This window comes from Nicotiana tabacum, chromosome 16 (assembly GCF_000715075.1).
Source record: "Nicotiana tabacum cultivar K326 chromosome 16, ASM71507v2, whole genome shotgun sequence".
NCBI classification, from domain to species: Eukaryota; Viridiplantae; Streptophyta; class Magnoliopsida; order Solanales; family Solanaceae; genus Nicotiana; species Nicotiana tabacum.
In genome coordinates, this window is record NC_134095.1 from 1875439 (window position 1) to 2005292 (window position 129854).

Here is a 129854-nt window from a genome sequence, read left to right on the forward strand (position 1 = left end):
TGCAGACGGACACAGCATCGGTTCTAATGGAGGCTATTGGTTATATCAAATTCCTTCAGAACCAAGTTGAGGTACCATTTTTTCACTTCTATAACATTCTTCTTCTTCTTCTTCTTACATTGTTATTGTTAAGAAAATATTAATTTTCATACTTTTACATTGTTATTTGTGTAAAATATAAATCCTTTACATAATAATAAAGTTGAAGTCAGGATCAGGTGTTAGTAATTGAAGTCTGAAATTAATTTTATATATATATTTAATAAATTTGTAATATGAATACATAATTTGCATTAAATCTACTAAGTTCGAACTTCCGTTATAGTAGTGGCGAATTCCCAGTTTCATTTAATGTAGGAAAGGTTGGCGAAATTAAAAAAAAACCTAGTCTTATGTAGTAAGACTATTCATTTTAGGGTGTAATTATGTTGTCGGTTAAGAGGGCCGACCTTTATGTTCTCTCACTATAAATTAAGTTATTGACTTGCTGATTCCTAACAAATTGTTGCTGGTGTTATATTCCCCGCTAAAAGCCAATTTTTTTTTATCGACTTTAGCTAGCCGATCCTTTGCAAGAAATATTTCTTTTTCATCATAATTTTCTATTTTATAAGGCAGCCCGATGCACTAAGCTTTCGCTATGCGCGGGGTCCGGGGAAGGCCGGACCACAAAAGTCAATCGTACGCAGCCTTACCCTGCGCATTTCTGCAAGAGGTTGTTTCCACGGCTCGAACCCGTGACCTCCTGGTCACATGGCAGCAACTTTACCAGTTACGTCAAGGCTTTCTTTCCTCGATTTTATAGCAAGTGACTTGTTAATACTGAAACCTAGCTGCAGACTTTATTTAATAATGTATTGTAGTTATTGCTAACCTAAAATAAATTGTGAGTGACTTGTAATATCAATTTAAGCTACGTTAATAGTGTGTAAAAAGTTCTATCACACTATCAGTATACTAATCAATAGTACTATTAAATAGAGCTACCAATTGCACCTTCTCTGACTTTAACGTACAATATCAAGAACCTGCACACCAGCTAGCTAGGGTTTTTGGGCTTTTGTGGTATATGTTGAGGTTCAACACTTACCAAATAATTAAACCCAAAACTCTTTCCGTTAATTTTTCTATTCTATATTAATCTGTCCTTTCCGGACCTTACATGAACACCAAATATTCTGTGCAGCGGGCTGCCATTATCTGCACCTCTTATGTGTATGTATGTGCATGTGCAGTATATATTGTATAATTGCCTTTGAAATGTTTGCTTCTCTTCCTTTTGCAGACACTAAGTGTCCCATACATGAAATCATCACGCAACAAAACCAGCAGATCACTGCATGGAGTAAGATATATATATAACTTCATGCATCTATTCTACCATTAAGTATTTTCAATTGAAATAATAAACAATTTTTTATTTTCTAGGGTGGTGGAGAGATGAACGGAAGTAGTGAAGAATTAAAAAGAGATCTTAGAAGCAGAGGGTTGTGTTTGGTGCCATTGTCTTGCTTGACTTATATGACGGACGGCGGCGGCGGTGTTTGGCCGCCGCCTAACTTCGCCGGAGGCACTTGAATTAATTACCTTAAACTCTAAAACTTGTGAGACTGCAATTAATACTCTGGCTCAAAAGAGACGACTTGACAATTCACTTTTTTTTTTCCTTTCTATTTTAGCCTTTCTCTTTAATGGAGCAAACTTGGTCATTCTGTGAAAAAACAAAGGCTCAAGTTGTAGCTGGATGGACCAAGTTTGATCCATTGATGGTTTGTTAGTTTAATTTAACGTTACTTGTTTTGATATTTTTTTTGCATTCTAGACTCTCTCAAGTGTCAGTTATGCATATTCAACTTTTCAAGTTATCTCTTTTTCGTTTAATTCCTCTTCCATTTTTTCTTTTTCCTCTCTTTCTCAATAAATAACCTTTCTTAGTTGATTACGTTGAACACCATTAATACTAGCTCAGAACCCATATTTATCTGTAGGTTTGTTCCTTCTTTTCTTAATTTTTTTTGGAATGTAGCGGGTCCATGAATACAAATAAGAAAAGGTAAAACTAAAGATTTTTTTTTATTTTTATTATGTGAAATTTAAGCAATGTACGTAGAGTTGCAATTAATTGTAACTTGAATCATTTAATTCTCTCTAGTTTGATGTTAATTAAATAAAAAATTTAAACACCTATATATAGAGTTGGGTGGCAAAATGGACGGCTCGGATCGAATATGGGTTGGCCGAAAACAGATAATGCAAAAACTTATAAATTATTCGACTCGGCTCATATTTAATACGGATAAAAATTGGTTAACCAACGGATAATATAAATATTTATATTATCCATAGCTTCTTGAATATGATCATTTTTGGTAGAATTTCTAGTCTCCCAAACAGAAGGAACCTCCAATTTGATTCTTTACAAATGTGAAAGTTAAACTCATTAATTATCTATTTTTCTAAGTGGGGTAATTGAGTTCTTATCCATATTTGACCAGTTTTCTAAAAGTACTTTATCCAACCCATTTTTTTAATGGATAATATGAATAAATAACTATTTTTACTCCATTTTGTCACCACTACTATAGAGTATACACCAATGAACATTATATAAAATGAAACTATGGATCGTCTATTGATGCAAGGCTTTACCTGCTAGTCTTACTATACCAGTCATCTTTTTCGTATGTCGTATTCTGTATTTCATATCTATTGTATTGCTATTATTTTATTATGTATTTTTATGGTACTAATATATCGGCTTCTGTTGCTTTATGAGTCGAGGGTCTCCTGGAAACAGCCTCTCTACCCTTCGGGGTAGGGGTAAGGTCTGTGTACATATTACCCTCCCAGACCCCACGTGTGGGATTATACTGGGTTGTTGTTGTTGTTGAAACTATGGATCGTTCCATTATAGGGGAAAAAACGCGGTACCATACTATCTATGGAAACTATTTACCCTATATACATAACTATTGAAATTACATAGTAAATCCGAATTATAATTACATCGTATATCTTGCCTTACAAAAATACAGAATCTTACCCGCTACTTTTTAGGGGATAAAATTCCTCAAATGTAGTCATAATTGTTGAAACGTGCATAATTGAGTACATAATATTGAGATTTACCTCTCTGCTCATCAAAACATATTCATTCTCTACGAGAAGTCTTTTTTTTTTTTCATCGAACATGTTTTGTACAACGCAGTATAACTTCATCAGTTGCAATGAAAGATATTCTGATCATGATTCAATATGGTGGAGTATGAAAATGCGATTATTATGTGAATTTTCTATTAATGTGGTTATTATCGATTTGGGTTGCAAATCGATTCATTCTGTTATGTGAGGTTTTACAATTTGGAATACAATAATAAAAAAAAAACTGTACACATATACATTTTACATAAATTAAATCCATAAAATAATTTGGACTATATTTTAAATTCGAGATATATTGGTCCAAATATATATTATAGGCTAATATAATTGGATTAATTATATAAGTCCAATATATATGAATTAAATAAATAAGTCTTAATCCCTTGGGCTAGCCCATTTAATTGGGCTAAAGTGATGAGCCCGCTTCATTTAGCCCAAGATGTCATCTTCCTAGAGGCCCAATATGGTTCCACGTGTCAAATGACGTGGCGCGCCAAGTCAAGCGGAAAAGCCAATAGGATTGTGCCACATGTCAAAATGACAAGGCATGCCAAGTCAAATTAAAGGGCCCATGAAACTGTGTCACGTGTGCAAGTGACATGTTTCGGCCAATCAAATGCTGCCATGTCACACTTCAATTTGATTGGTCGGAAAGAGTTTGTTCTTATCACATCTCCTCCCTTCCACAACTATAAATAGGGGTCTTCATCACTCAGAAAAGACACTAGAAGTTATAACAAGAAGCAAGAAAGAGCTCGTGGATCAAACGCTGAAAATTTCTCCACAAGTTTCAAGCTTCAAGCAATCAAGTTTAAGTTCAAGAAATCCAGTTCAAGCTCAAGAACGAAGAACGAATCAAAATCAAGTTCAAGCAATCAAGCTCAAGCTCAAGAACTAGATCATCCTTCGTGGAAACAAATATAGATTCAAGATCAAACTCAAAGGCCCTTGAATTTATTTACTATTGAAAAGAAGAATCAGAGGATTCATAGAGATTGTACGCTCAAATATTCGAAATAAAATACTACGATTGTTGCGATATTTTCGGTCTTGATTTTACTTTTTCAACGCAATTTATTATCTACAAATTCTGGCACGCCCAGTGGGACAATCTCTACCTCTCATCTCAACTTTTCAAACACTAAAGTCCAAGAACATTGAAATGGCTTCAAAGAAAATCAACTTCGGTTCAACTTCCACCAAGGCTGCTAATTCCAGGTTCTATGCTGATGTAGAAAACATCCTTGATGTTACCTTTGGAAGCTTCAGACCAGTTACGAGGAGCAAAGCAAGCTCTTTAGGACAACAAACACCCCAAGTGTCGTCCGCGTCAACCCCTGTTTTTGGATCTTCATCCTCAAAAAGAGAAAGATCTTCCACAAATGCATTTGAAGGAGGAAGCGATGTTGCTGAAAAGATCAAGAAAACTCTTGCCCTGCTTGACCTCTCCGGATCCAAGAACTCTACTGTGAAGGAAGATGATGATGCTTCAAGTAATGGATCCTCCCCATTTACACCACATAGCGTGAGCCAATCAAGGATCAATCTGTGTGAAAATCCATGCTACTCTCCATCGTCCACGACAATCATGTAAGCCATAGTGAAAAACACTTCATCTATGGAGGAGCAGTTGGCAAACTTGACAGAAGCAATCGTTGGCTTGACCAAATGCATGTAAAATCAAGAGGCTAGAATTGACAAGCTAACAGACAGGGTGAGAATCTTGATGGAAAAAGAATCTACCCATGCACCTGGTAAGCTCCATGAAGTTCTAGAGAGTGACTCTCTCCCAAGACAAGCAACATCCACTAAGGCTATCCCTGTCTCATCTGAAGGGATGATTTTAATCGATCAACTGAAGGAGTTCATTGAAGGAACCATTAAGAACAAATATGAAGCTGCTGCCAAATCCTCCCTTACATATGCAAAGTCGTACACTGCAAGGGTCGATATGTTGAAGATGCCTGCTGGCTATCAATCTCCAAAGTTTCAACAGTTTGATGGTAAAGGTAACCCAAAGCAACATGTTGCGCACTTCGTGGAGACGTGCAACAATGCTGGGACTTATGGAGATTACCTCATCAAACAGTTTGTCCGCTCGCTAAAAGGAAATGCTTTTGACTGGTACACGAACCTCGAGGTTGGATCTATCGATAGTTGGGATCAGCTAGAGCAAGAGTTCCTCAATCGCTTTTATAGTACGAGATGCACTGTGAGTATGATAGAACTTACAAATACTCGTCAACGCAAGGGGGAACCAGTTATCGACTTTATCAATCGTTGGAGGAATGCAAGTCTCAACTACAAAGACAGGCTTAGTGAAGCTTCAGGCGTAGAGATGTGCATCCAGGGCATCCATTAGGGATTACGCTACATCTTGCAAGGTATCAAGCCTGTCACATTCGAAGAACTTGCAACTCGTGCCCATGACATGGAATTGAGCATGGCCTTCGCTGGAAATGAAAGGTTGCCCATCTATGAACCTCTCAAAGGGAATGACAAGCAAGAAGTCAGGAAGTGGGTCAAATTCGTACCCAAGTCTGAAAGTAAAGAAGCTATGAATGTCAACATGTCACCTATGAAGTTCATGATGAAGGTGAGCAAATCCACTTCTTTTCAAGATAAGCCAAGTGGAAAGTTGACTCTAAAAGAAATGCAGGAGAAAGAGTACCCATTCCTGGATTCTGATGTGCCAGCCATTTTCGAAGAACTCCTCGAGTTAAATCTCATTGAGCTTCCAGAGATGAAGCGACCAAATGAAGCTGGGAAAACAAATGACCCAAATTACTGCAAATATCACCGACTTGTAAGTCACAATCTGGAGAAGTGCTTTGTCTTCAAGGAAAAAGTTATGGACTTGGCCCGTGAAAAGAAGATCGTGCCTGAAGATGAGAAAGAAAGCACAAACCAAGTCTCTATCACCTTTGGCTCATTCAGTCTAGATGAGTTATGCAGTTTAAAAGGAATCAAAAATGAAGAATTACTGGTGAACAACAAAGTTGAAGACGATCAACCTGATGATGATGAAGGTTGGACGTTGGTGACTCGTCGTAGGTGCCACACAAGAAGCCCACGAAAAGAATCAACAGAACAACCAACAAGGAAGATGATGGTAAAAAAACCAACGAAAAAGAATCCAGTTAGGCATTTGAAGAAGTGGAGATGCACCATTCTCAAAAGCCACAAAATCCAGTGACCTTGGATGAGTTTTTACCAAGTTGGTTCCGAACGAAGATTTCCCATAAGGGTATCGATGCCCCTTGTTGCCATGTTGACAAAGGGGAAGAAAAGAGGGATGACCTACCGTTGGAACCATCTTCGGAAAATTTCACTGAGTCCACTCCTCAAGAAGTTAATGCTTGTGAGGAAAAAGTCACGTTCACAAATGATGATCTTCTTCTAGGTGACACTCTTCATAACCGCCCATTGTATCCGGTTGGCTATATGCGTGATGAAAGGGTAAATCAAATTTTGCTTGATGGAGGATCCTTAGTGAACATTTTGCCAATTCATACTATGAAAGAACTTGGTATTCCATGAGCGAACTCTTAGAAAGTCGTGTGATGATCCAAGGATTCAACCAAGGGGGCAAAGAGCCATAGGCGCGATCAAGCTGGAAATAACTATTGAAGATATGCAATCAAGTGCATGGCTACATGTGATCGATGTAAAGACTTCATATAACGTCTTGCTTGGAAGGCCTTGGATACATATGAACAAAGTGGTTCCATCTACCTACCATCAATGTTTGAAATACTATGAGGGTGAAGTCGAGAAGAAGATAGTTGCTGATGATGAGCCATTCACCGAGGCTGAGTCACACTTCGCCGATGTAATGTTCTACTTGAAGAACCGCATTGTGAAGGAGATAAAAGTTGATGGTGGCATGAAAAGCAAGAATGATGAGCCCACAACTAAAAGAGCCAAAGTGACTACTAGTAGAGTCAAAGATGTTACCGAGGAGGTACAACCCAACGCGAATAAATCTTATAGAGGGGTATTGCGTCTTATGGCAAGAAATTGAGTCATGCGCTCCAATATGTCCCTAAAAGGAAGAAAGATGAAGGTGAATCATCTAATCTACAGACCAAGACGCTAAAAGAATTAACTCTTCCGGTAAAATGAATTGAGGCAGTAAAGTTGTCCTCGAAATCGCTTGCAGGGTTTGTAGCCCAAAATCATTTGCAAAATGTGGCACTCCCTACAAAGCGAACATATGAAGGTTTTGATCCTAACGCTTACAAGCTATTTGCAAAAGCTAGATACAATCCTAATGAGCCGTCAAAGTTAGCGAAGCTACCATCAGAAGCTGCAACGAGACAACCACGTGAAGGTTTGGGATACAATCAGCCGTCACCAGTGCGCATCTCTATAAGAGGGAAAGTAGCAATTATATCACTGTAGGAGATGAATCTGCCGCTTCTAACAAGCCTTCTGTCTTTGATCGACTTGGAAAATCACCTGTGAAAACCTCCGTATTTGAAAGATTGGGTCTATTGAAGAAGGGGAACAAGTTCCAGAGAAATTTCAAAGCATAAGAACACCCACCTCGCCCAAAATCCAGAAAATCTCTAAGGATTTCCAAAGTTTAGTTCCTTCTAGAATGAGGCGACAAACAAAACTTGTGGTTTCATGTAAAGAAGTACTGAAGGTAAAGCCATATACTGTGGTCTACACTAAGGAGAATGACAAAGATGAAGAAAGTGTGGGTTCTTCGTATCATGTTACTGTACAAGGCAAGAATGGTGTTCCATCGTCAATGGAGGATAATGTAGAATTGGAGGATATTTCACCATGTTATCACATATCCTTCAACGATGGGGACCTTCAAGAAGATGAAGATGCAAAAGATGCTCCACCCAAACTTGAATAAGGAGTGAAGATGACAATTGATGCCTTAAAAGAAGTTAACCTTGGCACCGATGAGGAACCAAGACCCATCTACCTAAGTGCTTTACTAGAAGCTGATGAAGAGAGCACTTATATTGAGTTACTCAAGGAGTTCAAGGATGTCTTCGCTTGGAGTTACAAATAGATGCCTGGCTTGGACCCGAAAGTAGCAGTCCATCACCTTGCAGTCAAAAATGGTGCCCGCCATGTTAAACAAGCTCAAAGGCACTTTAGGCCGGACTTGTTTCCCCTAATTGAAACTGAAGTTAACAAACTCATTGAAGCTAGATTTATTCGGGTAGTTAAATACCCAACATGGGTTTCAAGTATTGTCCCTGTAAGGAAGAAGAATGGCCAGATTCGAGTATGCGTTGACTTTAGGGACCTCAATAATATGTGTCCCAAAGATGAACTCCCGCTTCCTATTCCAGAGCTGATGATCGATGCTACTACTGGTTGGGAGGCAATGTCTTTCATGGACGGTTCATTGGGCTATAACCAAATTCGCATGGCACCAAAAGATGAAAAGCTTACTGCGTTTTGCACCCCCAAGGGTATTTATTGCTACAAGGTAATGCCTTTTGGCTTGAAGAACACTAGTGCTACTTACCAAAGGGCTATGAAAAATATTTTTGACGATCTTCTCCACAAGAATGTCGAATGCTATGTTGAAGACTTGGTGGTAAAATCAAGAGAGAAGGGCGACCACTTGAAAGACTTGAGAATGGTGTTTGAGTTGCTCCGAAGGTACCAACTTAGGATGAATCCATTGAAATGCGCCTTTGGAGTTACTTCAGGGAAGTTCCTTGGTTTCATTGTTCGACATCGAGGGATTGAAATTGATCAAGCCAAAATAGATGCAATCTTGAAAATGCTTGAGCCTCGGAATATTCATGAATTGAAAAGTCTGCAAGGAAAGCTAGTATACCTTAGGAGATTCATCTCAAACCTAGCTGGGAGGTGCCAACCATTCAGTCGCTTTATGAAGAAAGGTGTCCCTTTAAAATGGCACCAAGCATGTAGCAGTGCCTTTGAGAGCATTAAATCCTAATTCATGAAGCCTCCGGTTTTGACAGCCCCTATACTTGGAAAGCCGCTGATACTATACATTTCAGCACAAGAAAGGTCTATTGGAGCGCTGTTGGCCCAAGAAAATAGTGAAGGGAAAGAAAACTTCCTTTACTACTTGAGCAGGATGATGACACCAAATGAGCTGAATTATTCGCCAATTGAAAAGTTATGTTTGGCGCTAGTCTTCTTAATCCAAAAGTTGAAGCACTACTTTCAAGCTCATGTCATTCATTTGGTTTCTAGAGCGAATCCCATCAAGTTTGTGATGTCAAAACCTGTCCTTAGTGATCGACTAGCAAGGTGGTACCTCCAGTTTCAACAATTTGAAATCGTGTACGTCCCATAAAAGGCTATAAAAGGACAAGCGTTAGCGGACTTCTTGGTAGATCACCCTATACCTGATGATTGGGAACTAACTGATGAGCTACCTGATGAGGACGCCATGGTCATTGAAGTTCAGACTCTATGGAAGATGTACTTTGATAGTGCTACACATCGCGGAGGAGCTGGTGCTGATGTAGTATCTGTCACTTCTCAAGGTGAAGTTCTGCCCTACTCTTTTACGTTGACGCAACTCTGCTCTAACAATGTTGCTGAGTATCAAGCACTAATATTTGGGCTCGAAATGGCTGTCAAAATGAAGCGGTTGCAATTGCAAGTCTTTGGTGACTCTCAGTTAGTAGTCAATCAACTTTTAGGTAGTTACGAGGTCAAGAAACCTGAACTACACCCATATCATGATTACTCAAAAAAGTTAATGGGGTGTCTTGGTGATGTAACTATTCAACATGTGCCAAGGAAAGAAAATAAGAAGGTGGATGCTTTAGCTGCCCTAGCTTCATCTTTAACCCTGTTTGATCAAGCGCAAGTTACTATCTGCCAAAAATGGGTAGTACCGCTGCCAAATGAGGCTGAAGGTGAAGAAAATGAACCCCAAGCATCTTGTCATTGTTTCTGGAGTTGAGAAAGAAGAATGGAGACAACCCATTATCGACTACCTGTGCTATGGGATACTTCCAGAAAATCCGCGGAGAAGAACTGAAATCCGCCGTCGTGCACCTCACTTCCTTTACTACAAAGATACCCTATACAGAAGATCATTCGAGGGAGTACTCTTGCGATGCTTAGGGGAAGATGAAGCACTCAAAAATTTGCAAAAAACGCATTCTGGGGTATGTGGGTCACATCAGTCTGGACCAATGCTCCACTTCCATATAAAAAGGATGGGATACTATTGGCCAACGATGGTAAAAGATTTCTTGGACTATGCTCGAAGATGCAAGGCTTGTCAATTCCATGCGAATTTTATTCATCAACCTCCAGAAGTGTTGCACCCGACTGTTGCATCCTGGCCGTTTGACGCTTGGGGATTGAATGTTGTTGGACCACTACCAAAGTCCTTTGGTGGGCACCTATACATCTTGGCTGCAACTGAATACTTCTCAAAATGGGCCGAAGTTGTTGCTCTTAAGAAAGTAAAGAAGGAAAATGTTGCAAGTTTCATCCGAGTAAACATTATCTATCGCTTTGGCATTCCTCGTTACATAATAACAGATAATGGAAAGCCATTCGATAATAGGCTGATGAACAAGATTTGTGATCTCTTTGGCTTCAAGCAACGTAACTCTTTGATGTACAATGCTGCTGCCAATGGTCTAGCTGAGGCATTCAACAAGACTCTATGCAACTTGTTAAAGAAAGTCGTCTCCAAATCCAAATGAGATTGGAATGACCATATGGAAGAAGATCTATGGGCATATAGGACGACTCACCGCACGCCAACACAGGCAACTCCTTATTCACTCGTTTATGGAGTCGAAACCGTCTTTCCACTTGAGCGTCAAATACCTTTGTTACGACTGGATATTCAAGAAGGGATCATTGATGAAGAAAATGCTCGACTTTGATTAGCAAAATTAGAGGCCCTTGATGAGAAGAGGTTGGAAGCTCAATAGAGTATTGAATGTTATCAAGCTCGATTATATCGCGCCTTCAATAAAAGAGTTCGCCTGAGATCCTTTCAAGTAGGAGATCAAGTCCTTACCGTACGAAGACCCATAATTACTTCTCATAAACCTATAGGGAAGTTCACTTCAAAATGGGATGGGCCATATGTTGTACAAGAAATTTATTCAAGTGGGGCTTACAAGCTGGTTGATGCAGATGGCATGAGAATCGGCTCTATCAATGGCAAGTTTTTGAAGAAGTATTATCCTTGAAGTCCCACGCTCTTTGACGCATGAGCCTAAACTGCATGTAGCAACACTCCTGGCCCGCATGAGTCTAAACTATGTACGGCCCACAAAAAAAAGTCTGCTAGGTCGAAAACTTCGAAAGAGGCGGCCTAGGCAAAAGTTAGGACATAAAAAAAATATTAAAAAAAAAATCACCCAGTAGGAACTACGACATGACTTGATCCTCTTCACCGAGGTACGTAGGCAGCTTAGAGTTTCATTCTAAGTTCAGTCGCATAAGTTCAAAAGATACATATTGCCCCAATTATTGTTCGAATGAAGTATGAATGAATGTAAGATCAAGCTGAAATGCCATCCTCCTGTTGAACTTTGATCTCATTTGATTTAAAGGGGGCAACCCTCAATGGTAAATTGATATCTTCAATTGATCGATTTTAGGAGGATGTCAAGTATTTGCATTGAAGTCCAGGGATTCTTATGTTTTCAAGTACGCCAAATCTTCAAGTTTGTTGGTCTCTAAGTCCGCCCTCTGCCTTAAAAAAAAGGAGAAGAGAAGAGAGGCGTCAAAAGGAAACACAAGTATAAGGAAATTTTTTTTTGGCACAACGTTTCAAATTCGGTGAGACTTGAACCCAAGATATTTGTGAGAATATAGCTCTTAAATTTCAATTGATGGCAAGTAAGACATCTTCCAATCTTGAGGCTTCCATACCAAGATATGAATTTTTTGGGGAGATTGCGCAAATCTGGAATTGATAGCATGGTGCAATATAAAGTTGATTTCAAAATATTATCTGGGACAATTATGAAGTTTTTTGATTGAGAATTTTGGATATGTTCTATTTCTTGAAGTCTAGTTTTCAATAAATTAAATGGTTCGTAATTTCGACGTTCCTACACCAAGATATGATTTTTTTGGTGAGACTGCGCAAATCTGGAATTGATAGCGTGGTGCAATATAAAGTTAATTTCAAAATATTATTTGGGACGATTCTGAAGTTTTTGATTAATAATTTAGGATATGCAGTAGATCTTGAAGTCTAGATTTCAAGAAATCAAACGGTTCGTAATTTCGACGTTCCTACATCAAGATATATTTTTTTTTGGTGAGACTGCACAAATCTGGAATTGATAGCGTGATGCAATATAAAGTTAATTTCAAAATATTATTTGGGATGATTCTGAAGTTGTTTCATTGAGAATTTTGGATATGTTCTAGATTTTAAAATCTACTTTTCAAGAAATCAAACGGTTTGCAATTTCGATATTTCTAGACCAAGATATGTTTTTTTTTGTTGAGACTGCACAAATCTGAAATTTTCAACATGGTGAAATCTAAACTTGGTTTCAAAATATTATCCGGGCCGATTCTAAAGGTGTTTGATTCTGAGTTTTGGATATATTTTAGATATTGAATTCTAATTTTTGAGAAGTCTAACGGTTCATTATTTGGACTCTCCCACGATAAGATATGAATCTTTTGTTACGAGCGTGTAAAGCTGAAAATTATGCGACTAAGATAAAAGTCGGACAATGTAAAACAAAGGAGAAGCTGAAATATTTAAGCCTTCGAAGTCTCCAAGTTGAAGTCTTCAAGTTCGTCGGTATTCAAGTTGAAGTCTCCAAGTTGAAATCTTCAACTCCGTCGGTCTTCAAGTTGAAGTATTCAAATTCGCCCGATCTTTAAGTTGAAATATCTAAGCCCTCCAAGTCTCAGAGTTGAAGTCTTCAAGTTCGTCGGTCTTCAAGTTTCAGTCTTCAAATTTGCCGGTCTTAAAGTTGAAATATTTAAGCCCTCCAAGTTGAAGTCTTCAAGTCTTTCGGTCTTCAAGTTTCAGTCTTTAAATTCGCCGATCTTAAAGTTGAATTGTTTAAGCCATCCAAATCTTCGAGTTGAAGTCTGCACAGTCCGCCAAATCTTCAAAGTTTTCCAAGTGTTCAAGTCGATGTCGTCTTCGAGTTGAAGCTTTATAACTTTCCAATCTTAAGGTGGACATATAAGTCCCTTTGCACCTTAAGTTGGCCTTTTTGTGAGTTTGTTCTTAAAAGGAACTATAACTTTCCAATCTTAAGGTGAACATATGAGGCCCTTTTCACCTTAAGTTGGCCTCTCCGATAGTCAGGTCATTTTGAGAGTAAACGCTACGATAGTCGAGCACATTAAGAGTACTCTCTCTGATAGTCGAGCCACATTGAGAGTAATCTCTCTGATAGTCGGGCCACATTGAGAGTAATCTCTCTGATAGTCGAGGCACATTGAGAGTAATCTCTCCGATAGTCGGGCCACATTGAGAGTAATCTCTCCGATAGTCGGGCCACATTGAGAGTAATCTCTCCGATAGTCGGGCCACATTGAGAGTAATCTCTCCGATAGTCGGAGCACATTGAGAGTAATCTCTCTGATATTTGGGCAAGGATGAGTACTCATCCCCTCACACCCCGAGATTGTCTTCTTCATGCGTGGATCATCTTGTTGAACAAGAACATATCTTTCTCGCTTGACCTACAAAAAAAATAAAAAAGAAGATATCACAAGAAAAGAAGAAGAAATTACCTTCGCATTAATGCTCCCGAGTCCGTAAAGCTAGACTCAATTGGCTTGTAGATTCTGCGAATTGATGCTCAACAAATACGAGCATATGGCTTTATATAGATCTTCATAGATGGCTTTATATGGCATATTGCACGATGTGGGATCGTGTAAAAAGCGTGACTATTACCTGTTTCCGACATGGACTTGGTGGGGAATCTTCCGTATCCAAATAGAAGTCAATCAAAGCTATTTGGTTTAGAAAAGGATTTGGAAACATTCGACATCAAGCTTTGTGGTAAGAATATGTACACATTCATAAGAATTAATGCTTGCTTATGACTCTTCAAAGGATTTATGAGTAAGAATTTCAAATGAAAAGGGTTGTCATGTACCATCAATGTTTCGGTAAAGCAAAAGTGAAATGCATCGGCAAAGTTGAAGTGCAAATGCTAAAAAGTTCAAGCTTATATGGCTTTCCATTGTCATCTTAAAAGATGAATTTCTATTATAAGCAAGTTTCGAGCAACTGACAAGATTTTCGTTACAAAATATTCCCTAGATTAGTAAATTGGGGCTTCAAAATTATCCCATTTGATGTCTTCATAATACTTCAATCCTTGTCTTAAGTTCGACATGTCTAGGACCGACAAGTCTTGAAGTAGGGGGCATTTGTAGGCATATAAATTTTACATAAATTAAATCCATAAAATAATTTGGACTATATTTTAAATTCGAGATATATTGGTCCAAATATATATTATGGGCTAATATAATTGGATTAATTATATAAGTCCAACATATATGGATTAAATAAAGGGGAAAGTGCACGGTTAGCCACTAATAACATATGTATTTACGTTTAAGCCACTGTTTAAAATGTCTTTAGTCTTTAGCCACTGCTTTAATAAACTTTAACTGTCCGGACGAAAATACCCTTCTGCTCATGTCCTTAACTTTTGAACTTAACTTCAGGACTTAAGGACTACATGTCCTTAACTTTTGACCTTGTAACTCTAAGTTCAGGACTTCAGGACTACATGTCCTTAACTTTTGAACTTGTAACTGTAAGTTCAAGACCAAGTGTCCTTAACTTTTGAGCTTGTTTGTCTAAGTTCAGGACCTATTGCCCTTAACTTTTGGGTTTCTTAGGCTACGTTCAGGACCTATTGTCCTTAACTTTTGAGCTTGTTAGTCTAAGTTCAGGACTTCAGGACCTATTGTCTTTAACTTTTGAACTTGTAACTGTAAGTTCAGAACCTATTGTCCTTAACTTTTGGGCTTCTTAGCCTAAGTTCAGGACCTATATATTGTCCTTAACTTTTGAGCTTGTTAGTCTAAGTTCAAGACTTCAGGACCTATTGTCCTTAACTTTTGAACTTGTAACTGTAAGTTCAGGACCTATTGTCCTTAACTTTTGAGTCTGTTAGTCTAAGTTCAAGACTAAATGTCTTTAACTTTTGAACTTGTAATTCTAAGTTCAGGACCAAGTGTCCTTAACTTTTGAACTTGGAACTCGAAGTTCGGGACCAAGTGTCCTTAATTTTTGAACTTGTAACTGTAAGTTCGGGACCAAGTATTCAAAGTAAATCAAAATAAGTCTAGTTTCATATCCATCCGTGCTCATCTAGTTAGTCAGTTGAAACTTACGAAAATATGATTTAATTATCAATATCGTCTTACTTGAAGTTTATGATATGTAGATATTAAAGCAAATTGAATATATAATATGGACTTTTTATATGACAAATCTAACATATGTTTACTGTCGAATTAAGGTAAGCATTTACCTCATCTTTTTTCTCCAATCTCTATTTTGGGAAGCTTGTCATGCATTATGGAATTTTAGTGAAAGTATAAGAAATAATTGCTTAGACAGTTAAAAGAGCCGAAGTGAATCAATGGAATTAATTCATGGCATACGCATACACGGCACGAGCCAAACCCATTGAAGATGAAGAAGAGTCTGCCAATTGTTCTTCTCCCTAACACATGAAAGTGATAGAAGAAAAGGTAACACAGTTCTTTCATATTAATTTTAATAGACTAGTGGCTACTATTGCTAAGCATTAAAAATGCTGAATAAACAGTAAATACCACTTTAAAAAGTGGTTATCCCACACGATTTACACTTAAATAAATAAGTCTTAATCTCTTGGACTAGCCCATTTAATTGGGCTAAAGTGATGAGCCCACTTCATTTAGCCCAAGATGTCATCTTCCTAGAGGCCCAATTTGGTGTCATGTGTCAAATGACGTGGCGCGCCAAGTCAAACAGAAAAGTCAATAGGATTGTGCCATGTGTCAAAATGACAAGGCATGCCAAGTCAAATTAAAGGCCCAATGAAACCGTGCCACGTGTGCAAGTGACATGTTTCGGCCAATCAAATGCGGCCATGTCACACTTCAATTTGATTGGTCGAAAAGAGTTTGTTCTTATCACAACTCCTCCCTTCCACAACTATAAATAGGGGTCTTCATAACTCAGAAAAAACACCAGAAGTTATAACAAGAAGCAAGAAAGAGCTCGTGGATCAAACGCTGCAAATTTCTCCACAAGTTTTAAGCTTCACGCAATCAAGTTTAAGTTCAAGAAATCAAGTTCAAGCTCAAGAACGAAGAACGAATCAAAATCAAGGCCAAGCAATCAAGCTCAAGCTCAAGCTCAAGAACAAGATCATCGTTCGTAGAAACAAATATAGATTCAAGATCAAGCTCAAAGGCCATTGAATTTATTTACTATTGAAAAGAAGAATCAGAGGATTCATAGAGATTGTACACTCAAATATTCGAAATAAAATACTACGATTGTTGCGATATTTTCGGTCTTAATTTTATTTTTTCGACGCAATTTATTGTCTACAAAAACATACCATAATATTTTAATTTAAAATATAGAATTCAACAATAATACATACCATAATATTCTAAATTGAAATATAGTATTCCCAAAATTTAATATTCTAATCAATACTACTATATTCAAATCAAAATTAAAGAAAAATCACAATTTTAACTAATGAAGAATACAATATTCAACTACGAATAAACACCATAATATTCTAATTTGAATATCCCTTCTAATTTAGAATACATTATTTACCTCGAAGTAAAAATTACAATAGTCTAATTTGGAATACAATATTCACATATTTTAGTGCAGTAATCAATACTAATCGCCAAAGCAAGCCAATTTTCCTCTTCATCTTTTCCTCCGGAATCCGCTAAAATTTCTCGTAAGGAATTGATTATTATATTATTATAAAAGCACGAATACAATATTGGAAGACCAAAATAGCCTTAAAAATTTAAGTTAAGTAAGGACGAAATAGTAATCACCTCCAATATGGGATTAAATTTTGGATGAGCTAAAATGTAGGATATATGATGAAACCGAATATGGATTTGTCACCACACCCCTAATCATGAAGCAAATCGAATCCAACTTTGATTAGAAAGGCACATCCATAAAAAGTTTTTTTTTTAAGAATAAAAATAAAAAAACTCTTGCGCCAAATCTTCCGAATTTTTAGAAGAAACATTCCTATTCATATTAATCGTTCAACTTTTGTTTCTTCTCAGTTTTTAATAATTTGATTCTCTACTAAATTTTTGAAAGCTAAAGTATTACTTCAATGAGATAATCTTTATTGGATAAAATTATACGTTTAGAATTTCACTTGATGATCAGAATTTTGAAGTTCATTTACAATAATTTTTTTATTTATGTTATCTATAACCTTATAGTGTTGACTAACTTTATACACCTTTTTAAGCTCATGATTAGTTTAACTTAACATTAATATTAAGCCCAATTTAGTGATTATTACAATTTAATCAACTGAAACTTTAATATTACTTAAACTTGAGTTTTACAAAAATTGCTATATCAAATACAAATAGTTAGGACTACAATACTCGGGATTAGGTCTTTAAAATCAAGTGAGACACTTAAGTTTACTCATACAAAACTTTTTATTAGGAATAAAAGCCTCTTACCGAATCAGATATATATCATAAAAATTCTTATGTGTTTTTCATGAAACTAAAGATTAGATAAAAATAGAAAATTCCTTTGTCGATCACTCTAGATATGTAGAGTTACTTACAATAATAATTAACTATTTATAGCAGTATGATTTTGAAACCTTAATAGAGTAAGTAACATATTATAATAAGTTAGATTGTAAGATTGTAAAATTCTTTTACACTGTTAAAATATATAACTTAACTCATAGTAATTATTTTCATTTTTCATTACTTACGTAAATATATTAAAGTTCTTGCTAATTTATCGATTTTAGTCACTTGAATTAATAATCCAACTAAACTGAAAAACTTATTTGTTTCTTTAATTTATTTTTTAATGTTAAAAACTTATTTTTCGCACAGGACTTTGTATATTAATAGCGTGAAGTACATTTCACGTGTCACAAATGTTGATAGACAAACTAACAAGTAATGCTAGATGAACTTTAATTCCTTTTACAAACTAAAATCGGATGCACGTTTAGGTTCATGATTATATAAATACGAGTTAAAACTATAAAAGTCAAACTGAAATAATTTTTCAAGAATTACGTCAATCTAAAGATAATATTTATATGAGTTATCACAATTGTTCATCAAAAAGATTAGATTAAACCAAAATTTTAAAATAATATCTTATGTTAATACCAAATCAAATGCCCCTAAAGAATAGTATTTTTTTTTTTTTGTAAGGGAGATAAGAAGCTTTGGATGAATTCTGCTACCAATCAAAGAGGGGATGTTAATAAGTCATTTGTGAAAAAGTAACGAATTCTTAAAACGACTCTCAAGATTAAGTGCTACAAGTATTTTTAAAATTAATAAAAATAAAGACGGCAAACATAAACTTATGAGATTATACCAAATCCTATAAAAGCAAGAACATATTTAATAATTGGTAATTTATTACTTCGTGTTGAGAGAATGAATAATTATAAGAGGTGATGTGACCCTCCTTCCAGAACAATTAATCGTTGAACACATTGGTACTAGCAGTGCTGAAGATTTCTCAATAGGGGAATTCTTAAATATGAATACGTGCATGAATGTCGAGTAAGATGAAAAGTCAATTTTAGTGTTTTGTGAATGTGACTATAAATTGTGATATTTTATAATATAGATCAATCAAACTACATATAGTTTGTTAATGAGAATCATGTCCTTACAAGTTCTTGATTGTGGAAGAAGTTAAGCTTTCGACGGATAAAAAAAAATCTTTGCTTGCATATATATAATGCAATAACCATTCACAATCCTATTCGTAAGAGAACTTTAACCTTGAGGTATAGATGAATCTTCATCCTCAAAATCTCAAATATGTAAATAGAAATAACATGCATAAGAAATTTTTTATTTTTGCTTCTTTTGATTGGTAGGACATGACAAGAAAATTTATGATCTACTGAAACGCGTCTAATAAAGAATTACCCACCAATAAACTCATGATACTCGAAATATGTTCTTAAATTTTTACATGGTAACTCTTCTTGCAACATTTTTATGAAACTTTTGGAGAAGTGCCTAAAACCTGAGTTTGCAATGATTTGAGGAACAAAACTTTTTATGATTGAGCTGTTGATTAATTTGTATTCCTTCAAATTTAGCTTACAACCTAATTATTCTTTCTAAATTTCTAATGCTTTATACGACATCTTTTGATTCAACACATTTGTTGATCATTAATGGAATAACATCAACTGTGTTTTTATATAATTCTTTCTTCTTCTGTATATTTTCAATTGATATGATATTTAATGTGCAACGCACGTTCACAGAAACTAGTGTGATTAAGGAAGATAATAAACCAGTGAAAGAATTCATAATATGGGAATGAATTCCGTAAATTATGATCAGTATATTTTGAGAGATATTTGATATTATCACAATGAAGGTCTGATTGACTAGATATATGGTGAGAGCTAATCTAATCCCTAAAAAAGAGGGATTTGTTTAATGGTATATGATGATATTAAAATTTAAAAATATAATAAGCTTTTACAAAGTAGGTATACAGGGTAAAATAAATATGATAAATGTAGATGAAGTTAACTGATGCTTCCAATAGAATAGCCACTCACCGAATTATTTAAACTAAAAAAAGTCGGTGGAGGTATGTATGCATAATTTATTTATTATATGTTTATAATCAATATATAATTTGTGTATATGACAAAAAAAAAGTAAATAAAGAATAAGGACGGCTATTTGTGTAAAATTCCATAGATTATTCTCCATTATAACCGTGAAGGGAAAATTATGGGCTTGAAGTGCATGCCACAGGCCCAAAGGCTCCGGGCTCGCTATTATCCCAGTCGAACTTCGTTTTTGATCCTTTTATTTTTAGGAAACTAACAAGCTACCTATTAAAATTAAAGTATTTACCCGCCTTTATCCATTGTTAAAATTATGGTAATATATAGAGAAATTTTCATAAAGCACTATCTTTTGGTAGTAATTAGCCATTTATAGATACTATCTGCTGTATTACGGATTATAGATACTTTTTGTGTGGTTATAAGATGTATTTGATGTATTTAAGCTATTGTATTGATGAATATAGTAGCAAAAATAGGCGTGAATCAGGGAAGTCCAGCTAATCAGTTGTTGTATTCGAGTGTATTCGACTGTATTCATGGAGTGAAATATGAGATTACAGCTGGACAGATTATTGTATTCAACTGTATTTGACTGTATTCACGGCATGAAATAGGGGATTACATTATTTTAAAATGGAAAGTGAATCAATTAACATAATAGACTCCTAATATAACTCAACAAACTCAATTATAACACACAAATTTTGTATTTTCAGTTATAAAAAAGATTCTCAACAGAAAAATACCCCAAAAATATAGCAATTTTCAGAAAAAATATATAATACATCCGAATACATAATTATATTAATTTAAAAAAATATATGAATACATTCATGACATATAGAGAAACAGTGAACATAATGAAATACAAAAAAAAAAGGCAGTGAATACAATGAAATACAACGAGATACATTGAATTACAATAAAAAAATCCTAAAACCCTAATGGATCTATTCAAGCAACCTGCAACAAAGAGGCTAAAACGGGTCTCCTCGCCATTTTTAGAGTTCGATATATCACCGCTTCTGAAAAACTCAGTCGAGAAGGTGAAAATCCGAAACGCGAAGGGGAAGAAAATTGAGAAGTAGACGGAGAAGTACTATCAGTTGTTGAATGTTCAGGAGAAAACCAATTAAGAGTTCTCATTCCTTTTCTCGACATCGTCTTCAATTCAGATAAATTATTCAAAAGTTTCAGTGTTTTGATACGGTTTTTGGATGAAGAAGGAAGAGTACAGTGTCTATGATTGAAGTTTTGATATGGATTTCCATGGCGGTTGAGGGAGAGATATTGGCATTGATAGAGAGAGGGTGGAGAAAAATCTGAAAGAATGAGAGAAAGAAATAATACAAAGAGTATTTTATGGCTTAAGAGTAGGAGGTAACCATAAATAGATATTTGGCTATAAAAATCAAAAGGTATCTATAGAATATAATTTTTTAAAAGGGTATGTATTTAAAATAAATAAGGTATCAACATTTGCTATAGAAGGTAAAAATTCCTAATATATACCTTTCTAACTAAACTAATTACCAGCCTACCCATTCCCAATTTTGTTTGACCATCTGATAATCTTTCCTTACCATTTTAAAGATCCACAACCATTTAAATACCGTCATAAACCTCCATCGACGCTGCCAAGAGTACTACACCATGATAATATTCTTTTAAACTGAGTATTAGTCATTATCACATAAAAATAATGGATGTGATTTCAAATCTGAAAAAAATAAATTGAAACTCCATATGAATGAGTTCAAAATGCCAGATATGAATTTTTTTTATAGTATTTTACTGTTGAAATTCGTTAGTATTGTTCTTTGATGTGTAGATTGTACCTTTGATTCTGATTCAAAGATTTATTGTACAAAAATTTAAATCCACCATTGAAGGACCTTGAAGCTTGAAACTCATAACTTGGTTTGCTTGAGTTTTTAATTGTTTTGATTCGATCTTGCATGGGATTGTTTGAAAAGTTAATTGGAGGTTGTAGCTAAAGTTTAAGTCAATTTGGTGAAGATTTTATAGTAGATTTTAGAAATTTGGGTTGAAATATAATTGAGCTAGAGGAGAAGACGAATTTATATTGTATACACAAATGGTATACAAATTAAACCATTTTGGTATGCAATTCATTCCAACATATACTATACAATATAATATAATAGTATATTATTATAATTTGGTCCTTTTTAAACTTTTCCATTGAGTCTTTTTTTAAATAGAAAAAATTTTCAACGGATTTCTCATGGGTTTTCAAAATATTTCTTAAGCCAAAATATTTTGTTTGAATATTGATTGCACGTTGTGGCTGAAGCTTAAATTAGTTTGGTAAATTTTTTAGAGATTTTTGAAATTTAGGTCAAAGTTGAGTTGAGCTAACGAAGAAGACGAATTTGTAACTTTTCAACGGAGTTCTCATATTTTTTTAATTTTTTTTTCTTAAGCCAAACTATTTAGTTTTAATATTGATTGGAGGTTGTGGTTAAAGTTTGAGTCAATTTGGTAAAAATGCTAGAGTAAATTTTTAAAATTTAGGTTGAATTTGACTTGAACTAGCGAAGAAAACTAGTTTTGTATTATATACCAAAATAATATTCTATATACCATTTGAACTGGCGAAAAAGAATTTGTATAATATACTAAAATGATATACTATATTCCATTTTGGTATACAGTTCATCCCAACTATATACTATTACAATATACTATATATTGTAAAAGTATACTACTTTAATTTGGTCGTTTTAGAATTTTTTGAAATTTTCATTGAGTTCTTTTTTAACTTTTCAACGGAATTTTCATATTTTTTTAAATTTTTTCTTAAACCAAAGTATCGAGTTTAAAATATTTGATTGGAGGTTGTGGCTAACGTTTGAGTCAATTTGATGAAAATCCTGGAGTAGAATTTTAAAATTTGGATTGAAATTGAGTTGAACTATCGAAAAAGACTAATTTGATCTATATACCAAAACAACATACTATATACCATTTTGTATATAATATTTAATTTAAAGTGTATAATTCACTGTGTTGAATTGGCGAAGAAGAATTTGTATTGTATACCAAAATGATATACAATATATCATTTTGGTCTACAGTTTATTCTAACGATATACTGTTACAATATACTATATAATGTAATAGTACAATTACAATTTGGTCCTTTTGGAATTTTCTGAAATTTTTATTGAGTTCCTTATAAATTTTTCATAGAGTCCTCATGTTTTTTCAACTTTTTTCTTAAACCAAAATATTTAGTTTGAAATATTTGATTGGGGGTTGTGGCTAAAGTTTGAGTCAATTTGGTAAAAATTTTAGAACAATTATTTTAAATTTAGGTTGAAATTGAGTTGAACTAGCAAAAAAACCCAATTCGTACTGTATATCAATATAACATACCATATGTAACTTCTCTCTCTTCTCTCTTAGCACACGATAGAGTGCATGTGCTAATGTACGCTGGCCTGCAATGGGGAGGGGACGACCGAAGAGAACGGCAACCACGAGCCAAGTAGTTGACTATATAGGAACAAGCCTCAAAGTTCGAGGATCAAGAGCAATACGGGCAGAAAAACAGGGGAAACATCAATGGAACTGTGGCCGCCATTGTCATCCACAAAGGAAGCTATGAAAACTCCACCGAAACGGTCATTAACAATTGTAAAGTAGATCCTGAAGGTCTAATGTTAGCAAAAATGCGAAAATTGGGATGAAATCTATAACCATTACTGGAGAAGTGGGGGTAAAAGGGAATACAGAAGAGGTGACTTAACCTAAAGTGAATTTGCCTACTGCATAGGTTGAGAAAGGTCAGAAACAGTGGGCAAATTTGTTCATGGGATCTAAGTTTGCATCAAAAGGAATGGATCTGAGTTTCATTGCGCCAACTCTAAAAAATGGTGAGGTAATTGTGGAGCTATGCAAGGAAGAAATCGAGGAGGAAACTCAGAAGTGGAAACAAGCATTAATTTTGTATGTTGTTGGAGGAGCTCCAACTATAGGAGCTATGGAAAGATACATTGCCTCAGCCTGGAACTTTGTAGCAAAGCCCAAAGTGTATTTCCACAATGATGAATATTTTGTAGTACGATGTAATTCCATTGAAGATAGGGATGAAGTGTTGTATTCAGGGCCTTATATGATGAACAATAAACCTATTATTGTTAAAGTGTGGTCTGTTGACTTTATTTCAACAAAGAGGTTCCCCAAACTATTCCAGTATGGGTCAAGTACCCTAATTTGCCTTTGAATTGTTAGGGAAATAAGTCATTGAGCAGGATAAATAGTGGCTTGGGAATTCCCCTATATGTTGATGCTTGCACTACCCAAGTAGATAGGATTTCCTATGCTAGAGTGTTGGTTGAGATGGATATTACTAAAGAACTGCCTAGATCCATTAAGGTGACTGATCCAAATGGGAGGGAGTTCATACAGGGGATAACATATGATCAAGTCCCTGAATTCTACAATAAATGTATGCAAGTAGGCCATAAATGCAGAGTAGATGATCAGTTAGGACCAAAACTTAAGACTAAGAATTCAAAGCAGAAGCAGGAATGGCAACCTAAACCTATGATTAAAGTGCAGGAAGCAGCTGATAAAGGGCAACAAAAGATTGCACCTCCTAGAAATGAAGGAAATGCTAGTGCTGGTACTTCAATTGCTAGTGCTAGTGTAGGAGCAATGAAAGGTGATAGAGGAACAAGCATGGCATGACAGACAGTTATTGGAAAATCAGCAGCTAGAAGTAGAGTGAGACAATCAATTGATACAGTCAATGTGATCAATGGATTTAATCTCCTCACAGAGTCCAAACTGCAGTTAATAATGCCAAGGCAAATGGAGGAAAGAACAAGTAGTCATCGAGGTAATACTGGACAGGATGGGACTGTTCAATCTCTTTTCATACCTATATGAAACTAGTAACTTGGAACATAAAGAGACTAAATAAATCCCCTAGACAGAAAGAGGTGAAGTGGTTCATACAAAGTAATAAAATTAATATGATTACACTATTGGAGCATAAAATTAAGGAGCAGAAGGCTACATAAATAATAAGGAAAATTACCCTTGGATGGGCATGGTTAGATAACTATGAATACAGTATTAAATGTAGAATCTGATTGCTATGGGATACAAATGAAATAGACTGCATAGAGCTGGGAAGATCATCTCAACTTATACATACTTCAGTACATATTAGGAGGCTGGATATGAGATTCACATTTACAGATGTTTATGGACTACCTAGTTTGGAATATAGAAGGAGTTTATGGAGTGAACTTGCAAATCTACATTCCATACAACAAGGTCCATTATTGATAATGGGGGACTATAATGCCATCAGATCATGTGAAGATAGACTAATTGGTAACCTTGTACAAGAAATGGAGATTAGAGATTTTAATGAGTTTATTGAAAACACTGGCCTGACATAAATAAAAATTAGTGGAAGGAATTTTACATGGACTAATGGGCACACTTATAGCAGAATCGATAGGGCTTTGATTAATGCTGAATGGATGGTGGCCAAGCCACATCTAGAAGTATGGGTTATGGATCCACATTGCTCTGATCATTCACCACTGAGCATAGTACTGTAAGAGGATGAAGATCATTTTCTTAAGCCTTTCAAATTTCTAAATCACTTAGCTTATCATGAAGAATTTATAATGCTAGTAAGTGAAACATGGGTGAGGCCAAATGAACAGAACAATATAAGGAATGTATGGCAGAAACTGAAAAGAGTGAAGCAGGCTATTAAGACTTTAAATAATGTTGAGTACAATACAGTTGGAAATCAAATCAAAATGTACAGACAAAAACTAAGTGATATGCAAGAACAAATGCAGGATCTTGGGCAACCAGAGGCTGTAGTAGCAGAAGAGAAAGATATGAAACTACAATTGGAGAAACGGTTATGGGTGGAGGAAAGTATTATGAAACAAAAGTCAAAAGTTAAGTGGTTGAAGCTAGGAGATGCTAATACAACATACTTCTTTGCAAACATGAAGAACAGATGCAATCAGAACAAAGTCAGGAGATTAATAAAAGGCAACGGGGATATAACACAAATAAAGCAGGGTATTAAGGAGGAAGTGACAGGGTTTTACTAGCAATTATTAGGTTCCCCAGCTAATGAGTTACCTGCTATTAATCAAGCAGTCATGAGAGATGGCCCAATGGTAAATATAGTATAACAGTTCCAACTGGTGGCAGAGGTATCTAAGGAGGAAATATACCATGCTCTGAAAGGAATTAGTGACAACAAAGCTCCTGGTTGTGATGGTTTCAATGCATTATTTTTCAAGAAAGCTTGGCCTGTGATAGGAAATACAATAACAGATGCAGTAATGGAGTTCTTTTCAAGCTAAAACATATACCAGCATATAAACGGTACAACAGTAACACTTGTACCTAAGGTGAAAAATCCTCCTAGAATTACTGAATACAGGACAATATCATGTTGTACACTGCTATATAAAATTATATCTAAAGTGCTAACAAATAGACTACAAGTAGTGATGAATGGTTTGGTTGATAAAAGTCAGTCAGCCTTTGTTCCTGGAAGACTAATAAATGATAACATAATACTTAGCCATGGATTAGTAAAAGGGTATGGCAAGAAAGGTGTTTCTCCTAGATGCATGATGAAAGTGGACATGAAAAAGGCGTATGATTATATTGAATGGGGTTATTTAGAGTAGGTATTGACAAACCTGCAACTTCCAGGGAGGTTTGTGAAATGGATCATGAGATATGTGATAACAGTCTCATACTCTATTATCATTAATAGGTAGCCTACAATATCTTCTTATCTATTTATAATGGCTATGGAATATCTGACAAGGCTGCTGAAATCACTCAAAAGGGACCCTAATTTCAATTATCATCCTAAATGTGCCAAAATGAACATAGTTTAGTTGAGCTTTGCTGATGATTTACTGATGTTCTGCCGGGGTGATATCATATATGTGCAGTTGTTGTACAAGTGCTTTCAAGATTTCTCAAAGGCTTCAGGTTTAGTGGTTAATGCCGATAAAAACTCTATCTTCTTTGGTAGAATAACTGCTGACAAGTAACAGGAGATACTACATGTCCTAGGCTTTGTAAAAAGGATATTACCAGTTAGATACTTGGGAGTGCCACTGAGTACCAAGAGATTATCTTTGGTGCAATGGCATCCCTTAATTGAAAAGATGTTAGGGAGAATTCAGTCTTGCACCTCAAGGTTTCTGTCTTATGTAAGGAGAATTCAACTAATTAAAAGTGTACTTTTCTCTAACCAGGTATTCTGGTCCCAGGTGTTTCTGCTGCCAAAAAAGCGGATCCAACTTATTGAAAGTGTATGTCGAAGATTTCTTTGGACTGGAGAGGTGGAAGTATCAAAGAAAGCATTATTGTCATGGTATAGGTTATTTCAACCTAAAGCAGCATGTGGTCTAAATTTGCTTGATATAGAGTCATGGAATAAGGCAGCTATATGCAAGCTTCTATGGAACTTATGTAAGAAAAAGAATAAGATGTAGGTACAATGGATACATATATACTACAAGAAGCAAAACTCATTATGGAATATTGAACCCAAACAAGCCTCCTGGATTGTGCAAAAGGTGCGGAAAGACAAACAATACTTTGAGGAAGCTGGTTATACAGAGGAGGATGTAGAGGGAATGGGAAAATTCTCCATCCAGGCTATGTATGTAAAACTTAGAGGTGAGTTCGCTAAAGTGTCATGGAGGAAGCTGGTATACAACAGTGCTGAGCTGCCAAAGTGGATTTTCACATTATATATGGCTGCACATAAAAGACTATTAACTAACGATAAATTGAGGAGATGGGGCTATGTGGTAGATACAACTTCTTCACTTTGTAACACAGAGGAGAAGACCATTGATCACTTATTTTTCAGCTGCTCTTATTCATCACGAGTATGGACAGCAATGCTACAATGGCAAGGGATTTATAGGCAAGCAATGACATGGACAAATGAGAATGAGTGGCTGAAAGACAATACAAGGGGAGGAGCACAACAGCTGAACTATACAAACTAACTCTTGCAGGCTGTCTGTACTACATATGGCAAGAAAAAATGGCAGAATTTTCCAAGAAAAGCAACGATCAACAGTAGTACTAAGTAAAATAATAACACATGATGTGCATGATCGAGAAACTTCTAAGTTGCGACTACAATGAAGATTGATGGAGCTTAACTACTATCCTAATGTTCAGTTAGATGACTAAATAGTAGTATAGTAGTTAGTAATGAGGACAGTTAGTTGAATGGCTAAAATCTGGGGCTTATGTCCAGATTAGGCCTGAGCAAAGCATTGTAAATATTACTGGTAAATAAAAAAAATTTAATTACAAAAAAAAACATACTATATATCATTTTGGTATATAATATTTAATTCAATATGTAAAGTTTATTGCAATAATATACTATTACAATATATGGTATTTTGTAACAATGTAGTAACTTTGGTATTTTTTTTAAAAATTTCAAAAAAAATAAATCAATGAGTTTTCAATTTTCTAACAGGGTTCTCGATATCATATACCATGTCAGTATATAATATATAGCATATGAGTGTCATAGTATACTGCAATAATATACTTTGACTGCCACTAATATATTATTGTTGATATACTATATGTTAAAGTAAGTTATTTTCTAATAATTGATATATAAAAAATACAAATAAAAAAAATAAAAAAATAAAGGAGCTAAAAATGTGTGCAGAATTAGATTATATAAAAAAGAAAATAAAAATTGATTAGAAATAATAATAAATGAAATTAATACTGAAAAAAATGAAAACAAAAAGAGAAGAGAAAATAGTTATAATGTATAAGTTGTTCTAATAATTGAACAAAAAAATATATTATACCAGTTATATTTAAAAAAGGCTAACAACTATTTACTATATAAGTTATTATTAAAAAAGAAGAATAATCAAAAAGAGTAATAAAATAAAATAATTTAAATCAGATTATGAAGAGAAAAGAAAAAAAAGAAAAAAAGGAGTTAAATGAAATTAGAAAATGAACAAGAAATAAACAAAATAAACAAAAAAACAAAAGAAAATTAAGAAAATAAAGAAGGAGCCAAAATTGAGTGTCAAATTAAAATACGGTAATAATAATTTTAATATGATCTGGGCAAAAAATATACGAACAGAAAAGGAGAAAAAAGAAAAGGAGAAAAGAAAGAAAAAAAAGAAGAAAAGAAGCAAAGAAATAAAAAAGAAAAGGAGGAAAAGGAGAAAATTACCCGCAAAAGCTACCACGGGTAGGAAATATAATTAGTTTGATAGGTAGAAAAGTAAATAGGTAGTAAAAGATAAATAACTTTATTTTTGTGGGTACTTGTGTCATTCACGCTTTTTTTAGGGATTCTTTATTGAAAAATACATTACACTTGTGACAAAATTAATCAAAACCAACGTAGATAAGAGATTTTAAAATGCCTCATCTTCATGATCCGGATTAATGCTATTTGGAATTATATTATTGTTACCATGTCAAAGCTAGAACACGGTTGAGACATGGTGATTGGGAACCCCCATAAACATATTTCATTTCATAAGAAGTATATATAATACATTGTACGAGATAAGTTTTGTTACAAACGCTAACCTAGAATAATATTAAAATTTTACAGATAAAATTAAGGTGGTCTAACAATTGAAATGCTTTCAGCCTTTGATACATAGATTAGTAAATAGTTCTATAGTCATGGCTTGCTTGATATTTGCATACGGGTGAAATCGGGGATGATACACACCCCGATTTTTCGGTGAACGAAATGAAGTGAGGGCATAAACATACGGGATCGACATCTAAGCTGGGAACTCTTTGTATCGAAGCCCGTAAAAAGTAGACGAAGTGCTTACCATCGGACCTGATGAAGCAACGTGCCCCGGACTCGGGATGGGTTCTGTGACTTTGGAAAACACCATGAGCGGTTGTATATAACAGATAGAGGGCCGTGATATCCACAACCAACCGGATATGACAACGCGGATCTCGCTCGATGACGGTTACGAATCGTTAATTAATGAGAAAAGAAGATTTTTTTTAACTTTTTTAGATTTGTACTAGGAATGAAACTCTCTCCTACTATATAAAGGAAAAGCTTTTCTACGATAAAACACACTGTAATGCGCATACCAAGACAATACAAATTTATTTTTACGCTTTTTAGCTATTGAAAAGTTATTACTTTACTGTTGTTCTTCATCTTAGTTGGCTTCGAACCAAGAATTCAACCGAGGGCAGGAATTTTTGCCAAACCCAAGTTCAAGATGGGCCATAACATTATAATCGGTTTGATTATTCATTTTGTCTTTCACTCGTTTATCTAATATCTTTGATTATTTGTATTGAATCAATCCACATATCTTTAAAACTGCGTACAAATTTAATTGTAATCCGTTTTAATAGTAAACAGTTTACCACCAGTCGTGGGTCTAAGGATAATAGTGGTGGTTTGATACAAATCTCCATAACACACTCTATTTTATGCTTGTTCTTTAAAGTCTCAATTTCAGGTCAGCTTAAAAATGTCAAATACTCAGTCTGCCCACTTGAACGTTGAGGCTGATCTGGTCATCATGGAGAAAACAACAATCTGATGCCTAGCAATGAGGTGCCCCTTGATGATCCCTACGGGGTCCTAGTTGTCGATCCGATCGACGCCAATTCACAGGCTGCTATCGAAATCAACCTACCAACTGACCTCGAAAACAACATTCGTGGAGGTCCCTGACAAACAGTTCGAGAAACGCCCGAGGGAGAATGTGATGGGGTAAGTCTGCGGCTAATCTTTGAAATGTTGTAGGCTCAGTACGGGGCGATAGCGCAGTTATAGAATCAAAGCCACACCCCTGGCTGGGTCGAGACCGAACGGTCTTAGGAGAACACCCGAAGAAACGAACAAACCACCGAGAGATGGGGTGAAACTGAGCCCGGGGTCAACCCCGAGATAATGAAAATGCTTGAAGCACTGACGAAACGGGTGGAATCAGGTGAAAATCAAATTGAGGCCAACAACAAGAAGGTGGAGACATACAACTCTAGGGTTGATCAAATCCCGAGAGCACTCCCGATATTAGAAGGACCGGATTCCAAAAAATTATCCAAAAGCCTTTCCCTCCGAACGCGGCACCAAATCCGATCTCGAAGAGGTTTCACATGCCCGATATTCTAAAGTATGACGGAATTTCCGAATGAGCATGTGACCTCCTATACATGTGTCATCAAAGGGAATGACTTGGAAGATGATGAAATTGAGTCGGTGTTACTAAAGAAGTTTGGGGAAACTCTGTCAAAAGGAGCAATGATATGGTATCACAACTTACCCCCAAATTTCGTTGATTCATTTGCTATGCTTGCAGATGCTTTTGTGAAGGCCTATGCTGGGGCCATCAAGGTTGAAACCAGAAAATCGGACCTTTTCAAGGTTAAACAAAGAGATAATGAGATGCTTAGGGAGTTCGTGCCAAGGTTCCAGATGGACCTACCTATGGTTGCCAATGATTGGGCCGATCAGGCATTCACTCAAGGACTTAACCCCCAAAGCTCCTTGGCTTCGCAGCAGCAAAAACAAAATTTGATAGAGTACCCAGCGGTAATTTGGTCTGACGTCTACAACAGGCACCAGTCAAAAATCAGAGTCGAGGATGACCAACTCGGAGCCCTTTCTGGGTTCTTTTATCCATTCAGAGCTGACGGTAGGTCTAAGAGAGTCGACGATCATGAATCGAGGCTGAATCGAGATCGGTACTAACTATACAACGTAGATCGAATGTGAAACAGGTTCAAGCATCACCCCACAAGGAACAAAAAAAGAAGTGATCGAGGGCCCAATAGCCAAGGTCTGATGAGCAAAAATAGTTTTGAAGGCTTCTCGGGGCCAGAGAAGCACTAAGATTATCAAATTATAACTTCAACGTTGATGCTGCCAGCATCGTATCAGCCATCGGGCGCGTCAAGGAAACCAAGTGGCCTCTATCATTGTAGTCCGAACCTACCCAGAGAGATCCTAACTTGACCTGTAAGTATCGTGGAATTCATGGCCACAAAACCGACGATTGCTGGCAATTGAGAGAATAAGTTGCCCGGTTGATGAATAACGGGCACCTCCAAGAATTTTTGAGTGATCGAGCCAAAAATCACTTCAGGAACAGGGACGCCAACAAATAGACTGAACAATAGGAACCTCCACACATCATCAACATGATCATTGGAGGGGTCGATGTCCCCCAAGGTCCAATGATAAAGCGCACTAAAGTATCCATCACGAGAGAAAAACGCATCTGATATTATGTCTCGGAGGGAACCATTTCGTTTAGCGATGAGGATGACAAGGGAATCGTACAACCTCACAATGATGCATTGGTAATATTCATACTTATCAATAAATCTCGAGTTAAATGTGTGTTGATTGATCTAGTTCGGCCAACATCATCAGATCGAGGGTGGTAGATCAATTGGGGTTGCAGGATCAAATAGTGTCGGCAGTCCGAGTGTTGAACGGATTTAACATGGCATGCAAAAATACTAAAGGGGAGATAACCCTATTAGTTAACACCTGCGAGATGATCCAAGAGACAAATTTTTGTGTGATCGAAGGGGACATGAGATATAACTCTCTATTCGGAAGGCCATGGGTTCACAACATGAGGGTGGTGCCTTCAACCTTACATCAGGCGTTGAAATTCCCTACACTGTGAGGAATCAAGATGATCGATGGAGAACAACATGCTGCAAAGGAGATGTTCACAGTCGACAAAGTACTCCCGGTGCCTGCAGTATCGACGTCAAGGAACGTGAAGCCGGCCAAGGAAGAAACTAAATAGCAATTACTAATGCCGATCTCGGACGAACCAGAGGAACGAGGAATAGACGAGGAGGAAGATTACAGAGTCCCGAGATCATTCATAGCTCATGATGACACCAATCCCACTAAATCGACGGTCGAGGAGTTGGAATAAATCATACTAATCGAATGCCTACCAGACCGAAAGGTATATCTGGGCTCGGGGTTAACTCGCGAGCTCAGGAAAAAACTCATTGATTTTCTTAAAGCTAACATAGATTATTTCACTTGGTCCCACCTTGACATGACAGGGATCCAACCGAAGGTAACCACTTGTTGATACCCAATTTTTCCATATATACTTTTAATATGCATAACTACTTTCAAAATAGCATATATATGTATATATAAGCATGCACAAGTTTTTTATAATTTTATTTTATACTTTTAAAGATTTTAAAATAATTTATTTCCTCCCTTTTTACTCATAAAATCCCCAATAATTATCCTTCAAATTATTGTTGTGGAGATTTAGTCATTTAAATCCTATATTTTTGCCAAAATATTGTTAAAATAGTTTTAATGCATTTTTATAATCGCATTTTGTATTTTTAAAGCTAAATTGCATATAACTGCAATATTAGCCATGTTAATGTATAATTATATTTATTTAAATAAAATTGATCTTATATATTTTTAAAATGTTAAATATCTATTTTAAATCATTTTAGTACACAAAATTATTTTTTAGAAATTATCTGTCATTTATTATAAATTATATAGTGATAAATTGGCTATTTAAAATATAGCCGGATTACATTTCAATCATAGCCACAATTAAACCCAATACCCAGCCCAATTCCTAATCAAGTTACCCGACCTATACCCTAAATGAACTTACTCGACCCAAGACCCGTCAAATCATAGCCGTTATCTAAAAGATCAACGGCCCTCGTTCGTTCCTTCCTTTTTTTAACTCTAAACGACCCCTAACCCTAACCATGTTTCATAGACCGCCGCCTCTGTATGATCTCATCTCTCCTCCTCTCTCAGTAACTCAACCAAACCTTAGCCCTTCAAATCGTCGACCTCTCTTCTCCGGTCTTCTCCGGTGATCTCCCATCAACTCCTAAGCCTCTAATGGCTTCTCTAATGCCATGCTTGCCTTCTCTAAGGTCTTCAAGGGCCTAGGGCCATGCCAACTTGCACCTAGGGTTCGTCACTTGTCTATTCTTGGCTATTCCAATATGATTTCGAGCAAAATTACGTTGTATTTGTTACGATCCTTGGGATTCTAGATAGGTTCTTTCATCTCTATTTAGGTTTCTTCTAAAACCCTAATTTCTGCCTACATCTCCTAGATCTATACAAATTTAAAAAAATTTGAGTTTGTTTCTTTGATGTTTGACACTATCCTTGGAACTCTTTACAAGAACCATGTGATTTCAAGTGTTTTTGCCTTCTTCTAAAATTAGGGTTTTCGGAATTTCTTCTAAAACTTTTTTTAAACTGATTCTTTGTGTTTAAACTTCTATTTCTTGCATATTTTGACTTATTCTATGAGTTTATCACGTCTTTAACTCGTCTATGTTAAAAACCCTAAGTTTTCTAGGTTTCTTCGTTTGATTTTGTGACTGGCCTATTCTTGTTTGAGTTTCTGTGACTATCTTGCCTAGAATATGTTCCTACTGAGTTTTAGCCTAACTTATATCACCTCTATATATTTGTGTTCATCTTGACTGGTCAATACTTGCGTCTTTGCTTGCTATGTTTGGTTACTCTTATCTCACTCTATTTATATGCTAAAATCCTCTCTTTGATTGACTCTTAACTCTATGTTTCTTGGCTTGATTTGAAAACTTCCCTTTAGACCTTCAATTTTCCTGTTTAAACTTAGGAACCCATGTTACTCTCCTTAAAATCAGTAATTCCGAGTCCTTGATTCACTGATTTACTATAGGCTGATTTTCGATTATTTTTCATATTCTGCAACTTTATTTTGTTTTCTTACCTTATTTGGTTAACCGAGTATTTACTGATTCTTTACTAGTTGTTTCCTTAATTGAACCCTTATGTACTTACCCCTAATTATCTATTTTGTACCCGATTCCCTACTTGATTTCTTTCCTTAAACATTTTCTGCCCATTACTGTTGGTTGATTACTCCTTAATTAAAGGAGTACTTGCATTGATTTGATTCTGATCAGTACTTGGTTCTATAATTATTATACTAATGTGATTCTTGCCTTATTTTACCTAATTTTTGAACTACTATATATACATACACTCTCATTAACACAAACACACGAACACATTGGTTCAAAAGTCTCTCTTTCACAAAAAACTCTCTTCTGCTCTCTTTTCTCTGGTTACTTGCTATTGTTCTAAGTCAGTCGGCTGCAAGCCAAGGCTGATTACTCTACTCTCTTGCTCCTCACTTTGTGTTTACTACCTTCTTTACTGGTATATTCTAATTTCAATTCAAGTTCCAAAAACAATATGGTCCTTTTATTACTTCAATTCATCTTGTTTCTAGTCTGCTTTTACTTATGGTTTTGCTATGAAACCTATAGTTGATATGTTTACATTATTAGCATGTTATGTACTCCCCTTCCTTAGGATCAGTATGAACATGTTACCCCCTCTATGTAGTCTGTCTCCATGTGATCTTGCTCTATCTGGTTTCTGGTATGAATCTCCTCGTAAAGTAGTCTGCACTCCTAAACTTGTATGAGTCTGGGGATTGATTTTAAATCATGGTGATCCTATGCTGAACCCCTTGAGCAGTGCTGATTCTGCGACTATGCCTAATCAGTGTTTCTGAGCATGTCTGTACTAATTCTAAAGACTTCTGCCTGTTATGTGTTTACCATTATGGGCTTTACCTATCCCCAATTCCCACTTACCCCCGTGTGAAGGCTTGTGGTGCTAAACCTGTCTTGGTTCTTTGTTCTGTGGGTGATGCTGAACCTATTTTTGGTCTATTGTTTGTTGATTGCCCTACTCTTTTCAAAACTATCTCATTGAATAACTCCTCTGTTGTTTTACTAAACTATTTCAAGTAAACTTCTTTTTAATATTGTTTTCCCATTAAAACTTTTCAAACTGTGTCAAACACTCTCACTCTACTCCTAAGTCATTAGGTTCTGCCCCCTCCAGTGTGTGTACTGCCTTGGGATCCTCTTGAGAACCCTCTGAACTCTTGCACACTAAGGCTGGCCCTTCCACACTGCACTTACTTAATTTGTTTACCAAGTCTATGTGTGAGCACTTTCTGGGATCCTTGAGATCCTTAGGAAACTCTGATGCACCTAGACAATGACTTTTTTCTATGGAATTTGAGCATTTGAGGCTATTGGAGGCTTTGAAAATCTAGGCCTATTTGTAGGCTCCCTATAGAATAACTTCTTATTTTTCTTATCTACTTATGTAATTCATTCATATGGCCTGTAATAATTTGTAAATGAATATTGGGGTAACTAGTGAAAAAAGGTGGGTAGTTACATATTTGTGGGGTAATACGGGTAGAAACCATGCCTATAGGACTCTATATTTTGCTATATTTGCCTTACCAAGTAGAAACCATGCCTATATGACTTTATATTTTGCTATGTTTGCCTTACCAAGTAGAAACCATACCTATAGGATTTTATATATTTGCTATGGTAAAAATCATGCCTATACATTTCAAGTGGTTCCAATAATAGAAATCATGTTTATAGGTCTTAAAATCAACTTCACGAGTAGATACTATGCCTATGTTTATAGGTCTTATGTAATTCATTCATATGGCCTGTAATAATTTGTAAATGAATATTGGGGTAACTAGTGAAAAAAGGTGGGTAGTTACATATTTGTGGGGTAATACGGGTAGAAACCATGCCTATAGGACTCTATATTTTGCTATATTTGCCTTACCAAGTAGAAACCATGCCTATATGACTTTATATTTTGCTATGTTTGCCTTACCAAGTAGAAACCATGCCTATAGAACTTTATATTTTGCTATGTTTGCCTTCCATGTAGGAACCATACCTATAGGATTTTATATATTTGCTATGGTAAAAATCATGCCTATACATTTCAAGTGGTTCCAATAATAGAAATCATGTTTATAGGTCTTAAAATCAACTTCACGAGTAGATACTATGCCTATAGTATATGGTCCAGTTCAACTTCTGTTATAATGGATATTTATATATGTTTTCATTTGTTATCATGCCTACCAGTTTCTAACATCAGTTTTTTAACAATTAGATATCATGCCTACCAGTTTCTAACATCAATTTTTTAACAATTAGATATCATGCCTATAGGGAACAACACCAGAAATTATGCCTATAGATTTAAATCAGTTTAGTTTTAAACAAATCAATCCAGTCCATGATTAGTTCACTTCGAAACTAGTTTAATTAGTGGTTTATTTTCCCTGAAATGAGTTCTTTCAAAAACTGCTTTAATCTATCATTAGACAGCATGCCTATAAGGATTCAAAAGTCTGTTTTAAAATTTGCCCTGTTTTACTATATAAAATGTAGTTATCATTTATTCCACGTATAGGCAAGCCTATGGGGCATTTTCAAATCCTGTAACTCTGAACTGTTTCTGTTACTTACTATCGTTCTGATTTTAATAGGCTTAAAAACTAGTAGGCAAACTGATAGGGTCGTTACTTCTGAGTTTATAAATAAACTGCCTATCTTCTGTGTCTTGATATTCACTTAGACATCATGCCTTAGGATATTGTTTAACAAAAGACCTTTATCTGTGTTTGAGTCGTGCTGCCTATGTGCAATGTTTGTGGAGGTAAACTTGAGCCTCTAATTGCTCCTTTTCTATCTTATGTGCTAAGGTCCTAATTGTTTTTGCCTGTCGCCTTAGTATTTTCTCCTTTAAAACATTAGGGGTCTGTCTAGAACTACCTATAGGTAGGGGTCCTAAGTTTCCTCCAGGACCATTAAGAAGGGATGGGTAACAGCACGCAATAGAGATCGTTGACCAACACGTGCTTTAATGACCACTAAGAGGTGGGAAGGGTAGATATGGGATATGATGACTACGCGTTAATATCACGTGTAGCCCCTCATTGAGGAGTGTTTACCGGACATTGTGTGGGGTGATCCTATAGGCTAACCAACCTAGGACTCCTCCTTTCTCAAAATTCCTTTTGTTTAAAACTTTGTTTTATATGTATAAAATCTTTGCCTTATTATTTGAGTAATACAACGAGCTTTACTTGCAAATTATTTGATTCAACTATTTATTTGTTAATGGACTAATTCGTAAATATAAGTTTGTCCGGGACCCACAGTTGTGGACTAAGAGGGGTGCCTAACACCTTCCCCTCGAGGTCATTTTGATCCCTTACCCTAATATCTGGTAATGCAAACCAATCCAAGAGTTAATCGCTCTAGGTTCCCTAACGCACTATAATCCGTTAGGTGGCGACTCTTCAAATACCCAATTCCCAAAAGGAAATGAGTCATTACCCCCCATGAATGTCGAAATCCGGACTTTCTCCATGGAGGAAAAAAGGGGGCATGACATCACTCATAAGCCGAGCTTATACCTAAAGTTCCATCGGGTTAAGTAGAAGATGTGGCCGCAGTTCGAGGTCAAGTATGCGTTCATCAAAGACAAGGTATCCAAACTCCTTAAAATAGGGTCCATCCAGGAGGTTAAATACCCGAACATATTAGCTAACATAGTGGTAGTACATGAAAAAGAGAATAAGCTAAGAATGTGTGTAGATTACAAATATCTAAACTAGGCATGCCCTAAGATTATGTCCCATTTCCTAATATCGATCGGGTGATCGACGCGACAGCCGAGCATGAGATACTTAGCTTTCTCGATGTGTACTCCGGGTATAACCAAATACAAATGGACTTGGGCGGTCAAGGAAAGACTTCTTTTATTGCTAAATTCGGCACCTACTGTTATAATGTAATGTCGTTCGGACTAAAGAATGCCGGTTCCACTTATCAACGCTTGGTAAATCGGATGTTCGAAGAACGGATAGGAAAATCAATGGAAGTTTATATTGACGACATGTTAGTTAAGTCACTGCGAACATAGGGCCATTTGAAACATTTGTTGGAGACCTTTGACATATTACAACAATACAATATGAAGTTGAACCCAGAGAAGTGCGCATTCGGGGTCGGATCAGGAAAATTCCTCGGGTTCATGGTATCCAATCAAGGAATCGAGACCAACCCCAATAAAATCAAGGTTATATAGGATATCACCGTGGTGGACAACGTGAAGGACGTCCAAAGACTGACCGGGCGAATAGTAGCCCTAGGCCGTTCCATCTCGAGATCCTCAGACAAAAGCCATCGATTCTTCTCACTGTTAAAGAAGAAGAATAATTTTTCCTAGACCCCAAAATGCCAACAAGCTTTGGAAGAACTCAAACGATACATGTCGAGTCCGCCCCTACTGCACACTCCGAAGGTAGATGAGCAATTATACCTTTACTTGGTGGTTTTCGAGGTGACGGTAAGTGAAGTATTAGTCTGGGAGAAGGAAGGTACGCAATCTCTTATTTACTATGTTAGTAGAACTCTAGGAGAGGTCGAAACAAGGTATCCTCACCTGGAAAAGTTGGCGCTTGCTTTTCTAAGTGCCTTTAGAAAGCTAAACCCGTACTTTCAATGCCACCAATATATGTCGTTACCTCCTATCCATTGAGAAACATCATGCACAAACCCGAACTCTCAGGCCGGTTGGCCAAATGGGTCTTCAAAATCATCGGGTATGATATCGAGTATCGACCCCGAACCACCATAAAATCTCTAATTTTGGCAGAATTTGTGGCCAACTTTACGCCGACCTTAATACCCGAAGTCGAAAGGGAATTATTGTTAACCTTGGGGACTACCTCGGGAATATGGACCATTATGGTAAGCTATAAGCCCATGTTTTAGCCATAAGATTGCACTCTAAGTACCGTATTTTATGTATGTTTGAGCTTAAACAATAGTGATTTACACTTATTATGTGTTTTATGCCTTGAAGGAAATGGTTCCGAGCTATTAAGGTAATTTGGAGTTAAATCGAACAAGTTGGAGCTTTGAAGTCTGAGTAGAAGTCCACGCAATTAAGCCGAGATCACGTTTGGGGGTCGAGAACCAAGTCCGGGTGTATAGAAAAGCAAAAGTTGAAGAGGTCTTTTATAGAAACAAAACAAAGAGTATGTATTACCACTGAAACTTGGACTTCTATACAAAGAATCAATTACATTTGTATCATTGTCCATTAGATTGATAGAAAGTGGAATATGCATAAGAGAATAATTAATTTTTGTCCTATTGTTATCCATAAAGGCGAATATACGGCAAATGATATTGGTATGTGCTTACATGAGTAAGGGATAAATAAGATCTTCACTGTCACAGTTGATAATACAAGCTCAAATAATGTGACAGTAAAAGAATTATCTAAGTAATTAACAAAAATTGGAATTAATTTGATGAATGGTAATCACCTTCATGTGAGACGTATGGCTCACGTCATGAATCTTGTGGTCCAAGATGGTTTAAAAGAATCTTTAGTATCTATTGAACATGTTGAGCATGCAGTGAGATATGTTAGGCAGTCTCATGTGGGGTTGAAATGGTTTCAAGAATGTTTTGATGATGAACAACTCAATTATAAAAAAAAAACTTTATGCTTGGATGTTCCAACTAGGTGGAATTTCACCTACTTGATATTGCGTAAGACTATTTAATTTGAAAGTGCATTTTCACATTATGCTTCTAGTGAAATTGTCCTAAGACATTATCTTGAGAATTTTTATATTGAAGTTGGAATTCCTAAAGGTGAACTTTTGAGTAGTGATTGGGAGAATGTAAAAAAAATTACAAAGTTTCTTGAAATCTTCTATCTTCTTACTTTGAAAATATCTGGATCACGTTATGTTACATCAAATATTCATTTTATTAAAATTCTCACTGTTGTTGTTTATTTGAAGCTATTGATAGCAAATGAAGATATAGTTTTAAGTGAAATGACAAAGAAGGTAAAAGAAAAGTTTGATAAGTATTGGGTGATCCAGGAAAAATGAATAAGATAATTTTCATCTCATGTATTTTGGATCCACGGTACAAGCTCGAATCAGTTGGCTATGCACTTGTAAAGATGTTTGGTGAAGATCCACGGCAACTATACAAGTAGAAGTGAAGAAGTACATGACTTCATTATTTAGTGAGTATGCAAAGTCCAGCTCAAAAGGTGTGCGCTTGCTTCATCTTCTGGTTGCTCTCTGGCAGTCAAGTACGCACCCAAAATACAGGACTTTTAGAATCACTCATGCAAGATCTAAAAAAATATAAAATTGTGAGTGGAGGTATGGATACTAGAACATAGTTAGATAAATATTTTGCTGAATAATTTGAGGATGACACTAAAGAATTAGATATTCTTCTCTGGTGGAAATTGAATTAAGCTAGATTTCTTGTTCTTGAGGAGATGGTTCATGATGTATTAGCTGTTCTGATTTCAAATGTGCATCTGAATGTGTGTTTAGTGTGGGAGGACATTTTCTTGATTTATTTAGGAGTCCATTAACTCCTAAATTGATATTTAGTGTGTATTCAAGATTGGCTTCAATAACATGTTAGTGTTGAGGAAGATCTTGATAAAATCGAGCAGAACAAGGTAATAATATTGTTACTATATTTGTTGTATATTAGTGTTGTAAATATTTTATATTTATCACATGACTCATTATTATAATATTTTTTCTTCAGATTTAGTTAGCGTTGGAAAGGACCCTTCCGTAATTGACGTGTATTGTTCATATATCTGGTAAGAATTTGACTAGCAAGCTAGTCTGCTACCTATTTTGTGTTGCTATTTGTTTTTTTACATGCACAACAAAACAAAAGAAAATTTTTATGGTATAATTATGTCCCTTTTATTTTAAATCAATTTCAATTTGGCACTGGTAATCCAAGAATTATTTAGAAGTCGGTCTTACCATTTTCTTCTCTAAAAGCAACAGTAATTTAAAATTGATTGAGTTCATTGTGATGATTGTTTATTTGATGTGAAAATGACTAAAGATGGAGAAACCATAAAAATGAGCAGGTAATATATGTGAAAATATTGCATGTATTAATCTTGGCATATCTTTTATTGCCTCACTAGTTTTTTTTTTTTGCTATCTTTATTTTTTATTTTTTCGATTTCGCCTCAGGTTTCCTGGTTACCGGTCCTATGTTTAACGTAGAGATGCCATTGTTTGATGTTGCAATTTCCGTGTTTACACAAGCTATGCATGATTTGGAGATGATATACTTTGAATGGATAATGGACTTTATGCTACTCAAAGTCTAGTCAAGTCAAGGCTCAAACGATGACTGGATGATACATTGGTGTCACGAGCCGAAATTCCACCATCGGGATCGTGATGGCGCCTAACATCACACCTGCTAGGCAAGCCAACATTAGATACTTATTAGCCAATTCCTTTACATTTCGGTGATTAACAATAAGCAAGCTAAAACAAGTTGAAATGAACGTGGAAGTAAATAAATAACAACCCTGATTATATACTATTACTACCCAGAATCCAGAGTCACAATTCACGAACATTCTAAGATATTACTACAAGTATTTGTCCGAAAGAAAATACAATTGTTTGCGAAATAAAGAAAACAGTAAAATATGAAGTGTAGAAGGGGACGCCAGGGCCTGCGGACGCCAACAGGACTACCTTGGGTTTCCAAGCAAGTGAATCCTACAACCAGCCTCTCGATCAGCCCAAACCTGCTCCAAAATCTGTACAAGAAGTGCAGAGTGAAGTATCAGTACAACAAACCCCATGTACTAGTAAGTGCCGAGCCCAACCTCGACGAAGGAGTGACCAGGCTACGACGGGGAAATGACAATATAACCTGCATACAGTGTACAATAAAAGCTGAAAGAAGGACAAGATAAAATAGAGTAGTAACTCGCAAGAAGTGAATACAGTTCTCCAAGCATATCATCAGTGTTCACCTTTTAGCAATCCTTAAGTGCAATTTGAGACTACCATTCAGCTAACACTGTCAAGGAAAATATAATCATATAGGTTGTTGCGGCGTGCAACCCGATCCCACCGTACATCTCATATTCCTTCCTTATTTCTTCTTATTAACACAAATAATAGAATATAGATAAGATTGTTGCAGCGTGCAACCCGATCCCGCCATATCACAATAATCACAATCATAGTTCACCCTTATTTCACCACAATCCACCCTTATTACATATGTTGCAGCGTGCAACCCGATCCCACCGTACATATCATATCACCCTTATTCTTCCTCAATATATCACCCTTATTCCACTTGTTCCGGCACGCAACCTGATCCCACCATATCAATATCAGTTACTCTGCAAGTACAGAAATTACACAATTCAAATTGCATAACTCTTCACATGGCTCAACCTCAAGCCCAAAATAATTAGGGAGCTTATACACTATGAGACTTTACACGGGTAATACTACTTAGCGAGACCAATCCAGAATATGTCTTGAAAGTACCAATAACCAACTCAAGCAAGTCATAGGAGGCAACGAAACTACGAAACAACTAATACTTTCCGCAAAGAGAAACAATGTCTAACAAGTAGCAATCAAACACGGAAATACAAGTTAAACATATAGTAGTTATGACAGGAAATGAGACAATATGAGAGGAACAAAAAAGAAACAGGTAAAACGGGTAACTTGGCGGTGCATAGGTACCGTCACCTCACCTATACGCCACTCGCATGGATTTCATATAGAAAATAAGTCAAGGGTTCCTAATCCCTCGAGTCAAAGTTAGACACGCCACTTACCTCGCTCGCGTGCCACTCAATGCTCAATTACCATTTTTTCTCTAGTATCCACCTCCAAACTACTCGTATCTAGCCATAATTAACTCAATAATATCAATTATTGCTAAAGGAATCAACTACAATGCATAAATTTAGATTTCTCAAACGTTCCCCCCAAAGTCAGAAATCGACCTCTAGCCTGCTTGGTCAAAACCCGAGGTTCAGACCAAAATCCATTTACTCATTCACCCCCGAGCCTGGATATATAATTGGTTTTGAAACCCAACCTCAATTCGAGATTTAAATCCCAATTTCCCAAATCCCTAGTTTCTACCCAAAAACCCCCAATTCTACCAAGAACACTCTAGATTTTAGGTTGAAAATTCATGAAATGCAATGGTTAATTGAAAGAAAGTGGTTTAGAATCACTTGCCAACACTTATGGGAAGAAATTATCTTTTGAAAATTGCCTCTAGGTCTTCTTGCTTTTAAAAATTTGAAAGAATGACTTAAGTCCTATTTTGGGACTGTTTTATGAACTGGGAGACAATGTTCATCGCGTTCGCGAGAACACTGTCGCGTTCGCGAAGAGCTGCCCTGCTATTCTTATGCGATCTCGAAACCCTCACCGCATTCGTGAAGGCTATGCCCCCTAGCCTTCGCGTTCAAGAGCCCGTGCTCGCGTTCGCGTAAAAGGAAAGTCTGACCCCTCCCCCATGTCCCAAATGCTTCGTGTTCGCAAGCTCGTACTCGCGTTCGCGTAGAAGGAAAGTCTAACCCTCTCCCATGTCCCAAATGTTTCGCGTTTGCGATGAGCCGGTTGCATTCGCGAAGGGTAAAGACCTCATCACTCCGCATTCGCGACCAAGCCTTCGCATTCGCGACCAAGCCTTCGCGTTGGTGACGAGGAAAAACTCACCCTGACCAGCTTACCCTTCGCGTTCGCGAGAGTACCTTTGCGAACGCTAAGAAGAACACACCAGAACAACTGCTACAACAAAAATACCAAATTTTCTAAGTTCAAAACATCCCGTAGCTTATCCGAAACTCACCCGAGTCCTCGGGGCTCCAAACCGAACATGCACACAAGTCTTAAAGCATCATTGCTTGCGCGATTAAATCGCCAAAATAATACTTAGAACTACGAATTGAACACCAAATCGAATAAAATTTTCAAGAAAGCTTTATAACTTCTAACTTCACAATCGGAAGCCCGAATAATGTCAAATCAATTTTGTTTCTCACCAAATTTCACCGATAAGTTATAGATATTATAATGGACTTATACTGGGCTCTAGAACCAAAATAAGGACCCGGTATCAACAACGCCAAACATCAATCAATTCTTTAAAACCATTAGATTTTCAGCTTTTGTTTTTTAATTTTTCAATAAAAATTCATAACTCGGGTTAGGGACCTCGAAATTAGATTCCGGACATACAACCAGGTCCTATATTTCATTGCGGACCCATCGGGACCGTCAAAATACAGGTCTAGGTCCGTTTACTCAAAACATTGACCGAAGTCAACTAAAATCAACTTTTAAGGCAAAATCTTATTTTTATTAACTTTCAACATAGAAGCTTTCCGAAAACACGCCCGGACTGTGCACTCAAATAGAGGAGGGTAAAAATAAGATTTTTAAGGCTTAAGAGCACAAAATCGAGTTCTAAAACATAAGATGACCTTTTGGGTCATCACATTCTTCACCTCTAAAATAACCGTTCATCCTCGAACGGACATAAAAAGTACCTGAGCTGATGAAAAGGTGGGGATATCTACTACCCATATCAGACTCGGACACCTAGGTAGCTGCCTCAATAGGCTGACGTCTCCACTGCACTCAAACTGAAGGATAACTCTTCGACTTCAACTGACGAACCTGCCGGTCTAGAATAGCTACCGACTCCTCATCGTAGGTTAAATCCTTGTCCAACTGGATAGTGCTAAAATCTAACACGTGGGATGGATCGTCATGATACTTCCGGAGCATGGACACATGGAATACCAGATGGACTGCTGATAAACCAGGTGGCAGCGCAAGTCTATAGGCCACCTCTCCCACTCGCTCAAGGATCTCAAAAAGCCCGATATACCTAGGGCTCAACTTGCCCTTATTTCCAAATCTAATTACACCCTTCATGGGTGTCACATGGAGCAGCACTCTCTCTCCTACCATGAATGCAACATCACAAACCTTACGATCGACATAACTCTTCTATCTGGACTGAACTGTGCGAAGTCTATCCTGAATTATCTTAACCTTATCCAAGGCATCCTGTACCAAATCTGTACACAGCAACCGATCCTCCCCCGACTCAAACCATCCAACCGGCGATCGACACCGTCTACCATATAATGCCTCATCAGGAGCCATCTGGATGCTCGACTGGTAGCTGTTGTTGTAGGCAAACTCCACAAGGGGAAAGAACTGATACAATGATCCTCAAAGTCTATAGCACATGCGTAGAGCATATCCTCCAAGATCTGAATAGTACGCTCAGACTGTCCGTCCGTCTGAGGATGAAATGTTGTGCTCAGCTCAACCTGCATACCCAACTCACGCTGCACTGCCCTCCAAAAATGCAAGGTAAACTCGTACCTCGATCAGAAATGATAGACACGGGCACATCGTGAAGACGAACGATCTCACGGATATAAATCTTTGCCAACCACTCTAAAAAATAGGTAATTCCACAAGAATAAAATGTGATGACTTGGTCGATCTATCCAAAATAACCCAAACATCATCGAACTTCATCTGAGTTGGTGGGAGTCTAACAACGAAATCCATAGTGATACACTCCCACTTCCACTCAGGAATCTCTATCTTCTGAAGCAAACCACCAGGTTCTGATGCTCGTACTTTACTTGCTAATAATTTAGACACCGAGCTACATATGCAACTATATCCTTCTTCATCCTCCTCCACCAATAATGTTACCGCAAGTCCTAATACATCTTGGCAGTGCGCGAATTAATAAAATACCGGGAACTGTGGGCCTCTTCTAGAATCAACTCACAAAGTCCATCCACATTAGGCACACAAACACGACCCTGCATCCTCAAAACTCTATCATCTCCAACCGTAACCTACTTGGCATCACCGTGCTGCACCGTGTCCAAGGACAAGCAAATGGGGGTCATCATACTAACGCTCTCTGATGCACTCATACAAAGAAGACCGAGAAACCACGCAAGCTAGAACCCAGCTGGGCTCTGAAACATCCAATATCACAAACTGATTGGCCAACGCCTGCATATCCAGTGCTAACGTTCTCTCACCAACTGGAATATATGCAAGGCTACCCATACTCTCCGCCTTCCTACTCAAAGCATCAGCCACCACATTGGCCTTCCCACGATGATACAAGATGGTGATATCATAGTTTTTCAATAGTTCCAACCACCTCCTCTGCCTTAAATTGAGAACCTTTTACTTGAACAAATATTACAAACTCCGATGATCCGTGAACACCTCACACGACAGGCCATAAAGATAGTGTCTCGAAATCTACAGCGCGTGAATAATGGTCGCCAGCTCTAAGTCATGAACATCTTCTCATGAACCTTCAACTACCGTGAAGCATATACAATAACCTTGCCACCCTATATCAATACCGCACCAAGTCCAATAAGAGAAGGGTTACCATATACTGTATAGGGCCCTAAACCTGTGGGCAAACTTAACACCGGTGCCGTAGTCAAAGCTGTCTTGAGCTTCTAAAAGCTCACCTCACACTCGTCTGACCATCTGAACGGGGCACCCTTCTAGGTAACCCTGGTCAACGGGGCTGCTATAGATGAAAACCCCTCCATAAACCGACGGTAATAACCTGCCAACCCAAGAAACTACGGATCTCCGTGGCTGAAGTAGGCCTAGGACAATTCTGAACGGACTCAATCTTCTTAGGATCCACCTGAATACCCTATGTTGATACAATGTGCCCCAAGAAAGAGATTGAGTCCAACTAAAACTCACATTTTGAAAACTTAGCATACAATTGGCTGTCTCTCAGCGTTTGAAGTACGATCCGAAGATGCTGCTCATGCTCCTCTCGGCTGTAGGAGTAGATCAGATATCATCAACAAACATAATCACAAAGGAATCCAGGTAAGGCTTGAACACCTGGTTCATCAAATCCATAAATGTTGCTGGGGCATTTGTCAAGCCAAATGATATCACCGGGAACTCATAATGCCCATATCGACTCAGAAAAGCTATCTTAGGGACATCGGATGCCCTAATCCTCAACTGATAGTAGCCAGACCTCAAATCGATCTTTGAAAACACTTTGGCGCCCTGAAGATGATCAAATAAGTCATCAATCCTTGGCAATGGATACTTGTTCTTGATGGTGACTTTGTTCAACTACCGATAATCTATGCACATCCTCATCAATCCATCCTTCTTATTCACAAATAACACGGACGCACCCCATGGCGAGACACTAGGTCTAATGAAGCCCTTATCAAGCAAATCTTGCAACTGCTCCTTCAACTCTTTAAACTCTGGCGGGGCCATTCGATATGGCGGAATAGAAAAGGGCTGAATGACCAGAACCAAATTAATACAGAAGTTAATATCCCTGTCGGGTGGCATTGCCGGCAGGTTTGCAGGAAATACCTCTGGAAACTCTCGAACAACTGGTACAGAATCCATGGGAGGAACCTTCGCACTAGAATCGCAGACATAAGCCAAATAAACTAGACACCCTTCTCGACCATACGCCGAGCCTTCATATAAGAGATAACCCTATTGGTAGAATGACCAGAAGTCCTTTTCCACTCTAATCAAGGCAACCCCGGCAAGGCTAAGGTCACTGTCTTGGCATGACAGTCCAATATAGCATGATAAGGTGACAGCCAATCCATCCCTAAAATGACATCAAAATCAACCATATCGAGAAGTAGAATATCTACGCTAGTCTCAAGACCCCCAATATTAACCACACACGAACGATAGACACGATCTATAATAATAGAATCATCCGCCAGTGTGGACACATATACAGGAGCACTCAAACAGTCACGGGGTACAACCTAATATGAAGAAAAATAAGATGACACATAGGAGTAGGTAGACCCTGGATCAAATAGAACTGAAGCATCTCTACTGCAAACTGAAATAGTACCTGTGATAATAGCATCGGATGACTCAGCCTCAGGCCTGGCTGGAAAAGCATAACACCAGGGCTGAGCCCCACCACTCTAAGCCATATCTCTAGGACGGCCTCCTATTGGCTGGCCTCCTCCTCTAACGGCCTGGCCTCCACCTCTAACGGCCTGACCTCCACCTCTAACGGCCTGACCTCTACCTCTGGCTCCTTGACCCCTAACTCTAGATGGTTGGGCAGGCAGTGATGTAACTGATGTCGTAATCATGGCATGAAAACTCTGTTGTGGCGCACCGCCCAACAATATCTGACTAGTCCTCATGATATGACCAAAACCACCACACTCAAAACATCCATCCGAGTGTTGTGGCTGCTAAAACTGAGTCTGACCTAGACGGGCCGGATGACCATAGTAATAACTTTGAATAGGAGGTGCACTGCAGGTTGGCTGCCCAGAATGAGGCACATAGGGACCACGACTCCCTGAAGCATTGTGGGATGCCTGAAGCGCTGAATGATATGGCCTGGGAGGATTGCCCCTACCAAAAGTACCTATGCCTCCAGACGAGGCACTACTAAAACTACCGGAATGACGAGGTCTCTTGTCAGATCCCTGACCACTCCCCTGAGCTAGGAACATCTTGATTCGCCTGGCAACACTAGCAGCCACCTAAACAAAATCTCGGTCCCAGTCTCCTTAGCCATCTGCAATCTGATAGGCTGAACAAGTCCCTCAATAAACCTCCTCGCCCTTTCTCTCTTGGTAGGAAGTAGAAGAATATCATGTTGGTCCAGATCTACAAATTGAGTCTCGTACTGAGTGACAGTCATAGAACCTTGTTGCAGATGCGCGAAGTACCTCCGATAGTCTTTTATCTGAGTGATAGGAATGAACTTCTCAAGAAATAACTGAGAGAACTGGTCCCAAGTGAGAGCACGCGACCCAGCTGGTCTAGTCAACATATAATCCCTCCACCATTTCTTAGCGGAACCCGACAAATGAAATGCAGCAAAGTCGACCCTATTGGTCTCCACGATCCTCATGTTCAGTAACACCTCATGACACCTGTCTAGATAGTCTTGGAGATCCTCTGAAGATGCACCACTGAAGTGAACTGGAAAATCTTGGTGAACCTATCCAATCTCCACAAGGCCTTAGAAGACATAGCCGATCCATCACTGGTCAATGCCGCAAAACCCAGCTGAGCTGCTGGAGTTTGAAATTGGGGAGCCATCTGCTCCGGAGTGCGAGTAGTGGGAGTCTGTGCTCCTCCCCTAGCCTGAGAGATGGTTGGTGTTATAGGAAATGTGACGGTCTATGCCATACTCTCCATGAGGCCCACTAGACAGACTAAATCATCTTGAAGTACCGGGGTGGCAATGAACCCCTCTAGGACCTGAGCTGGTCCTACTGGAATGGTCTGGGCTGGAGCCTCCTCATTAAGCTCTACCTAAGGCTCCGTCGCTGGTGTTGTTGCTAGAGCTCTAGGCTGAGACCTGCCCTTGCCTCGGCCTCTGACACGGCCTCAGCCTCATCCTCTACCCCTCGTAGGAGTTGCCACTAGGGGCTCTGGCTGCTGCTCAGCTGAAGATACAGTATGTGTTCTCGCCATCTGTGAAAGAACAAAGGTAGAAGAGTCTGATTAACATTGAGAGAATAAAATCGCACGACAGAAAACGATAAAAGTAAACTTGTTCCTAAACTCTGTATCCTCTGAGAGATAAGTACAGACGTCTCCGTACCGATCCCCCAGACTCTACTATGCCTGCTCGTGAATTGTGAGACATAGGCAAACTAGTGCTCTGATACCAACTTGTCACGACCCGAAATCCCACTATTAGGACCGTGATGGAGCCTAACATCACACTTGCTAGGCAAGACAACATTAGAGATTTATTAGCCAATTCCTTTACGTTTCAGTGATTAATAATAAGCAAGCTAAAATAAGTTGAAATGAATGTGGAAGTAAATAAATAACAACCCCGATTATATACTATTACTACCCAGAATTTGGAGTCACAATTCACGAACATTCTAAGATTTTACTATAAGTATTTGTCCGAAAGAAAATACAATTGTTTGCGAAATAAAGAAAATAGTAAAGTATGAAGTGTAGAAGGGGACGCCAGGGCGTGCGGACGCCAACAAGACTACCTTGGGTCTCCAAGCAAGTGAATCCTACAACCAGCCTCTCGATCAGCCCAAATCTGCTCCAAAATCTGCACAGGAAGTGCAGAGTGCATTATCAGTACAACCGACCCCATGTACTGGTAAGTGCAAGGCCTAACCTCGATGAAGGAGTGACGAGGCTACGGCGGGGCAATCATAATATAACCTGCATACAGTGTATAATAAAAGTAGAAAGAAAGACATGATAAAATAGAGTAGTAACTCGCAAGAAGTAAATACAGTTCTCGAAGCATATCATCAGTGTTAAGCTATTACCAATCCTTAAGTGCAATTTGAGACTACTGTTCAGCTAACACGATCAAGGAAAATATAAGCATATAGGTTGTTGCGGCGTGCAACTCAATCCCACCGTACATCTCATATTCCTTGCTTATTTCTTCTTATTAACATAAACAACAGAATATAGATAAGAGTGTTGCGGCTTGCAACCCGATCCCACCATATCACAATAATCACAAATACAGTTCACCCTTATTTCACCACAATTCACCCTTATTACACTTGTTGCAGCGTACAACCCGATCCCACCGTACATATCATGTCACCTTTATTCTTCCTCAATATATCACCCTTATTCCACCTGTTGCGGCGCGCAACCCCATCCCACCATATCAATATCAGTTACTTTGCAAGTACAGAAATTACACAATTCAAATCACATAACTCTTCACAAGGCTCAACTTCAAACCCAAAACAATTAGGGAGCTTATACACTATGAGACTTTACACAGGTAATACTACTCAGCGAGACCGATCCAGAATATGCCTTGAAAGTGCCAATAACCAACTCAAGCAAATCATAGGAGGCAACGAAACTACGAAACAACTAATACTTTCTGCAAAGAGAAACAATGTCTAACAAGTATCAATCAAGCCCGAATATATAATTGGTTTTGGAATTCGACCTCAATTTGAGGTCTAAAACCCCAATTTCCCAAATCCCTAGTTTCTACCCAAAACCTTAATATTGTATCATGAACACTCTAGATTTTAGGTTGAAAATTCATAAAATGTAATGGGTAATTAAAAGAAAGTGGTTTAAAATCACTTACCAACACTTCGGGGAAGAAATTATCTTTTGAAAATCGCCTATAGGTCTTCTAGCTTTTAAAAATTTGAAAGAATGGCTTAAGTCCAGTTTTGGGACTGTTTTATGAACTGGGCGATAATGTTCATCGCATTCGCGAGGACATTGTCACGTTCACGAAGAGCTGCCCTGCTAAGCTTACGCGATCGTGAAACCCTCACCGCGTTCGCGTAGGCTATGCCCCCCGGCCTTCGCGTTCGCGAGCCCATGCTCGCGTTCGTGTAGAAGGAAAGTCTAACCTCTCCCCCATGTGCCTAATGCTTCGCGTGCGCGATGAGTCGGTCGCGTTCGCGAAGGGTAAAGCCCTCATCACTCCTCGTTCACAACCAAGCCTTCGCGTTCGCGAGGAGGAAAAACTCACCCTGACCAGCTTACTTTTCGTGTTCGCGAGAGTACCTTCGCGAACGCAAAGAAGAACATACCAGAACAGCTGCTGCAACAAAAATACCAGATTTTCTAAGTTCAAAACATCTCGTAGCCTATCCGAAACCCACCCGAGCCTTCGGGGCTCCAAACCAAATATGCACACAAGTCTTAAAACATCATACTAACTTGCTTGCGCGATCAAATCGCCAAAATAACACCTAGAACTACGAATTGAACACCAAATCGAATGAAATTTTCAAGAAAGCTTTAAAACTTCTAACTTCACAACCGGACGTCCGAATCACGTCAAAAAAATTCCGTTTCTCACCAAATTTCACAGATAATTTATTTATATTATATTGGACATGTACCGGGCTCCAAAACCAAAATACAAACCCGATATCAACAAGGCCAAGCATCAATCAATTCTATAAAACCATTAGATTTTCAGCTTTTTTTAAAATTTTCAACAAAAATTTATAATTCGGGCTAGGGACCTTGGAATTCGATTCCGGACATACACCCATGTCCCACATTTCATTACGGACCCATTGGGACCGTTAAAATATGGGTTCGGGTCCGTTTACTCAAAACATTGACCGAAGTCAACTAAAATCAACTTTTTAGGCAAAAATTCTTATTTTTATCAACTTTCAACGTAAAAGCTTTCCAGAAATACGTCCGGACTGTGCACGCAAATCGAGAAGAAAAAAAATGAAATTTTAATGCTAAAGAGCACAAAATCAAGTTCTAAAACCTAAGATGACCTTTTGGGTCATCACAAATGGGATATACTCAAACTGTCCGAAGATATTTAATTAGCTGAATCACTATTTTGTTGATTGTTTGTTATCATCAAAGGCCAAAGCATAAAGCTTAGTGACACTCGAGCTAACTCGTCTATGTTTTCACTTTTTCATTTTTTTCTAGATCAAGATTCAAGGCATTTGTTGCTAGAAAATCACGTCTAACACCATCGTCTAATGAATTTGTAGTTGAATTTTGAAGTCTCTTTAAGACAAATAGGTTGTTATAACTTGTTGCCTTATGTCAGTGTGTTTGTAGAATGTGCAGATTACTATATTTGTGGAATGTATCGATGTATGGATGTATATTTGTATAATTGTATCAGTTGTCAAACCGATATCAATTCACTTGATATCTTATCAGGTGGCTAGCAGATTAATTCATTTAAAAGTCGATAATCGATAAGCCGAACTGTTAAGCGCGTAAATAACGACCCGATCCGTCCGATAATTAGTCCTAATACCAAGACAATACAGATTCATTTTTATACTTTCTAGCTATTGAAAAGTTTTTACTTTAGTGTTGTTCTTCATACTCAATTGGCTTCGAACCAAGGATTCAACCGAGGGCATAAATTATTGCCCAACCCAAGTTCAAGCTGGGCTATAATATTATAACTGGTTTGATTATTCTTTTTGTCTTTCACTCGTTTATTTAATATCTTTGATTATTTATGTTGTATCAATCCGCGTGTCTTTAAAATTGTAAGTAAATTTAATTGTTATCCATTTTAATATAAACAATATTCAATTCACTTAATAAATTCAAATGATTCCCTCCGTTATCTTTCCTAATAAGTTGCCTACTCTTTCTAAATTTTTTTTTAAGTGAAAGATACTTTGGATACACAACTTCGTAGCCAATGAACTGAATATGAAATCCAAGTAGATTCAAAGGCATCTAAGCTGTAATGTAAATTAGAAGAAATCAAGAAAAAAATATCCAATACATTGCCTGGCTACTAATTAAAGCCGCCGCAGTTGAACTAGTCTCTCATTGCCCATATCATTAAATGGATATATTTTAATTGGTCCATAGCACATCATGCCAGCTAGCTATTGCCTCAAGCTTGTTCCAAATAACTATTTACACCTATCATAATAGTTTAAACATCTCCCTCCATTTTAATTTATTTGAAAGCCAAAAGTTTTAATTTTGATTGCGATTTCACATATATACTTTAAAGTTTTTTAAAAATAAAAGTTATATACTTAAAAATTATTAAAGTATAATAAATCACAATAATTAAAACTTTAAAATATATACAAAAAGATCGTGATAAAAGAAATTCTTTTTTTCTTTTTCAAATTTCAAACCGTATTAAATAAATTGGGAAGGAAGGAGCTTTATAGTTTACTTTAATAGTAATGGAATAATAAATAGGACCGAGAGGTATTTTCTTAAACCTTTTTTTCAGTATTTTCATAATTAAGCAAGGGCTAAGCCGTAAAAACAGTCGATATTATTTTATTTATCTGAGCGTGATCCAGATTCTTGTATCCTAGATAGGGGCCCATAGAATATTTGCAAACAAGGGCCCGAAATTTATGAAATTGACAATAGAAGGAGCCTTATCCGGTGTAAGTACACGTGGCACTTCCAAGGCAGTTTTTAATTTCGGCGGCATTAAGGTATCTGTCTGTAGCTTGATAATGACGTCATCCAATGCAACAAACCTGTATTTTTCTGAATTGCCAGGACTACCCTTTTCCATGGCTTAGATATTTGCAACAAATCTAAAGTAAATATCCCTTTCAATCTATGTAATGACGCGTAATTAGAAGTATACTTCATGAGAAAAAATATTTAATACACACATACCTAACACAAAGAACATATATTTAGTCTCAACTGGTATATATTTAATAGTTCTTGAAGAGTGTTCAATATATAAACTGTATAAACTGTCCAGTTTACACGATCAGTAGACACAAAGACATTTTTACACTGTATATTTAGATAAAATATTAAATTTTAGAGATATAATATATATTGAGCCCGGCAACTGGACAGAAAAATAGTGAATATAAAAATTGAGCCCGGCAATCAGTCCAAATTGGAGGTGTAAAACAAATGTAAAAATAGGTGTAGAATAGTTAACAATTTTAAAAAAAATGAATAGCAAGAATGAATATAATTAAGAAAACATATTTTAGTCATACCTAGCATATCTTCAAATTATAAATATGAACTTAGAGAATAAAAAATACAAGAAATATATGATTATAACAACATACTTGATGTACACCATATTATGGGGATCTGAATAAGATAAAGTCTATACAGATTTTATCCCTACTTTATAAAAATAGAGAGACTGTTTACAGATCTTATCCCTACTTTATAAGAATAGAGAGACTGTTTTCGAAAGATCATCAACCCTAAAAAATTAATTCTCAACGGACAAAATATACAAAATTAAAGGCACTTTTTGAAGCAAATATACTTTTCACATTAAAAACACTCACAAAGCTTAAAAAATTATAACTATTGAAACATGTTTTTTTTGGCAGCAATTATAATATTATTATTTCTACACTACTAGAAACAATATGCTTTTCCTTGGGCATTAGGTAAGAGGGCATAAATGTCATTCCAAAATAAATAATTAAAGCATATTGACAAAGTAGTTTCCTTGTCACAGTGTGTACCCAATGGGATTAAAATATCTACTAGCAACTGACTTTACTAATCTTTCTCTATTTCTCTGTCTTCTTCAATTCAATTCAATTCAATACACACAGAAAAAAGTATCTCTTATCTTCTCTCACTCACACCAATTCTATTCTCTTCTCCTTTATCCATTCCCCTCCCTTTGTCGGCCGTAAATTATCCATTTCTGTTTGATCCTTTTCTTTTATCCTACTTCCTTTTTTCCCTTCTTTTATCTGATTTTGTGAAACTACTTTGGTTTCCTTAATCTTGATATAATATTGTGATTTATTAAGATAATTAACAGGAAAGTTGAAGACTTTATTGTTGTTGAAGCTACGATCTGTGATCGGAAGCTGTTGGTTGTAATCCAGGTGTGATATACTGATTTTAGATAGTACTTAACGCAATTATTCTTGTTCTTTTGGATTGATCGAATGATTATACGACTTAATAAGTTGAATCTTATCGAAACTCAAGAAGAATTAAGTTTAAAGATTTTATCTTTCTTTCTTTTTTGTGTATGCGAGTTTAACTATGTTTTGATACACAGTAATATAAAGACTGTTAAGTAGTGATCAGAGACAAAGGGTTGACTTTGATGTTAGTCCCAAACTGAGTTTTGAATTCAGTTGAAGCACTGAATTGGTCAAATACTTTGTAATCCTCTGTTTTTAGGAACATTAGAATTCACTTGTAGTTTGTCAAACTATTTAATTTGTCTTCTTGAACTAAATTAGATTTGTATTTCTCTTAAAAGATTACTTACCATAATCTTTTTAATAAATAAAAAAGAAAAAGACCATTGTTTTAACAGACAAATTATTGGCTATTGGAATGAAATAGGTCCAAATAGAATCGAGTCGATATAGAGAATTAATACAAGTGACCCTTACTAGTTTGGGATTAAGTCGTAGTTGTAATCTATTGTTATCTTGTTGGAAAAATGATGTCCTTGGTTTTAATCTATTGTTGTCTTAGTAGATTGCGGAGCAGGCAGAATGAGCTCTTTACAAGGGCCTGTTATGTGTCCTGTGGTTCGTGGAAAGCAAACAAGTCAGTTTGCTGTTCCTTTCAAATCTTCTGTAGTGAGGGCTAAGATTTTGAAGAGTGGGTTCTGGGGGCTCAATGGGATCTCTAGCTGCCAGGTTAATGTGGCTCGTCAACCACGATCACGAGTAAGCAAGGTGATTGGATGCAGTTTTAGTTCATCATCAAATGGAAATGGTAGCACGGCAGAAAATTCCAATGAAAACGATGCAGATTATGTGAACTCTAGCGTGGTAGAAGCTGGTATGCTAACTTTGTTCTCAACTGCTATATTCTTTATTGTCATACTTTGTTTCTTATGAGAAAAAACAATTCATAATGCTGGGATTCATTGTACCAAATAATAATTATACTAATAATCATACTGCAATTCATTGTACCAAATAGTATTGGCACCTTATTTGAAGTGTAACCTTCTAATTTAGTATTGAGATGACTCTGCCGCAGTGTGATGATGACATTCCATAATTTTTCCTTTTTTTTGTGGGGTAACTTTCCTAAACTTTTTTTGTAGTTGAAGTGCGAAGTGGGCCAGATGGTTTCATGATCAAGATGAGAGATGGCAGGCATTTGAAATGTGTCCATAATAATCCACAAGGAGGTCATCTACCTGATTATGCTCCACATCCAGCGATTGTTTTAAGAATGGAAGATGGGACAGGACTTCTTCTCCCTATTATTGTTTGTACGTAGATATTTCGTTCATTTGTTTAAGTGACTAGACAGTTTCTTAGGTGCATAATTAAAATATAAGGCTGTCTCTTTTCTCTGTGTGTGTTTATATGACAGTGGAGATGCCAAGTGCGCTGCTCATGGCAGCTGTGCGCAATGTCCAAATTGTAAGTTTCCCCTATATAGGTTCTGGTAAAGCCATCCTGCCAAAATTAGCAGCATTTGTTCTATTCCCGTTACTGAAGAAAAACATTGCCTTTGTTTCAGGCCAGACCAACAATGTATCAAGTTGTGAAGGAAATGGTTGAGAAGATGGGTTACACGGTAAGCTTGCTATATGTGCTTTACCAGCAATTGTGTTAGCTTTTAGGCTTAATCTGACAGTTCCTCTCTTGGAAGGTTAAACTTGTTCGAGTTACCAAGAGAGTGCATGAGGCATATTATGCTCAGTTATACCTGACAAAGGTGTGTAAAATGCTGTTACTATGCTCCGACTAATCATGTTCGCAAGTTTCAATAGGCTTTTAGGCTAGATGATGCAACTTAACCACCTTTGGTGTGGTTGTCATTACAGTCAGACAATGATGCTGAGATTATTAGCTTTGATCTTCGTCCTTCTGATGCAATCAACATTGCTGTGAGAAGCAAGGTGAATAATTAGTCTCCAACTTCTGTTTTATACATCAGCTAACTGATAGTACCATATTATTTTGAATTTTGCCCACATATTGAAACAATCTCCTGAGAGAGAATTTCGTAATCAAGAGATAGTTTTCCTCTTCCTCCTGTGTTTTCTGCTCATTCTCAGTTCATCCATTTCAAGATTTATCCTCTGGTTTCTTTATTAGTCCTCCTTTTGCGGTGTGGATTATGGTGTTTGATAGAAAAGCAAAACATAATGTGAATCTGATGCTTTAATTCCTGCTGTCTTATCCAAGTAATAAAATTTGGGAGAATAGCTTTATTCTCTCTGTTTCTTGATCTCCGACAAGCTCCAAAAACATTCTTAACGTGAAACGTGTGGTGGCAGTTTTGCTCGCGTTTTTAGCTTTAACATAAGTTAACCGAGCTGAAATTAGTAACATTCAATTTTAAGTGGAAATTTTTGTGTAGTCCAGGAATAAAATTATTATCCATCAACTGAACTTGGGTTCAATTTGTTGATTGCCTCCTCCCAGCCTCTGTTGCCCTCTGTGCAACCCTCTCACTTTTTTTAAGTGCTCTATATTGCTTATTTAACTACTTTTTATTACTTCTAAACAAAAATTGATGAATTCTTTTGTATAATAACCTGATTAGATATGATGTTCAGAATATTAGCCTGTTGCCAACATATTCAATATATGTCTTACCTTATATCCACCCTCTACTGAGTGATACAAATACAATCTAGTTCGTGATTCTTCCACTAATAATCTGCTCACTATAATATCTTGAGATTACAACTGCACAATACTCTCTCCATAAACCAAATGATTTCTAAGGGCTCGTATTGTGCCTGATATATGATGGAGAAGGGAGGATTATAATTGCTCCTCCCTTATAGAGATTATAAACTTGAGATCAGAGTCACTCCAATTTTCAGTTGAATGTAACCGCCGTTTTCGTATCTGGGCATATGCCTCCCAGCACTACTCCTTCCCACTCACTTTCATCTTACATACCAAGTACGAAAATTTAAGGATGTAACTATAGTCAATTCCACATTTAATCCCAACCTATCCACGGATCGAGCAGAGTGTAGAACTTTGTCCGAGGCCATCCACATTTTCGTCTAGTCCCCATCACTATAGTCCTAATTGCTCGCTTGTAATCTGATTGTATTGTAATCCAACTTTATCTTTACCTTGCACCAAATGAATGCTAACATAATAAAGCTTCTGTTGTCTAATTGTTCTAGGTGCCAATACAAGTCAACAAGTACTTGGCATACAGTGATGGTATGAGAATAGTTGAAACTCCGAAGCCAGCAGTGCACACTACTGGTTCGGATGGTTTATTGTTCACTGAGCTTGACAGGTAAAGCTCTTTTAGAAAATTCTTGTGAAACTTTGTCCACATCTTGTTTTTGTCAGAAAAAGCAGTTCAATAGATTGCCCAATTTTCTTACATGGTGTGTATTTTAGTGAAAAATGACACACAGCATTATTTCCTGTTTGAGAGATAAAATTGTAGTAGTTTGAAATTTGAAACTAGCAGAAATCTTAACAATACCTTATTCTATAACAATCATTCCCAGACAAGTTGAATTCGGCTATTATCCTCATTGACCATGTTACTCACTTTCTCTGTCGTGACAAATATAATCTAAATTGTTTTAACAATCACATACTTAATCTAACTTGTTTTGTGGGTCAGACCTTCTGGCCGGCCATGCATTGAAACAAAGGAGTTTATTCTTGTGCGGAACATGCTGATTGCAGCAGTTGAAGAACGATATAGAGATGCAGGTACTATTTGTTAACATGTTCAGATTTTGCGTAGAATGGTTTTTCTGCTACCATCTATGCTTTGTGTACCGCTTCCTTTCCATGTTGTTGAAAATCCTTGTCTGTCATTTATTGCTACTATATGGGTCCAGAAATTACATCAATGAGAACCTGCAGAAGGGGGACGGGGTCATTTTCTTCTAAAGATGAAGCATCAACTTTTAAATTTTCTCTGAGTTCTTCTTTTTTTAAAACCTGCAAGTGTAACCTTATCAGCTAAGAATTGACAGGCCTTCTTTATGCACTGGTTTTTCCTGACAGGCCTGAGGCCTTCCCTCGCTAGCTTATTTTTCCTTTTCCGGGGGGAATTTTTTCCTAATTCCTGTTTTCTCCTTTCTTTGTTGTTTTGCCAGTTTATATCCCTGGTTGCATGTTTTATTTCTCACTTGTATATTGGTAACTGCAGCTCTGTGGAGGGACAAGCTTACTCAACTGCGGTCCAAACGAAACTGGATATAACAGGTACATTGTCCAATAATTTTCCTTGACCCTACATATTCTGCGAAAACTATTAGCCTTACTTTCCTTCGACGTGTATTTGAATTTAAACTACTGGAGGAACACGATGGTTGATTTTGATTAGAAGTTTGTTTTCATAGGTGTGCTTTAGAGTTGTCTGAGCAAAGGACTACTGTGTATATAGGGAGTTATTCATCGGAGCCAATGTGGTCAGCATCGTCAAAGATCAATTGTAGCTCTCCGTTAATATGTAAAATAACTTGTGAATATCTGTATAGATTGTAATGCTAATGTAAAACAAACAGGTAAACTTATGGTTCTTGGACATGAACTTTATTCTGTTTCATGTTAATCTTGCAGTTTAAAGTGTGCCTTTCATGTCCTACAAATTGCTATGGTCTGTATAAATGGCATGTAATTGGGTGTCGACTCGCCGTTACCAAATGGCTCAATAGTCAATCTCATAGTATAGTTTTGGATCGTAATATGTGACCACTGTTATGGAAAATCAGCTTAAGATGCTCTTGTTAGCAGGTAATGTTACACAGGATTTAGTAGTTAATCCATAGGTGGATGCTATATGTATGCTCAGTGTAGAAATTGCTGGATTTTGTTGTACTTAGAGTTTAAATCTTGAATACCCTTCTAAATTAATCAGATCCTATTGGCTGATTGACTATGTCATTTAGGAACCCAAAAAAAGAAATTGGAAGTCGTAGTTATAAGGAAAGCGACGGGTTCCTGCACTATTAGACACTGCTGTGTTGACAGCAACAACGATAATAAATTTAGTGTAATCTCTCAAAGAAGGGTTTGAGGATGATAGAGTGTACGTAGACTAGGGGTGGTAAATGGGCGGGTTAGGTTGGATATGGGAGGGTCTTGGGTAATGCAAAAATTGATATATTATCTGACCCGATCCATACTTAATACGGATAAAAAGTGGGTTAACCGGCGAATAATATGGATATTCGTATTATGCATGACTTCTTGATATGATCACTTTTGGAAATTTCTAATCTCTTAAATTTAAAGGACTATCAATTTGAGGCTTTACGAATTTAATTTAAATCCACTAGTTATTTATTTTCTAAGTGGATAATATGATTTTTATCCATATTTGATTCATTTTTAAAAAGTTTATTATTTCATTAATTTTTTTATTGGATAATAGGTGAATAATTGTTTTCTTTTAATTATTTTGCTACCACTAACAAAGACCTTATTACTATTTTTGTGAAGATATAGATATAGAGCTTGTTTTCGATAGGTCCTCCGCGCAGACTGCAGTGTTGACAACAATAGCTTGAATATAGAAAAGAAGATGCTAAATATACCAGGAATCGTGATAGTGAATAAACTAAAATAGTGTTTCAGTCACAGCCATTTGTGGGTATATGCCCAGTTCAACGGGTATCTTGTTTCAGGCCGTAAAAGAAAAACTTGCACGTAATTGTTGTAGAATTTATTAAAAATAGGTTCTTTCCTTTATTGATCAAAGATCTTGGGGTCGTTTTCGTTCCGTCAACAAAACTAGAAATTGCTTGTCCGGTGGGACGGTTAGTGATCAAACAAAAACAATTCATACGCAATGCTTTTGATTCAACATTTTAAGTTTTTCTTCTTTTGTATGTAATAACGTAAAAATGATGGAAGTACGATGCACACATATTTATTTTGCCGATGTAACAAGTGAAGAGGGAGGTGCAAAGATATACAAAAATCAAAAAGAAAAGCCAAAAATAGGACAAACCGGGAAAACAAACCTAAAATTAAATCGAGAATTGAAATGAAATTGAGAAAATCGAACTTAATTTGATCCAATTTGCAAATTCATTAAATCGGAAATTAAAATCATAAGCAACTAAGTCTTTGTCTACTTTCCAACCTGATACCTTCGAAGATGTTGTATCTCAATCAAAAGATAACTCAAAGTAATAATATTTTTGAATTATTTTTGCAGCAGGATATTGATTTTCCAATATCCTTTTAATTGTTCTAAATGAGGATCGAGAAAGAAGAGAGTAGGACAGCTTAAAAATAGAAGCGACGGTTCAATGAAAATAAAAAAGTTCGTAAAAAAGAGAGGGTTAGAGCATAAAATATAGATACAAAAGCTATCAATGGCATATTCCCGCCACTAAGAAAAAGGGTCCCATATAGCAAGTAGTGGGTCCCACCCACAAAACCAACCGCTATTCAAAAGTAGACACAACGCTTAACTGCTTCACGAAACTCCCCAGTTTCGCTTCACTTCGACTTTGACATATCCAAAAATCCAAATATGTTTCCATGTGAGTGTGTTTGAAGTAAAGTAGTTAAACACCCATTTCCACATTTTCCGATTGCTCAATGTTATTTTATTTATTTTTTTGGCAGGGTGATGAGATTTACCTCTATAAGGTTTCCATCAGTTTAGCAGACATTTATATCGTTAATTAACTTCACTTTTTAGTCCTCAGAAAATGTCAGGTACCTACTGTTGATCTATGTTGTAGGCAGTGTCGATTTTGTTCTTTTTTCAGTTTGATATTTTCATTTAACATAATATATTCACAATCTCATGTGATCAAGAGGTTAGAAGTCAATCTTAGGGAAACAGTATAGGAGATTAAATTAGTTTTTTTTTATGTCGTAAAGTATATTTCTTTATCCGGTCCTTTTTTTCTCTCTCTTTAGGATCCTGATTTCTATGTTTGTCATTCAATTGAGTTAATATAAGCTCATAACCTATCCCAAATCGGGAATGCAAAATATGATTTCGGTGGGTTGATGCCAGATTTTAGTCAAAATTATGATTTGGAGGATCCAATGGGGCCAGGCCAAGTCATAGGCTTTGATGACTCAAGGGTCATATTAGGGAAAGGAGAGTGAGGGGAAGAGGGGGCAGCCTCGGCCCGATCATCCAATTCGCTCTAACAGACAGGCATGGTTTTGCAGTTAAAGCAACTTCGTCACTTTTGTGTACCCATCGGACGGCACCCCTTTCGGGGGTTCCTTAGGGACCAATTCAGTCTACGTAGATTGACTGAATGCAGAAAACCTTCCACTGGCAAGCGATCATGTTTTTCATAGGATTTTTCGTTACTCATGTCAGCATTCTCACTTCTGATATCTCCAGGTCTTGTCACCAAAAACCTTCCCCGATTGACAGAACATTCTGCTACTGACACTTGAAAAAGTAGCTTTCAAAGTCTCGTCGCTTCGTTGAATCACTTGAGCCCTAATACATTTTCGGTGCGATGGAGCTAGACTAGTGAGCAATTACGCTTTCTTCAAAGGATGGCTGCTTCCAAGCCCAGCTCCTGGTTGTCATCACTCGATCACTTCCTTTTTCATTAAGCGATTGCTTAGGGACCTTAGCGTACGATCTGGGTTGTTTCCCTCTTGACTTTGGATCGTAGCACCCAAAAAGTTTGTCTGTACAAATAATCTAGGCCTGTATTCGGAGTTTCCCCATATATAGCCTAACCCAACTAATGTAGTATTGATTCTTAGTTGAGTGATTAACATTTGGTCTAAGATCAGGCTTTGGGCCTCCCAACTCAACTTTTGGTGTTTTAGCTTTTTGTTGTGTAAATTCGAAGAATTTAAATGTAATTATCATCTGAGTAATCTTCATTAATCAAAGCAATGCTGAAAATTTCAATGCTTTTATGCCACATGTCAGAATGGTGCTCAGTAGATGATAGCAATGTGTAATGTGTTTAATCCATTTTGAAACTGGGAATACTTGGCCAATTCTTCTTTTTAGCCCCAATCCTGTTTTTTCTTTACTTGTATCTGTCATGTTTTTGTGGCTGAAATCCTGTCTATTTTTCTGTTTCCTCTGCTATTTACCTCCTGAAAAGTATGCATCCTCAGTTTTCGCATTGTTGGTCATGAAGTTATGTTTCTCTTATATTTAATATAAGTTACTGACTGTATTATCCTTTTCAAGTGTCTGTGATTCGACCAAGAATCACTATAGATTTAGTACTTGCATGGTAACTCTAAGTATAACTTTGTAAATTTTGCACAGATATTGGTGAAGGATCTTCATTTGATGATGAAAATTATGAAGATCAATTACATTCTAAAATCTGCGAGGGAAGGAAGAATGAACTTGGGATCCTTAAGACAGAAGAGAAAAAGCTGCCCAGTGATTCTGGGAATTCCCTTGAGAAGATAATCAGGAAACAAAATGATATTGAAATTTCTTTTATCAAAGAGCAAATTTGGGGCACTGAGGAGTTGAAGTTTGTTAATGCTTTTCGACAAGTGCTGATTAAGGAGAACCTGCTTCCTGCTATGCATGATGATAATCTCAAATTATTAAGGTGCCCTTGCCAATATTTAACCACAAACATGCGGAGTGTGAAGGGGAGTCTTGGCATAGCTGGTAAAGTTGTTGTCATGTGACTAGGAGGTTACGGGTTTGAGCCGTGGAAACAGCCTCTTGCAGAAATGCAAGGTAGGACTGCATTAATAGACCCTTGTGGTCCGGCCCTTCCCCGGACCCATGCATAGCGCGAGCTTAGTGCACCGGGCTGCCCTTTAAACATGCGGAGTGTAACCTATATTATGCATGAGTTGCTAAATTTTTGGTGCTGTGATAATTGAGCTAATGCAAGAGTTAGCGGATTTTAACCTTGATGGCAAGATCATCTTATGAGTTCTTATTAGAGATCTATAATTTACATATGCTAGAAATGTAGGATGCATAAAATTGGATTTCATAACTGGGCTCAATGAAGCTTCTTCTGTGTTGGTATACACATTAGCTGTTCAATGTTCTTTTGTCAGATTTCTGAAAGCTAGAAAGTTTGACATTGAGAAGGCAAAGTGCATGTGGACAAATATGCTTCAGTGGAGGAGAGATTTTGGAACTGACACTATAATCAAGGTACAAATAGTCTGATTCTTCTTCTTCATGTTACTGTTAAAATGTCATTAACTCGCAAAATAACTTGAATATTCATGAAAAAGATATAAGAGAAGGAGACAAGTCATTTGGCTTGAGCTAACAGCTTGTTAGATGGTTACCTATTGTATTGTATCGTATTGTTATTTCAAATATTATGTTTGTTTTGATTGTTACTTAAATTTTATTGTATCGTACCGTTAAATCTGTCGTTATGTAACGACGAAAAGTGTCACTTTATGGAACGACTAATTTGGTATGGTTGCATTGTTTCATTTTTTTTCCTCTCATCTTATTATTAAATAATCTTATTTTATTTTTTACCGTACCTTTTTATATAATAATTTTACCTCGTATCTTACTTTTTCATTGTAATGTTGCAAATTTATTTTTCATATCGTTGGTGCATGACTTCATGAAACGACGACAAACTATACAATCTATCGAAACATTATATACATCAAAACGATACAGTACAATACTATATGATACATTATGAAACGATACATAACAACCATCCAAACAAGCTGTAAGTGGAGTTTTCGAAATCCATTACTATTATATAGCTCTTTCAACATTATGAAACATCCATGAAGTTGGAGTGGTTTGAACTTGCTGTCTGCACTTGTTATTGCTAAAATGTCGATGCTAGTCACTTTACCTATAGTTTCTTGATCGTATACAATATTTTCCTCAGGATTTTGACTTCCATGAAAGGGATAAAGTTCTGCAAAACTACCCTCAGGGTTATCATGGCACAGATAAGGAAGGAAGACCAGTTTATATCGAAAGATTGGGGCTAATAAATGTGGAAAAACTTTTGGAAGTGACTACTTTGGATCGATATGTTAAATATCATGTTCAAGAGTTTGAGAAGTCTACTGCCTTCAGGTTTCCTGCCTGCTCTGTAGCTGCAAAAAGACACATAGATAGAAGTGTTACCATTTTGGATGTCGAAGGAGTGGTATATACCTATTCACTAAATTATTAGTCTTTTCTGGTGGATTTTCAACAATGTGCTTCTTATAGTTCAGTTTCATAATTTGTTTTCTATGTTATAGAGTTTAAGGAATTTCTCAAAACCTGTACGAGAAGTCATTTTGCGGCTGCAGAAGATTGATAATGACTTTTACCCTGAAGTAATTCGCTATACCCCTTATTAGCTAGCAGTAATACATGTCTGTTTCTGATTTCCTTTTTCTCGTATGGGTACTGTCATGTAAAACTGCCAGCTAGTATCTAACCTTGACAAAATAATTTTGCAGACACTTGGAGAAATGTTTGTCATAAACGCCGGACCTGGATTTAGGCTCATTTGGAATATACTCAAGCCTTTTCTTGACCCTGAAACGACGTCCAAGATTCATGTATGGCATGCTTTCTTCCCTTTGACCAAGATTCTTGTATCTGTTGCTAATCATTATTTTTAGCAGCTTCTGAATATTTAAGTCTTATTATAAAGAAAGAGATTTATCGATGCCTGTAATCAACTTGAGAATTGGTCTTAGATTGAGATGGCGGGTATGAGTCAATCGGACATATTATATGTTGCTCATCAAGAATTATAACTTTTCAAATTTCTAGGTTCTTGGCAACAATTATAAAGGCAAACTGCTCGAAATCATCGATCAACGGTAATTATCTCTAATTCTTTTTTTCTCTAACCTAGCTGTTATAGTGTTCCTTAGATGATTAACAAACATCAAAAGCTATGTGATTCCCAGTGAGTTGCCAGATTTTCTAGGTGGCAGTTGCACGTGTGGGAATGATGGTGGTTGTTTAAGGTCAGATAAAGGGCCATGGAGAAAACTCAAGATATCACTGGTGAATGTGGATTATTAGTAGCTTTTCTTCGCGTAAATTACCATCTTAGTGTATTTTAATTGATTCTGATCTACATGAAGATGAACTGTGGAGAGGAATCAGAATGTTTAGAGAAGACAATAGCAACACCGGATGCTACAAGGCAACTAGTAGGAGAGAACCAGCCAGAGATGGTATATATGTTCCATTTGATTAAAAATTGTTTCTTTCTTTTACTATGAGGTTTTCTTTGTCTAGATTGGTCAAATTCTGAAGTGCTTGTTCCTAGGACAGGTAAGGTGTTGTGACATATGCTACTGAGCCAGGATTTGAATGTGAAGGAGGTGCGTCTAGCAACCTGTCATCTCCCACCAGCAACAGGTACCAGATAACTCTATCCACCGAGGCTTGGATAGATGAGAAGAAATCACCTAGTGTTTTTGCCTCCGCTCAGATTTGAACTTGAAACCTCATGGTTCTCAGCCACTTCATTGACCACTAGGCCACACCCTTGGGTGCATTATCCTACAACTCTTTGTAAATTTTGATATATGTTTTATAACACATCTATATATTATTGTTGTTTGTTCAATATTTTCAGCATGTTGTTTTCTCCCTCTTTCAAGCTTCAAATCGTTTCTAGGTTGGAGAACCTGTATCAGAACCTGGTAGGGGTTGTTTGGTAGGGCGTATAAGAATAATGCTAAATAAGGTGCATTAGTAATGCAAGCATTAGTTATACATAGATTATTTCTTATGCATTGTTTGGTGTGGTGTATTAAAAATTAAAATGCATTGCATAATTTTTAAGAAATTTAATTGTTTACAAAAATGCCCTCCATATTCTTTAACTTAAGGGACTTCAAGGATAATTTTATCTTTAACCATGCTAATGCATGCATTAATAGCCTTTGTATAGCTAATGTCATGATTTTATCTGCATTAGCTATACATAGGATAATACAAAATAGAGTGTATAACTAATGCTTGTATTAGTTATACATAGGTTGAAAAAGTGTACCAAACAAAGCACTACTAATACACAAAGTTAATGCATGCATTATTTTCTCTAACACACTCTACCAAACGACCTCTTAGTATGTTGTGTTAAGTAATTTGATGGACTTCAGTTCTGCATCTGCAAACTATTCTAGCCAGGCAGAATGGAAATATTTCTAACCATGTAATGACACAACTAACCAATGATACATAGAATCAAAGAATCAGCATGATTATATTACCAAGTTTAACAAAAGCTAATGAACTATAAAATCTTGCTCTTTAACAGATGAAAGAATCTCTCTAACTATACCGCATTTACTTGTCCTCCGCCGTTGTCCCTAATGTCCATCTGTTTCAGTCAGCAATTCATTTTTGTTATGAAGGTACTTGATGAGGTTTTCTAGTGCAATTTCAGCTTTGTTGCTCTTCATCAGCTCTCCTGCAACTTCAGCTGGAGTTGCTTTAACTTTCAGGAGCAGATCCTCAATTACCCTAAACTTGCTGTGCTCCTCAATCTTTAGGTAATTAGATGCTAGTATCCTGAAACCACCGAAAGTGCAATACGACATCTCAATGTGCACATCCATACGGCCAGGTCTCAACAATGCTGGATCAAGTCGGTCCTTGTGATTTGTCGTGAACACTATGATTCGCTCATCCCCACAACTCGACCACAACCCATCAATAAAGTTCAACAGCCCAGACAATGTAATCTGCATTTGTAGAAATTTTAGCAAAATACAGGTTAAAGTATAACACTATAACAATATCTAGTGATACCAAATGATATTTGTTAAGGAAAAGGTTCAAGCTTACTCCTTTACTATATGCAATATCTTAATTTTATCCTATATTATACTTTGGGGGTCATTCATAACCTTATGGTTAGCAAATTGTTTCGTATCTGTCCTTGACTTTAACGAAGTTGTAGCATGAAATGACTGGATTTATTGTGTCAAAATACATCATAAAAAGGGTGTAGATATACCCCTCTACTTCTAATTACGGTTTAGAATTATCCTCCGTCATACTTCAATTAGGGTCCACAATCGAACTTTATCAGGGTCAAGTGAAAATACTAGACGATTTGCTAACAGCAAGGTATGAATGACCCCATAGTATAACATATGGAAGACTTAAGATACCTCGTACCGTGGAGCTATGTTGCAGGGACCCTCTAAAATTGCAGCCGCACCCGTGTCGGATCCTCCAAAAATGCACTATTTTGGAGGATCCGATACGCACCTGGAGACATTTTTGAAGAGTACGAGCAACATAGCAGTGCAGGAGTGCTCTGACCATTTTCCTTATTCTTATATGCAGTGTGGTTAAGAGGAATTGAATAGTTCACTGTAAACTGAAACTGTGTCAATGAAGTGCATTACAATACCTTGTCATCTTCACTTGTGTCATTCTCATTTTCCCTATTCTGCAACCCCACATTGCAATCAATGTCTTCTATCACAAGTATGGATCGATTTGCAGAACCAATCAACAACCTTCTCAAATCCGAATTACATTGCACCTCTCTCAAATCCAAGTCATAAACATCAAACTTAAGGTAATTAGCCATCGCTGCAACTAAGCTCGACTTCCCTGTACCAGGTGGTCCATATAACAAGTACCCGCGTTTCCAAGCTTTGCCAACTCTCCTATAGTAATCTTTCCTATTCACAAACATGTCAAGATCCTCAATCAGCTCCTTCTTAATTTCTGGCTCCATTGCCATTGTATCAAAAGTCGCAGGATGGTTTAACACTACGGAACTCCAATAATCAGTCCCATTATAATCCACTGTATGTAACCTCACTGCCTTTTTCTCTTCCTTAATCTCTTTGGCCCTGCCCAATATATATGGTAAATAAGATTTTAAAACCATCTCTTTTTTCTTCTTGTGAAAACTTAGCTCAAAATATCGAAGCTCGGTCTTGGGGTTGGTGCTCTTGTCACTCTGTTTGATTCCCATGGACTTCAAAATCCAGGTGAAATTGACATTTTCATAACAATCCGTTACTTCTTGGTACCTGTAGATCTAAGATTTTAAATCAGTACGTTTAAAATTTGAGTTACCTCAATCAATAACCTACAACAAAGTGTAATTATTTGTAACAGTAGCGGAGTCAGGAATTTATACAAGGGGATTAAAAAAAATTATAGAATGTCACAGCTGAGATTTAAACCAGTGAGCAAAAGCAAATTTTGTACCCCTTTTGCCACTTCACAAGACTTTTCCCTTATATAAGGGATTCAGCTGTTTATACATAATCAAAAAAAAATATTGTAACTTGCATATTTTCACTGTATAATTTTTCAATGATTTCCTCCGCTCAGCTCCTCCACCGATTCTTAGCAAATTTAACATGATAACATGAAATAATCTATTGTAAGAGATTAAAAGATACAGATAACTGTGCTAGTATTTCATCAATTGCTCATCAATCAAAAAAGAGTGTAATTAAGCTAATCCTCTTATCCCACCAACTAAGAGTCGTACAAAAAGCGTACTCTATTCGTTTCAATTTAGATGACACACTTCTTTATTAGTCCGCTCTACAAAGAATGACATATTTTTATATTTAGAAAACAATTTAACGTTAAGCTTTTCATTTTACCCACCTTACCCTTAATGAGAAGCTTATAGTCACACAAATATTATGCCCCACAAATTTTTAGCCCCTTAAACTTTTAGGACCACATGTTTTAAAAGTCTTTTTTTTTTCTTAAACTTTGTGTCAAGTCAAACTACATCGTCTAAATTGAAACAGGTAAGTAGTATATAATAAGCACAATTACACCATTGGTGTAAACTATATTCGCACCGTATATATAAATCAAATCCTTAAAATTGGCTGCACTCACTACCATTTTGTTACAATTGTAGGAACTTAGTACAGAACTATGAATTATATGTTTTAAAAATTGTTAAACTGTATGTAGTTCAAGTCGAGGTTTATACCTATCAACAGTGACGGCGAGCTCTTCATCTTTGTCGGGCTTATTGACTTTGATCCTCTGTGTCCAAGGAGAAACCTTTGTACCCAAATAAACGTTAGCAGCGTCGAACAACTGGTTCGAAGTGAGACCTTCAGATTCTTCTATGACAACTATCAATTGTGAGGAAAGTCGGTTCGATAATTTCTGAAAGCGTGAAGAAAAGAAGTGCTGAAGTGTTTCAGGTACAAGATCGCTAGCTATTGATCTGAAGAGAATTACAGAAGCGGTAAGAGAAGTAGCCGCCGTCAAAATTGCTTTAGAAGATGGCATGGATTCGAACAACTCCATTTTCTTCTTACCTTTGTTTTCTGCTAAGGTTTTCTGATGATGTTGAAAAATTGCGGGACTTTGGGGGAGGGGGTGGGGTTAAAGTGTTTACGTAGGGTCATGTCTTGGCGAGCAAGAAAATTGTAGGACGTTCGTGGAAGAAATTCGAAGATGTCTAGAAAACTCTTGGGCCGTTTGCGGTAAAATTTGAAGCCCAAGAACGAAAGGTGCTCACGTAAAAATAGCACGGGCTAGCCAGTTTTCGGACTAGTCATTCATAAATAGCCAACATTTGCAAAATCATTGAAAAATAATCATTATTTTGCTGCAACACGAAAAGTTCCAGCATAATATACTGGAGATCGGTGCACCTGTGTATGAACTTTCAACACATTATGTTGGACCGGTATATTATACTGGAACTCCAGTATATTATGCTGGAGTATTCTCCGGATTTTAAACAGTGTTTTCATTCAGATTTACCTTTACATGAAAAGTGACTAAATTTCGATTACTTTTGAAACTTTAGCTATTTTTGAATGATCACTTGTAAATCTGGCTATTTTTGAATTTCTCCCTAGATGGATTGATTTTGGGGCCCATTACAGCGGCCCATATAAGAAATTCAATCTGAGGCCCATTGGCCCATATGAATAATTTTTAGTTCCTTTACTTTGGTGGTGCAAATTACATTGGATGGACCATTTTAAAATCACTATTTATTTTTTGACCATGTTTAAAGAAGTTAAGGGAATATAGCCTCGTGCCAGAATTTAAAGCATGTTCATCGAAATTTTAGAACCCCAGGAATCCTGACGATTACCAGAATTTTCAGCCACAATGCCAAAATTTTTGGTTATTGGTCAGAATTTGTGGCAAATCTTAATGATTACTAGAATTTTGGTCAGAAATCTTTGTGATCATCATAAGCATATTTATGGTGATCGCCAGGATTTTGATCACCTTAAGAACGTGGCGATTGCTAGGAGCATATTTTCAAAATCTGACGAGAGATCTTTCTCTAAGACTTTTCTTAACGGGGTCAAACTTTAAATAGCGGCACCGAAATATCCTATTTGTGTAAATCACCTTTCATTATCTCTTTGTTCAGAAATAAGAGTATATAATCTACTCCTCTTATTTGGCACTACACCATTGACTTCTTTAAGTCCGAGCATGGCAAAATTTGCATTTCCATCTCTTATTTATCTACTACTACTATCTTTAAATTTTTACTTTTCAAAAAGAAAAAACAGTAGATTATCTCTTTCTCTGGTCGCCCAAGGAGATAGCTAAGTTCAAATCCAAGCTAGAACAATACTCAGGTACCTTCGAAAAGAAAAAGGTGAAATTCCATATTCTTACATATATTAGAATCTTTTCTTTTCAGCTACAGTAAAAAAGAACAATTTTTCATTCATTTAACCGTTTACTACAACAAAATCACAGTTGTTCGCGGAAGAATCAAAGAGAAGAATAAAATGAATATTAGGCCGAATAGAAAAGCATACAAATTTGGGGCGTTCTCCACTACAAGGAAGAACTAGATTCACAGCGCGAGACGTAGCTAGAGCTTCGAACACGGATTCGGCCGAACCCAACCCAATAGCTTTGATCCAAACTTTGTATATCCAAAAACTTAGAAGAAATAGAATCCCGAATGCATTAGCTAACCTTGTTTCCCTTCTATTAATGGGATAAAATTTACCTTTTGACACATTGTAGTGTAGAAGACTTATAATGTGTAAAGTAAGGCAAATTATTTGATAAAATTGAATAAAATATATTATACATAATTTTTTAGATCGTCAGTGTATATAAGTTCATCTTCGTAACATGATCTTTGAAAGATTCTTCGTTTACAAAAGCTTAAATCTTGCATCACTAGTGAATGGACTAGAAATTTCAACCATCTCATTATACATGAGAGCGATCGTCACGCTTATTTTATGACTCAAGAAAAATATCAAGTAGAATGTAATTTTTCACAAATTTAGTTCAAAAATCATTATGAACAAATGAGTTTATTTATTCTTTAAGTGAAAATAGAAAGTGGAGTAAAATATTGACGTTAAATTAGATGTTATTAAGTGAGGTTGAATTTTGTAGACGATACAACACTCTGTTTCAACAACTGAATTGCAAATCTTCATGAAAATGGTATACGTCTTCATCATTGAATGTGACAAGATGTTATATAATTTGAAAGAATTTCATGTCTATACAACGGATTCAATTCAACAATTAATTTTCTTTTCTACTTCCAAAAATTTGATGAACTCATGGAAGATATCAAATATACTCCTTAAAATCATGATATTTTATAACAACTGTATAATAATTAAAATATGTTCTTCCGTAAAATCAACTTAAAATACTGCACCAACAAGGGTTGTGATAGATTGATAGGTATTCCTTCATCCTTAATCAGAGTTCTTGAGTTCGAGTCATAGGTATGGAGTCACCTTTGTGAGGGAGCGCTTTACCCCCCAATGTAGGACTTTTCGGTGCGAATCCGGATTAGTCGGGCCCCAATATGAGTAACGGATACCGGGTGAGAAATAAATAAAAAAACTTAAAATGTTGCCTGTGTTATAAATATATTATATTATGGATGTTCATTTAGTACTCCGTTGTAAATAAGCTTCCTGAATAAGCTTATCCATATGGGACTCCACCGTAAATATGTTTATCTATTTAGTACTATATTGGAAATAAGCTTCCTGAAGAAGCTTATCACTTCGGTACCCGGTTATGGATAAACATTACCCCCAGTATAAGTTTATCCATACCGGGTATAATAGGCTTATCTTTTCAGTACCCAGTTATGGATAAACATTACCCCCGGTAAAAGATTATCCATACCGGGTATAATAAGCTTATCCATTCAGTACTCCGTTATGGATAAATATTGCTCTCAGTAGAAGATTATCCATATCTGGTATAGCAGCAGCTTACACAGCAGCTTGTAGCAGCTTACACAGCAGCTTGTAGTAGCAGCTTACACAGCAGCTTATAGTAGCTTACACTGCAGCTTGTAGTAGCAGCTTACACAGCAGCTTGTAGTAGCAGCTTACGGAGCAGCTTCCTTTCTTCTATAAATAGAAGAGATTTCAGTTCATTATGTACATCAGTTTGAATTCGAATAATATATCAGTTTCTCTATATACTTGTCTTTACTTTATAGTCTTTATTTTATAACACGTTATCAGCACGAAGCTCTACCATCTCGAGCAAATATTTTGAAAGTATCTGAGGTAAGAACTTTCTTTTCCTAAATAATGTCAAATCTTTCTAAACTTGAATTTGTAGCCCTTGATATATCGGGTAAAAGCTACATGTATTGGGTACTTGATGCTGAAATTCATCTTGATGCGATGGGTCTGGCAGACACCATCAAGGATAAAAACCAGGCATCAAACCAAGACCGTGCCAAAGCAATGATATTCCTACGCCATCACCTTGATGAGGGCCTGAAAATGGAATATCTCACTATTAAAGATCCAGTCATACTGTGGAATAATTTGAAAGATAGATATGACCACCTGAAGATGGTCGTTCTTCCACAGGCACGTTATGATTGGACTCATCTAAGGCTACAAGATTTTAAATCTATCAGTGAGTATAATTCTGCTATGTTCAGAATTATTTCCCAATTAAAATTATGTGGTGATAATATTACTGATCATGATATGTTGGAGAAAACTTTCACCACTTTTCATGCCTCGAATATGCTCCTGCAGCAGCAATATCGAGAGATGGGATTTAAAAAGTATTCTGAACTTATCTCACATCTTCTTATAGCAGAGCAACATAATGGGCTATTAATGAAAAACCATGAAAGCCGACCTATTGGTTCTTGTCCATTCCCTGAAGTGAATGAGACGAACTTCCACCAAGCTAAACGTGGAAGAGGTCATGGCCCCAGTCGTGGTCATGGCCGTGGTCGGGGAAGAAATCCCAACCATGGTAATAATAATGCACCAAAGAAGTTTCCTCACCACCAGCAGTGGAAAAGGAAGGAACAAAAGCATGAAGCGGTGCAAGCGCCAAATGCAGAAAATGCATGCTATAGATGTGGAGGAAAAGGGCACTGGTCACGTACTTGTCGTACGCCAAAGCATCTGGTTGAGCTTTATCAAGCCTCCCTGAAGAAGACAGAGAAAAATGCTGAAGCAAATTTTATTTCTGAAGATAATTTAGACTTCATGCATTTGGATGTAGCTGATTACTTTGCACTCCCAGAAGGAGAAATAAGTCATGTAATCGGTAGTGAATCTGTAGAAATGTAAATATTTTAATTTGTGTTGTTTGTAATAAATAGTATGGTTATGTAATTATTGTACATAAATAAAAGTTATGTTTTGATAATGATATTTACTATAATATATTTTATTTATGTTATTTTGAAGAATATGGATAACCCTCAAATTATGTTTGGATCAAAGACAAATCATGAAGATATGTGTGTTATTGATAGTGGAACAACACATGCCATATTCAACGATCAGAAATACTTTTCTTATTTGCATAAGGAAAAAGCAAATGTTTCAACAATTTCTGGTAATATAAGTTTGATTGAAGGCTCCGGAAGAGCCATAATATTTCTGTCTAAGGGAACAAAACTTATTATAGACAATGCATTGTTCTCCTCCAAGTCCCGAAGAAACTTGTTGAGTTTTATAGATATCCGCCGAAATGGGTATCATGTAGAGACAATAGATGAAATGAACAGGGAATATCTTTGTATTACAAAGAATATTTCTGGCCAGAAATGCATTGTAGAAAAGTTACTAACTTTATCTTCTGGCTTATACTATTCAAAAATTAGTACAATTGAAGCACACTCTATCGTAAACCAGAAGTTTACGGATTCAAATACTTTTGTGCTTTGGCATGGCCGTTTGGGCCATCCTGGATCAATAATGATGAGACGAATTACTGAAAATTCGAGTGGGCATCCATTAAAGAACCTGAAGATTCTTACAAATGACGAATTTTCTTGTGATGCTTGTTATCAAGGAAAAATGATCACTAGACCATCACCAATGAAGGTTGATATTGAATCCCCTGCCTTTTTAGAGCGTATACATGGGGATATATGTGGACCTATTCACCCACCAAGTGGGTTGTTTAGATATTTTATGGTCCTAATAGATACATCTTCAAGATGGTCTCATGTGTGTCTACTATCATCTCGCAACCTGGCGTTTGCAAAGCTATTAGCCCAAATAATTCGATTAAGGGCACAATTCCCAGATTATCCTATAAAGGCTATTCGCCTTGATAATACTGGAGAATTCTCATCTCAAGCTTTTGATGATTATTGTTTATCCGTTGGGATAAAAGTTGAACATACTGTAGCTTATGTTCATACTCAAAATGGCCTTGCAGAGTCATTTATTAAACGCTTGCAATTGATAGCAAGACCACTACTTATGAAAACAAAATTGCACACTACTGTTTGGGGCCATGCTATCTTGCATGCAGCATCACTTATCCGTCTTAGACCGACACATTATAATAAATATTCTCCGTCACAATTAGTTTTTGGTTATGAACCAAATATTGCCCATCTACGAATTTTCGGATGTGCTGTATATGTGCCAGTAGCACCACCACAACGTAGTAAGATTGGACCACAGAGAAGGATAGGAATATATGTTGGGTTTGAATCACCCTCTATTATTCGCTATCTTGAACCATTGACAAGAGATTTATTTACTGCTCGATTTGCAGATTGTCGGTTTGATGAAACAAATTTCCCACAATTAGGGGAGAGAAAAAGGAAATCAAAAGAGAAATTGTGTGGAAAGTTTCATCATTATCTCACTTTGATCCCCGTACCCCTATATGTAATCAGGAGGTCCAGAAGATCATCCATTTACAGAATATAGCAAATCAAATGCCAGACGCATTTACTGATTTGAAAAGGATAACTAAGTCACATATCCCAGCAGAGAATGTGCCTATCCGAATTGATGTCCCAATGGGACCATCTACTAGCATGAGAGCTAGTGAACCTAAAGCACGCCTGAAGCGTGGTAGGCCTTTGGGTTCTAAGGATCGAAATCCTCGAAAAATAAAATCGACAAATGATCAAAACGATACTATGAAGGGATCCCCTGAAGAGACCCAAAATCTGATTAGTTCTGAGATTCCTGAAGAAATCAATGAACCTGAAGCTCATGTGAGTGAGGAACTTTTAATAAGTTCGAACGGTGATGGGATTAATTTAAATCGATTTGAAATAGTGGTGGATAATATTTTTGCATATAATGTTGCACTTAATATTATGCAAGATAGTGATGATCTTGAACCTCGATCTGTCGAAGAATGTCGACAAAGATTTGATTGGCCAAAATGGCAAGAAGCAATTCAATCGGAATTGAAGTCACTTGCTAAAAGAGAGGTCTTTGGACCAGTAGTCCAAACACCTGCTGGTATAAAATCAGTTGGTCATAAATGGGTTTTTGTGCGAAAAAGGAATGATAAAAATGAAGTTGAAAGATACAAAGCTCGCCTTGTTGCACAAGGATTCTCACAACGACCTGGAGTCGATTTCGATGAAACATATTCACCTGTTATGGATGCCATAACATTTCGATATCTCATCAGTTTAGCACTACATGAAAAGCTTGAAATACATCTAATGGATAATGAAATTTATATGAAAATTCCTGAAGGATTTAAAATGCCTGAAGCAAAATCTCAGGAAATGTATTCAATCAGATTACAAAGATCTTTGTACGGTTTAAAGCAATCTGGGCGCATGTGGTATAATCGCCTTAGTGAATATTTGCTGAAAGAAGGTTACATAAATGATGTTATTTGTCCATGTATTTTTATAAAGAAAATGGCATCAGAATTTGTTATACTTGCTGTTTATGTTGATGACATAAATCTTGTTGGAACTCCAGAAGAGCTCCAAAAGGCAATTGAATATCTTAAGAAAGAATTTGAGATGAAAGATCTTGGAAAGACAAAACTTTGTTTTGGTCTGCAAATTGAACATTTAGCAGACGGGATCTTTATCCATCAATCTGCCTATACAGAAAGGGTCTTAAAACGCTTTTACATGGACAAAGCGCATCCATTGATTACACCAATGGTTGTTCGATCACTTGAAGTGAATAAGGATTTGTTCCGACCTCCAGAAGAGGACGAGGAACTCCTTGGTCCCGAAGTACCCTATCTCAGTGCAATTGGTGCACTAATGTATCTTGCTAATGCTACAAGGCCTGACATAGCATTCTCTGTTAATTTACTATCAAGATATAGTTCTTCTCCTACACGGAGACATTGGAACGGGATTAAGCATATATTGTGATATTTAAAGGGAACTCTTGATATGGGTTTGTTTTATGCTAACAAAGATAGTGCAGACCTTGTTGGTTATGCAGATGCAGGTTATTTATCTGATCCTCATAAAGCTCGATCTCAAACCGGCTACGTATTTACATATGGAGGTACTATCATATCATGGCGCTCCACAAAGCAATCTATTGTTGCTACTTCTTCAAATCACGCTGAGATAATAGCTATTCATGAAGCAAATAGGGAATGCGTATGGTTAAGATCAATAATTCATTTTATTCGAGAAAAATGTGGTTTGGAATGTGAGAAAAGACCCACAATTTTATACGAAGACAATGCTGCATGCATAGCCCAATTGAAGGGAGGATTTATAAAAGGAGATAGAACGAAGCACATTTCACCAAAATTATTCTACACACACGATCTTCAGAAAAATGGTGACATTGATGTGCAACAAATCCGTTCAAGTGATAATCCAGCAGATTTATTCACTAAATCTTTGCCAACTTCAACTTTTGAGAAGATGGTATACAAGATTGGAATGCGGAGACTCAAATATTTGAAACAAGGTTTTCATCAGGGGGAGTAAAATACGCGATGCACTCTTTTTCCCTTACTAAGGTTTTTTCCCATGGGGTTTTCCTTATAAGGTTTTTAATGAGGCACCTAACAATGCATATTACTAAATATGTGTACTCTTTTTCCTTCACTAGAATTTTTTTTCCCACGTGGTTTTTCCTAGTGAGGTTTTAATGAGACACATGATTTTTTAATGAACATCCAAGGGGGAGTGTTATAAATATATTATATTATGGATGTTCATTTAGTACTCCTGTAAATAAGCTTCCTGAAGAAGCTTATCCATATGGGACTCCACCGTAAATATGTTTATCTATTTAGTACTATATTGGAAATAAGCTTCCTGAAGAAGCTTATCACTTCGGTACCCGGTTATGGATAAACATTACCCCCAGTATAAGTTTATCCATACCGGGTATAATAGGCTTATCTTTTCAGTACCCAGTTATGGATAAACATTACCCCCGGTAAAAGATTATCCATACCGGGTATAATAAGCTTATCCATTCAGTACTCCGTTATGGATAAATATTGCTCTCAGTAGAAGATTATCCATATCTGGTATAGCAGCAACTTACACAACAGCTTGTAGCAGCTTACACAGCAGCTTGTAGTAGCAGCTTACACAGCAGCTTGTAGTAGCAGCTTACACAGCAGCTTCTAGTAGCTTACACTGCAGCTTGTAGTAGCAGCTTACACAGCAGCTTGTAGTAGCAGCTTACGGAGCAGCTTCCTTTTTTCAGTCCATTATGTACATCAGTTTGAATTCGAATAATATATCAGTTTCTCTATATACTTGTCTTTACTTTATAGTCTTTGTTTTATAAAAGCCTGACGCTTTTTGACAATCAAAATAGAATCACATGCTAAAAGATGTTTTCTTTTTCTTTTTCTTTTCGACTTCCGTTGTGGACCGGTGGATTGTTCCGATTTGGACCTTCCAATTTGCGCAGTCTTCAACTGTTTTATGAGAAAAAACATTACGCATCCTATAATTTAACGTGCCAAAATTGCTAGTACCAAATAAGTATTAAGACTATTAGCTAAAGTCACTTCAACTTGTAGTGAGCAGGTTTGACCGACCAATGCAATTTTTATCAACTTTTTGGGTCGCACCAGATGCGTTTTATAATGAGGATAAAAGGCATCGATTCTTTAATTAGGATCCAAAAATGTTAAGTACCTTTTTTATTCGAAATTTGAAATCAAAATGTTTTTTTCTTCACCATGTATCGGCTAAAGAGATAATCCATTAAGGGCTAAAGCTGGATTTATAGACAAATGATAAAATAAATGTAAAATATAAGCTTCTGGCAAGTGCACAAAAAGATCACTAAAAATAAGGGTGATATTTAAAATTTGAAATCTGATGCAAATGAATTATTTTTGTCTTCAAAATCTAGAAGACGGAAAAGTAGTAGATCAATTTATGATTCCGTTCTATATTGTATCTATGACTCTCTCTTTGGATACTATTCTTTTAGATACGTTTTGACTTTTGATGGTATGACGAAGCTAAAAGAAATTGTGGTTAATTGAATTGAAAATTGGCAAAATACAAAATGGCCGGTCGACAGAAACTAATTGTATTCGTTAGCCTAAAAAGTATATATATACAAAAAAAATTATACATTTTATCGGCTTTATTTTTGGAAGCGGCTAAGAAAATATATTTCTCTGGAAAATTTTGTACTTCCTTATTAAAATACTCTTTATATATACAACAACAACAACCTTCCCTCCAAGAAGTTCCCACCTTGCTCTTGAGGAAATTCGAACTCACAACCTCTTGGTTGAAAGTAGAGGTTGCTTACCATCAGAGCAACCCCATATATATATATATATATATATATATATATATATAATGTTACATATTATATTGATTGATTTAAATTCGAATTTTCAGAAACCACTATATTTTAGTAATTATTAGTTTGATATAGCTACTATTTACTAAATTACTTCCTATAGCTATATTTTAATTTGTTATAGAGTGTATTCGATGTATTTAAGCTAATGTATTCATGAATACAAAGGAAAAATCGGCGGAAAAAGGGAAATTACAGCTAACGTATAGACTTTATTCATATGTATTCGCGAGCTGTATTCGTGAATAAAGTAACGAAATTTGCGGGGAAAAAAGGTCTTTAGCTACTTAAAAACGGTAAGTGAATCATTTAACGCGACTCCTAATATAACTCAACAAACTCAATTATAACACACAAAATTTGTATTTCCAGTTATAGAAAAGATTCTCAACCGAAAAACACCCCAAAAATAGAGCAATCTTCAGAGATTCAATCAATCCTTTCTTTGTTTAGTGTTATCTTTACAAATAAATTTATATATTGAAATTATATAATTACATTGAATACAGTTAAATACATAAAAATATATTGAATACATGAAGTATAGCAGGTCATCTATAGTGCAAAAACATATGAATACATACTGCAGATACATATGAATACATATATACATATGAATACATAAATTATATTAATTAAAAAATATATACATCTGAATGCATAAATTATATTAATTAAAAAATATATAAATACATTCTACAATACATTGAATACATATTGTTGTTGGACAAAACAGTGAAACAAAGTGAAGCTTTCAAATTATATAATTACATTGAATACAGTGAATATATCAAAAAAGTAGAAAAAACTAAAAACAGTTAATACAATGAAATACATAAAATTCAGCGAGATATATTGAAATACAATGAAAAAAAAGATAACAGCCTCTTCAAGTTCCTCAGCCCCAAAATCCGACCAGAAACGATATTTTTATTTGAAGATCTTAACCACCCAAAGACATGTTATTTCATATCAGAGCGATTACAGAAACTAGTCTAAAAGAATCTCCATAGGCGGCATATAGATTTAGGCGTAATACATACGGAGACACTTAAAGTTGGCACGATCTTTCATTTAGACACCTGAACTTAAGAGAGTTCCTATTGAGCACATACGTTACATGAACTTTGTTCCAATTAAACACTTCTTGCTGAGTTGGCACATAAAGTGAGTTTCACCCAATATGGGCGCGTGAAAAGCCCAAAAACAGATTATTTTTTTTGTTTTTTTATTTCCTTCTTCTTCTTTATATTCACCACCATTTCCACCATTGCCTCCTCCACTTTCCGTCATCTTCTCCGACTCATTTTCCTCTTCTTCTTTCGAATCCCATACCAGATTCAAATTCAGCCTAAAACGAAAAGGTGAGTATTTGTGATTGGAAAAAAACAAAAAGGATAAAGTGAAGAAGAAGAAGCTTAACCCAGCTGCCAGAACTGAAATGAAGAAGAAGCAGAGAACTGAGACTAAAATGAAGAAGAAAAAGAAGAAGCAAAATGAATGGAAATAGCTTGAACTTTTCCAGTGAAAACCAAGAATATCATTGTGCTTCAGCAAACCCAAAATGAACCAATCTCACTCAAATCTTCACCAAATGATTTAAAACTTGAAATGAAAACTCTAAACAACATCAATACCAAGCCCCAGTGATCAATTCGAACAAACAACCGCAAAATCAAAAGACCTAAGTTCGTCTTCTTCGTCGAACAATCAGTTCAAGTTTCGAAGATGTTGGCTGCTTCTTTGACGGCAAAAACGGAAGCATTTTTGATGAATTTTGTGCTGAAACTAACGATCTTAGCCCGACCTTCATCATCGGGTATGTACTGATCCAGCTTCTGTATGCCGTTAACTCTAATGACGTCGTCGATCTTTCTAACGGCAGTAATACTGTAATAATAGGTAGTATTATACACCTTCTTCACCGGATCTGGTGTGTATCCTTTCACCGTTTCTTTGCCGGAATTAATGAAATCCCAGATTCCCATTTTTCCTTCTTGCTACTTACCTCGGAAACTAGGGAAGACTAGAAAAATGGTAATGGTAGTACTACACTGGAAAGGGGAGCCAACTTTTGTGCTTTTTCCGGCAATGTGGCCTAGAATTAAGCCAAGCCATAGTTATGGGAGTACTTTGTTTTGCAGATGAAGATGGAAAAGAAAGGGGTGGGGGTCGTTGGGGAAGATGACGGAGGGGAGGGGTGGGTTGGTAATATGTTTAGATCGTTTGTTTAGGGCTAGTTATTTGTATTTTAGTGGAAATAACACTATATAGCTGAGATGGATAGTGATGTGGACAAATAAAATGATGTGGCACGATTTATAATGGTTACTTTTGCCACGTAGACGGAGATTGCAGAACACGCGCTTGGTTAATTAATAAGCCAGCAAAAAACGTGTCTTATTGGTATGAGAATTGCCTAGGAAACGTGTCTAATTGGAAAGAGGTCTAGTTTAAGTGTCTAAGTGAAAGATCGTGCCAACTTTAGGTATCTCCGTATGTATTACGCCTATAGATTTATGTTTGCTGTGATGGGTAAGAGTAGGAAGCAAAAATATGTGATGGTTTGCTGCTCATTATTTGTTTCAGCTTATACAACTACGTAGGCACCGAGCTTCTCTTGAAGTTTCTGTGCTACAACATCAATAAAGGGAGAAGTGGGTTAGGGGTGACATAACAAGGAAGGGGAAAAGTGGTCGCCGGCCGAATCTGTCATTGGCGAAACACAGCCCCTGCTAGGGTTTCTAAGAGCAGGGGAGGAAAAAACCGGGGGGAAAAGAGAAGAAAGAGGAAAGAGAAAGGAGGAGAGAGGGAGAGAGAAGTTTACTTCCTATACGGTAATTTTGTGAGAGAAAAAAAAAGATAGAAGGAGAGAGAAAAATAATACACAGTATATTTAATGGCTTAAAGGTAGAAGTGGTCATAAATAGATATTTTGCTATAAAAATTAAAAGGTGTTATAAAATAAAAGCAATGCAGTAAAATGTAAACAAGAAGAGATAGAGAAAATGGAGAAGTGTTTTCTTCTTTCACTTTGGCATAATTTTTCATTGCAATTACATGGCCTTTTATAGGCATAAAAAGTAAAGATGATGGACATAAAATAGGAAATTTAATCTTTAAGTTATTCACAACATGGGCATCCAATATAGCATCCAATGTAGTATCCAATGTAGTATCCAAAGTAGTATCCAATGTACAAATTATTCATAACACTCCCCCTTGGATGTCCATGTAAGATAATGTGCCTCATTAAAAACTTACAAAAAAAATATTGGGATGTACATAGTTATTTATAATATGCATTGCTTGTTGCCTCATTAAAAACCTCACCAGGAAAACCCAGTGGGACAAAACCTTGGTTAAGGAAAAGAGTGCAGCGTGTAGTTACTCCCCCTGATGAAAAAATTACTTAATGTCTCGAAGACGACGCATTCCAATCTTATATATCAGCTTTTCAAATATTGAGGTTGGTAATGCCTTAGTGAACTGATCAGCCAAATTATCACTTGAACGAACTTGTTGTACATCTATTTCACCATTCTTCTGAAGATCATGAGTGAAAAAGAATTTCGGTGAAATGTATTTTGTTCTATCTCCTTTGATATATCCTCCTTTCAATTGAGCTATGCATGCAACATTGTCTTCATACAATATTGTTGGAATATTCTCTTTCGAAGAAAGACCACATGTTTGCTGAATATGTTGAGTTATAGATCTTAACCAAACGCATTCTCGACTTGCTTCGTGAATGGCTATTATCTCTACATGATTTGAAGAAGTAGCAGCCATAGTTTGTTTTGTCGAACGCCATGATATGGCTGTACCTCCACTTGTAAATAAATAGCATGTCTGAGATCGACCTTTGTGTGGATCAGACAAATATCCTGCATCTGCATAACCAATCAATGATGGCTTGGATTCATTTGAATAAAATAAACCAATATCAATGGTCCCTTGGAGGTATCTGAATATATATTTAATACCATTCCAGTGTCTTTGTGTTGGAGAAGTACTAAATCTTGCCAATAAGCTTACTGAGAAAGCTATATCTGGTCGGGAATTATTGGCAAGATACATTAATGCCCCAATTGCACTAAGATATGGTACTTCGGCACCAAGAAGCTCTTCATCATTTTCATGAGGTCGAAATGGATTTTTCTTTATATCAAGTGATCTCACAACCATCGGGGTACTCAATGGATGTGCTTTATCCATATAGAATCGCCTTAAAATCTTTTCGGTATATGTCGATTGATGGACAAATATTCCATCTTTCATATACTCAATTTGTATACCAAGACAAAATTTTGTCTTTCCAAGATCTTTCATTTCAAATTCTTTCTTCAAACAGTCTACTGTTTTTGGAAGCTCCCCAGGAGTTCCAATGATATTTAAATCATCAACATACACGGCGATTATAACAAATTCAGATCCAAACCTTTTTATAAAGACACAGGGACAAATTGGATCATTCTTGTACCCTTCTTTCAACAGGTATTCACTCAGGCGATTGTACCACATACGTACTAATTGTTTCAATCCGTATAAAGATTTCTGAAGCTTTATTGAACAAGTTTCTCGAAAAATTTTATATGCTTCTGGCACTTTAAATCCCTTAGGTACTTTCATAAAAATTTCGTTGTCTAATGATCCATACAAATAGGCTGTAACAACATCCATTAGATGCATATCAAGTTTTTCTTGTACTGCCATATTTATGAGATACCTGAAGGTGATAACATCCACTACAGGAGAATATGTCTCTATATAATCAATTCCAGGCCTTTGGAAAAACCCTTGTGCCACAAGTCGTGCGTTATATCTAATGACTTCATTTTTATCATTTCGTATTCACACAAAAACCCATTTATACCCTACTGACTTTATGCCTTCAGGTGTTCGAACTATGGGTCCGAAGACTTCACGTTTTCCAAGTGAAGTTAACTCTTCCTGGATAGTGTCTTTTCATTTTGGCCAATCATTTCTCTGTCTACATTCATTGACAGATTTTGGTTCAAGATCCTCATCTTGTTGCATTATTTCAACAACAACATTATAAGCAAAAATGTTATCGATAACAATATTATTTCGGTTCCATCTTTTTTAGGTTGAGACGTAACTTATTGATATCTCTTCATTTTCATTATTTTTAGGTACCTGGACCTCCCCTAAGGTCTTATCATTTGTTACGTCTTGGGGCTCTTCTTGAGCCACTACCTCTGTGTTATATTCACTTTGATCACTTGATCCTTTTCTTCTTCGAGGATTTTTATCTTTAGAACCGATTGGTCTACCACGTTTCAAGCATGGCTTAGACTCATTTGCTTTAATTAATTGTTCTGTCGGGATATCAACTCGAATTGGAGCATTAGCAGCTGGAATATGTGACTTAGTCACCCTTGGTAGGTTAGTGAATGCATCTGGCAATTGATTTACAATATTTTGTAAATGAATAATCTTTTGAACCTCTTGTTCACATTGATTTGTTCAAGGATCTAAATGAGACAGTGATAATGCATTCCAATCTATCTTCTTTTTCAGCTGCTTATTTTCTTCCCCTAATGTTGGATAAAATCTTGCCGTAAATAAATTTTCAGTCATCGGCTCTAGATATTTTATAATAGAAGGAGATTCATATCCAACATATATCCCCAACCTTCTTTGAGGACCCATCTTTGTGCGTTGTGGTGGAGCAATTGGAACATATATCGCACAACCAAAGATCCTAAGATGGGAAATATTTGGCTCCTAACCAAAAGCCAATTGCAATGGGGAGACTTTATGATAACTTGTGGGCCTTATCCGCACAAGTGCTGCTGCGTGCAAAATAGCATGACCCCATACTGAAATGGAAAGTTTTGTTCTCATAAGCATTGGTCTAGAAATTAATTGGAGGCGTTTGATCAATGATTCTGCTAGACCATTTTGTGTATGAACATGAGCAACCGGATGCTCAATTGTTATCCCAGTTGAAATACAGTAATCATTAAAGGCTTGGGATGTAAATTCACCGGCATTATCAAGACAAACTGTCTTAATTGCATAATCTGGAAATTGTGTTCTTAGCTTTATTATTTGAGCCAACAATCTCGCAAATGCCATATTGCAAGTTGATAGTAAGCACACATGTGACCATCTTGTAGATGCATCTACCAAAACCATATAATATTTGAATGGTCCACGTGGAGGGTGAATGAGCCCACATATATCACCCTGTATACGTTCCAGAAATGCAGGGGACTCCATCCTAACTTTAATAGTTGATGGTCTAATAATTAATTTTCCTTGAGAACACGCAGCACAAGAGAATTCCTTAAATTGAAGAATCTTCTGATTCTTCATTGCATGTCCATGTGAATTCTTAATTATTTTACGCATCATATTAGAACCAGGATGGCCCAACCGATCATGCCAAATAATAAAATTATCTTGATTAGTAAACTTCTCGTTTACTGCGGCATGTGTTTCAATCCTACTAATACTTGTGTAGTATAAGCCGGAGGAAAGAACAGGTAACATTTCAAGCACATATTTCTTATCGGACATTATTGTAGTAATATAAAGATATTCAATCTTTTTCATCATTTGTAGTCTCAATATGATAGCCATTTTGGCGAATATCTTTGAAACTTAATAAATTTCAAAGAGATTTACTACAATATAGTGCTTCATCAATAGCCAAATTTGTTCCTCCTGGTAGTAATAAATTGGCTCTTCCAGAACCTTCAATTAATCTTGTACTACCGGATATTGTATTAACATTCGCTTTTTTCATTACCAAATAAGAGAAATATCTCTTATCTTTTAAAATAGTGTGTGTTGTAGCACTATCTAGAAGACATATATCATCTTTATTAATCTTGAGTCCAACTGAAGACTGGGAAATTTTCAAATTCTTCATAAAAAAAACAAATAATACATCATAAGAAATATTAAAGACAAGCGGAAAAAAACATTAAGAAATACATTAGGAATGTAGAAACTAGCAACACATGATGCATTAGGAAAATACACTCAAAAAAAATAAACTAGTTGCAAACATAAAAATAACAATTTTTATAGCTTCATTCCCCAGTAAGATGATTAGTTCTTCAGTCAATATCCTCAAAGAAGTCTCCAACTTCTAAATGAGTAATATTTGTTAGGCCTTCAAAATCATCATCTTTATATGCAAGATGTGCCTTAGAATCATATTTATTTGAGGGACCTACTTCATCATTATTATTTTGAAAGGTCAAGTGTGCCTCCACATTATTTTCTTTTTTCTTGAGGGAGGCTTGATAAAGTTTGACAAAATGTTCTGGCGTACGACAAATGCGTGCCCAATGACCTCTCATACCACATCGGTGACACATACTAGCTTTACCTTTTGAATGATTAATTTGAGAACCTTTATTGTTCTCCAATTTATTTCCACCATAATGACGATAATTGTTTCGTTCCCTGCCACGTCCACGTTTACGACCATGTCCACGACCACGGTAATTATTTTGTTTTCTTTCAAACTTATCATATGTTGCTACAACATTCACTTCCGGAAATGGAACTGACCCGGTGGGACGAGCTTCATGATTTTTCATTAATATAGTATTATTCTGCTCAGCCACAAGTAGGCATGTGATTAACTCAGAATATTTCTTAAAACCTTTTTCACGGTATTGTTGTTGTAGCACCACATTTGAAGCGTGAAAAGTAGAAAATATTTTTTCCAATAAGTCTTCATCTGTGATAGTGTCTCCACATAATTTTAATAGAGAACTTACTTTAAAGATAGCAGAATTATATTCACTTACGGTTTTAAAGTCTTGCAACCTTAAATGTATCCACTCATACCGAGCTTTCGGTAATACCATAAGTTTTAGGTGGTCATATCGATCCTTCAAATTAATCCATAATTCAAGTGGATCTTTTACGGTTAAATATTCAGTTTTTAACCCTTCATGTAGATGATGACGAAGGAAAATCATGGCCTTCGCTTTATCCTGATTTGATGCTTCATTTCCTTGTATAATAGTATTTTCAAGACCTTTAGCGTCAAGGTGAATTTCAACATCAAGAACCCATGATAAATAGTTCCTTCCGGTGATGTCAAGTGCCACAAATTCAAGTTTTGATAAATTTGACATAGTGAAAACTATCATAAAAGATGAATAAGTTAGAGAAATAATTATAATAATAAACAATTAATGAAAACGAAACGATTAAGGTAAAAGAAATGAAAATAGAGCTATATCATGTTAACAATCTACTATTTCATTTTATTCTTGCCATAAAGTAGAAATTACATACTTGTTTCATTTCACTTTATATTATTGATATATATGTGTTAATAGAATTGAACGTGATTAACATTATTTATATGTTCCAATAAATATAAAGTAATTAAAAAATTATTGCTTGTCAATTCATTTCTCACAGTTCTTCAAAATGCCTTAAAGATATGTTTTGATCCAGGGAGTCCATGACATTAGTGCACAGCTAGTTTGATGACTTTGAGGTCCTCTAAGAGTTGAGCACGGAAGGAAATAGTTATTTAATCACTGTAATGTACTTAAACTATTTAAGATGTCCAAGCGCACAAGTAATCTGCAAACAGTGAGCATATGATATGTACTGTCATAAATAAGATGATTATAATGATACATACCTTAATAAAATATGGCTCAACTTAGCGGGAGTTAAGAATAAAATTAGAGCTTCGTGCTGATAACGTGTTATAAAATAAAAGCAATGCAGTAAAATGTAAACAAGAAGAGATAGAGAGAATGAAGAAGTATTTTCTTCTTTCACTTTGGTGTAATTTTTCATTGCAATTACATAGTCTTTTATAGGCATAAAAAGTAAAGATGATGGACATAAAATAGGAAATTTAATCTTTAAGTTATTCACAACATGGACATCCAATGTAGCATCCAATGTAATATCCAATGTAGTATCCAAAGTAGTATCCAATGTACAAACTATTCATAACAAAAGGTAGTATATGAGATAATTTTTTAAAGAGTATTTATTTATAATAAATAAGGCATCAACATTTGCTAAAGGAGATAAAATTTCCTTTTAAATTTTTCTTTTACTGGGCTTGGCCTGTTGATTGATTTAAGTTCAAGAAAGTCCAAATAAATAATTAACCAGAATAATACCAACAAAATGTAAGTAAGTCGAATTGAATTGAGGGAGTGGAAAAAAATGAAATGAGGGAGGAAAATAGACCACAGCCAGCCCAGGTAGCATGCTGAAGCTATCATTTCTAGTTAGGGGAAAAAAACTATCATGAAAGAAAAAGGGGTATGTGGTTATAATATCTTCTCATCGAATATATTAGCTGGCTGAAATCAAATTTCTATTAAATGTTGAATGTATTTTGGATGTGACTTGTTTCCCAAATTATTGGTTCTAAGCTCTTCATTTTTCTCAAGAAATTTGTGCAGATAGAAAACATGCTATATATGATATTTGAATCAACTTGAGTATGTACTATCTTGAAAATGAAATTAAAGCAAGATAATTCAAATTAACGTACGTTTTGTTTGAGAGATATGAAACTTCAATCCTAATGTGAAACACAATGTTGGAATAGCCTCATTATTAAGCCAAGGAGTACCTAGGAATAGTACGATGGACATATTCCAAAAAGTCTATTTCAATGTATTGTCTAGAAAATAAAAACGACATAATTTTAATCAACATGGTTAAACACATTGTTGGAATAACCTCGTTCTTAAGCCAAGGAATGATTTGATTATGATTGGCGGATTTAGGATTTTTATATGATGGGTGTATTATTAAAGAAAGGAAAAAATATAAAATATTAAATGAGAATTGATTTTTGCTCTAGATAAATAATTCAATATTTAACCAAGTGTACCATTTAACTTTTTTGGATGCTAGCAGATAATAATTTAAATTTATTATAAAAAATATACATACATAAAATAATAGTTTGCCACAGAAATTGAGTTTACGTGCCCATATATTGTGACGGAGTGTGACATAAGAATTTTCACATGAGGCACCTAGGAATAACTTTTCCATACACTTCCAAAACACAATTTCATGTGATGGAGTGTCAGAAAGACCTAGATCTTTTTCACCAAAAGAACAAAATTGCATGAAAATATTCTAATATATAATGGAAGTGTCAAATTTCGAATATTTTTTTAAATTTCCAGCTTTATAACTTCTTATACTGACACTGACGTTCATAGGTATCAGGAAACTACCATAAATAGATTAAACTCAGAATTTGATAAAACCAAATATTTTTTAAAAAATACTCCTATGACAATATCGACTTCCCCCCCCCCCCCATATATATTGTTGGAGAAAATTGAATGATTATGGAGAATAAAAGATTTAGCTTGAGGCGTGTCAAAGACATTGTCCTTAAGAATATTTCGCTCACACCGAGATGAATAATATTAGGCGTATCTTCCAGGATTCAACAAGCTCTTCTAGTATAACTAGGAGCAGAAACAACAAAGATTTATGAGAAGAAAAACCCAACACAAAAAAAAGGAAAGAAAAGGTTTAACTTTTTTCACACTACTACCATGAACACAAGTTGATAGTTCTATATGTATAATCCAAAAAACCATCTGAAAATGAAGAAACCTCCAAGCCATAAAAGCTTTTCAATTACAATACATTAAAAACCAAAGTCCATAACGTATAAGAAAAGAAATAAAATGGCCAGTATCACAAACACTAACAAAAGCCATTAAGGCTATAGATTATATTGTTAAGAAACGGTAAAATCAATAAAGGATACCAAACAATTAAGACTTAACTCCATAACGTTGAACTTATTAGCATTAAAATATAGTTATGACATCCAATCATCAATTTTAAAATATTAAATTTATAATTTGAAAATTATGCCATCAGTTACATTTGTAATAAGACCAATTAATATTATTTTAAGAGAATGAACCTAGACGTAATTTTAAACAATTCTTTTTGAGATATTAAAACTATTTTTGTCTCAACATATATATATATATATATATCGATCCAAAGATTATGTAAAGGACATGTTGTCCCTCCACTTGATTATTTCGCATCATATTTTGCATTAAAATGTGTTATTCATTTTTTGATTGAGATTTTACGAAAAGTTGGACCGTCCCTACTATCCCTCAATTAGGAAGGCCCCTTGCTATTTCATGTATATGTAGATTGATACATCTACGTATGCGCTGATTTTTATTTGAACTCTGCATATACAGTCGATTATACAAAAATATACTACCTCTATGGCCTCACTTTGTTGGCACTATTTCCTTTTTGTCCATTCTAAATCTAAAAAGATAAAGCTTTTTTAAAATTAATTTGAAAGCTAGTTAATTTTAAGGCGTAATACATACAGAGACACCTAAAGTTGGCACAATTTTTCACTTAGATACTTAAACTAGGCCTCTTTCCAATTAGATACGTTTCTTAAGCAATTCACATACCAATTAGACACGTTTTTTGCAGGCTTATTAATTAACCAAGCTCGTGTTCTGCAATCTCCGTCTACGTGGTGAAAGTAACCATTATAAATCGTGCCACATCATTTTTTTGTCCACCTCAGCTATATAGTGTTATTTCCACTAAAATACAAATACCAACTTCGTCCCCAACCTCCAACGTTCCCCCACCCGCCGATGTCTCCAATCTCGTCGCCGACATCACCCCTGCTCCCTCTTCGTTATCCAATTTTTGTCGTCTGATCTCGTCTGCCAAGCGGCGTCAAACAGATCCAAACTCCAAAGCCTAAAGTTCATAAAACTCATTTATCAAACTCCTTAATGAAGCCAAGAATTTCCGCGAAAATATCAAAATTACATAACAATGGCCAAGTAATTTTATTCTATTTATTAGGATGTTGGTCTCATTTGTTCACCACTTTTTAGTTGTCTTTGTTTGAGATTGATAATTCTGCTTGATGATTTTTTTCCTGCAGCTTTATTTACTTTTTGGTGTTATGGCAATGAAATATTATGGTGGTTGGAGGAGAAGTTTTGGTGGGATTTTGGAATTGGGGGTTGGTGATGATAAATGAAAAATGGTTGTTGCTAGGTAATTTATGAGGAGAAGATGACTTATTGGAGTATTATTACGGAGGAGGAAGGTTTAAGATAGTGGATGAGCTGATATGGTGGAAAAATGGAGAAGATGATAGAACACAGTTTGTTTTTTGTGTGGGTGGGTGGGTGGGTGGGTGGGTGGGGGATTTAGTGAAAATAGGGTTTTTGTGGTCAAATGCATTGTTAATATTTAATTAATTAAAAAATGTCATGTTTATTTCATTCACGCGCTCAAGGAAGGAGACTGAGAAACACTTTCTTTGCCATGTCATAGTTTTGTGTCTAATTGGTATGAAAATTACCTAAGAAACGTATCTAATTAAAAAGATGCCTAATTTAGGTGTCTAAGTGAAAGATTGTGCCAACTTTAGGTGTCTCCGTATGTATTACGCCTAATTTTAACATTCCCCTTTTGCTGTTGACATGACCAGATCTAGGTGAGAAGAAATGGAGTCAATTATGAGTTCCCTTCCCGGAAAATTATATTAAATATAAGGCAAAATAATTTTTTATAATATAAAATATATTGAATCTACACAATATATATATATTCCAGGCAGTGGTAAAGATGGTTCTAGTTACTCCAACTTTTTAAATCTTTTTGCACAAAATTCTCGCTCTTTCACTAATCACATTAAATATTAGATAATGGCATTTGTTTTTCTCTCTACATTTAGCTTACATATTAGTAATAGTTTAATTTCTTTCTCATAAACTCACAGCCGCAGCTAGCTCACAAATCTTAGACCTTTCATGTCCTCTCTTACTTTCTCTTCTACTTTTCAAAAAATCATTTTCTCTAGCTTTGAGGAACTTTAAGGATAATTTTGTCTTTAACTATGCTAATGCATGCATTAATAGCTTTGGTATAACTAATGCAATGGTTTTCTATGCATTACTTATGCATAGGATAATGCAAAGTATGATGTATAACTAATACAAATATTAGTTATACACAGGTTAAAAAAATATACCAAACAAGATATTAGTAATGCATAGAGCTAATGCTTGCATTAGTTTTTCTAATACCTCCTACCAAACGACCCCTAAAAGAGTTTAATCCATTTAAAATGGTTTTCACGTGAATATCTTTTTCCCCAAACTTCCAGCTACTACTAGTACTAGGCATTGGACAACCTAGTTCATGGCCGAGAAAATTCAGGCCAGGTATTAACTTGATATAAATTACTAATGAGTTTAAGTTATGCGTATTTTTTTATATATTTAACTAAAAGGTAACTATAATTAAATATTTATAATAGATATTAATTGGTAACATAATAAAAATAGTAATTAATTTATTATAGTAAGTTAAACTATATTATAGTGTAAGTTTTTATATTGTTATTGTAATTAATTTGTTATAGTAGACTAATAATAGTAATTAATATTTTATAATAGGTTAAATAATATTGAGAGTGTAAAGTTCAAGAAATATATTATCAGTCTCATAAGCTGACATGCGCAACTACTTCATCTCTTGCTGAAAATTTGGATAAGAAAAATTCTCTTTCATGCAGTAATTCACATACAGTACAGTAGAATTGCCAAATCCAATTAATTCCTTTTCGCAAACATTTTTTATTCAACAAACATGCCGTTGACATTACAAAAATTTAAGATGTTACATCTAAATTACTGACTGAAATGTAAGATAATTTGTTATTGGTAAGTTAGAAGTGGGATTCTTCCCACATCGGAAGAAAAGAAGTTCCGTGCTTGTCATGTGAAACACTCCCGGGACCGACCTTACTCGTACCGTGCCTGTTAGCCTCGGAACTGATCATTATGAAATAGCACATAACAGGCACGAGTTTGTCTCAACAGGCACGAGACTGACTCAACAGGCACGAGATTGTCTCAACAGGCACGAGACTGACTCAACAGACACAAGATTGTCTCAACAGGCACGAGATTGACTCAACAGGCACGGGATCCTAGAGTTAATTATTTTTAACAGTAAAATCAAATTTATTTGAATTTTAAATTCAAAATTCGAATAAATAGTCGTGTCTGTTTGTGAAACAAGACATCCTATCAGAAAGGATCTGTTGGTTGCCTATAAATACACAAGAATTCCAACGAAGTGGATATAGAAAATCACAAGTGTTATTGCAGACTTTGTTGTATCCTGAAGAGAATCGTTTTGTATTTTTCCTAAATTAGTATACAGGCGATAACTCTTTAAGGACAGTCGATTTTCACGCCTCAAAGCCAATTTTGATTATTATTTTCTAACAATCTTAAAGAGTTATTCTGCTATGGAGAAATTGATGTCTGTTGTTGAGAATCCGAAGGAGTTCATCAAACTTGATCGCTTTGATGGAACGAACTTTACCCGTTGGAGAGACAAGATGATATTCTTGTTGTCCGCTCTCAATATCTACTATGTTCTTGATTCTGCCTTGCCTCTGATGCCTGAGCCCACAGCAGAAGATTCTGACGTAGTCAAGGAAGAAAGGAAGAAACGAGAACATGATGAACTGTTGTGTCGCGGCCATATTCTGAATACTTTGACAGATCGACTCTATGATCTTTACTGCAATCTGAAGTCGCCAAGAGAGATTTTGACTGCTCTACAAACTGCAAACCAGAATGAAAAACGAGGTATTGACAAATTCCTGGCTCTGCAGTACTTTGAATTTAAAATATTTGATACTAGGCCTATAATGGATCAGATTCATGAACTGCAAATCTTAGTATCAAAACTAAGTGATCTTGAAGTTAAAATTCCTGATGCACTTCAAATAGGTGCTATTCTTTCGAAATTGTCTTCATCTTGGAATGACTATAGAAAGAAAATCCTACATTCTATGGATAAAATGACTGTGGAACAATTTCGTACTCACATTCAAATTGAAAGTGAGACACGTGCTCGTGATGTTATTAGTCAGCCTTCGAGTTCCGCAGTCAATTTTGTCAGTCAGAATGGTTTAGGAAGTGGGAACAAACATCTGAAAGTTTCCAAAAAGTCTTCTTTTAAAAAGAGAAAGAACTTTAGTTGTCATCATTGTGGAAAGAAAGGCCATATGATTCGGGACTGCAGATATAGAAAGGCAGGAATAAATTTCAATGCAGGCAATACCGAAAAGTCTAGAAAGATTGAAAAATCTGGAAATTCTGAAAAGGCAAACATAGTGGAAAATTCTGCCCAAGGACTGGTTGCCATGGTTTCCGCAATGCAAATTGGTATGGTCATAGAGTTGAATGTGGCTACCGCTGCTACAAATACTCAAGACTGGTGGCTAGATTCGGGTGCTACTATTCATGTCTGTTATGACAAGAAGATGTTCAAGACATATGCAGAAGTGCAGGATTCTGAACAAGTCTTGATGGGAAACCATGTTGCGACAGATGTTGCTGGAAAAGGAAGTATTGAGATTAACTTCACATCTGGCAAGAAGTTGACGTTACTGAATGTGTATCATGTTCCTGATATGAAGAAAAACTTAATGTCCGTTGCTTTGCTGTCAAAGAAAGGCTTCAAGATAGTTATTGAGTCTGATCATGTAATAGTGTCTAAGAATGGTGTTTTTGTTGGAAAAGGCTATAACTGTAACGGCATGTTCAAATTGAGTATTAATGAAATAAATTATGTTTTTGCTTACATCGTTGAGTCTGATTCTTGTTTATGGCATGCTAGACTAGGACATTTAAATTTTGGCTCCTTGAATTATATGTCCAAAAATGGTTATATCTCATGTAAAACTCAACATATAAAATGTGAAATTTGCATACAAGCAAAGATGACAAAGAAACCATTTCGTAAAGTTGAAAGATCCACAGAACTATTAGATTTAATACATTCATACTTGTGTGAATTAAATAGAGAATTAACTAGAGGAGGCAAAAGATATTTTATTACTTTTATAGACGACTTCTCTAGATTTACATATGTTTACCTACTTAGAACTAAGGACGAAGCTTTTCAAAAGTTTAAAGAATACAAGTCTATTGTGGAAAATCAAAGGAGTAGGAAAATTAAAATTATTCGAAGTGATAGAGGCGGAGAATATTTTCCTAACGAATTTAATAAGTTCTGTGAAGAGCATGGCCTACTACATCAAATGAGTGCCCCTTATACTCCTCAACAAAATGGGTTAGCGGAAAGAAAAAATAGAACTTTGGTGGATATGGTTAATGCTATGTTACTTAATGCACATTTGCCATATAATTTATGGGGTGAAGCACTAGTAACTGCATGTTATATTTTAAATAGAGTGCCTTCAAAAAATATGCATATTTCGCCTTATGAGCTTTGGAATGGTAGAAAACCAAATTTAAATTATTTTAAAGTGTGGGGGTGTATATCCTATTATAGAGTACCTAACCATCAAAGAACAAAATTGGGTCCTAGAGGAATTAAAAGTGTTTTTATAGGATATGCACAACACTCCAAAGCTTATAGACTGCTAGATCTAGAATCTAATGTCATTATAGAATCTATACATGTTGAATTTATTAAAAATAGATTTATAAATGACAATGTTGATGAAATGACTGAAATAAATGGAAAACGTATTGATGCTAATAAATTGTCGCTTTCTGAAATTATTAAAACTAAGGAAAAAAGTGATAACATGCAGATAGAACCAAGGAAAAGCCAAAGAATAAGAAAGGAAAAACATCTTGGTTCTGATTTTATTTCCTCACAATCTATAGTATTTCTTGTTGAAGGAGATAGGACAAACGTTTGTAATCAAATTCCAATTGTATTAAATGTTGAAGAAGACCCAAAGACGTTTCAAGAAGCAATGTCTTCTAGAGATGCTGCTTTTTGGAAAGAGGCCATTAATGATGAAATGGACTCAATTATATCCAACAACACTTGGGTTTTGGTTGATCTTCCTCTTGGATTAAAACCTATAGGTTGTAAGTGGGTCTTTAGGAGAAAGTACAATACAGATGGTTCTGTCCAAACCTTCAAAGCAAGATTAGTTGCAAAAGGTTTCACTCAAAAGGAAGGCATAGACTATTTTGATACATATGCTCCTATTGCAAGAATAACATCGATTAGAGTCCTTTTATCCTTGGCCTCTATCTATGATCTTTACGTACATCAAATGGATGTTAAAACAGCCTTTTTAAATGGGAAGCTTAGTGAAGAAATATATATGCAACAACCTGAAGGATTTGTTCTTCCGGGAAACGAGAAGAAAGTTTGTAAATTGATAAAGTCTCTTTATGGTCTTAAACAAGCGCCTAAACAGTGGCATGAAATATTTGATAGTGTAATACTATCAACCAGATTCGTACATAATAATGCAGACAAGTGCATTTACTCTAAATTTACAAAAGAATATGGAGTAATAATTTGTTTATATGTCGATGACATGCTGATTTTTGGTATGAATCTACAAGGAATTACCGAGACCAAAAAGTATCTAACCTCAGTTTTTAAAATGAAGGATTTAAATGAAGTTGATACTATTTTGGGAATCAAGGTCAAAAGAGATAACAAGCAAGTGACTTTGTCACAAACACATTATATAGATAAAATCCTTACTAAATTCAGTCATTTAGGAATAAAGGGGTATAATACTCCTTATGATTCTAGTGTTAAGCTAACTGCAAATACTGGAAGAGCAGTAGCACAGTTGGAGTATGCAAGTGCGATAGGTAGTATGATGTATGCAATGCATTGCACTAGACCCGACATTGCATTTGCTGTTTGTAAACTTTCAAGGTTTACCAGTAATCCAGGAAATGATCATTGGAAAGCAATAAGTAGAGTACTTGGATATTTAAAATATACAAAGCACTTAGGCATTTGCTATAATGGTTTTCCTAATGTATTAGAGGGATATTCTGATGCAAGTTGGATTACAAGTGTTAATGATAATAAATCCATATCAGGATGGATATTTACTCTAGGCGGTGGAGCCATTAGTTGGGCATCCAAGAAACAAACATGTATTTCCCATTCTACTATGGAATCTGAATTTATTGCATTAGCAGCTGCTGGAAAAGAAGCAGAATGGCTGAGGAATATGTTACTTGATATAAAGTTGTGGCCACAACCTATGCCAGCCATTTCCATATTCTGTGATAGTGAGACTACAATGTGTGTTGCTCACAATAAAATATATAATGGGAAATCGAGACATATAAGCTTGAGACATGCTTATATAAGAGAATTAATTACAAATGGAGCTATAACTATAATATATGTGAGATCAAATAAGAATTTGGCTGATCCACTTACGAAGCCATTAGGTAGAGATGTAGTACAACAAACTTGTGGAGAGATGGGGCTGAGACCCTTAAATTAAATATAAGGAATAGGAACCCCACTTTGAGTTAGTATACACTCTAACAATATAAGTTCAATGGGTAATAACAAGTTACTTGTATTGTTTAAGCACTGATCTCCTCTTTAGGAGCCCTAATTCTATTGTACTACTTACTGTTATATGAGGAGTTAAGGAGTTGTTAAATGCTTGTTATAACAGGGGCATAAAGACAAACTCCAAAGTGCATATTGTTACATGAAGAGGTTGATTAATCTTAATGGAATTATTAATGTCTGGAGTAACAGGGACATATTAACTAATTCCACCTATATGAATATTGAAGTGGTGCCGCTTCTAGCAAGATTTAAAGGGTTGATCTTGTAAATATTCATGAATTCAGGATGAGCACATGGTCGTAAACGTGCTAAAGCGAATACTGGATTTTCTAAGCTACTAGATAACACTGTGTGTGTGGTACTTTCGGTTTTGGCACAAGGAGTTGTGGTTCAAATCTTAAGATACCATTAACTTCGTCAAAACTTTAATATACTTACACTAAAGGAAAGTTCAAATCTATAAAAGATACTTTCAATTATTCACAAGTGTTATGAAGCGAAATAACAAACTAGTGGGAGATTGTAAGATAGTTTGTTATTGGCAAGTTGGAAGTGGGATTCTTCCCACATCGGAAGAAAGAAGTTCCGTGCCTGTCATGTGAAATACTCCCGGGACCGACCTTACTCATACCGTATCTGTTAGCCTCGGAACTGATCATTATGAAATAGCACATAACAGGCACGAGTTTGTCTCGACAGGCACGAGACTGACTCAACAGGCACGAGATTGTCTCAACAGGCACGAGACTGACTCAACAGGCACGAGATTGTCTCAACAGGCACGAGATTGACTCAACAGGCACGAGATCCTAGAGTTAATTATTTTTAACAGTAAAATCAAATTTATTTGAATTTTAAATTCAAAATTCGAATAAATAGTCGTGTCTGTTTGTGAAACAAGACATCCTTCTGAAAGGGTCTGTTGGTTGCCTATAAACACACAAGAATTCCAACGAAGTGGATATAGAAAATCACAAGTGTTATTGCAGACTTTGTTGTATCCTGAAGAGAATCGTTTTGTAGTTTCCCTAAATTAGTATACAGGCGATAACTCTTTAAGGACAATCGATTTTCACGCCTCAAAGCCAATTTTGATTATTATTTTCTAACATGAAAGGGATCAACTTGAGAGCAAGGATGGAGCCAGGATGGCGGAATGGGTTTTATCTGTTCCCTTTCGCCAGTTTAAATATAGTTAAAATTATTTTTTATGAATTTATATCCTTTTGAATTTTTCGTGTGTCTATTTTTTTATATTTTAAATTTCTTAATAAAAATTCTGGATTCGCCATTACTTGAGGAACTCGACTTAGATGATAAATTAGTAACATTAGCCTATAGATAAATGACTTTAAAAAGCATGTCTCTCGGCACACGTTAGGTGATAGCCAACTCGCGCCCTCGCCGAAAATGGGAGGAAGAGGGAAACCAAAGAAGAATCATAGCAAAACACCAGTAATCGAACAGAGAATCACATAAATCATCACAAGGGAGCAAGGAAAGTAACATGCAAAAGCAAAGGACAAAATACAAGAGGAAGATCTAGATCTGGATAGTGACAACGAGCTGAATTGGCCAGATCTGAGCTGCAATCGAGCACAATCAGCTGTATTAAAGAGCCTAGTCACTCAAGGGATAACTAAAATGAATGTTTCACTGGTCACAATTGGTGGAGCGAGTACGAGTAAAGCAGTGCCCAATGTAACAGTAACTACAAGCTTGGCAAAGGAGCAGAGCAATGAAACAGTAATAGCTGGAATTGAAGATGAGAAGCACAAGCACGAGACGAAAACAATTCCAAATGGTAATATAGGAAGGTCCTGGGCAGGTCTACTTCAAGACAACAAATTTGCAGCATGAGGAATGAATCTAGCATGTATACCACTGGTGATACAGGATGGAGAAATAGTAGTACAAATACTGGAAGAGGACATAGCTGGAAAATCAGAAGTGGAATCGAGCAATAATCATGTATGTAGTTGGAAATACCCCAACTATTGGGACTATTGAACGATTTATAGCTAGACAGTGGAGTAAAATCAGAAAACCAAAGGTACTATTCCATAATGATGGTTACTTTATAATTCTGATGAACAGTTGTGAAGATAGGAATGATGTGTTAATGAATGGACCGTATTCTATGAACAACAGACCAGTTATACCTAGACCACGGACTGGGGGGTTTGATTTCAATGCGGAAGTGCTGAAAAACATTCCTTTATGGGTCAAATTCCCAAAGCTTCCATTGAACTACTGAAGTAACCAAGCTCTAAGAAAAATTGGGAGGGGTTTGGGTAAGCCAATGTATGTTGATGCATGCACCACAGTGGCTGACAGGATTTCATATGCTAGAGTATTAATCGAAATGGACATCACTAGGGCATTACTAAGATCAATCAAACTATTTGATCCCAAAGGAAAGGTGATAGAGCAGGTGGCATAATATGATTGGAAGCCTCAATATTATAATACATGCTGCCAGATTGGTCACTCATGTTAAGACCAGTAGAAACAAAATCAGGAAGATGGTCAACAAAGGCTTCGAGTATAGAATCAGAAGTAAGAATGGAGAGTTGGGAGGGCACTTGATCCAAAGGTGGATAAAATTGATGCACATGGTAGATTTCTGGAACAAGTGGAAGAAGAATGTGAGGTGACACAAAGCAAAAAGATAAATGAAGAGCAGTGGCAGTTGTCTAGGGGAAAGTCTACATCAAAGAAGAGCATGAGAGGGAGAAGTGAGAATGAGATCAATATTGATAATGCCTTCAAAGTCTTAGTTGATACAACATAAAAGATTGTGCAAATGTCTGAAGCTCAAGAGAAAAGTAGAGGGCAGCCTATTGAAAAGGCGCAAAGGTAGCGATCCCAATTTAAATATCGTAGGATGATGAATATCATATCGTAGAATGTTAGGGGTCTGAATAAATTCTATAAGCAAAAAGAACTCAAAAAAATTAGTAGAGAGAATAAGGTAGTGTTAATGGTTGTGCTAGAAAATAGAGTCAAAGAGACAAATGCTGACTCAATAATAAAGAAGGTATTTAGTACTTGGAAATGGATAGCAAACTATGATGCTGCTCCAGGAGGTAAAATATGGGTAGTGTGGGATTAGACAAAGGTGGACTTTGAGGTATATCAAATCCATAAACAGTATATTGTAGGGCAAGTGACTATCATCCAAAGCAACACCAAGTTTAACTTTGGAGCTGTGTATGAAATACATACTATACAAGACAAGAAGGCATTATGGGAAGATATGAGGGGTACTATAACTGGAATCAGTGGTCCTAGTGTAATGGTGGGGGACTATAACACTATCCTAACTAGTGAGGATAGAGTGCAGGGAAATGGAGTGCAAGAGTTTGAGGTGAGAGATTTCAAAGAGTTCATATTGGATGTTGGACTAACTGAACTAAGAACTGTGAGTAGGAAGTATACTTGGACAAACAACCATGTCCATAGTAAATTAGACAGAATTCTTGTTAATGCTGAATGGATCCATAAGTGGCCTACAATGAAGGGGAGTATTTTGAAGCCTGGTTTCTCTGATCACTGCCCTTTGAGCATAACTTTTTTATGACAATAACCAAGCTAGAAGTAGACCTTTCCAGATCCTAAATTGTCTGGCACAATATAAGGAGTTTGAGGATACAGTGAAACAATATTGGATAAAAGTGAGCAACGGAAATGCAATGTTTAAGGTTTGGAATAAGCTCAAATTGCTAACGGTGGAGCTGAAACAGTTGAATAGTCTTGAGTTTAACAACATTGGGCATAAAATTCAAGCACCAAGATCAAAATTGGAAGGTATACAGGTTCAAATACTAGGACCAGTGAATGACAGTGAAATAATAGCTCAAGAAAAAGTTATAAAGATGGAATTGGCTAAGTGGCTAGAGGTTGAGGAGAGTATACTGAAGCAAAAATCAAGAATTAAATGGCTCAAGCTAGGGGATTTAAATACAGCATATTTCCATGCTTGTATAAAAAATAGGCAAGAAACAAATCATATTGGAAGTTTGGTTGATAGTGCAGGGCAATTACTCCAGAGTCCAACTAAAGTAGAACTAGAGATGTTGAATTTTTGTAAGTTGTTACTTGGTACATCAGAAGCACAGATTCCAGCAATCAATACACAAGTCATGCAGCAAGGAGATATGCTGAGTAGGCAACAACAAATGCAGCTGATAAGAACTGTCATAGGAGGTGAAATCAAGCAAGCAATACAGGATTGATGACAACAAAGCACTAGGATGTGATGGTTATAATTCTTTTTTCTTTAAGAAAATATGGCATATACTGGGTGAGGAGGTTACTTGAGCAATGATGAAGTTCTTTGAAAGTGTTGAAATATGTAAACCTATTAATTGTACCACAATTACTTTGATCCCTAAAGTAAAGAACCCAAATAGCATAAAATAATTTAGACCTATATCTTGTTGTACAATGCTATATAAGATAATATTAAAGATTCTAACAATAAGACTGCAGGAAATCATGCCAGACCTTATTGATAATTGTCAAACAGCCTTTATTCTAGGAAGGTTGATCACAGACAATATCATTATGAGTCATGAATTGGTTAAAGGCTATGGGAGGAAGAATATATTACTAAGGTGCATGCTAATGATTGATATGCAGAAAGCCTATGATTTTGTGGATTGGGTATATCTTGAACAGATGATGAGAATGTTGGGAATTCCAGAAAACTTTGTAAAATGGATAATGGTATGTATTAGCACAATCTATTATTCTATCATAATTAATGGTAAGCCAACCAAGCCCTTTGAAGAAAGTAAAGGACTTAGAAAGGGGGATTCCCTATCACAATAGTTATTTGTGATGGTGTAACGACCTGGTCATTCGTTCTGAGAGTTACAACCCTATTTCTCCTATCTATATTTATTTATGTGTTGTTCAGCTGTGTTGAGTTGTATCGTGTTGGTAGGTTTGGGTTCGGAGTAGTTTTGGAGTCAAATGATCACTTAGTCTCTAAATTAGAAAGCTAAGTTAGAAAAGTCAACTGGAAGTTGACTTATGAGTAAACGAATTCGGATTTAGATTTTTATGATTCGATTGGAATCGTTGGGTGATTTTAGACTTAGGAGTGTGTCCGAAATATAATTTGGAGGTCCGTGATAGAATTAGGTTTGAATTGGCGAAAGTTGGAAGTTTAGAAGTTCTCAGGCTTGAATTCGAGGTTGATTTGGTGTTTTGGTGTTGTTTTGGGTGTTACGGAGGTTCAACTAAATTCGGGTAGTGATATATGGCTTGTTAAAATTATTAGTTGAGTCCCGTGGGCCTCGGGTGAGTTTCGGATAGGTTTGAGTTGTGTTGCGCTCGTTTTTCTTATGTTTCGATGTTGTTTCTTCAAGCATAAATGATATCATATTGAATAAATGAGTTTCAATTTTTTTTTTGATTAAAGCATTAGATCTGTATCGTAATTACGGACCCGTAGCAAAAAGAATGATCAAATTTGGACATCGTATGAGGATTTTAGGGTCATTTTACTAAGAATTAGGTTGCCAGATTTTTCAGATTAATTACGTAATTGCCACTAGCAGCGTATTTAAAAATCTACATTATTTGCAAATATTAAAACCTACATATATCATTCATTATAAGGTCAAATTGAGTGATTCAAAAGTCTAACTTGACTATAATTTCACAAGGAATCTATTGGAGGCATAAAATACGAGTTCCGAAATCATTTGGCACGAGAAACAAGGAGAATAACTGGTAGAAAAATATATAAAACTAGAGTTTGTTCATTCAATCATATTTTGAGTTGTGGAGCTCGGATTTGGGCGATTTTCACCATATGGATTGGGGTAAGTGTTCTCTAATCAATTTTGATTATATTTCACGAATCCATAATCGTTTTTGGGATTTGATTAATGATTTCAAAGTGAAATTGAGGGAGTTAGGGTTTGAGTTTTGGAGAGATTTAAGTGAGGATTTGAGGGACCAAACAGAGTCTGATTTTGATAAATTTTATATGGTTAGACTCAGGAGAGAACGAGATTTATGATTTTTCCATTTTTGACTGATTCCGAGACGTGAGCCCGGGGCCGGATTTTGGCCGATTTCGGATTTTTGGCATATTTTGCAGTTTTTTATTGTGGAATTTGATTTTTTAGCATATGGTGATGGTATTGATCTGATTATGGTTAGATTCTGAGCTTTTGGAGACCGAGTCCAAAGACGAGGGCATCCCAGAGTATGATTTTATGCGGTTGAGGTAAGTAACAGTTTTAACTCTGGCTTTGAGGGTATAAACCTGGAGAATTTTATATCGTGTGACTGTTTGGAGGTGATACTCATGCTAGGTGATGGGTGTGTGGGTGTATACCTCGAGGGATGGAGACTTGGTTCGTCCCGTAAGGCCTCATGGCCATCATCTGTGTTTACGTAGTTACTTGTTGTTGAACTTGTTTGCCTTTATGTTAGAGATCATGTTTATGCTTTATTCATGCTCACATTATTTGTACTCAGTCATAGAAATTATTGTACATGTTTACCTCAGTCTCTATTATTTGCTAATATGTTGTGATACTTGATGTGGGATGTGTTCCCTTATTTATTGATGATGGTGAGGCTAGTGAGGTACACGACTGAGTGAGGCCGAGGGCTTGGTTGTGAGGATATTAATACCATAGAGCGTGATTGTCCGCATAGCACGTGAGTTGATCGTGCGGGTCCAGGTATTGATACCATAGTGCGTGAGTTATCCGCGTAGCACGTGAGTTAACCGTGCGGATTCGGGTATTGATATGATGGCACGTGAGTTGTCAGTGCTTAGCGCTTGGGCTTTGGGAGTCCCTCTGGAGTCTGTATACACCCCCAATGAGCGCAGAGTATTGAGTGTATTGAGTGTTGAGTGCTGAGTGCGAGTGCAGAGTGATGGAATGGCATTGCTGTGAGGTTGCATTTACTTTTACTGTTGCTGCATTTATCTGTTAATTTTCTTTGTGGAATTTACTGAGTTATAGAATTTATCTGTTTATTCCTGTTATTTTTAAATTATGAAAACAAATAATTGGACTGTTTTACTTAGCTCGTCACTACTGCGCAGTTCCTTAGTTATTTCTATTACTACTGAGGTGGTTGTACTCATACTACACCCTGCACTTTATGTGCAGATCCAGGTGAGTTAGAGCGCGACGATCGTTGAGTTCAAGCCGGCTATTTTTGGAGACTACAAGTAGCTGCTAGCGTCTGCAGGGCCTTGTTACTCCTTTTGTCATTTCTTCTTTGGATAGTTAGATAATTTATATATCTTAGTTAATAGTTTTAGATGCTCATGACTAAGTGACGCCCTGATGTTTCGGACTCGTTTCCGTATTTTATATTATTTATATTTAGAGTTGGTTTAGTTTATCAGGAATTAAATTATTGCAAATATTTTATTAAATTCTTATAATCAAATTAGTAGTATTATTTTGGGAATATGCTTGCCTTGTAATACGATAGGCGCCATCACGACCATGGTTAGATTTTGGGTCGTGACAATGGCCATGGAGTACCTATACAGACTAATAAAGCAATTGAGGAACAACAAGGAATTCAGATTTCACCCAAGATGTGCAAAAGTCAATCTAGTACAATTGGGATTTGCTGATGACTTATTGCTTTTCTGTAAGGGAGACATACAGTATGTCAAGACTCTACACAAGCAATTTCAGACTTTCTCTGCCGCTTTAGGTCTAATTGTAAATCCAAACAAAAGCTGTATCTATTTTGGAGGAGTGGACAATAGGACACAACAACATATCATGGATCTGTTAGGATACACTAAAGGAGTTTTACCTTTTATATACCTTGGTGTTCCTTTGAGTACAAAGAGGCTGACAACAATACAATGTGAACCCCTAATTTATAGAATTCAGTGCTGGACAACAAAGTTTTTATCATATGCAAGTAAAGCAATGCTGATCAAGAGTGTGTTAGTGGAATTTCAGAACTTCTGAGCTTAAATCTTTATACTACCAAAAAAGATTATACAATTTATAGAAACAATATGCAAGAGGTTTCTATGGTCGGGCAGCGCTGAACCAACTAAGAAGGCATTGATTGCTTGGGATAAATTATGTGCTCCAAAGGCAGCAGGAGGGATAAACTTCATCAATGTGGAATTGTGGAATAAAGCACCCATATGCAAGCTTCTTTGAAACATCTGCACAAAGAAAGAAAAATTGCGGGTTCAATGGATACACGCCTACTATATAAAAGGGAACACTATATGGAACAATGAGCCAAAGAATGCATCGTGGATTATCCAAAAGATCTCAAGGCCAAAAAACAGTTTGAAGAGGTTTGCTATTCAGTAGAAGAAGTGAATCAAATGGAAAAGTTCTCTATAAAGCACATATACAAAGCATTGCAAGGGAGATTTCCAAAGGTGTCATGGAGGAAGATAGTCTGCAACAACAATGAGCTTCGAAAATGGATATTCATCTTAAGGTTGGCACTACAAGATAGGTTAACCACCAAAGAAAGACTAGCAAGATGGGGAATAGTAGAAGACACAGTATGTTCACTGTGTCAAAGAAAGAATGAGAAAATACATCACTTGTTTTTTGAATGTGAATTATCAAATGTTGTATGACAGATGCTTCTACATTGGCAAGGAATCACGAGAAGGAAGAAAGAATGGCAGGAAGAAATACAATGGACAAAGAAGGTAGCCAAAGGGAAGAGTACAGGAGCAACAATTTACAGAATGGTGTTAGCTGCAGCAGTCTATCATATATGGTAAGCAAGAAATAATACCATTTTTTCATAAGAAGAAGATGAAGAAGAGTAATGCAAATGCTATAGTTATATTGATCATCCAAGAGACACACATTAGAGCTCAGCAGGTTGCAAAACTGAATAGCTATTTGATTAATATGAATTGATATCCAGACTGAGCTTAAGTGTAGAGGCAATAGGAGAACATGAGGTAAGTTGGAAAATCTCCTTCTTGGGGCTTCATGTCCCGCAGGAGCTCTGTTAGGCGGGTTGGATTTTGTAAAGCTGTAAATATTTACTTGGTAAATAAAATCTTTAATTACAAAAAAAAATGACTTTAAACAAGGAAATCAATAATCCAATTAGCCTAGCTAGATCTTTTAATGGGCTACATTAACTATTGTTTAGAGATAAACAAAGTGAACTCGATACTTACATGCTTTGATACCATGTAAAAGTTAGGTAAAAATGAAGTAAAAAATCGTATCTACTCCATGAGAAATATCCCAAATCTTCCTATAAACACGTTTGAACTTGATCTTAGTATTTTTTTTAACACAAAACAAAAAGTTACACTTACACAGCAATACAAGATAAGGGTTAATGGGATGACACTTGATGTAGATTCTTCTTGTTTATTGTCTCCCATATTTGACACACATATTATTTAATAGCTGACGACACAAATCAAGATTATTTCCTTTCTGATGTAGAAGATCAGACTAAACTGCAACCACAGAGCATACTCAGACAAAACCTTGACTCAGTTACCAAGATAAATCTTTTATGATGTGGAAGATCAGACTATGCTGCAACCACAGAGCATACTTAGACAGTACCTTGGCTCTGATACCAATTGTTGCGGAAGCCAAATGTATATAGTTTGAATAAGTCACAACTACTATACCAAAAATTATGACAGCCACCAAATAATAAATAAGACAATAAAACAACAATAAAGGGAACACCAGAATTTACGAGGTTCGGCTAATTTTGCCTACTCCTTGGACACAACCAATATTTTATTCCACTCCAAAAATACAAGTGAAATAATACTAAAGAGAGAAGATACAAATGCCTTAAACAGATGAGAAGGCAAATGAGAAGTCTATTTAAATCTTAAACATTAGGCCTTCTTTTAAAGGGGGAAATCCCCCCAAACTCAAGAGCCCACCAATGTGGGACAAAGAATTTGCCAAACTTCAACAAATCTCCACCTTGGCAAAATTTCACATCTTCAATTTTCTCTCAATAATAAATTTCAAATTTTTGATTGTGTCTATATCTTCTGTGAGCACGTGATTTTTGCCTCACAAGAACTACTCCAAAAGAAATCATAAATAATTTTTTTTCCTTGTATACGATTCTGAATTTTCGTGGCATTTTATCTGTGCATGTTTATTTTATTCTAATTAAAGAAAATACAGAAAAAATAGTAATATAGCTACATGTGCATTTAGGAATTAATGTTGCATTTTCATAATTAATTAATCATTGGTTTATATAAAAGGATAAAATAATAAAAAACAATATATTTAGGAATTAATTAACCATAATTTGGTTAAAAGAAAATCACAAAAATATGCATATGTGTTTCTTGCCATTGTGTTGATTTTATTTAAATGTTTAATTTGTGTGTTAATTATTATAGGTGTTAAATTATATGTGTGTAATTTTTTTTATTTTTTTTACAATTTATTTAGGATTTTTGTTTAATTTTTCGTAATTAAAGAAAAATGGAAAACGGGTAAATGTAAAGGAAATTCGGACTGGGCCAGGAGAAATTCAGGCCCAAAACTCATCCCTGACCCAATCCAGACCAGCCAGCCTTGGAGACGGGCGAAACGACGTAGTGTGATGTCGAAACTGCGTCGTTTCGTCATAAAAAATCACAGCCGTCCACCCAAATCAATCCAACGGTCCCTAACGATCAACCCTAACCCGTAAACAGCCCCGACCCATTTTGCCCACACCGGTCCAATCCAACCTAAAGCCAAACGACCCCATTTTTAATTAAATGAATTGATCAAAGCCGTTGGATCCCATCATCCAACGTCCAGGATTCCTCAACCACTCCACTATATAAACCTAAAATCACTACCCGCCCCCTAGCCATTACCCCCTCCTCTCATTTATCATCAAACCTCGTCTCTTTCAGAGGCGAGAAACCCTAATAGCCACCACCCCGTTCCCTCGCCGTAAACCCGGCGGCGCCGGCTCTGATGGCCGTGAAATTCACACCACTGAACCTCCACACCACCCTGAACACGAATCCCTGGTTACTTAACTTCGAATCATCCCCAGTGTTCTCGAATCTTCAATCGAAGATTCGAGCCAAAACCCTAATCCACCTAATAAGTCCCAAAATCACACCAACCACCCACCTGACCTCCCTCATGCTTAAACCGCCATTAATCCCGTTCGAATCTCATGAGAACTGCTCGAATCCCAAATCGAACAAAGAATAACCCTAGATGCCAAGAAGTCGGAGTTCGTCGAGATTGGAAAAAAAACTTGAGGTCTCGACTGACCTTAGTCGAGTGTTCTCAGTCAGAACATTCGATTAAGGTCCGTTCGGCCTCAAAAAGGTCAAAACTGGTTCAAGACTGGGACATTTTTGTTAAAAATCAGAGGTATTTTTTCTTTCTTTCTTTCTTTTTGTTCATGTATTCTATATGTATGTCGTTGCCTATTTTATTAATTTGTGTGATTTTTCTACTTTTTTTAGATCAGTTCTGTTTCATCTTCAATAGACCTCTTCATTTTTGTCCAATTCTGTCATTTATTTATGTTTGCTGTAATTGTGGTGAGTTATAATGCGTATAATCGATTCGAATAAGTTCGTCGATTAGTTGTTTTATTATAAATCCTTGCCTCTGTTAATGCTGATTTAGGCAGCCTGTTTACTATTTTTAGATTGATCATTAACATTTGTTGTAAGTAATCATTTACTTAACTCCTGTTGATTAATTCGTTTTGTTTGCTCAATAAGCAGATCAGTCAAATGTTGTTATGTGTGTTTGATCCGGGGCCATTAGGTCTCAGGGCATTGTCATTGAACTGACAATGAACCTGCCCTCATATTACCTTCATTCATGTGCATATTAATTCAAGTTTCAATATCAGTTTAAATGATTCTATTAGAATTTTGTAAATTCAGTTTGTTTGTTTCAACTGAGATTCGACCTCAGTCATTTAGCTGTCAATAAGTGTGTTTATAGCTGTTATCAGAGTTAATGTTCACATCTTTGATAGTTGGAACAAGTTGCAGAATAAAAGGCTGCCAGGCAATAATATCAAGGGGTTTGCAGGGTTAGTTTGGGAATTAGCATACCCACTAATTAAACTAGGATCCTATTAGACTAAGTGGAAACATTTCTTAATGGGAATGACACTTTTGCTGATTTTAAGGGGCTGAAAGGGGCACTAATAATCAGCACTAGTATAATGGGTTAATTAAGAAATGAAAAGTAGAATACTAAGTGGACAATGCACTAGCTGAAAGGCTTAAAGATAACTGAAAATCTGATTTGAAGGGGGGAATTTTAAGAAAAAGCAGACTGAAAGAGAGAAAAACTGGACTAAAAAAAATAAAAGATCTGAAATACTGGAAAAGGAGAGGAAACAAATTCAGAAAAAAATCAGAACTTTTAGATTAAGAGTTAGAGTATTGAGTTTGAACTTTTGCACTAAGAGTTGTCAGGCTGCTGTTCCTAAGTATTTGAAAATCAGAAACTATTGTTTCCTTGCATCTGTCTGTGTTTCATTTTGGTACTGCTGGGTTTTCAGTTTCGTTTGAGCTGGGTTTACTGGTTGTTGTTGTACTGCTTGGTGCTGATTGTCGCTGTTATTAGCTACTGGTCTACTGATCGTCACTTTCTTCTTCTGTTTCTACTATCAAGTACACTTTCGAATCATTGTGATGCGGCTGTTGTAGTGAAAACAAATACTCAAGTAGTCAAGTATTTAATTTGTATGTTTAATAGTCAAATGATAGGCAGATGTATAATCTATCTTTGTAATTCAAATTAAGAACATGGACGATGGAATTCATATTTGGCTAGAACTATTTTCTTTTGATTATAAACTGTAATTTGTAAACTATTAATAGTTTTCCAGTGTATGTTAGTTAGAATTCTATTTCATTTCGAATTAAGTATATTGAGTTATTAGAATTAAACAAGTTTAGGTAATCCTAATTGGAGCCGGCATCAGTCTGAAATAACAAGTTAATCGTGAACCTGCTGATAAACCTAGTTAAGGCATAAATTTGGACTAATTGTGTGAATTAGGTATTAATGTTTGGTTCAGGCAGCTCGTTTGTTTAAAAAGGGGATTTGTCTGGTTTGAAAGGATAATTGTTTGAATAGGTTTAGTTCTTCCAGTTTTAGGCAGAAATAAAAAGGCCATTAATTTTATAGAATCCGTAGGCTTGACATATTTGAAGCGCGATTCAATGTAGAAAGGATAAGAACCTTAATCCAATAGGTTGTCCAAGTTAACGAGTTAGATTCAACAAACTTTGGTAAGCATCAGTAATTAAGGTGGGTTTAGTTTCAAATAGTTGTAAAACATTTAGTCCCAATGAATCAATTCGTCTAACCATGCGAGTTTAATCTAGCTATAGGTTAATTAGCTTTTTTTTGAATATGTTATTTGTCGATGTTGCATTTTATTTGTAATTTCAATTTTAGTAATCTTCTCTTTCAATAACATTTGTCTTAATCTAGCAATTAATATGTCATATTTTTTTTAGCATGTAATTAACTAGGATCATTTTCTTTTATTTTAGAGAACAACCTAAATAAAAATGTAGTCGCTTTAGGACCGTTCTTTTAAAAAGAATGAGATAAGCCTCACCGAGTAAAAATATAAAAATTGCGAGGCCCTCGGTAAATATTTACTTTAAAAATTGCTTAGACTTCGGAATAGACTGTTTAGCAAACTCTCACGGCCTTACCCAAAGTAAATGATACGCTAGTCGCTTTAGGCGCGCCTTTAATAATTTAATTTACTTAAAACTCGGGTGCACATTTATGTTACCCAAATCCAAATCTCAACAGAGTCGAAACATGTCGATAACCACGGACACATTGATGTGACGTAGTTCGAGATATATTTTTACGATGTTGCAATTCTCTATAAAAATAATAATAACAATAAAGCGGTTTAAAGTTGAAATTGCGCTATAGTTTTGAACATGTATTAAAATCAGATATTTTAGCCATTACAACAGTTTAAGCGACCGTGTTAGAACCACGGGATTCATGGGTGCCTAACACCTTCCCTCGGGTCAACAGAATGCCTTACTTAGAATTTCTGGTTCGCAGACTTCATTTGGAAAGTCGAATAGTTTCCTCGATTCGGGATCAAATTGGTGACTTGGGACACCCTAAATCTTCCAAGTGGCGACTCTGAATAAATAAATAAATCCCGTTTCGATTGTCCTTTAAGTGGAAAAAACTCCCTACCACGTCCCTTCGCGGCGGCGCGGGCGAAAAAGGAGGTGTGACAGCTCTGGCGACTCCGCTGGGGACTAGAACCCAGAATCTCTGGTTCATGGTTCAGAATTCGAGCTTAAACGAATTGTTATATTTGGCTTTATTTATTATTTGATCTTATTGCATGTTTTGGCCTAAATGTACAAAATGATGCTCTTTACTGCTTTGATATTATTTGAACTGTACATATAAACTGTGCCGAAGCCTTCTCTTCTTACCTCCGGGGATGTGCTTATTGGTTAAGACTCCCTATTCTGTTAGTGTCGTACCCTAAATAAAAGAGGCTCGAAAAGTTTCTAAGCCGGCTGGCCTTTTGGTTCCCGGAAAGGAGCTCATTCCTCAACTCGAGTTGTCCGCTCGGGTGCACTGTCTAGAACAAAGACCCAGGTTTTGAACATAGAATAACGTGACTTCATGCCGGATCCCTAGTAGGAACGCTTATTTGCATCATGTTGCATTTGAATTAGGGGACTCAACACAGGGGTTGAGTTCGTCTAGAACTAGCAACCTGAAATGGAAAAAGACTATCCTGCTGCATCCTGTGTGTTGTGCACATTTATTTGCTTCAGATCTGCATGCTGACCGGCTTCTGAAATCAAGAATTTTTGAAAAAAAATTTGTGAAAAAAAGAAGAAGAGAAAAATAGCAGTGTAGGGAGATAACTACTTTATAGAAAGATAAAACCAATGTCCGAGTAGTATCAAAACCCTGCCGAAATTTTGAAAAAAAAATGTTTTTTTTTAGTTTAATATGTTTGAAAAAAAAATCTTGTTTACAAGTTTAGTTTATGTTGGGCGAACTACGCCGGTTTGATTCTCACAGGACGTGAGATACGTAGGCAACCCTCGTCGGGTCTAACCTCCCATTTTTGTAAAAAATTAATAAATAATAAAAATGTCAAAATTTTTATTTTTCTGTCATAGAGTCGGGTGATGCTGTTTATATCAAAAATAGTTGAATGTTCCCAAAAGGAACTCCGGAAGGCTGCCTTTGTATAAACGGCCACTTCTTATTTTTATTTTGGTTAAATCACACAACCTTAAAATCTTCGTCCCTGAAGTGCTGAGAGGTCGTGTTCAGAAATTCTTTTTTAGGAAAAATGATCATTTTTTTTAGTCGAATAAATTTTCGCTTGTTTAAATCTTATTAATAAATGTGCAGAATGAGCACGGCTCAAAATGAACCCTTTTCAATCATGAATAAAATTCCCCTCCAATTGCGGCTATGGTGGAATGATTTAGGTAAAGAAGGGTATGACGAAATCAAGAAACATCTGAAAGGTCTCACGAGTTTGTTGGATATCAGGCCTCGAGGAGATATTATAAGGGCACTGGTCCCTCACTGGGACCCTGCGCACAATGTCTTCCACTTCTCGGACTTTGAACTTACCCCAACTTTAGAGAAAATAGCAGGGTACATCGGCAGTGCTGAGGTTCCATTGAGGCATAAATACCTGGTTGCTCCAAGAGCCGTAGCGGTACACCGGATTTTGGACTCATTAAAGATAGTCAGAACAATCCATAACCCTGACTTGGCAAAAGGTTTTTGCACTATGAGTTTCATATACCAAAGATATGGTCACATAGGAGGATTCGACAAGCCAAAAAACAAGTTGTACAGCAAAAGTAACCGTCGAAAGTGGGATGAACATAGACGGGTTGCTTTCATGATTACCTTCTTAGGGCTCTTAGTGTTCCCAAGAAAAGACGAGAATATCGACATAAAGATAGCTGGGGTCATCAGTACTTTGTTCACTCAAAAGGATAGCACGCTGGCGCCCATGATTGTATCTGATATATTCCGAGCTCTCACGGCCTGCAAAGCCGGAGGAAACTTTTTCGAAGGTTGTAACTTGTTGTTGCAAATGTGGATGACCGAACACCTATGTCATCGAGCCCAGTTCTTGAGCCATGGATCTTCTGAAAAGACCTGCATAGAGGAGTTCTACACCAGAATTAATGAGGCCCACCTACCTGAAGGAGTCTCGGCATGGACCTCATATTTCCGGACCCTCAACGCCAGTCAAATACAGTGGACACTGGGATGGTTACCGGTCAACGAAATCATATACATGCCAACAGCTAGGCCCCATTTTCTCTTGATGGGACTTAAGAGCATTCAACCTTATGCGCTGTATCGGGTATTGAGGCAACTAGGGAGGTGTCAGATAGTGCCCAAAGATGAGGATCTAAGTACCCAGGTAATTGAGATCAATTCTGATGGTCAGTTTCCTGAAGCAAGAGTCCGCCAGATTTGGAACCAATGTCAATACTTAGAGGCAAATACTTGTGTGCTGAATCAGGCAAGAGGTGAAGTTTCACCTGGATATCAGGCTTGGTACAAAGGGGAAATGTCGTCTGGAAGGCCGACTAAAAGATCTCACCTTCAAGAATTTGCCAAGTCCTCACAAGAGCATTGGGACTGGTTGGCCAAAAAGCGAGAATATCTTACCGAAATAGGCAAACTGAAACAACAGATTCAGGATCTGAAATTTGAAAGCAAAGTGCAGTTTGCTGCCAACAAAGGAGAAAAGAACAGATTAGCCAGAGAAGGCGAGATCCTCAAAGCTCAGATCCGAAAGATGAAAATGGATGCCGACAACCAACTGAGAAGCCGGGCTAATAAAAGGTTGATAGCAAGGTTAAGGAATCAGGTCGCTGAAGGCCAGAAAGACTTGGAAAGATCCAAGGCTAGCATAGCAAGATTACGGACCAGGTGGGAAAAAGTTACAGCAGCACGGAGAAAGCACCTATGGCAAGTGAAAAGGGATTATGAAATGAGTGTTACAACATTGAGAGAAATAAATTCCACTCTCAGTGATCGGGTCCTTAAACAAGCCCGGGATGCTAGAACAGATATGGAACGCTGCTATGAGTCAATAGCCCGAATGGAAGAACAAATGGAGAGGTTCTAAGATCAGCTCATTGACAATACTCGAATATTGGGACTAAAGAATCAACGAATAGAACAGCTGTGCATAGAGAGGGATAGAATCAGGGGTAGGATCAATGAGATTGGGCGCTACATCACCACGAAATGCCTAACATGTGAAGAAATGCCCCGTGATATCCTTTTTGCCTCAATCATGGGTTATGTCCACCAGATCATGGAGGAATTAAAAAGATTGCAAAGAGGCCTAACACCAAAGCCTGCGGAAAGGCCGAATGATGCCTCGCGGGCACCAAAATTCAAGGCTTTAATGTATCCCTAGTTAAATCCTGCACTTGTTTGTTTTTTAGAGTCTGTTGTCTACCCTTATGTTCTCTTCAAACATTCTTAAAAAGTATGGAGTCTATATTTTCGTTTGTTTTTCTTTCAAATGATGGCTTGTAATAGCATATTTGGGTAATAAAAAGTAAAATTGGGTCTTTATTTTACTTATGGCACGAGCTACGCTTGGTCTGATTCGTGCGGGGTCACGATACGTAGGCAATCTCTATAGGATTTGACCGTAATTAAAAAAAAAGAGGAAAAAAAGAGAGAGAAGAAGAAAAGAAAGGTCCCTGAAACACTCGAAAAAGGCACAAATAAAATAAGCCGGTAAGATGCATGCGGTCGGAGCAAAAGCATGTTAGAAATGATTAACTGTCTAAGAACATTGTATCCCCCCCAACGTGCAAATACAATATCTGTTAAGAGTCTAACACTGACAAGTTTGTTATTTTTCCAATCACTATCAGTTAGTTTGTTAAAGCGTACTGGTACCGTACCATTATCAAACAAGATCAAAAGGGCCCATACCAGAAAGCATGACTGGTTCAGACAACAGTGTTGAGTCGGAAAAGACGACAAATCAGATGCTGAAGGAAGCCATGGAAAAAATGGAAAAGATGAGGCTAGAAATGAATGAAATGCAAGTAGCCTTAGCTAGAGCCCAAAAGGGGCAGGAACTACCTGTTACTCCTACTCTCCTACCAGGACACACGTCAGAATATCCCTCTCCCGGTCCTTCAACGAGTTTCCCAAGCCATCACTACTATCAGGGAAGAAAGACCTATGATCCCCAAGCTCCACCACCCAGTCAAAACCCTCCTCCACCAAATGTTCCCGTCTTTGTGGCACCTCCCCCAGCCCCATTGCACAGATCATCCAGTGAGCCGCTGTTTCAGGCTTACGACACACAATATTACCCCCCTGAACTCACATTCAAAGCACCCGAGCCACATACCTATAATCCCCACTTTGAGGTCCCAACGGAGATTGAAAAGCCGGCTAAGAGCCCAGAGCAGGACGAGGTGATGCGGAAATTTTAAAGCCTGGAGCAGTCCTTCAGGAACATACACGGGTTAGGCAACCAGGTCAGCATGGCCTACAAGGATCTATGCCCTTTCCCTGACGTTCAATTACCAGCAGGGTTTAAGATGCCCAAGTTCGATTTGTACGAAGGGCATGGTGATCCTATGGCACATCTACGGGGTTTTTGTAGCAAAATGAGGGGAGCAGGGGGCAAAGATGAGCTATTAATAGCTTACTTTGGCCAGAGTTTGAGCGGGTCGGCGTTAGAGTGGTATACAAGACAAGATCCGAGCAGGTGGTACACCTGGGATGACTTGGCACAGGCTTTCGTAGGACATTTCCAATACAACCTTGAGATAGTCCCAGACCGTCTCACATTGCTAAAGCTTGAGAAGAAACCCAGAGAGAGCTTCAGGGAATTTGGTTTCCGATGGAGAGAACAGGCAGCCAGAGTTGATCCTCCAATGAGAGAGGGAGAAATGGTAGATTAATTTCTACAAACTCTAGAGCCTACTTACTTCGGTCACTTAGTGACGTCAGTTGGCAAATCCTTCAATAAAGTGGTGAAAATGGGAGGTATGATAGAAGAGGGACTTAATTCCAATAAGATCCTGAGTTACTCGGCAATTAAGGCAACAACTCAGGCCATTCAGAGCGGCACGGGAGGTGCGCTCGGAAAGAAAAGGAAAGAAGAGGTCACGACAATAGAGGCAGGTAATTGGTCCAGATCTAGAGGTCCTTCCCCTCATTACCAACCCAGACCCCATCATCTAAACTACCTACCCAATCCATACAACCCTCCACAACCCTACTACCCACCACAAGAACAACATTTTTCCGTCCATCACGCCCAAACTTACACCCAGCCTCCGGCTCGTCCGCAATGGCGTGTACCGGCTCCCCAACATACATATATACCTCCACAAAACACATATCCACCTCCACAAAATACATATCCACCACCGAGGGCCTACAGGAATCCTTCAGGGCCAAATTTCCGCGGAAATCAGGCTTTCAGGAGCGAAAGAATGCAGAAGCCAAGAACCTTCACTCCGTTGGGAGAAACATATACTACTCTATTTCACAAGTTGAAGCAGATAGGCATACTAAGTCCTGTTGAAACCAAATTGCCAAATCCCCTTCCCAGAAATCTGGACCATTCAGTAAGCTGCGAATATTGTTCAGGTGCTCCCGGGCACGATACTGAAAAATGTTGGAAGTTGAAGACTGCCATACAAGATCTTATTGACACAAATAGGATCAAGGTTCAAGCACCAGAGACACCCAACATCAATGAAAATCCATTACCGGTGCACCATGAAACCCATATGATTGAACTAGTGCACGAAGGAGGGAAACCAAAAACACCCTCACAAATGGTAATGATGATTCGCGCCAGTGCTAATGAAGAGTCGACCAGTGGAAAGGCAGTGGTACAGTCGGGAAAGGTATATGAAAAGCCCTTTGTGGTAGCAGGGAAAGGATCGTCTATTACTGCGAAGAAGCCAGAGTCAGTCAGAGCAGTGATGCAAGGAGTAACAAACAAACCAATGTTGGTAGTAAAAGGGGTCCACATGGAACCAGTTGTTATCAAACCGGTCATACAGTTGCCGATAACAAGTGAGAAAGCTGTACCATGGAGTTACAGTCAAGTGACAGTGACGCATAAGGGGAAGGAGATTATGAAAGACGTATGCGAGGAACATGGGTTAACTCGATCGGGAAGGTGTTTTGCTCCTGCAGAGTTGAGAAGGGTCAATACTGAAACAATAAAGAAACCGGTAACAGAGGAAGAAGCAGAGGAATTTTTGAAGAAGATGAAGGCGCAGTTTGAGAAAGACCCCAGCCCAGATTTCGTTTCTATCCTTATTAATCCATTCAAACGATCATTGTCGGGCCTTGATGAAGATTCTGAACGAGGCCTATGTCCCGACAAACTCTCAGTGAACCATTTGGAGAAAGTAGCGCACAAGATCTTTGAAGTAAACCGAGTGACATTCTCTGATGATGAGTTACCGGTAGAGGGTACTGAACACAACAGAGCACTCTATCTGATGGTAAAATGCGAAGAATCGGTGGTCACCCGAGCACTAATTGATAATGGGTAAAGTGCCAATATCTACCCTTTGGCCACTCTGAACAAGCTAAAGGTTGCTGATGATAGGATCAACAAGAACAGTGTCTGCGTCCGAGGTTTTGATGGGGGTGGCACTGACACAGTGGGTGATATCGTACTGGAATTAACCATTGGTCCAGTCGAGTTCACCATGGAATTTCAAGTAATAGATGTGGCGGTGTCGTACAATCTTTTATTAGGACGACCCTAGATCCATGCAGCTAAAGCAGTGCCTTCTACACTGCATCAAATGGTCAAATTTGAATGGGATAGACAAGAAATTGTGGTACACGGGGATGACGGCACACACGCCGTCAGTGATGCTATTGTGCCCTTCATAGAAACCGACGATGATAAGGGCCCATGGGTTTATCAAGTTTTCGACGCAGTCTCAGTAGACAAAGTTCCTGAGGGCGGGGGACTTCCACATCCCAGAATCACAGCTGCAACCTTCATGATAGCCTCAGAAATGTTGAATAATGGGTTTGTACCAGGGAAAGGTCTGGGGGTTGATCTGCAAGGAATGATCCAGCCAGTTTCTTTGCCCAAGAACCTGGAAACTTTTGGGTTGGGATTCAAGACTACCGCAGCGGATGTGAAACGGGCCCGCAAATTGAAGAAAAGAATCTGGGTCCTTCCTAAGCCAGTCCCATGCCTGTCCAGATCATTTGTCAAAGCAGGGTTCAGAAAGTTGTCAGTCCCGAAAGTTCTTGGACCTCTGATAGGGCCAGATGGAGATTTGAATGAAAGCTTTGAAAGAGTGTTTGCCGATATCAACATGATAGAAGCTGGAGAGGATTCCAGTAAGGCAGACATACAGTTTGTGGGTCCTAAGGTCAAGGTCAACAATTGGATAACTACTCCTCTTCCTACTTGGAGGGAATCCTGGTAGTTGACTCTGATTTTCCTTTTCTGTTTTCTGGATTATTCCAGGGTTGTAATTCAGATTTCTTTTTATTGTGTTCAATACAGTGTGAAACCTTGTTATCCCATAATTCGATAAAACGAAAAGTTTCTTCTTTATTTCTTATCTTATTTTTTATTATTTTAATTTTGTTTCTTTCGTTTCTTTTTCTGAACAGTTCTTTTCATACTGGTTCTAATGACATGGCATGCACAACGGATCTTCAACCTAGTCTAAAAGATCAATCTGATTTCGAGTTAACCATACAAGAGGTCGATTATGATAATGAATCAGAATACGATGAGGATGAAGCATTCGAGGAGATAAACAGGGAGTTAAGCCAGTTTGAAGAAAAATACAAACCCAACTTAAATGACACAGAAGCCATCAATTTAGGGGATACCGGCAATATCAGAGAAACTAAAATAAGCATCCACATTGCACCAAATATCAGGGAGGAATTGATCAAAACACTTATTGAGTTCAAAGATGTTTTTGCATGGTCGTATGATGACATGCCGGGGTTAAGCACAGATTTAGTGGTTCATAAATTGCCCACTGACCCGGCATGCCCTCCCGTCAAGCAAAAATTGAGGAAGTTCAAAACGGATATGAGTGTGAAGATTAAAGAAGAAGTAACCAAGCAGCTGCAAGCAAAGGTTATTCATGTCACTCGATATCCTGATTGGTTGGCTAATGTGGTGCCGGTACCAAAGAAAGATGGAAAGATCAGGGTGTGTGTCGATTACCGTAATTTGAACAGGGCAAGCCCTAAAGACAACTTTCCTTTACCCAACATCCATATCTTGATCGACAATTGTGCCGGACGTGAGATCAGATCTTTTGTAGATTGCTATGCTGGGTATCATCAGATTCTGATGGATGAGGAAGATGCGGAAAAGACAACCTTCATTATGCCGTGGGGAACTTATTGCTACCGGGTAATGCCATTTGGTTTGAAGAATGCTGTGGCGACGTACATGAGAGCAATGACCACTGTGTTTCATGACATGATCCACAAAGAAATTGAAGTGTACGTAGACGATGTAATCATAAAGTCCAAGCATCAGGAAGACCACGTAGCAGACCTAAGGAAGTTCTTTCAAAGACTTCGAAGGTATGATATTAAGCTCAACCCGGCCGAATGTGCATTTGGTGTTCCATCTGGGAAGCTTTTGGGATTCATCGTCAGTCAGCGAGGTATTGAACTGGATCCGTCAAAGATCAAATCTATCCAAGATTTGCCACCACCGAAGAACAAGACATAAGTAATGAGTCTGTTGGGAAGTTTGAATTACATCAGCAGATTTATTGCTCAACTCACAGCAACCTGTGAACCCATTTTCCGGCTGTTGAAGAAGGATGCTACAGTAGGATGGACGGTGGAATGCCAGGAGGCATTCGACCAGATCAAAGAATATTTATCAAATCCACCTGTATTGGTTCCCCCTGAGCCGGGAAGACCATTAATTCTTTATCTAACGGTCTTGGAGAATTCGTTTGGTTGTGTGTTGGGGCAACACGACATTACAGGAAGAAAAGAGCAAGCCATCTATTATCTCAGCAAGAAGTTTACAGTATATGATGTTAAGTACACTCAACTCGAGAAGACATGTTGCGCCCTAACCTGGGTGGCCTAGAAATTGAAACATTATTTATCCTCATATACTACTTATCTCATTTCCCGTTTGGATCCGTTAAAGTATATTTTCCAGAAGCCTATGCCCACAAGAAGGTTAGCAAAATGGCAAATATTACTCACGGAGTTTGACATCGTCTATGTGACGAGGACAGCCATGAAGGCCCAAGCGTTGGCAGATCACTTGGCTGAGAATCCTGTTGATGAAGAATACGAGCCGTTGAGGACGTATTTTCCTGACGAGGAAGTAATGAATATAGATGAGTTGGACTTACCTGAGGAACCAGGTTGGAAGCTTTTCTTTGATGGAGCCGCAAATGTGAAGGGAGTTGGAATAGGAGCAGTGCTTATTTCTGAAACAGGACATCATTATCCTGTTACAGCTCAACTGCGTTTCTATTGTACCACAACATGGCTGAGTATGAAGCATGCATTTTGGGTTTGCGATTAGCTACAGACATGGATGTACAGGACGTCTTGGTCTTGGGGGACTCGAACCTCCTGGTGCATCAGATTCAGGGTGAATGGGAAACACGGGATTTGAAGCTCATACTATATCGACAATGTTTGCACGATCTGAGCAAACGATTTTGATCAGTGGAGTTCAGAAACATCCCAAGAGTTCACAATGAGGTTGCCGATGCATTGGCCACTTTAGCATCAATGTTGCATCACCCAGACAAAATTCATGTTGACCCGTTGCACATCTAGGTTCGTGATCATCATGCCTATTGCAACATGATAGAGGAAGAAGTGGATGGCGAGCCATGGTTTTATGACGTTAAAGAGTACCTCAGGATGGGGATATACCCGGAGCAGGCCACTGGAGATCAAAAAAGAGCCATTCGGCGATTGTCAAATGGTTTCTTCCTCAGTGGGGGAGTGTTATACAAAAGAACCCCAGATTTGGGATTGCTAAGATGTATAGATGTCAGTCAAGCCACGACAGTTATGACAAAAGTACATGCTGGAGTTTGTGGGCCACATATGAGCGGATATATATTGGCAAAGAAGATTCTTCGAGCAGGATATTATTGGCTCACTATGGAGCATGATTGTATCAATTTCGTGCGGAAATGCCATCAGTGTCAGATACACGGCGATCTGATTCATTCTCCACCAACGGAATTGCACACAATGTCAGCACCATGGCCATTTGTGGCATGGGGCATGAATGTCATTGGGCCTATTGAGCCAGCAGCTTCGAACGGTCATAGATTCATTCTGGTGGCCATCGATTATTTTACTAAGTGGGTTGAAGCCAAAACTTTCAAGTCAGTAACCAAGAAGGCAGTGGTGGATTTTGTTCATTCTCATATCATCTGTAGATTTGGGATCCCGAAAGTAATAATCACGGACAATGGTGCTAATCTTAACAGCAATTTGATGAGGGAAGTATGTGAATAGTTTAAGATTACAAACCGTAACTCCACACCATATCGTCCCAAGGCGAATGGAGCTGTTGAAGCAGCCAACAAGAACGTCAAGAAGATACTGAGGAAGATGGTAGAAGGATCCAGGCAATGGCATGAAAAATTACCATTTGCATTGTTGGGTTATCGCACTACCGTCCGGACTTCAGTAAGTGCTACCCCTTATTTGTTGGTATATGGAACTGAAGCAGTAATACCGGCGGAAATTGAAATTCCATCCCTTCGGATTGTCGCTGAGGCTGAGATTGATGATGACGAATGGGTCAAAACCCGTTTGGAGCAGTTGAGCTTGATTGATGAAAAGAGATTGGCAGTTGTGTGTCATGGCCAGTTATATCAAAGGAGAATGGCAAGAGCCTACAACAAGAAGGTGTGCCCCAGAAAATTTGAAGTGGGGCAACAAGTGCTGAAACGAATCCTGCCACACCAAGCAGAAGCAAAGGGCAAGTTCGCCCCGAATTGGCAAGGACCATTCATTGTAACCAGAGTATTGTCCAATGGCGCTTTATGTTTAACAGATATCGAAGGAAAATGCGTCGACATGGCTATCAATTGTGACGCAGTTAAGAGATATTATGTATGATCTCTTTTGATTGTAATTGTCATTTGTTTGTGGTTGGCATTTATCGGAGAATGAAATAACGGAGGAAATTTTTTCTTCTATCAAAACACTTTAACCTTTGCTTACCCTTTTGAGCCTTATTTATTCTTTCATATCCCTCTTTTGGAGTCAGTAAGTAAAATAAAAGATAAAAAAAAAAGAAAAACAATAATAAAGACAAAGGAAAAATCATAAGAAAAATAAAGGAAGTGGGAACTATGTTTGACCTGATTCCTCAAAGAAAGATACGTAGGCGCCTCACGGCTCGGTCATAGTGTAACCAAAAAATAAAAATCCCCAAGCAAGAAGAACTGGGGCAGAAGTTGTGAAAAGAAAGTTTGATTCCAAGAGTTGTACTGTTTCACCCCTCCAAATTATTTTAAACTTTTGATACTCCTTTTCTTTTTAGCCATACACAAAAAAAAACCATATTGATGTCCAAAAAAGACCTCCCGATCAGTATCCGAGAAGTGCCAAGTTCATGCACGTGGAAGTCGGGAACAACACTCTGATCCCCAGCAGAGAAGAGGATCATAAACTGGAAATGAATTGATAGCCTAAAGGATCCCCAACAAAGAGCGTCATATCGACAACGCTCCAATCCCCAGCTGAAAAATAAAATAAAATGAGAGAGTCTTGTCGGTGAAAACCTTCACAGGTACCATGAGGCGACGAGAGTTGAGAGAAATGAGAGAGTCTTATTAGTGAAAACCCCTCGAAGGGCACTATGAGGCGACAAGGCGAGATTGGCGGAAAAGGTCCACCGTTGGCAGAAGTTGAGTATTTATTTATCCCCAGTGAGATGAGGCCATCCGAAAGATTGATTGATACAAATAGACTGGGTTGATCAATCCGGAATGCACGACATGATCGTTGGGATTGGTTATATCATTCAGATAAGTTCTTTTCTTTTCTTTTTCCCCAACATTTGTTCAGAAAGACTTCTTTTTCTATCTTTAAAATTATCACTCTTTCATTTCTTGGTTTAAAAGATTTTATTTCCCCAACAGTTTATTTTTGAAAAGGATTTTCAGAGCTTACTATCAGTTTCCAAAATGGTACAAGGCAAAATGCGAAAAGGACAAGCCAAAGATAAGGCGACAAAGCGAAAAGAAGTTTGTCGCAAGACCAAATAATGAATGGGTCTAGATCCTAAGGGACCCAAAATTCCAAGGGAAGTTATGGATCAAATTCCAAGAGGATCCCTAGCAGATTTGCGAGATACAGGAACAACTCCGACAGATTCTCTACCAAGCTCCACAATGGTCGGACAACACGGAGCGGGGAAGGAAGAGAAACGAAAACCATCCCCAGCAGGAATACCAGCCCCAACAATCAATATTCTCCCCAGCAAGTTTTATAGCAATGCAAGGAAAAGAAAAGGGAAAAACCATCTTCAGCAGAAGTGGCACGACCACTCGCCCTGTTTTAAACTAATAAATTTTTCTTTGATTTGAAACAGGGAAAGGAAATATTATTGACCGCAGGAAGACAGGGTCACAAAGAAGATTATCAAATTGGGGCAGAAAATTTTCTCTCATTAGGAAAATTTTCTTAAAATCAGATAGTCATTTGGGAAAGAGAGAAGACAACACAAGTGTTGAAGGAAGAAAAATCCCCAGCAGTATACGAGAAGGGAGATAGAAGTTTTAAGAGAAAAGCAATCTTGGAAGAAGCAAGATAATCAGTATCATCCCCATCATTGTTAAAAGGAGGAAGATAATTCCCCAGCAGTGTTATTCCCGGCAGGTTTCAGGGAAGCGAAGCACCAGCTTTAAAGGAAATAGTCTTTGAAGAAGGAACATGACATATTGGTGAAATAAAATATCGGTGTTATCCCCAGCAATTTTCAGAGGAATAAAACACCAGTTTTGAAGGAAGCAGTTGTTGAAGTCAGGAGCCCGCCTGGAGAATGGAGGCTGAATTATTTTGAGAAAGTTAGAGAAGTCAGGAGCCCGCCTGAAGAATGGAGGCTGAATTATTTTGAGAAAGTTGTTGAAGTCAGGAGCCCGCCTGGAGAATGGAGGCTGAATTATTTGAAAGTTGTTGAAGTCAGGAGCCCGCCTGGAGAATGGAGGCTGAATTATTTTGAAAGTTGGAGAAGTCAGGAGCCCGCCTGGAGAATGAAGGCTGAATTATTTTGAAAGTTGGAGAAGTCAGGAGCCCGCCTGAAGAATGGAGACTGAATTATTTTGAGAAAGTTGTTGAAGTCAGGAGCCCGCCTGAAGAATGGAGGCTGAATTATTTTGAGAAAGTTGTTGAAGTCAGGAGCCCGCTTGGAGAATGGAGGCTGAATTATTTGAAAGTTGGAGAAGTCAGGAGTCCGCCTGGAGAATGGAGGCTAAATTATTTTAAGTTGTTGTTGAAGACAGGAGCCCGCCTGGAGAATGGAGGTGTTAAAATTTAAGAAGTTATTGAAGTCAGGAGCCCGCCTGTAGAACGGAGGTCGTTATATTTTTAAGTTATTGAAGTCAGGAGCCCGTCTGGAGAATGGAGGCTGAATTATTTTGAAAGTTGGAGAAGTCAGGAGCCCGCCTGGAGAATGGAGGCTAAATTATTTTAAGTTGTTGTTGAAGACAGGAGCCCGCCTGGAGAATGGAGGTGTTAAAATTTAAGAAGTTATTGAAGTCAGGAGCCCGCCTGTAGAACGGAGGTCGTTATATTTTTAAGTTGAAGAAGTAAGGAGCCCGCCTGGAGAATGGAGGTGTTAAAATTTTGAGGAAGTTGTTGAAGTCAGGAGCCCGCCTGCAGAACAGAGGAGTACATTTCAAGATCAAACAGAAGTCAGTAATGAGGGGGAGTACAACAAAGATCCCCAGCATAACAAGCTTTAATGTAAGAAGCAGTGTCCCCAGCAGACAGAACGGAATAATAAAACTTATGCTCAAAAAGGCAAAAAGGCCAGTGTCATCCCCGACAATTTTCAAAAGAAAGGCACCGGAGGAAACACAAGCCGACAAGAGCGAGACAACCAGAGCAAGGGGAAGACAGATAAGATTTTGTAATTCCTAGCTTAGTCTAGCTTCTTATTTTCTTTTGGCAATGGTGTAATAAGGAGATCGGGAGGCAGTAACAACAACAATAACAGCAAAAAGCAGTTCCATGGTAGTCCCAGCTACCACAACTTCCCGAACTACATTAACCTGATTCCCTTCTAGCCAGGGATATGTAGGAAACCTTTGAAGCAAAGGTTTGGTTAAATCTTTTTCAAAAAAATGCTTCACACGGAGAATTCCAATGGGCAAAAATCGCTCGTATCCGCTCACTTTATCTTTGCATGAAAACTCTTCATGTTTTTGGACAAAGAGGGGCAGCTGTGAGCACGTGATTTTTGCCTCACAAGAACTACTCCAAAAGAAATCATAAATAATTTTTTTTCCTTGTATACGATTTTGAATTTTCGTGGCATTTTATCTATGCCTGTTTATTTTATTCTAATTAAAGAAAGTACAGAAAAAATAGTAATATAGGTACATGTGCATTTAGGAATTAATGTTGCATTTTCATAATTAATTAATCATTGGTTTATATAAAAGGATAAAATAATAAAAAACAATATATTTAGGAATTAATTAACCATAATTTGGTTAAAAGAAAATCACAAAAATATGCATATGTGTTTCTTGCCATTGTGTTGATTTTATTTAAATGTTTAATTTGTGTGTTAATTATTATAGGTGTTAAATTATATGTGTGTAATTTTATTATTTTTTTATTTTTACAATTTATTTAGGATTTTTGTTTAATTTTTCGTAATTAAAGAAAAATGGAAAACGGGTAAATGTAAAGGAAATTCGGACTGGGCCAGGAGAAATTCAGGCCCAAAACTCATCCCTGACCCAATCCAGACCAGCCAACCTTGAAGACGGGCGAAACGACGTAGTGTGATGTCAAAACTGCGTCGTTTCGTCATCAAAAATCACAGCCGTCCACCCAAATCAATCCAACGGTCCCTAACGATCAACCCTAACCCGTAAACAGCCCCGACCCATTTTGCCCACACCGGTCCAATCCAACCTGAAGCCAAACGACCCCGTTTTTAATTAAATGAATTGATCAAAGCCGTTGGATCCCATCATCCAACGGCCAGGATTCCTCAACCACTCCACTATATAAACCTAAAATCACTACCCGCCCCCCCCCATAGCCATTACCCCCTTCTCTCATTTCTCATCAAACCTCGTCTCTTTCAGAGGCGAGGAACCCTAATAGCCGCCACCCCGTTCCCTCACCGTAAACCCGGCGGCGCCGGCTCCGATGGCCGTGAAATTCACACCACTGAACCTCCACACCACTCTGAACATGAATCCCTGGTCACTTAACTTCGAATCATCCCCAGTGTTCTCGAATCTTCAATCGAAGATTCGAGCCAAAACCCTAATTCACCTAATAAGTCCCAAAATCACACCAACCACCCACCTGACCTCCCTCATGCTTAAACCACCATTAATCCCGTTCGAATCTCATGAGATCTGCTCGAATCCCAAATCGAACAAGGAAGAACCCTAGATGCCAAGAAGTCGGAGTTCGTCGAGATTGGAAAAAAAAACTTGAGGTCTCGACTGACCTTAGTCGAATGTTCTCAGTCAGAACATTCGATTAAGGTCCGTTCGGCCTCAAAAAGGTCAAAACTGGTTCAAGACTGGGACATTTTTGTTAAATATCAGAGGTATTTTTTCTTTCTTTTTGTTCATGTATTTTATGTGTATGTCGTTGCCTATTTTATTAATTTGTGTGATTTTCTACTTTTTTTTAGATCAGTTCTGTTTCATCTTCAATAGACCTCTTCATTTTTGTCCAATTCTGTCATTTATTTATGTTTGCTGTAATTGTGGTGAGTTATAATGCGTATAATCGATTCGAATAAGTTCGTCGATTAGTTGTTTTATTATAAATCCTTGCCTTTGTTAATGCTGATTTAGGCAGCCTGTTTACTATTTTTAGATTGATCGTTAACATTTGTTGTAAGTAATCATTTACTTAACTCCTGTTGATTAATTCGTTTTGTTTGCTCAATAAGCAAAT

The 129854-nt window shown here is 36.9% G+C and overlaps 5 protein-coding genes across 5 annotated transcripts in view; 4 read left to right on the forward strand and 1 right to left on the reverse strand.

The window, feature by feature from the left end:
* The window catches only part of LOC107790733 (transcription factor bHLH110), a 5479-nt gene extending 3614 nt beyond the window's left edge, over positions 1 to 1865 (forward strand). Inside the window, exons 5-7 of the mRNA XM_016612690.2 lie at positions 6 to 71; positions 1286 to 1345; positions 1429 to 1865. Of these exons, the coding sequence (XP_016468176.1) occupies positions 6 to 71; positions 1286 to 1345; positions 1429 to 1578 (276 nt within the window). The 3' untranslated portion in view covers positions 1579 to 1865. The remainder of the gene's footprint in view (positions 1 to 5; positions 72 to 1285; positions 1346 to 1428) is intronic.
* A 54006-nt stretch (positions 1866 to 55871) lies between these two features.
* On the forward strand, positions 55872 to 60893 carry LOC107790732 (bifunctional nuclease 2). Its single transcript, XM_016612689.2, has 11 exons — positions 55872 to 56208; positions 56819 to 57127; positions 57399 to 57569; positions 57674 to 57723; positions 57824 to 57880; positions 57956 to 58021; positions 58131 to 58205; positions 59457 to 59575; positions 59915 to 60006; positions 60452 to 60507; positions 60645 to 60893. The coding sequence occupies exons 2-10, from the start codon at positions 56836 to 56838 to the stop codon at positions 60502 to 60504; spliced, it is 975 nt and encodes a 324-aa protein (XP_016468175.2). The 5' UTR covers positions 55872 to 56208; positions 56819 to 56835; the 3' UTR covers positions 60505 to 60507; positions 60645 to 60893.
* A 1804-nt stretch (positions 60894 to 62697) lies between these two features.
* On the forward strand, positions 62698 to 67827 carry LOC107790731 (phosphatidylinositol/phosphatidylcholine transfer protein SFH3). The gene is made up of 11 exons (XM_016612688.2): positions 62698 to 62798; positions 62884 to 62976; positions 64526 to 64823; positions 65290 to 65389; positions 66105 to 66371; positions 66469 to 66546; positions 66673 to 66774; positions 66992 to 67041; positions 67132 to 67231; positions 67312 to 67404; positions 67505 to 67827. Exons 2-11 carry the CDS (start codon positions 62970 to 62972, stop codon positions 67529 to 67531), a joined length of 1122 nt encoding a protein of 373 aa, XP_016468174.1. The 5' UTR covers positions 62698 to 62798; positions 62884 to 62969; the 3' UTR covers positions 67532 to 67827.
* A 553-nt stretch (positions 67828 to 68380) lies between these two features.
* LOC107790730 (AAA-ATPase At3g50940) lies at positions 68381 to 71582 on the reverse strand. Its single transcript, XM_016612685.2, has 3 exons — positions 71169 to 71582; positions 69603 to 70236; positions 68381 to 68925 (listed from the first exon to the last, which is right to left on the reverse strand). The coding sequence occupies exons 1-3, from the start codon at positions 71492 to 71494 to the stop codon at positions 68551 to 68553; spliced, it is 1335 nt and encodes a 444-aa protein (XP_016468171.1). The 5' UTR covers positions 71495 to 71582; the 3' UTR covers positions 68381 to 68550.
* Positions 71583 to 102643: 31061 nt separating this feature from the next.
* LOC142170618 (uncharacterized) lies at positions 102644 to 103898 on the forward strand. The gene is made up of 3 exons (XM_075232510.1): positions 102644 to 102749; positions 102897 to 103084; positions 103302 to 103898. Exons 1-3 carry the CDS (start codon positions 102644 to 102646, stop codon positions 103896 to 103898), a joined length of 891 nt encoding a protein of 296 aa, XP_075088611.1.
* The last annotated feature ends 25956 nt before the right edge of the window (positions 103899 to 129854 follow it).

Coding starts and splice junctions, on each gene's coding strand:
- LOC107790732 (XM_016612689.2), top strand. CDS start 56,836: ATGAGCTCTTTACAAGGGCCTGTTATGTGTCCTGTGGTTCGTGGAAAG. Junction 57,881..57,955: donor TTGAGAAGATGGGTTACACG/GTAAGCTTGCTA, acceptor CTCTCTTGGAAG/GTTAAACTTGTTCGAGTTAC. Junction 60,007..60,451: donor AGAACGATATAGAGATGCAG/GTACTATTTGTT, acceptor TGGTAACTGCAG/CTCTGTGGAGGGACAAGCTT.
- LOC107790731 (XM_016612688.2), top strand. Junction 66,547..66,672: donor ATAATGACTTTTACCCTGAA/GTAATTCGCTAT, acceptor ATAATTTTGCAG/ACACTTGGAGAAATGTTTGT. Junction 67,232..67,311: donor GAAAACTCAAGATATCACTG/GTGAATGTGGAT, acceptor ATCTACATGAAG/ATGAACTGTGGAGAGGAATC.
- LOC107790730 (XM_016612685.2), bottom strand. CDS start 71,494: ATGGAGTTGTTCGAATCCATGCCATCTTCTAAAGCAATTTTGACGGCG. Junction 70,237..71,168: donor CTCGCCGTCACTGTTGATAG/GTATAAACCTCG, acceptor TTAGATCTACAG/GTACCAAGAAGTAACGGATT. Junction 68,926..69,602: donor ACACAAGTGAAGATGACAAG/GTATTGTAATGC, acceptor CTACAAATGCAG/ATTACATTGTCTGGGCTGTT.
- LOC142170618 (XM_075232510.1), top strand. CDS start 102,644: ATGGTTGTGCTAGAAAATAGAGTCAAAGAGACAAATGCTGACTCAATA. Junction 102,750..102,896: donor CTATGATGCTGCTCCAGGAG/GTAAAATATGGG, acceptor ATACTATACAAG/ACAAGAAGGCATTATGGGAA. Junction 103,085..103,301: donor GACTAACTGAACTAAGAACT/GTGAGTAGGAAG, acceptor GCACAATATAAG/GAGTTTGAGGATACAGTGAA.